This window comes from Furipterus horrens, unplaced genomic scaffold, assembly GCF_987537825.1.
Source record: "Furipterus horrens unplaced genomic scaffold, mFurHor1.1.pri manual_scaffold_5, whole genome shotgun sequence".
NCBI lineage: Eukaryota > Metazoa > Chordata > Mammalia > Chiroptera > Furipteridae > Furipterus > Furipterus horrens.
In genome coordinates this window covers 47212309-47344161 of record NW_028327175.1, presented here as the reverse complement: position 1 = coordinate 47344161, position 131853 = coordinate 47212309, and the positions used below count along the sequence as shown (strand labels likewise).

Genomic DNA, 131853 nt, shown 5'->3' with positions numbered 1-131853 from the left:
AAATGGATATAACTCTGACTTTATAAATAAAAATGTTTTTGAGAAAGAAAATGGTCAAACATTTTTATAGCTTGATATTACAGAATAATCTTTCACTTCAACTCAGAAGCACAAACAGTAATGCATAACTCAAAGGAAAGAACTCTGGGTTCTTGTGGTTAAGTATATTGTTTAAAGGCATATTTTCCCTGGAAACACTCAAATTCTTCCCAGTCTGATTCTACCACTGACTATTCAGGTTACCACTTAAAAAACATAAAGCCAACCAATGTTTTTGGTGGTAGTAAGAATGAAAATTAGAATTTTTAAGAAGGGATTCAAAGGAAGTTTTTGTGTGGTAGGGTCCCACCTACCTATTTAAAAAAGCACACAAAACAATGTAAACAATATCACAAGCACTAAGCATATCGACCAAAGTCACCTAGAATTAATCTATCAGAAAATATGCAAAATATACTAATAAGAGAAAGAGAGGGAGTGGAGCAGAAAAAGAAAGGAGAGGGTGAAGAAGAGGAGAATAAACCATAGGGAAGTTCCTAGGTGGAGCTTGCTTCCTATTCCTAATATACTATAAATAACCAAACCCAAAATTCCCCAGAAAAAAATCCTACATGTTTTAAGAACAAAAATTATTTTTAACCACTCCAAACATTCAACTATTTAATGTTTGTTTGAATAGATTAAGCATCTAGCACAAAACTTCAGACCGTGATTGTATTTTCTTTTTACTATCTAAATTTAAATACAATAAGTTAAATTAAGAATACTACCTTAATTTTAAAGTAGTAATTTTCAAATTAATGTCTGTTTAAATTTTTATTTTTTCAGTTTCACGTCTTATAATTTTTTAAATTTTCAAGAAAATAAAAAATCACAAGCCTGAGGCTTTAACAGATTTTTGTCATTGTTTCTCTCCAATTATTTTATACACACATATGTGTACACATACACTCAAACCATATACCCACAATTCCTATATGATAGAAACAACTGGGGTTTTTTTAGCTTTAGCTTTTACTATCTTTACAAAATAAGATGCGCAAAAATTTCAAAATTACTTCAGAGTGGATTATTTAGAATATTTTTAAAATGTGCTTGTATCACTGAATGAAATAACTAAAATAATGTAACCCCACAGATCCTAAACCAAGGAGATGTTAAGGTGAAAGAAAACTCAAGTTTTCACCAAGGACATAAGGACTATTCTAGAATAGAGAACCACGCACATATTCTTTTCAGTTGCCCTTTTCCTTCATGTGCTTTCTATTCATTTAACGTATACCAAAGAAGAATGGCACAGAGGCAGTGAAAAAAGACACTACGCATACAAAATTCACTCCTATAGAATGATAAATTGAAACTACTTGCTTCTTTAGTACAGAATAGAAAATATCCTGATACAAAACACATCAACTAAAGTGTCAATTCAAAGGTAAATTACCCAAAGTGAAGTTCCTATTTTGATGATGAGTTGCATACTTGGTAAAAAGTCTGGCAAGCTCTTTAACAATGAAAACTTTGTTTATACTCAGAAATAAACACACTCAGGACATTTAACAACTGTGGAAAACTAAATTTGTATTTTATAGAAGTTGCATGTTTCTGGGATGTTGATTCATTAACACAAAGGAGTTAGGCTGAGATGTTCCTTCTTTAGGTACTAGATCAAGTCAGCAAAACTACTTAAACAGCAGTGATAATGAACAAACTAATTTTGTTTTACTTGAAGCATATAGAAAAGTGTACAAAGCTTAAAAGACAGTTGAATACATATGTTCTTAAAAACAGGAGGCAAGGGTTCTTCTATAGTAGCTTTTTAGATACTGTAATAATTTTTTTTAATTTAGAAATTTATTTATAGATTTTAGAGAGAAAGGGAGGGAAGGAGGGGGAGGGGAGGGAGAGAGAGAGGAAGAGAGAGGGAGAGAGAGAGAGAGAGAGAGAGAGAGAGAGAGAGAGAGAGAGAGAGAGAGAGAAAGAGAGAGAGAGAGACCAATTTGTTGTTCCACTCTTTATGGAATCATTGGTCAATTCTTGTATGTGCCCTGACTGGGGATGGAACCTGCAACCTTGGGTTATCTGGACGACACTGTAACTAACTGAACTACCCAGCCGGGGCCAGTACAGTAATACTTTTTTAAGTTTTACACAAATGTTACCATTTTAATACAAAATTACATTACAGACCAGAATAATTAGATAGGGTTACACTACTACTGGAAAACAACCATTATACTATTTATCACTGTACTGTGTTGTGTCCTACCTCATTGGAAGGAAAAATATTTAAAAACAAATTTAATAAATTATACACAAAGAGTTGTACAAGATATTATTTTCCTATCCTGGAAAAATGATCCTTTCAATTACCCCCCTCTGACAAACTACTCCAGTTTTTATGAGTTTTAATCTTGGAATTATATATTTCTTGATCCACTGCTGATTTCTTACATTTCTTATAGCTCTAATAGTCTATGGCAGGAGTTTAAAGCACTTTCACAACCTAACTATTGGCAAATGAAATCTTAAGTAAAACCTCAAACTTTTTCTTAAATCTTTTTCTAAGTATGTTGTGGAGGTCTCCTACAATTTCTTCAAATATGTTCTATCACTAATGTAAAAGCATAAATACATAGCCTACAGAAAAGGGGAAATTAACAGTAATCTTCATTTTTCTGATTTTCCTAATTCCTTAGATATATCTGTTTGAACACTGATACACAATATACTGAAATTGTTACCAACTCCAACACTGCATTGTTTCCTTATAACTTGTTTACTATTGGTTAATTTTGAAAGGTGGTTTCTAGGCTCTGAAAATCATTACTGTTATTTTTTTTTAACTGATCTTATACAATGCCTAAAAACCAGAAACAAAAAATTAAACATTCAGAAAATAATACAAAATTTGTCAAGCGTGGGGAAAAAAACAAAAAAAACAAAACAAAACAACCCCAGCAGCAAGAAGTTGTGATTTTGGAGTGATTGATCCAAAATGATTTAAAACATACCCACATACCTTCCCCTTGCTTTAATAAATCAAAACTCCATAATAATATGACTTTTTAAGGATCAAACTCTGTTAAAGGGCATTGGTTTTAAAACATTTACAACCCATTTATAAACTATTATTAACACTGTGTTATTAGAGTATATTTAAACGGATATGATATAGAAGAGCATCTGTTAACAAACAACATCTGGAATTTACATTAAATTAGCAGAAATATTTATTCTCAATTGATGAGATGATCTTTCCTCTTTCCAGGTTTATATGCTATAACTGGGGGGAGGGAGGTAATAATGATTTGTACTTAGTAATATTTGTTTTGAAGTTTCAAATAACATTAAAGGCAGGTTTGTGAATGGGAGCATTGGTTTAAAAAACTTGCAAAACACTGAGCTACAGTAATTTATTAAACTCTCATCTGTTACACAATAAATAATTTACATTAGCTCAAAAGAACTATTAACCCATAAAAGGAAAAGCAGTCCAGATTTACTGGTACCTTTTTTTTCCTTAATGAGAGCTAAATATGCTAACTGCTTACTTTAACCTACAGAAAATTTAATAAAGAGTTCAGTTCCAAGAGGCATTTTGACATAGTACAAAGAGTGCATGCTTTGAAGCCAGATAATTCCTGGACTTAAATTTAAACTTTGAAACTTAATTAGCTGTCTTCTTGGTCAATTTATGTAATTTCAAGGTCTATAAATCTTGGTCTCCTGGTCTGTAACACTTACTTTCCAGGGTTGTTGAGGATTAAATGTTTAATATGTAAGAGCCTCTAGCACAGTAAACACATAGCAATCATGCAACAATGTGGATTCTCTCCTCTCATTTTCATTATTACTTATTTCTCTATAATGTGACTAAGCCTAGAGGGCTGGTTGCAAGCATGAGCATATTATTGAGAAATAACAGAAAAACAAGAAAAACCGCCATTCCTAAATAAATGACAAGGGAAAAAACATCACCCACCACCAACACATACACAAAATGCTAGGTCTAACTTTAAGGAAGTCAGGAAGAACAAACGACCTGCGACGCCCCGTCCCTCACCACCCTCTCCTTGGAGCTGTGGAACTCAGTAAAGCAACAAGAGAATATTCTTCATGGTTTTAAGGCTTTACCATTGACATGATCCTAAAATTCAAAGCAAGGTACCAAGCAGTTATATCTTAGACTACTTCAAGTCAATGAATACAATATAAAGGAAACCAATTCTTCACATACACTTGAAATTTCACCACTAATATCTAATGTCGAGTTTGATCTTATAATGCTTAACTGTATGAATGCACTGACATAATGTATTTGGCATGAATGATTTAAAAATCACATATATTACTGTCTAGAAAATATGCAGGAATACTTCACATTAATGAAGCTTGACAAATACATGCATTTTAATGTAAAAAATTAAATTAATATACTTATAAGAATAAATCAAGTTCTCAGAGTAAAGTTTTAAATTAAATCTCAGAACACCCCCAAGAAAATTTCTAGAACTCTAGTTTAGACTGTATATACTTAAAAAGTAAATACCTGATAATTGTTTATATTAACAAACAATTTTAATCCCTTAATCTAAAACTGCATTTGATATTATATAACCTTCACAAGTAAGACACATGTCTGTGTCTGGAGGACACCATACTTTTCTTAAAAAGCAGAAAATGAATCCCATGCCTTGGTTTCCTTGTGAAACTTTGCTTCTTGATGTTCATTATAATAATTGTTGTCAATGTCGCTACCTTCTTGACCAGGACTCAAAGGGTTAGGAGTCAAGCAGAGTCTAAAAACATCCATTTATTTCAACAGAGATTAGACAAAGATAGCTTATTACCTCCTCTACTTAAAAGGTTTAGAGCTAATAATAATAGCAACCTCATTTTTGGGACTTAAAATCTGGCTTCTTGCTATGTGACTATAATTTCTAAAAAGTTAAAATAAAGCATTTGTCTATATTAAAGAGCTTAAATTTATAAATTTCAGAATCTTAAACAATAATGGCATTAGCATATTTACAAAATCTAAGTTAATCTTTTTTTTTTTTTTCTATCCTCACCCAAGGACAGGCTTACTGATCTCAGAGAGAGAGAAAACATCAATGCTAGAAACATCGATCAGCTGCTTCTCCTGAGTGCCCCAAACTGCAACCTAGGCATGTGCCCTGACGGAGAATCAAACCACAACCTTTTGGTTTATGAGACAATGCTCCAACCAAATGAGACACACTGGCCTGGGCTCGTCGGCAGCCGTCCGTCTCGAGAGACGATGGTGTAGCTTCTTAAGAGTCTATCTGCACTGCCGAGAATGGCTGTGCAGTCCGACTCGGGAGTGACACGGTATCTGTCTCCTCCCGTGTTGAAACGACATCTTGCGATGACGCTGGAGTGTCCTCTCCAGTGAAGCTGAAGCTACAGAGCCTGGGCAGGGAGATATGGAGGATCTGCTGTTGCCCATGCAGCAGACCCCCCCTCTCTTCGCAGCTGAAGGGTCCAAGGGAAAGACGAGTCAATACAGCTTGGCTTCAGGTGCGCCGCAGGAGTTGCCGGTGTTGACTACAACGTCAAACCGCCTTAGGGACTCCGGCTCCGGATTTTCTGTCGGGGTTTACTCCCTTAGCCTTTCCCCTGAAGAGGTATGCCGCAAGGCAGCGGAGGTTTTTTGGAATCAGAGTTTTCCTTCTCTGATGTGCCCTGACTGGGAATCGAACCAGCGACACTTAGCTCGCAGGCCGACGCTCAATCCACTGAGCCAAACCAGCCAGGGTGGCCTGGGCTAAAACCTAAGTTAATCTTAATCTTTTTGCCAAAACCACTTGCCCAATGCCAGTAAATTATTATGATGAACTCTGACCCTGTTATTAAATCTGCACATGGTATAGCATTATGAAAACTGGTCAAATGTTGACAGTAGCTTCCAGCATATGAAGCATTCATTTCTATACTGCCAGTCTAAAAACATTAAAAAACAAAATTTCATCTACAAATGAACTATGCATTTCCTAATACTACTAAAAGAATTACCTTTAATGGTACTCACAGATGCCAGGAAAACAAGGCACAAGAAACAAATGCTAATGTGTAATTGGCTCGCTTCTTACAAACAGAATGCAGCAGAAGCAGAAGTGCTGACAAGTCATGCCTACAAATCAGTTATTAAGAATGTGACTTTTACCTTGGATGTTCTCATTCCTACTTGGAATACTCATCTGAGGAAGCCAGGGGCTTGGAAGTGGATCCTCCTTCAGTTAAGTCCTCAGATAAGCCTGGACAAGTTTGACCGCTATCTTATAAGTTAGAGGGAACCAGTTAAGCAAAGCTAAGACCCTTGATCCACAGAAACCGTGAGATAGTAAATTTTAGCTTACTCTCAAATTCTGTGATTACGTCATTACAGGTCAGTGTTGATCCACAGACCACATTTTAAGTAGCACTGCTATAAAACAACTATACTAAACAGTATTGTTTTCATTTGAAAAGATGAAAATTTAAAACATACTAAGAAACTGATTAACTGAACAACTTTTATGCTAAATGACTATTTTCTCCTAGAATCTGTGAAAGAAAAAAATAAGGCAATATTTTTTGCAGTACTTAGGGCATCTAAAATACAGATTTCAAGAGAGCAAAAACTGGTATAGTGCTAGGCCATTGAGTCTATTATTTAATAAATGTATGTTGAATGAATAAATGACGGGCTGATTAATAGAAAGGAATAAAATTCATGGTAATATCTCAGTTAAGTATTTTTAAATGCAATAATGTAGAAGTTAACATTTACATACATTAATCTATTTAATCTTCATTAGAAATGAGGAAACTAAAGTGCGGACTTAGTAGGTATCTTAGATAATGACATACAAATTTGGGACTGTATTTCAGGTCTGGCTTCAAAGCTATCACACTTACTATAAGTACAAAGAAACTAAAATAGAAAATTAGTGAAATCTTACCAAAAAAGATAAAACAGTTGTTTTGTTGACTGATTATGGAAGTAATATAAAAGTAGTATGAACAATAATAAAAATATCATATATTTTTGTAATAGAAAGAACAATTTACACTTAAACTTAGTTTTAAAAGACATCATGATTTCGAGAACTCTCTAATAGCTTAAGTCTTCAAATGAAAACATGAAACAATGACAAGTAACTCAAAGATATGAAAATGTTCATTCAGATTTTTCTAAAAACCATGAACTTTTTAGAGAAACATTTATAGATGAGGTTTCTTGAGTACCCTAAAATGTGAGAAAGATTGCCCAAAGGAAAATATATTTCACGATCAACTGCAGATCTGAAGAGCAATTTCTCCAATAATCATGGCATCTAAAAGAAACAGTTCATTTTTACCAGGTAGTGCCTTACCTAATAAATAAAAATCAGTAATAACAAAGCCATATGTTTTTGCCTAAAGCAACACAGAAAATAAAGCAAAGCATTATACCTAAAAAGAATAACTTTTTTTTCTGAAAATGAGAGCTTCCTAAATCTTGTCTTTGTACAAGTGAAAGTAATAGCAAAAGTGACTTCTCTTTTACAGTGCCGTCAGTGGTTTCTTCCTTTTTCATGATACAGTCAGAAAAACTAAATAAAAACTTTTAAAATTGAAAAAAATCTTTTCTCTAAAGTTAGAAAAAAAAATTAAAAAAGCAATTAAATTCCATAAAAGTTGTCCATTTTGCTAAAAATATGTATGTTTGATCAATGATAACTAACATGTTTAAAAAACTATAACATATGCCAGGCAGGTATTAAATGCTTAATAAGTATTCTCTCATTTATTCCTTATGATTACTCACTAATTTACCCCCTGGCTGGTTTGGCTCAGTGGATTGAGCGTCGGCCTGCGAGCTAAGTGTCGCTGGTTCGATCTTCCAGTCAGGGCACATCAGAGAAGGAAAACTCTGATTCCAAAAAACCTCCTCTGCCTTGCGGCATACCTCTTCAGGGGAAAGGCTAAGGGAGTAAACCCCGACAGAAAATCCGGAGCCGGAGTCCCTAAGGCGGTTTGACGTTGTAGTCAACACCGGCAACTCCTGCGGCACACCTGAAGCCAAGCTGTATTGACTCTGTCTTTCCCCTTGGATCCTTCAGCTGCGAAGAGAGGGAGGGTCTGCTGCATGGGCAACAGCTGGCCCTCCATATCACCCTGCCCAGGCTTTGTAGCTTCACTGGAGAGGACACTCCAGCGTCATCGCAAGATGTCGACTCAACACGGGAGGAGACAGATACCGGTTATAAGCTCATCCGATTGGCGAAGGAAACGAGCGCCAGGGGTCTCCTCTGATGGTGGGAGAGGTCATCGCACCTCACTGGACAGCTACCGCCCGCCTCAAGCTGGGCAGCCCCCAGCCAATTAGGTGCCGTCTCGTCATGGCTCGCCTGCCCCACTGGGTGCGTGGGGATCAGAGAGGTGCCTCTCGAAAAGTCAGCCACAAAACACTCGCACCAGGCAATTCCAAGCAAAGAACAAGAAAGAAGCCTCCAGCTCTTCGCCTCGCTAGCTGGAACATCAGGACCATGTGTCCCGGACTTACTGCAGACCTTCCGTGGATCAATGGTGCCAGGAAAACCGCCGTCATCGACAGGGAACTGGCACGACTAACATCGACATTGCGGCTCTACAGGAGACCCGGTTGGCCGACAACGGAACTATCAGAGAAACCAACTACACCTTCTACTGGCAAGGGAAGTCTCCGGACCAATCAAGACAGCACGGTGTTGGGTTTGCTGTGAAGAACACGCTTATTAACCCATAGAGCCACCCACAGGAGGTACAGAGAGATTACTTACCCTCCGATTGTCAACAACTTTCGGCCCAGTCAGCATTCTTAGCGCGTACGCCCCAACCCTCTGCGCCACCACTGAAGAGAAAGAACAGTTCTACCATGCACTGGACGAAGCGTTATCCAAGATCCCCAGAAGTAACGCTCTTTATCTCCTTGGAGACTTCAACGCAAGAGTAGGAGCCGACCACATGGCCTGGCCCACCTGCCTCGGAAACTTTGGGAGAGGAAAGATCAATGAGAATGGTCAGCGGCTGCTTGAACTTTCGTGTCACCATGGCCTGTGCGTGACAAACACATTCTTCAAGTGCAAAGAGATCCACCAGGTGTCATGGAGGCACCCCCGCTCCCGCCACTGGCACCAGCTTGACCTCGTCATCACCAGAAGAACGGATATTGGCAGCACCCTCCTCACCCGCAGCTACCACAGTGCAGACTGCGACACGGACCATGCCCTCGTGGTAAGCAAGGTGCGCATAACGTCGAAGAGGTTGCACCACTCCAAGATGAAGGGTCGCCCATGCATCAACACCAGTTGTGCCAGCAACCCAGTTAAGACCCAGCAATTCATCAACAGGATGGAAGATGCACTCAGCGAGGGAATGGCGGCAGATGACATTATCGAATCCAATTGGTCACGTCTCCGCGACGCCATATACAACTCCGCCATTATTGCTTACGGGAAGAAAGAGCGGAAGAACGCTGACTGGTACGAGGCTCACTGGGAAGAAATGGAACCCGTGATCGAGGCTAAGAGGAAGGCCCTACTGGCTTACAAGGCCACGCCCACTCCCAGTACACTTCAAGCTCTACGGGCTGCCAGGAACAAAGTCCAGAAGACCGCCCGCCACTGTGCCAACACCTATCGGCTAAACCTGTGCAGAAGCATCCAGGAAGCCGCCGATATAGGCAATGCACGAGGAATGTATGAGGGTATCAAGAAGGCAACAGGCCCAATCCCCTCCAAGATCGCCCCCCTTAAGTCCAAGACAGGTGAGGTCATCACTGACCAGGAACAGCAAATGCGGCGGTGGACCGAGCACTACCTCGAGCTGTACGCGACGAGGAACACCGTAACAGACACTGCTCTTAACGTCATCCCAGACCTACCAGTCATGGAGGAGCTAGACACCCCACCTACTGCGGCAGAGCTCGGCAAAGCCATCGACCACCTCGCTTGCGGGAAAGCACCAGGAAGTGACGGAATCCCTCCAGAAATCCTAAAGAGCGGGAAACCAGTCCTGCTACAGCCGCTCCACCATCTACTCTGTCGCTGCTGGAAGGAGGGTTACATCCCCCAGGATATGAGAGACGCCAACATTATCACCATGTACAAGAACAAAGGAGACCGCAGCGACTGCAACAACTACCGGGGCATCTCTCTCCTCAGCGTCGTCGGCAAAGTATTCGCCCGGGTCGCTCTTGCCCGCCTGCAGACCCTTGCTTCCCGCGTCTACCCAGAGTCCCAGTGTGGCTTCAGAGCTGGCCGATCAACAGTGGACATGATCTTCTCCCTACGCCAGCTGCAGGAGAAGTGTCACGAGCAGCATAAACCACTCTACCTCGCCTTTATCGACCTCACGAAGGCGTTTGATCTGGTCAGTCGAAGCGGACTCTTCAGCTTGCTACGGAAGATTGGCTGTCCACCACATCTGCTTGCTGTGGTCATGTCCTTTCACGACAACATGCACAGCACGGTGTCCTACAACGGCGCAACCTCTGAGGCCTTCCCAGTCAGCAGCGGAGTAAAGCAGGGCTGCGTCCTCGCGCCTACGCTGTTCGGAATCTTCTTCTCCATGCTCCTCCAATACGCCTTTAAGGACTGCAGCGAGGGTGTCTTCATTCACACCAGATCCGATGGCAAGCTCTACAACCTGGCCCATCTACGAGCCAAGACCAAAGTCAAAGAGGTGCTCATCCGTGAGATGCTCTTCGCCGACGACGCAGCCTTGACATCACACTCCGAAGAGGGACTCCAGCAGTTAGTCACTTGCCTTTCCCACGCATGCAAGGAGTTCGGACTAGCCATCAGCCTGACGAAGACGAACGTTATGGCTCAAGGCATGGGGACTCCCCCATGCATCACCATCGACGGATACACCCTGGAGGTTGTCAACGATTTCACTTACCTCGGGTCCACCATCTCGAGCTCTCTGTCAGTCGACTTGGAGGTCAATTGGAGAATCGCCAGGGCAGCCACAGTTATGGCCAGACTGAACCGGCGAGCGTGGAACAATTCCAGCCTCACTGAGAAAACCAGACTGCACATCTACCAAGCCTGCGTACTCAGCACTCTCCTCTATGGCAGCGAGACGTGGACCACCTACGCAAGGCACGAAAGGAAACTCAACAGCTTCCACATGAGGTGTCTGCGACGCGTCCTGCATGTCGCCTGGCAGGATAAGGTCCCCAACACCGAGGTGCTGAAGCGAGCCAACATGAGCAGTTTGCATGCAGTTCTTAGTGAGAGACACCTCAGGTGGCTCGGCCATGTCAAAAGAATGGATGCAGGCCGTATTCCCAAAGACCTCCTCTACGGCGAGCTAGCAGAAGGCCAGAGGATGACAGGGCGCCCAAAACTGCGGTTCAAAGACATCTGCAAAAAGGACATGACACAATGCTCCATCAATCTCAACACATGGGAAGTTCAAGCAGACAACCGCCTAGCCTGGAGGCTCGCGGTCAGGCAAGGTACGTCACGCGCAGAGGCTGCGCGCAACGAGGAGGCGGTCCAGAAAAGATCGAGGCGGAAGCAGCGTCAACAGCAGCAACAACAGCCATCTGCCTTCACCTGTAACAAGTGCGGCAGGGATTGTCACTCCCGAGTCGGACTGCACAGCCATTCTCGGCGGTGCAGATAGACTCTCAAGAAGCTACGCCATCGTCTCTCGAGACGGACGGCTGCCGATGACGACGATGACGGCCGACGACTCACTAATTTGGATATCCCAGTAAAGTATATACCAGTAAAATACATAAGGAAATTACTCCACTGTTTTCTAACCTCTTGATATTTCTGTTAAGACCATGATCTTCCAAACTGTTGTTCCCTGTCAGCGCTATCTCACTTTTTTCTGGCTGCTTTCGAGTCTTTCTCTTAAGCTTTGGTTTTCAACAGTTTGACCATGATGTGCCTAGGCACATCCTTTCATTCCAAGGACAGAGCTAGACCAGGTTTGTGTGTTCTGCGTCCACACTTTATTCCTACTTCCTCTTCAGCAGTTCTTTTTAACGTTGGAAGGTTTTCTCTGTCCTGTACACGCAGCAGGTCTGCCTTCCTCATCCCCTCCTACTCTCATATTGCATATATTTTAATGGTTTTTCTTTTCCCCCCAAAAAACCAGATAAAGAAAAAGAAGGCTTTTCAAGGCTTCAAAAATTCCCAGTTCCTTTTTCAAGAATGTGACCTATGACAAGCTGTTTGAATTATGTACCTCTTTTAACGTCTATGTGCAATACCAAGCACTATACTAATCTTTATCACAAAATAAACAGGTTCTCATTCCTTAAAAAACTAGCAACAATACCTGGAAAGGAGCAAAGGTCTTTTTGAAGAAGGCCTTTGTCTCTAGAGTTCACCAATATTTCTTTACTATTCACATCTTTTCACACATGTCTGCTTGAGAGCTGAAGTAAATATTACTACATGCCAAGTTATTGATCCCCTTGACTGCACTTGATTTTGTTTGGGTGATTCTCTCAGATTGTGATTTATAAAGTATGTTTCTACTGTGAAATGCTTACTATGGTGGGATCTACATGATCGCCATGTTTTTCTTCCGTAAAAAAATAGAAAAATTCTGTTATTTTAGGTATTTCTAATTTTTAAAAATGGCCCATTCAGATGTCTCAATGGGCAAATATTTATTATATACCTTATACATTCATTTTTACATACCTATTTTTTAATGTAAAAATTTCACTAGATTAAACAAAGATAAACGAACAAGTACTATATTAAGCTGTGCTTTAATCTTTAAGATAAATTCCTTATTTGGTCAACTTATTATTTTGGAATGAATTACAATGGCTAACACTCTCACCTGAGACAGGAGAAGGAAACACCAACTAGTTCAGGTTTGGTTATGAAATAAAATTAAGAAATGTAATTATATTAACCCTTGATGTACCATAAGGATCTATTAGACCCAATTTTAGTTTTTGAGTTTCTTTGAGCAACTTAATTTGTAAGGATTAATGTTTCATATTTTACTTTTTTCTTAGAAATCTTCCAAAGAACCACAACAAAACAAAAATAATTTATTCACTTTCTAACAGACTAAAATTCACTTTATCTTGCGACATTTCTATATGGATCTATTTTATCATCCTAGGAAGTATGTAATCATTACTCATCAATCATTTTTAAGAGTTAAGCTAAGAAATAAAATAATAAAATGAAATAATAGAATCACCTAGATGGATGATCTAGTAGTAAAACAAATCATCACTATTACATCATCCTTCAGTTTTCTAATTGTGTTTTGCCCACAGTATCAAATCTTTGAAAGAAAGTATAAGAGAAGTATAGAGACATCACTTCTGCAGGAATTTTTCTTTTTTGGTATCTTTTGTTAAACATAGTTGAGAGTTCTCAATTTTTCATATCAGAAAAGAGATGAAAATTGACAGAAGAGTTTCACATTATTAGACAAATCAGAAGATAAATGCAAAGAGACTAACAGCATTCTAGACTACAAAACCGTGTAACAGACCTTATAAGCAAAATCTTGTACTATGAATTTTCAGATGGTTCAAATATATTTTCTGAAATTCAAGAATCAATGAGTAAAAGAATGCATTTTTAAGAATAAAAAGGAAATATGGCATTCCCACCCAGTTAGTCATTTAAAAGGAAGAATATCACAGAGTGCTTCGCAACAAGAACTTGGAATACAGCATTTTGCTAATAAGATGTATGACAATGTTCTTTCATCTTTTATGATGTTTATCCACTAAAAGTTACTTAGTCTGTAAGTAAGCAAATACTTAAGGTAGATGCATACACAAAGGGAATAGGAAGAGAACAGGTGATGTAGAAATGAAAACTTATTGGGTGTATAATTCTAACTGGTGTTTATATATATATATAATGAAAATGTTTTGCAATTATGGAAAATGGTTGCTTTCTCTTTAACAAGTTTATGAGATGCCAAAGTTTTCAATGTTACTGCATTTTGACAATATAACTGCAAGATAAAGAACCATAAGTAATGATAAGCCAGATCTATTAAAGATGCATATTAAGTCTGGAACCTTTATTTACAAGATGGATAGTTCCAAGACCTTGCATAAAAGTTGATGAGCAGCTAGTTGCTTTAAAGATACATTACCTATTTTAGGCAAATATGGAATAAAAATCTGAGTTTAAGTTTTGATTTGTATTATAATTTCTAATAAAGTTGTTCACTATCCCTTTGTTACTTCTAAGATTATTAATAAATTATTCAAAAACATAAAAAATTAAAATGATGATAAATGTCAATGACTATTTTTCCTGATATATTGAATTAAATCAAAACATAATTCCTTTATCAACATTAGACAAGAGGAAAATTGCAACAGTCTCCAGAGATCACTTAAATTATTTATGGGTAATTGGAACACAGATCTGCTAGCACAAATACTCCATTATCAGTCATAGAAAAAAACTATAAACTGGCTATATAATAAGCTATTATTGCTTAAAAATGTATCTGTATGAATTTTCTTTTAGGAAAATTATCAAACTAAAGAAAAACTATGCAACATACTAGAATGTAATCTGGCTCTAACAAATGTTTAATCACTTTAGAATAGTTTGGGGGTTTTTTAGTCTAAAATAAATTTTATGTATATTAATAAGTACATATTACAAGCCTCTGAGGTTCAAAAGTCTGGGCTCAATTATTCATCAACTATGGGCAAGTTATTTAATTTCTTGAACTTTTATCTCTTTATATGTAAAATAAGGATAATGTCTATCCTGCAGGATTTTTGTGAAGAGTGAACACTAAATGTAACAAACCTAAAACGGTCTTTGACATTGGGTAGGTCCTTCTTTCTTACAACAAGCTATGATGGAATCTGGTTCTTCAGTTTCTCTTTAATTTTTACCACACTAGTGATTTTTCTCCTGGACCTTGTTAATTGCCATTCCTACACCTTCCCTTCAATCATCAACTGACTAAACTTATTCCATTCATCCGTAAATACTTCCTGAACACTTACTATGTGACAAGCAGTTTTAAACCTTTACTTAATCTTTAATAATGTAACTTAAAAACATATCAATATCTTTATACAGTACACTTAATTACTGCCCATATTCCTAGACATAAAAACATGACAAACAATGAATCTATGTAAGATGTGGTATATAGCTCAGATTCATAGCACCTCAACCAGGATTATCAATCATGTAGCAGATTTTAATGAGGATGAAGATAAGCTGTATATTCATAAACTTGTCTGTATCACCATAACAACATGTATGTTTTATAACAATTTTCAGCTTACTTGACTACAAAGAGGATCTGAAATTATAGTAAAAGTGAGACAATGAAAGGGCTAGGAAGTAAAAAAGGAAGCAAAACACATTTACAAAATAGCTATCATAAGGACTCTACTAATACTTAAAAATAAGCACATTCTTTTTTCAGCATGACTTTAACATAAAATGATTTCTCAATGTAACAGCAAAAGAAGTTAAAAGTTAGAGATTCAAAAGCCTGGGGAAAAATGAAAAGAAAATGTGCACATGCAGAGTGGACACTAATATTACTGTTCATCTATAGTAGATGTATACTGTGTACTATTTAAAGGATTTTTTACTGTTATAGTGAAACCTATAAAACACTTAACCTTGACACATTTCTATTCTACAAAACCAAATATATGTAAATAAAAGATAATGGAATACAATTTCAGTTTTATTTAACAGTAAGAAAGAATATTCCTGCTTGGAACATGCCTAGCTTGGCTCTCCTCTGTACAACAAGAAACAATAAAAGGGTAGTTCTTTGAATTTCTTTTTCTGAAATCATTGTCTTATTGCCAAAATGTTAGAACTTTCTGTGGGACACAACATACTCCTAAGTAACTATATGCAGTTCATTAAGGTATCAGTTGTCCTTGGAGGGTTAAATGGTAAAAACCAATATACAAGGGAGTCTAAGATATACATGCAAAGTCACCTTATGGGTCAGAACAACAGAGTTTAAGACCTGGCAGTATGAGCATAATACAGTAATAATAATTGATAGTAATTAAAGTCTTCCAATACAAATAGAGTGCTGCTGTTGGTTAGAAACAGAACAAAGAAAAAGCAAGCAAGCAATATTGGCCATACCTACGTTAAGTACCCATCTCCATAAAATGGATAACCTAACTTAATGTCACTAACCATTTAGAATCATAATTATTCCCTCTTGGAGAAAAACGAAAATATAAGACTGGCATGTACGAAATCAAGTCTAGATATGAGACCAGAATATAAATACAAATCACAGGGCCTGGGAAAATGGTGAGATTAGGGGTACTTGGAATGATGAGGTAGGAAACAGGATAGAAGTCAGAATTATGAATAGGCGTAAGCTTCTCTTCTCTGTCCCTGTGAGTTAAGTAAAACAGGATGAAAGGCATGTTAAAAAGGTTCCATTATAACTTATTTTTCTCCAAGCTTCTATTTCTCACCTGCTCCCTCCTCTAATTTTCCTTTCACTGCTGCCAATGACTGCTACAGTAGAGGAGGAATAAAGGAAGAGGGAACATAGTAACAGAAAACAGTAATACACGACACATATGAACAATGGTGTTGCAGGGAAAGAGGAGGAATGAAAGAGAAAATGGTGTAGTAGTTCCCCTTTATCTGTGGTCAAACCTGGTCTGAAAATATAAAATGGAAAATTCCAGAAATAAACAATTGATGTTTTAAATTGTGCACCATTCTGAGTATCATGACATAATCTCACGCCATCCCCTTCCATCCCACATCCCTCTGTCCAGTGCATCCATGATGTATGTATAGTACACCAAGATCTTTTGAGAGAGACCAGTCACATAACTTTTACTACAGTATATTGTTATAATTGTTCTATTTTATTATTTGTTATTAATCTCTTACTGTGCCTAATTTATAAATTAAGCTTTATCATAGGTATGCATGTATAGAAAAACACATAGTATATAAAAGGTTCAGTACTGCCTCTGGTTTCAGGCAGCTGTAGGGGTCTTCAAACTCATCCCCTGCAGGTAAAGGGGAACAGTGTACTGGCATATGCAGGAAGGAGAGAGAAATTCTGCAGCTGTGTGAGTGTGGGAATCATTCACATGGGAAGAATGCACATAAATTGGTCAGATTAATTACAAGGTTGCTTTTATTAAACTAGATTTTTATGAACACAGCTTTTGGTATTTTACTCAGAGAATGAAAAAGTTTGTTCTGCTATTTAAAAATCTTGATAGGTTCTTTAAGTACATTCACTGACTAGTATACTTAGGTTGCTTATACTGGATATAAATATATCTGTTAAGATCTAAGTCTAACTAAAAAGCATTAATTTGGAAGATACTGATATTGCCAGATGTTGATTATAGGCAGAAAAAACACAATAATTTTTTTTTGTACCAACACAAAATATTAGGACAGCAATCTCCTCAATATTCCTGCATTCACTTTACATACATTTGTATACCACTTTTGTGAATACATTTGCAAAGATGTATTACAATAATTCTGTATAATGTCACAAAAGATGAATATATACAACTATTGTGCAGCTTCTTATATTTCTGAACCTAGTGTTTACAAAATCAGAAATGGACTTGGATGCATTCACCACATTTCAGATAAATGAATATTGGATATACTTATGCAAATATCAGTCTAGCAATGTATAAAATAGCACAACAATTGGGATATACATAATAATAGACTAGTTCCACAAATAATGCCATTTATTAAGTTAGCATATATTAAATACACATAGAAAGTTATGTGGTTATTAAGGATGAATCAGTTAGGCTCCTTGCTCACTCTGAATTCATTGTGAATCACCAAAATGACAGAAATGATATGATTCTTTAATAGGCATTGTAGAAAATTGGGAAAGGCTAATATGATCAATTAGTAGTCAAAACAGAAGAAAAAGTGCATTCAAAGGGGCAAGCAGTACAAGCTAAATTGAAAAAGGCAGAGAGACTTGTAGAGGAGTTTTTAAATCTTTTAAATTTCTGAATATCATGTAGGGAACATATTGACAGTCAACAACACATAGTAACAAATCAAAAAAGAGAAATTTATCAACTTATAATATTTTTAATGTGACAAGACTCACTGACTAGTTTACATGATAAGTTGATGGAAAGGGATAAGCAAATAAGGATAATCCTTTTTCATTAAAATTCCAAATAGTGCTCTGGCCAGGTAGCTCAGCTGGCTGGCGCATGATCCCGATACACCAAGGCTGCATATTCGATCCCTGGCACATACAAAACAAAAACCAACCCTTCTTCTCTCTCTGAAATCAGTCAATAAAAATATAAATAAATAAATAAAATTAGTCAGTAAAAATAAATTTTTTTTAAAAATCTAGATAGCCATCATTTTAACTAAGAAGACCTGGGGCAAGTGGCCTACGGAGATCCAGTAAAAGCAAAATTAGATAACAGGACTAGAGAACAGGGTTTATCACTGTGAGGCAGTAGGAGTAAAGGTTACTCTTTTACTTCTTTCCATTTAGAAAACACTAGTTTAGCTGTATTAGTTAGATGTGTAACTTTCTTACCTTGTTTTCTATTCTAATCTCCCTGAAGGCAGAACCTCCAAAATACCCACTTTTGATAACCTCATACTATCTTAAAATCACCCACAATAGTTAGCATAATATCTCGCATATTGTATGCTTGTTGAATTATATTAACTGAAAGATAAGGTATAATGCATTAATTAGTTACACTGAATGCCTTCTATGTAGTGAAAACTAGTCTAAGGACTAAGGATAGAAAAAAGTTATTAAGAAAATGGATGAAAAATAAAAAATTATTTTCTCCACAGAACTCACATTCTAGTGGAAGAAAATAATGTATGCAGTCTAATACATGCATTCAAACATTTATTACATACTATTATGTGCTATGCTCTTTGCACTAGTTGACAATGAGATTTTCATGTAGGTTAAATGATTTTATTCCCTCAGAACTCCCCCTCCCCTCCTCCTAAAGTTAGAAACAAACTATGAAATTATATACACTAGATACATTGTTTCTAGTTGGCCTCCCACTCCTAGCAAACCACAGAAGGGGTAGCTTTATGTTCCACACTTTTGGGAAAACCTGATTAGAACACTGGCTCGCCAGCTACCTGTTTCTTTTAAGAATCTGAGCTATATCTGTAAAAGGCACATACCATATGATCTCACTTATATGTGGACTCTAATGAACAAAGTGCCCCTGGCTGGTTTGGCTCAGTGGATTGAGCGTCGGCCTGCGAGCTAAGTGTCGCTGGTTCGATCTTCCAGTCAGGGCACATCAGAGAAGGAAAACTCTGATTCCAAAAAACATCCGCTGCCTTGCGGCATACCTCTTCAGGGGAAAGGCTAAGGGAGTAAACCCCGACAGAAAATCCGGAGCCGGAGTCCCTAAGGCGGTTTGACGTTGTAGTCAACACCGGCAACTCCTGCGGCGCACCTGAAGCCAAGCTGTATTGACTCCGTCTTTCCCTTGGATCCTTCAGCTGCGAAGAGAGGGGGGGGTCTGCTGCATGGGCAACAGCAGACCCTCCATATCACCCTGCCCAGGCTCTGTAGCTTCAGCTTCACTGGAGAGGACACTCCAGCGACATCACAAGATGTCGATTCAGCAGGGGAGGAGACAGATACCGTGTCACTCCCGAGTCGGACTGCACAGCCATTCTCGGCGGTGCAGATAGACTCTTAAGAAACTACACCATCGTCTCTCGAGACGGCTGCCGACGACGAATGAACAAAGTAAACTTAATGAACAAAATACAAACAGAAGCATAGATACATGGAACAGACTGACATGTTGGCGGGGAGAGAGGTGATGGATGAAAGAAGGTGAAGGGATCAGCCAAAGAACATATATGCATGACCCATGGACACGGACAACAGTGTGGGCATTGCCTAAAGGATGGAGGAAGAGCTGGGTGGAGGTGAGCAAAGGGGAAAAAAGCAGGGACAAATATAATAGCATAAACAATAAAACACAATTTAAAAAAAAAAAGAATCTGAACTAGAAGACACTGAGATGGCACTGAAACTGAGAGGTACTTAAACCAAGTTTGGACAACATGCAAGATAAGAGTTGAAAGAGACAGAGAAACAGAGATTGAGAACACAAGATCACAGAGATACTGCCATGGCTGAGAGATGGACAGGAAAACACCAAGTCCTCATTTTCCCAGCTTTCAATATGTATAAGGCCCAGCTGAGGATTCACAGATCTCTACAATAACTTTCTCTTATTTCAGCTACCCTGAATTTATTTCTTGCCCTCTTCAGTCAAAAAAGCCTTGATAAGACCAAAAATAGCAAAGTATCAACTGGTCAACCAAAATAAAGTGTTCACTATTCCCAATGTGGGTTCATTCTGAAACTAAAAAGTCCTCTCACAATCTCCTTTCAATAGGTTACTATGATGCCATCCTTCCACCACAATTTGTCTTCATTTGGGGAGGGAGAACTCAGACACCCTATACTGGGAAGTGTAAATTAATGCAACCTTTTTGGGGAACAATGTGATAGTATCACACTGTAAAATGTACATACTCTCTACTTCAGCAGTCCACTATTAGCAATTTACTCCCCCCAAAAGAGTTTGACAAGCGTACAGAAATTAAACTGGTGTTATATTTTTGTAGTAAAATATAAAAAATTTTGATTGCTCTTCAACAGAGTGATTCTATGCAGTCATTAAAAAGGCCATGAAATACATGTTCACACTATACTGTTAAATTTAAAATGAAATTTATACGACAGTAGAAATAGTCTCTCTCTCCACATATATGTTTATATCTTGAAAATCATAGTGCTCTCAGGAAAAAAAAATGAGGAAACACAGTTAGAAAAGCAAGTACCATATTTCACTGCTTCAGGGACACACTTTTTTTTTTTTCACATTTTAACATCTTTAAAATTGGGAGGCTTCACATAATCCTTGTGAGTAAGGTAGCAGTTGTGACATAATTGTCATTACCTATGAATCAAAACATGAAGAATACGTGTCAGCTTGGAGAAAAACCTGAAGACAATGACAGTGTATTTTTAAGAAATGTTCTCTTGATTGTGAAGAAGAAAATGTATGGAAAAACAGGGACATTAACTACTTGAAGTTGAAAATTAATTCAGAAGACTGTGAATGTGGAGAGATTAACTAATTCTTAACTAATTTATAACAATTATAATTACCTTTTCTTCTATCACAAGTGATACATATACACATACACACACATATATCTATATAGTTTTTTCTTCATACAAAACTGTATAAAGAAGAAAATTCAAATGGTCCATAATTTCACCATCCAGATAATTATTCAAGACATTAATAGAGGGAAAATAAAAAATCAGCTGTATTAGTCACATGCTGTACTTTGCTTATTTGTCCTCTAGCGTTTTAGAATGTTGCCATTAATAGATTATTACCTGTTACAAAGATTAACATTTCTATTTCTTTGGGGGGGGGTTGCTGGCTCATTTATTTTGCTTTTTTTCTCCCCCACTAAAAAAATTTTTTTGTTTTTCTATTACAGTTGTCCCACTTTTTTCCCCATTGCTTCACCCCACCCTGCCCACCCCCTCTTCCACAGTCAATCCCCACCCAGTTGTCCATGTCTGTGGGTCATTTATATATGTTCTTTGACTAGACCCTTCCCCTTCTTACCACCCCAGTTCTCTCCCTCCGCCTCCCCCTTTGTCACTGTTAGTCTTCTTGTTTACATGCCTCTGGTTAAATTTTGCTCTTCTGTTTGTGTTGTTCATTAGTTTCCTGCATCAGGTGATATCATATGGTATTTGTCTTTTGTTGCCTGGCTTATTTCACTAAGCATAATTCTCTCTAGTTCCATCCATGTTGTCGCAAATGGCAGGAGAACCCTCTTTCTTTCTGCTACATAGTTTCTAAGTTTGCAAAATCATGTTTCTTATGTAAATCACCAATTTTTAACTATGTTTCAATTTGGAAAAGCATATAAAGAACAGTTAAATTCCCAGGTTGCTAAATAGGACTATGTAACTCAAAATGCACTTTTAACATAACAAATACTGCAAGAATATAGAATCTATAAGCTCTGTTATGGACTAAATTGTGTTCTCCCACAATTCACATTTGAAGCCCTACCTCTCAATGTGGCTGTATTTGGAAATAGGCCCTCTAAAGAGTTAATTAATGTTAAGTAAAGTCATAAGGGTGGAAGAAAGACCAGAGCCACCCAGTCTGTGGTATTCTGTATGGCAGCCTGAGCTGACTAATAAAGGGTCTTTATAGCATTATCTTAAAAAAATGAGTATTTTCTGTTTCAACTTGGGATATCTTCTCTTGCTATAGTTCTAGTGTCAAGAACAAATATTCCCCTTCATTCGTCTATCTGCTGATCAGTGAAACTGCAAATGTTCTCAATTCCAACACCTCTGGTTTTGTTTTGTTTTTTTCTTCTGTCAGAATGAAGGCTTTGGAATTGGTATTTCATGCAGATAAAAGCTGAGAGAATGAGGTGATGTGGGAGACAGGGAGACAGGAGAGAAATTGAAGAACTCTAGTGGGATGGGAATGAACATTGGAATCAGGATATCTGGGTTCAGACTGCAACTATGCTCTTTACTAGCCATATGACCTTCGGAAAATTATTTAACTTCTCTGTGGATCAGTTTCTTCATACAAAATATCAGAAATAGAAACAACGGAAATAATAAATTCTACAGTGGGGATAAATAAAACAGCATAAATGACTGATATTCAAAATCATTAGCTGAATTAAGAGCATAGTTGCTCTGATATACTTATCTACAGTATATATTATTTATTTATGCAATTCTTCCCTTTATAGAGGTATTCTGAAGTGAAGAAAATAGTATGATCTTTGAAGTCAAATAGATCTGCATTCAAATCCTAATTCTGCCAGTTAGAAGCTATATGACACTGGGTTAGCTTTAGTTTCATTATTCTTAAAATGAGGCCAACAATGTTCACCTTATATGAAAGGAATAAGTCAGATTAGGTGTATAAAGTGCTGACCAAAGCTAAGAATATTGTAAAGATGCTATTTTCTTTACAAATTAAGTGCATTCTCAATCCAAATCCCTATGGAATTTTTCATGCAATTTGACAAGCTGTTCTAAAATTCATCTAGAAGAGTAGATACAAAAAAAAAAAAATCCAAATAAAAAATAACATTGGGAGAATTTTGGAGATATATATATATATACACATATAAAGTTACGTAATTAAATCAGTATGGTACTAGCACATATAAAGACAAATAGATCAATGAAAAAGAATTAAGTTCAGCTCAGTAATTCCACTTCTGGATATTTCTCAGAAGAAACCCAAAAGACTAATTTGAAAAGACATACACACCATGCGTTAATTGCAGCATTACTTAAAATAGCCAAGATATAGAAACAACCTAAATGTCCATCAATAGATGAATGGATAAAGAAGTAGTACATATATATAATGGAATATTACTCAGCCATAAAAAGAAAGAAATCTTGATATCTGCAACATGGATGGACCTAGAAGGTATTATGCTAAGTAAAACCGACAGGAAGTCAAATACCAAATGATTCATTTAAATGTGGAATCTAAAACAAAAACAAAATAAATGAACAAAACTGCAACAAACTCGAAGATATAGAGAACATTTTGATGGCTGTCAGGTGGGAGGGATTGCTGGAGGGGATCGGTGAAAAAGGGGAAGGAATTAAGAAGTACAAACTGATAGTTACAAAACAATCATGGGAATGTACTGTACTGTAAAAAATATGTATGGGGTCAGATGGGTACTAGCTTTATCAGGGTGATCACTTCATAAGTTACATAAATGTCTAATCACTGGGTTGTACACCTGAAACTAATATAACATTGTATGTCAACTGCAATTGAAAAATTAAAAAATTATTTAAAAAAAAGAACAGAGTCCAAATATATATGTGTATTTTGCATATCATATAGATATAAGGGTAAGAATAGACTATTCAATAAAGTGTCGGGGCAACTGGCTGTCCTTAAATAACAAATTCCTACCGCATTCTATAAAAAAAATAAATCCCAGGTGGATTCAAGTTCTAAAAGTTAAAACAAAATTACCAAGGAAAATATTCTTAAGAAAGTTGGTAAGGCTCTAAGTAAGAGAGTCAACTCAGAAGCTGTCACTCATACCAGAGAATAAAGAAAGGACACGTATTTTATTATTGTATTGCAATTTCTTCCCATCAACTAAAATAAAGTGAATCCCAATCTTTAATGTGGTGTTCTATTCTAATCAGTATACAAAAATCCTTCTTATATTAAAAAACAATTTAAATCATCTTATAAATATGAAAGAAGATTGTGGCAAATAACTTTTTTTTTTTTTCAGATTTAATGTGCTTTATTGATTAAAATATTACATTTGTGCCAATTTCCCTTCCCTCTGCTCCCCTCCACCCGGTGGCCCCCCTCCCTCCAGTTGTCCCCCCCTTTTAGATTATGTCCATTAGTTGTGCATATAGTTCCTCCCAACCTCTCTCCGTCTATTCCATTCCCTCCTACCATGATCCCCAATTCCTATATCATCTCCCTCCCTCTCCCCACTCCCCCTCCCTGTTGACCTCCCCCCAATATGCTTCCCGTACCCACAGTTCCTTTTCCACTCTCGTTGCCTGTTTAGTTTGCCTTTGTTTCATCTCCCTAGCTTCTGTTTTTTAAACCAGTCCCTTTAACATCTCATATAACAGTGGTTTGGATCTAATGAACTCTTTCAGTTTTATTTTGTCCTGGAAACACTTTCTCTGTCCTTCTATTCTGAATGACAATTTCGCTGGATAGAGTATTCGTGGTTGTAGGTTTTGGATTTTCATTACTTTGAATATTTCTTGCCAGTCCCTTCTTGCCTGTAGAGTCTCTCTTGAGAAGTCAGCTGATAGTCTAATTGGGACCCCTTTGTACATAATTCTTTTCTTCTCTCTTGCTGCTTTTAAGATTCTCTCTTTATCTTTAATTTTTGACATTTTGATTATAATGTGTCTTGGAGTGGTTCTCCCTGGGTCCAGTCTCTTGGGAACTCTCCTTGCTTCCTGGACCTGCAAGTCTACTCCCTTCCCCAAGTCTGGGAAGTTCCCCTTTATTATATTTTCACTCAATTTTTCAAGTTCTAGTTCATCTTCCTCACTCTCTGGCAAACCAATGATTCTTATGTTGGGCCTTTTATAGCTGTCCCAGAGGTTTCTGATCCTCTCATTGTTGCTTCCCATTTCCTCTCTCTGCATTGGTTGACTGCTTGTTCCTTCTCCATATTCCAGTTTGTTGAAATGAACTCTGGATTTTTTTTCCTCACCATCTGTCTCGTATGTGGCTTTGTTCCTTTTGTTATGAATGTTTTTCGCTTCTTTCTTATCTTTTTCCTGCTCTTTTGTGAATTCTGTAAGCCACCTGATAACAATGGCCCAGAACTGAGCCTCTGACAGGTTTCTTATCTGTTCATCTGTCAGGTTCTCTATCTGTTGCCTGGTGAGCTGTGCCACCGGGATTTCTATAGTTGTCTGCCTCATTTTGACAGATGCGTTTTGTTTTCTTGGGCCGGCTGTAGGGGGCAGTGCCTGTGTACGCGTCACAATTCAGCCACCGGCGCCTGTCTGCGACCTATTTCGCAGCCCTGTGGTGCTTTCTTTGGGGGCGGGGGTCCAAGATGGATTCACACAGTTATTCAGCTAGGAGACCGGGATCCGTCCTCCCGCCCCCCTGGGCCTCACTGTTCAAGGCGATGCGGTGGCTGCTCTCCCCAGCGCTGGGGTCGTGCACTGCCAGGGGCCCGACCGCAGCAGGGATTTCTTGCCGCCCCGCCGCGGTCTCAGGTGCGATCGCAAACAGCGCTGCCCTCTTTAACTCTTACCTGCCCAAATGGCACCGCTGGTTTATAACTTCATATGTTGGGCTTCCGTGTAGTTTTATTTTCTGGAATTTCTAGTTATCCTTTGTTTTGAAGTAGTTGTATTCCTCTCTAGTTGTAGAGGGAGACCTAGCGTGTCCGTCTAAGCCTCCATCTTGGCCGGAAGTCCGGCAAATAACTTCTTAAAAAGAAATTCTTGACACCAATCAAGGCTGATAGTGAAAGAGTCAGGAGTGCAATCTCAAAACAAAGCTCTCAGATACCTGGTTAAAGAAAAATAAGCCACAGTACATTTACACAGTGGAATACTACTTAACTGTAAAAAAGGAAATTTTACCCTTTGCAACAGTATGGATGGACCTTGAAAACAGCATGCTAAGTGAAATAAGACAGTCAGAGAAAGATAAATACCATATGATTTCACTCAGATGTGGAATCTAATGAACAAAATGAACTAACAAGCAAAGCAAGAGACAAACTCAGAGCAGGCTGACAGCTGAGTGGGGGGGTGGGGCGAAAGGACTGAGCAAAAGACAAAAAAGAGAAAAAACTCATGGGCATGGACAGTAGTGTGGTGACTCCAAGGGAGGTGGAAGAAGGTATAGTGGCAATGGACGGAGACTTGACTGGGGGTAGTGAACACACAATGCAGTATAGAGATGATGTATTGCAGAATTGTGCACCTGAAACCTGTAGAATTTTGCTAACCAGTGTCACTCCCACAAATTCAATGAAAAGGGAAAAAAAGGCTATTTTTCTCATATTAATTATAAATAAAATGAAACAATTGAAACAATTTTCTGTTGTTAAGTGGGCACCTTAGTATCAGCACAACTTAGAAATGCATAAAACATAAAGTTTGATCTAAAAATAAACATATACAGTAGTCCCTCTTTATATTGCGGTTCACTTATTGCGGCCTCACTATCACGGGATTTTTTTTTAATATTATACTTATTTATCGCAGATCTTTTGCTATATCGTGGGATTTTGCGGTACTTTATACACATGTTGTTAAAAGTTACACAGGTTTAAGAGTGTAGAATATGTTTAAGAACATAAGTAGTGTTTATAAAAGTGTGGAAAAGGTTAATACGGGAGTGGGAAAGGTTAATAAGGGACTGGGAACGGTTTATAAGTGTGCGGGAAGGATTTATAAAGCCTTATATATAAATACTAAAATAAATGTAAGGTTCCTACTTCGCGGATTTTCACCTATTGCGGGGGGCGGCCAGGGGAGGGGGGTCTAGAATGTAATACCCGCGATAAGTGAGGGAATACTGTACTACGCTCCCATGATTCTAAATTGCATTATGAAGTAAATTTCTCAACAATCCACAATCATTTGCCTAAGACTAATGACATTTTAAAACCCAGAGCTTAAAAGAATCATAAACATAAAGGCTAACTGTATTAGGTAATTGGAAGGCAAAGCAAAACTTGATTGCTACAGTATTCAACATTCTAAAGCAATTTAGCAATTCAATAAAGAGGAAAAATGAGCTAAATGTTTTTTTTTCCTTTTTTGAATGACAACCTTGGAATTATGTTTTAATTAACATGTTGACAAAGTATCTTCAAAAGCTTTATCTCAAGATTTTATTCATCTGAATTGGCTTTCATTTATTGATATCACAATGAAAAGCTACTTGTAACTTGGTTTATAACAGATTCAGCATCTGTGTCAACCTCGGGGATGGAAGATAGTACTTCTCAGAGACACTTATCACTCCATTATTTCCTTGAGATCCCAGTTAAGACGGCCCCTATCGCTCTCATAGCTGTTTTTCGCTACAGTGCCCTTTCCACCAAATTCAAAATTTCACTCCTATACTCCCGTCCCAGCAGTAAACCCGCTATTTTCTCTAGGTTTTAATAATGAATTTTATTGTTAGCAATTAAGAAGTAGAAAAAATTGTAAAAGTACCAAAGGAGAGGAAAGAGCTGAAGCTACAAAGTTCAAGATCTCGCGATTAAAAGTTACCTTTATAATGAATGCAAAGAGACTAAATAAGATCTGTTAGATCTTTTATTGGCCTTCCCACTAATTCAATTCTAGCTTTAAAAAAAGCCTCCTATTCCCTCATCTCTTGGTATTCAACGTCTGTTGCACATTGGTAATTCTTAGAGAACAAAGTTTCTTTTCCAACCTTTTTTATGTTTCAGAGAGCGGTAGTAGGTCGGTAGAGATGGTTATCCCGAGTCGCAAGAAGATACAAATAAAAAGGAAACGCCAGGCTATATCACCTCACATTCTTATTTTACTTTAAAAATTCTTCAGGCATGATTTATTCCCTGGCACCTTCATAATTACTTTCCAGAAAATAAAACTCTGGAAATCTAACAATGCTCTAGTGAGAAGGAACTGAAAATTTTTCCTCGAAAAGCGGGAAATCAAGCGTGAAGTCTAATTTCTAAAGAGCGAGACGAAAGACCATCAAAATCTGCAGAGCTGGTTTGGTGGACAGGAATCCCCTTGTCGCTAGAAAGGTCGCAAACCCCTGGCCCTGGGTAGAGGCAGAAAAGTCTAGTGCACTGCCCACCCCCCACCCCCTGCTGCCAGGCAAGGGGCAAAAGGCTCCCGGGCTTTCGGGAAGCCGCACTGGAAGGCAGGCCCGGCATCCTCAGCGGAGAGTTATCTCACGTCCGGCCCCGCAAGCCCAGGGAGGGAGTTCGTCATAAACACGCTAGAAAAAAAGAGAACCTGAGCAGAAGGAACCGCTCACGCAACTTTGAAACGAAGCCCACCCACCGCTTGATCGTCCCCAAGACAAGCCTTACCGGCGCGAAACACTAACGAGTCGACTCAGGATTGCGACTACTACTCCCAGGAGGTAACGCGGCTGACAGATCTGGTCCCTCCCAGAATGCAGCACAGCGGCGTCCCCATCCCTTCCTCTTTCTCTGCTCCTCCTACTTTTCTCTTTGGCGTCACCCGGGAGGGCCGGAGGTAGGGTGCGGAAGGGACCCCAAGCCCTCAGCGTGCTGCGTCAGACGTTGGGAGGGGAGAGGGCCCGGAGCCAGGGGAGAATGGGAGGACGAAGAGGAGGGGCGAGGGGAGGGAAGGGTAAATAGTGGGGCAGGCAAGAAGATGGCGGCGAGAACGGAGGTGTGAGTGGACCTGGGTTCTGCAGCTAGATTGTCTCTTCCCTTTCTTCCCTTTTTCTTCTCCTTTTGAGATTGGCATCGAGAGGACAGAGTTCGGGTGGCGGCGCGGGTCGCAGAGCAGGGGTCACGGCGACGGCGGCGGCTGACGGCTGGAAGGGCAGGCTTCCTTCGCCGCTCGTCCTCGTTCCCCGGTCCGCTCGGTGTCAGGCGCGGCGGCGGCGGCGGCGCTTGGGGCGGACTTCGTCCCACCTCCAGCACCCTCCGGCACCGGAGCAGGCACTCTTCCCTTCACCATCCCCCGACATATCACCCCGGGGACTGGGCGCCTCCACCGGCGCAGCTCAGGGAGCGGGGGCCGGTCTCCTGCGCGTTTGTCGCGCCTCCATGTCGGATAACCAGAGCTGGAACTCGTCGGGCTCAGAGGAGGATCCGGAGACGGAGTCCGGGCCGCCTGTGGAGCGCTGCGGGATCCTCAGCAAGGTGAGCAATCTGCGGGGCCAAGGGCCCCTCGCCCACACTCACCTGCCGCGAGGCGAGCCACTGAGGGTATGGGGTGGGGCTGGGCGGGAGGCAGGGTCTGTCCGGGGGGGAAGCTGCAGAATGCGCCGGTGTGCGGGGTTGAGCGTTCTGCCGCTGGAGTGCCCGCGCCAGGGGTGGAGTGGGGAAAGGGAGAGAAAGGGACTGTCCTCCTCGTCTGCCCTGGGTGTTCGCGGTGGCCTGCTGCCGAGGACTGGGGGAAACGTGTCCCAAGTCCCGGATCCAGTTAGGGAGCGGGATGCGCACCATGACTTGGAACTCGGCGGCAGCTCTCCCGGGTATAGGAATCCGGGTTGAGCCACGGCAGTGCCCGAACAGCCGGGTGTGGGAGCAGTGCAAATAAGACCTCAAATGTGGTTAGTCCGGAGATGCCAAGCAGAGTATAGTGTTGGGGGGTTCTGGGAATGCTACTGTTCAGGCAGAAGCCGTCGCAACTAGGCTTGGTGCTAAAATCTGGGGTGGAAAACTATGCCAGGTTAGGTGTAGGGAGAGATCTTATTAAGGAGGACTTTTGTACTTTTTCCCTCACCCTTTACAAACTCTGTTCAGGAAAGAGCTATTGAGTCGCCACGTAGTAGGTACAAAAATACTCATAGTAACTTGGAACATGTTGGAATGGAGATTGACCTTGAGTCCAGGAAGAAGAGCACTATTTAATACAATATTCTTGCAGTCAGGGCCAGAGTAAGGAAAAGACATTCTACCTGTCCTGTATTTTTTTTTTAAACCTTTTTTTTCTTCAAAATTTTAACAAAGCAGATAGTCACATGTAGGACTCTAAGGTTAATTAGTTAACATCGATGAGGCTTTTTTTAAGAGAAAAGGTGGATGATCCTTTCTTTTGATAGTACGTGGGGGGGGGTTGTTTATTTTTTTAAAAGTTGTTAGAAGATCCACATTGCATTTTTAAAATTTTTTACTTCCTTCTCCCTTCCTGTTAAACTTTTAGAAATGGCTGGAGCTAGCAGTTAACCTGGAGAAGAGGGAGCTGGGGCGAGTCTCTCAACAAGCTGGTCATAAGATACTAGGTCATGTGTAGCTATTAAGAAATCACCCTGTTTCCAGTATACATACTTTGGCTAAGCATTTGGACATCTTTTGGAATTGTTTCATACTATGTGTTTATAATGTATTTAGAAGGCTGGTGAGAAAGGGCCTAAGGAAGGCATGAATATGTCAGGGCTAAGACTTACAAGTGTTAACTCATTTACATAGCAGAGAAATTACCGTTTGTGTTGATATTGTGATTGTTGTTGAAATTTCACTGAAAGGTTTTCAGCAAAGTGAAGCTGTCTCGGATTTCTCTAGTTTAATATATCTTGTAATTTAGGGATCTGTATTGAACTCATGGTATAATAGGTATATATTTTCAGACGGAATTATTACAAAATGAGCTCTTTGCTTCTGAGTGATTCTGGTCCTTTAATTGCTTTTCTCATTAGATAATAAGCAGACTTCCAAATTCGTATTGTGGTGGTATTAAGTATTTGACAAAACAAGTCATACTTTAAACCTATTGACCATGATTTTGGGACGGTTGGAGTGACTGGTAGAATCACCAGTGCTCTGAGTATTCACCTTATTTAGAATAGTGTAGTAGGTATACTGTATGGAAATACGGAAAAAATGGAGTCCTGTCTCTTGAATATTTAAATGTGTAGAAATAATAGTACTTGACCACTTCTTTGGTAGATAAATAACTTCAGTGTTTCTGCATACTTAGATCAACAGAATTACAGGTTTTGGTGTTACTCTTGTTTAAAAGCTATGAAGGTAATTTCCCTCAAATTTAACAATTTGTCGTTTCCTGGAAGCTAAATGAAGACCATTTTATGTTGAATACATGTTTTAAAATTTGAAGTACATATATATTTTGAGCCCCTTAATTCACTTGGTAAAAAAATATGAGTTAGAACTCAACATGTTCTTTTCCTTTTATTGATTGATGTAGGTAAGTCCTAATACTAATTTGATGACTTTCTTAAATCAATCCTAAGTTTTGGTCTGTTTTTTTTTTTTCCTATATGGTAATCTAAAATACCTGGAAATACTTAGAAAGCTTATTTTCTATAGCATTTGTAATTAAGTACATAGGTTCCAAAAGTATGGATAGACAATAATTCTATGTAGATCTAATAAGAATCAGGATGAATCATGGTTAGGAAAACATTCCTGCTTTAGTAGGACTTGAGAGCAACTAAGCCTGGATAAAATCAATTGCTTCCAGTTTCTGAATTCTTATCTTTGAGGTTTAATTTATCTTCTATTTCTCCACACCTGTTGACTAAAATTCTATCCTTTTTTGGAGTCCATCTCAAATACTGTTCTTTTCATGAAGCCTTTTATTTCTCCAGCTCTTCCAGAATTCCTTACCTTGGATTCCCATAGCATTTTATTTGTGACTTGCTTCTTCTTATTATTTTAAATGTAGGTTTCTGTTTCTTTTGAAAGTATAGCTTGGGAACAGAAACCTTTGATTCCTTTGCAGTTTCTAGCACATTGCCTTGTCTCTATTCGTTAAATGGGCAAGAGTGAAGGTACTTGCTGCGGGTAGAGAAAAGCAAAAATCTGCCTTCTAGGTATAATAGTTTAACATTACTGAGTAAAGGGTCCTCAGGCTTGTGTAATTTATTGAGTCCTCTGTAAGGAAATAATATAAAATTGTGGACTCAAGATTGCTGGGGCAGCTTCTGGCACTTTGGAAGGGGTCTGTTCTAGTCAGCTGCTCTGAAGGTTAAGCTTTGTTAGCTATGAGTAACTGCCTCCAACTCAGAAAGTACTGTGTTCTTGGCAGTGTTCTACATTTATTCTTATTTTATCATAACAATTCTAAGGTAGAGTTTAACAGAGTAACAGAGAGGATAAGTAACCTAACCACAGTCACACAGTTACTAGCCTTCTGAAGGGCAGTAATTGGAAGTGAGGTGGATTAAGACATGCCAGTCTAAACAATTTGTATTATATGCAGTAGGGAGTTGTTCATTTAAGTCATGGAGCTGAAGGTTCAACGAGATTAATGTAAGTAGGCAAATATGCTTCATAAGTAAATAAGATTAAGTTATGAAATAAATAGCAGAAGATACTAGAGATAAGGTTGTTAAGCCATCTTAGGAATCCTGGAACCTGATAATAATTTAATTGGATTAATTGAAAAGAGAGGAGGAGCCACATTGAAGGCTTTAATATAATATTTAAATGTGTAGATATTTTAATATGAAGGAAAGCTGAATAGGAGCTGGTAGTAGGCTATAAAAATGGAACCCTCAGGTATCGAGTATCTCCTATGCACATAGTAGGCGCCTTCATGATTTTATTCAGGCATTCAAATAACAGGCAAAGGAACCGAAGCTCAGAAAAGTTAAATAATTTCAAAACTCCTCACACAACTAGTAAAGTAATTGAGTTTCTGGTTTTTGTTTCCACTGTGTCAATACAATGCACGAATCCTCAGTCAGGTTTGATTGAGTCTGAATGACTGCAGAAGTCAAGAAAATGGGAACGAACATAAGGAGGACCTTAAGAGAGGAGGTGAATTCAATTTTGTATGTAAGAATCATTCTTTTTTGTTTTACTTTTTAACTGATCTTGAGAGAGAGAGCGAGAGACATCAGTTTGTTGTCCCATTTATTTTTGCATTCATTGGTTGATTCTTGTATGTGACCTGACCAGGGGCAGGGGTTGAACCCGCAGCAACCCTGGCATATTGGGAGGATGCTCTAGCCAGGCAGGGCCAGAATCTTAACTTCAGTTTATAGTGTATGTGGCAGTGAGCCACAGGGAGTTAAAAATAAAGAAATGGCTATTAGGGAGTCCTTAGGAAAGAATGAGTTTAATTGCCAGCATGGATGAGCTCTCAGGGAGGAGTTGTATTGATGAGGCCTAGAAGATTTAAGACCTGAACCATCTCAAACATGCTGGGAATAGGAAAGTAAAGATTTCTCAGTGGGTAAAGAGCCTGAGCCATTGCAGTATGTATATGTTTAACAATCCATTTGAATTATTTTTTGGCAGACAGCTTTGGAATTGTCTATATTTAAACCCCCAGAACATGAAAATATGCAAAATCAAGAATTCCCATAGAGGTTACACTTCTGTATTGCAAGTTTATTGTGATCTTAAGGGTGCAGCAAAAGTTTAGCAATGCAGAAACCATTTATAAGTAACAGCAACAGATAATCCAAGTATGTTTTTATATTTGTTTTATTACTTTTGGGTTTGAAAAATAGATCTTCAGAGGAATTTGGAAAATGAATTAACTAAATATGAAATGTTGAATTCTGTGGAAGAAAAAATGAAGTTAATAGAGACTTTCTAAAGATTAATGATCTAGTATTTTTACTTTGATGTAGTTAAGAACATCATAAATTTTTATATGGGAATGACTTACAATAGAAGTACAGTTTTGGTCACAATTAGCTTCATACTTCTGTTGATCAAGAAAGTTTCATACAGTACTTGGTGTAGGAGAATAAGAGACTATATAACCAAACTTACTTTTCTATTGAATATGTTAATTGTAGCAGGGACCAAAATAATTTAAGTGTCATGAAGGTGGTGAGAAGGGGAGGATGAAAGCACACAAAGAACAAAACATCTTTTTTTAAACTAATTTTTTATTGAGGTCACACTGGTTAATAACATTTTATAAATTTTAGGTGTACAATATTGTACTTCAATATCTGTATACTCACATGCTCAACACCCCAAAAAAAAAAAAAAAAGTTTTTGTTTCCTGTTACTATGTATTTGACCCCCTTTATCCATTTCACCCTCCCACCACCTCCCTTCCCTTTTGGTAACCACCATTCTGTATCTATGAGTTTGTTTTTGTGTTGTTAGTTCATTTGCTACTTTTTTTTTGTTTGTTTTATGTTCCACATATGAGTGAAATCATATGTTTTTTTTTTGTCCTTTTCTGTTCCATCTGACTTATTTCACTTAGCACAATAACCTGAAGAGCTATCCATGTCATCAATATGGCAACATTTCGTTTTTTATAGCTGAGTCTCACACACACACTCAGTATGTACATCTTTATCCATTCATTCATCAATAGACACTTAAGTTGTTTCAGTATCTTGGCTGTTGTAAATAATACTGCAGTGAACATAGGGGTACATATAGCTTTTCAAATTAGTGTTTTCAAATTTGGATAAATAGAAGAGGAATTGCTGCATCATATGGTAGCTCTAACTCTTAATTTTTTCAGGAGCATCCATACTGTTTTCCATAGTAGCTATACCAGTTTACAATCTCACCAACAATTCATGAGGGTTCCCTTTTCTCTACATCCTCTACAACACTTATTTGTTGTCTTTTGGATAATAGCCATTCTAATGGGTATGAAGTAATACTTCATTGTGGTTTTGATTTGCATTGCCCTAATTATTAGTGATGTTGAGCATCTTTTTATATGCTTGTTGGTCATCTGTATGCCTTCCTTGGAAAAATGTCTATTCAGATCCTCTCGCCATTTTTTAATCTGATTTTTGTTGAGTTCTATGAGTTCTATATATATTTTAGACATGAACCCTTTATCGGCAGTATCGTTTGCAAATATCTTTACCATTCAGATGGTTGCCTTTTTGTTTTTTTGGTTTCCTTTGCTTTAAGGAGCAAAGCAGAATTTTAAATTGAAACCAGCTTCTCTTTTACTCCTCAAATGTTAGAAGAAAATATTATATTTTATTAACCTAGGTTATTTATAATTTTGTAAAAATCACTGAAAATTATTAAAGATCTAGAAAATACCAACTTTCCACTTTTTATAATTTTTGCTGCTTATACTTATATTAGTACTTGTCGCATTTTGGTCTGAAAATTATATGATATTGATTGCTATTTCAGAAAGTTTTGGATTTCTAAAATACTAAGTTGTTATTTTTTGTTTTCTTCCCTCTTGCCTCTCTACTCCCAGTGGACAAACTACATTCATGGATGGCAGGATCGTTGGGTAGTTTTGAAAAATAATACTTTGAGTTACTACAAATCTGAAGACGAGACAGAATATGGCTGCAGAGGATCCATCTGTCTTAGCAAGGCTGTCATCACAGTAAGTTTCTCTTCTTCATTTAACAAATATTTATTGAGCATCCACTATATGCTTAGAACTATTCTAGGTGCTTGGTATACATCTGAACGAAATAGGTAAAGATTCTTGCTCTTGTAGAGTGTACAGTCTAATACTTTTTTTATAAAGTTATTTTAAGAGTGTTTATTACTACATACTATTATTTTATATAAACGTGTAATATATATCTAGTTGGTATAGCAAGCCCTTAAAGAAGGCCTTCAGAAAAGAAATTGTTAGAAGGTTTTATATCTCTTGAGATTTGTAGGTTATTGAAAACATTAAAGCAGGCAAATTAAAAAGAAACATACTTAACATTTTAAAATTTTAATTAAAATATATAAATCTATATTTATTTGCCAACTTTTTGATATAGAGCTAACACCATCTCTTTGAATGTGGAGAGAAGTTGATCTTGTATAAACAATATTTATACTGCATGATTTGCAATTTCCAGTTTTGATTTCTCTAAAGTAGAATAAAAGCTTAAAGATACCTTTAAAAAACCTAAATATACATTCTTTCTGGGTTTTTATGATTTTCCCCCTAATATTTTACAGATCTCTCACCTTTAATTCAATATCTTTTAAATAGATTACTATTACTATTACTATTACTGAGTAATCTATTTAGCTTACATTCAACTTAGTTTACATAGAAACAATTCTCTTTTTGTACTTGTATTCCATACACTTACACATACAGTATTCCCTCACTTATTGCGGGTATTACATTCTAGACCCCCCAGCGATAGGTGAAAATCCACCAAGTAGGAACCTTACATTTATTTTAGTATTTATATATATTTTAAGGCTTTATAAACCCTTCCCGCACACTTATAAACCGTTCCCAGTCCCTTATTAACCTTTCCCACTCCCTTATTAAACTTTCCCACACTTTTATAAACACTGCTTATATTCTTAAACATATTCTACATGCTTAAACCTACGTAAGTTTAAAAACATATAAACACAGTACTGCAGAATCCCCCAATATAGCGAAAAATCCGCAATTAATAATTAAATATAATATTTTTTAAAATCCCGCGATACAGTGAGGCCGCAATAAGTGAATCGCGATATAGAGAGAGACTACTGTAATGTTTAATTAAGTTATGTAAGAAGTACAAGTAAACTGGCATAAACAGGTTTGGGAACAACCAACTGACCTGTTAAACATGTATCTCAACTAGTGGGATCAGAAGTGCCTTATATACTAAAAACAGCATACTAGTTGAGAGTGGTGAGCATGCCATGGCATATTTAATAAAGGGTAAAAAAATAAAAGTGTTGGTTAAGGCACGTCAGTTAAATGGAAGTCAATTAAGGTAGCAATTATAGTTAAAATCTGCAAATGGGTATGTTAAAACTTAATCAGAGATTTTATTGGTACATTCTAAGAGAATTCACATTGATAGACTTCATAATATTTATAAAAGTAAAAGGCACTTTAGATCTGTGTTGTAAGTCTGACATATATGTTTATGCTACACAATTAAGAAAAATCGTACAGTATTTTTCCATCATTTTTCATACAGTCTGCTGCTTTTGAATATTTCAAGTTTGAAAACAAAAGCTTAGTTGACTACTGAGATGGAAAAACTTTTGTAGGAATTGTTTGGAAGTGTTGAGAATGAGACTACTACTCTCCATTTTTAGGGACAATTTTAAAGATATAATTTGAACATAAAGGATCAGTATTTATTTTGACTGGTAGGTCGTACATTATAGTGTATTTTGAAATTGTATCTAGTATTTGGGGTTTTATTTCTCTTAAGATAAAACATTATGCTAGAAGACAGAATAGTTAACAGAAATGTACTTTCTTGAAATGTCTTTCATAGGTTCCTCCCTACCCTCTTTTTGCATATTGTCACATATTTGTTAGTTACAGTGCTTGACTTTTTGAAAATACAGTGGTACCTCAGTTCTCGTCATTAATTTGTTCTGGAACTCATGATATGTGCTGAAACCGACAAGTACCCAACGATGAAACATTTTCTCTTTTGGGGCAATGTCGTGACTCTTACAAGTTCTAGCAAGTGCAAGGAGTCCAGGCAGGTGCCGAGTGCTGAAACATTTTTTCTTGTCAAAATGCCACAAGTGCAGAGTTTGACAAGTTCTGAAGCTGGCGAATACTGAGGTATGACTGCATAATATATTGATAGTTGATGTGAAATAGGAAGGAAAGAAATTTTATCTTTATTGTTTGCTAAGTAGTAGTGTTCGTAGAGTACCATGGTAGTTTATGTAGAGTTAAAAATAGTTTTTCTATCCTTAATTATGGACGAAGATAATAGTGTGTGGCTTATTTGGGGAAAGGGAACCTGTTTTTTAATAAACATTTACATTGTGTCTCCTCAGGAAAAAACAGTGTTGGTTCTTTGTAGATTTTTTTGTTATATTTGCATGCAGACCATTGTAAAAAAATTTTTTATAAAAATTTATTTGATCCAGACTGATAATTACCAGGGAGCAAGATTTCAAGGATAGTTAACAAGATTATGTGCCATCTTGAGAGTGATTATTTCAAAGATATGTTAACCTAGATGCACAGAAACAATGAAGAGGTTTTACAGCAAAAGTAAACACTTACTAAGGAAGCTATATGTCTGGAGCATGCCTACCCACCATGACCTGCCCAGTTAGGAATTTAATAATCAGATCACACTGTGATGTTACTTTCCATAGAACCCCTTTTTCATCCAGTTTTCCCTCTTAGTCATAAATTAATCTGAAGGATACATCGATGACCAACTTTTTGGTCAGACAGTGTGGCCTCACCATGCTAGGAAGACTCATTCCTAAGAAGTCTCAGTATCAAGGTCATCTTGTTTACCATTGGGGATCTGTAACCATGGGATCTAAGTTGAGGCCAAAATTTTCCCAAAACGGTAGGGCAGGTAAATGGAAGGCATCAGGTTGTTACCAGCATTAGGGTTCTTGGGTTACCCAAGGTAGAAATCAAGAGGAAACCTTAAGAGAAATTTCCAGACACTTTTATTAAGCTTCTTCTCAAGCACAAAGGTGGTAGTATAGGGGAAAGGAAGGTTCTCCAAACTGGCTCAAGGGTCTGGTTTGGCTTGACTGCTTTTATAAGTTGGGGTTGAAGTGAGCTTGTGCCAGAAGGTGGACTTGTGGAATTTTCCACATGGGGTTGGAGAAGCAAGCAGGGAGTGGGGAGATAGTATCATTATTCTGGTTGGTTTACCGGTGTTTTTTCTGGCTACTTGGGGTCCTTGGGATCAGGTAAGGGGCAGCGGACTGATATCATTTCTGCAGTTTTTCTTTTTCATTGCCCTTGGGATCCTGGGCCCAAGTGCCTGTGCTGTCTCAAGATCTTAATGGCCTTCATTGAGAAAAATAGACTACATCATTTTTGTCCTGTGAATTATCATGATCCAAGTTTCTGTCACATTTTTCTATATTTGGCATCGAGTGTAACATTTACATACCTCATGAAGAGTATTAACAGTTACATGTTCAGTAATCATAAACAATTGGACAATATAGAGAAACCCAAAGAATAAATACAACTATTATCACAACTAATATCATTAGCAGTCAGGTAAAGAAAAACAGAATGGTTGCTGAGTTCACTGTCAATCTATAAATATACAGGTCTGGTTCATGTCTTGGGATAGCTTTCTACCTCTGGTGTCAGTGGCTTCTTGTTCTCAAGGTGTGTCTTTGATGCTCATAGACCGGAGTAAGATATCCATTCACAGACAGGTGCCTGGTAAGGTCCCTTCCAGTGAGGTTGGATAGTGTCTTTTATTTGATGCCCTCTTCATTAAACAAAATCTCCAGGTGGCAGTCAAATGATCTTTAAAGTCTTTGTCTCCTGGGAGTTCTCTGTGAAAGGAAGGGGTTACCAAATAAGCATTTTTTTGAAGTGACTGTCAAACCTTGGCAATAGTATAAGATGTCTCTTTTCAACAATGTTGGCGTAAGTTGCTTCATCTAAGTTCAGTTTAAAGGTACTGTGTTGCATGAAGAAATGCAAAAACAAAAACAAAAACAAAAAATGGGGAACCAGAGAGCAGGGAAGAACCAAGCAGCTGTCTTTGGTTTTTATAGCCATATTTGTTTAATTTACAACCATTGTTTGCCCATATACTGTATCTCTAGAAGTTTTCCTACTTATATTGAATTTTTAATCCTTAAAACTCTAGTTTCTAAAGAAAATTAGTAAGTGAGCAATTATTCTTTAGCTTGGCAGATTTATGAAGACATAACTTCTAGAAATAGACTTTTACTGGCAAATATAAGACATTTTATAAACTCTATGGACATATTTCATAGACATAAAGTCAGTTATTAGCATGGACTTAAATAAAAGCAATGTCTGTTTTACCTAAACCAACAAACTTAAGCTAGCCTTTATTTACTAAGGATTAATCTTAGATCACATAAACTTGAAAAAGATTTGTGTTAGTTTCTGTATCTTTAACAGTTTTAGAATACCCATTTCTTATAAGCACTTGCCTTTTTATTTTACCAATACCATTTGGAGGTAGAAAATTATCTCACGTTTACAACATACATATATAGAGTCACACAGACCTTTTAGCCATGGGGAAACAAACAAACAAACAAAAGATCTCACTAGTTTATAAAAAAACGAGTTGAATCCACATTTTGCCCTGGAGGCATTTACAGCTTATCTGTCCTTAACTAATCAAGTTCCAAATGACCTTCCCCCTTTTAAAATAAGGGCAGTCATTTTTAATGCCTAAAAAAATGAGTTGAACACCCTGGCTGGTATGGCTCAGTGGACTGAGTGCCGGACTGCAAACCAAAGAGTGACTGGTTCGATTCCCAGTCAGGGTACATGCCTGGGTTGCAGGCCAGATCCTCAGTTGGGGGGCGGAAGAGGCAACCACACATTGATGTTTCTCTTCTCTCCCTTCCTGTCTCCCTCCCTTCCTCTCTAAAAATAAGTAAATAAAATCTTTTTTCTAAAAAAGAACTGAATTATCTAAACAATATCACAGGTTGATCTATTTATCTAAATCCTTTTTTTGAAGCTTTGAAAGACCAATTAAATAGGTTTTTCATTTGTTCTCTCTTAATTTTATAGCCACCTTTTCCAACTGTGTGCACAAAATTAATTCAGAAGTATCAAAGGCTCCTCATTTTGGCCATCTTGGTATTGAGAGGCTGACTATCATGGGGCTTGTTGGCCTCAGAGGCACGATTTTCCATGTTAATTTTGAGATCTGTATAGTCTGAACAAACTTCGAGGGAAAACCAGCCTTTGTGCCTTCGTACAGGTCAAATACGGTGGATATCCCTACAGGGCTGCTTTTTGCCCTAGAGGGAAATTTTCCTTAGGCAACCTCACAAAGATTCTTAGTCTCCTAAGAATACCTAAGCAAGGGCCGGCTAGAGCTTACCAAATGCCACCAGAACCACGATACTTTCCAAGGCATGAGCCCCTCTCTCAGGACCCCTCTTGGGGTGAACCAATTCCAGGGTGCCCTGTCCTTCTCGCTGAGGCTCCTGCTGGCTTCTCTGGGATCAGCTGTGCCACCACAGTAGACAACTCCCAGTGCCCATCTCCACCACTCCAGAGTCAGGGGTCTGAAACAGCTGTCATCACCCCATTGGTTATTTGGGTTGGAAAAGCAAGTTCCCTTTTTTCTTTTGATGCTAAAGAGAGTTCAGTTTCTCATTTAACCAGCAAAGATTTTGTTCAGATTCAGTAAGCGGTATAATTAACAAAGCAAATTAAAAGCAGCAGCCCATTTTTTTTCCTGTCCCTAGGTTATCTCCACCCTTAACCACTTTGAGGGTTTTCTAAGAACAGCTCAGATAAAGTAATGGCCTCCTGCTTAAAGCAAGGAAACCCAAAACTCCAAGAGAAACTCATCCAAGTTCACCTGATGTGAAGGGAGGAGCTGGGAGCTCACAAAGGGCCCTTGCTTGTACCTAGCACTGGGTCCAGATTCGCAGGATTATCCTGGGTGGGCTTTTTTGGAATCCTGCTGGCTATGCCAAGTAAATGTCAGTGTATGAAACATCCAGAGCTGTAGAGAATTTTTATGAGTTTATTTGAGCTATACTGAGGACATACGTTAGGGAGCAAGATTTCAAATGCCCCTCCAGAACTTTCACTGTGGTACATAGTCAAAGAAATGGGTAGGAAAGGGAAACAATTTGAATACCTTGAAAGGAGAGATTGGGAAGAGACCTGGTGAAAGTGTTCACTGGACTAAGTAGTGGTAGAGAAGGTAAAAAAGTCAGTGAGGCAGCAGACTCTGAGTGGTCATCTTCAGACAGTGAAACAGGTGGTAGGGAGAAACACAAGCATTCATGTTTCCGAATTCCTTCAACTTTCAATCTGCCCCTTGCCTGTGGGCTTCCAGGTCCATTGTTACATATTTCAAGGAAATTACAAAATATGACTAAATTCAGTGAACTTCTCAGAATGAAGTTTACAAATAGAATATGTATCGAGTTAAATTTAAAAAATATATTGTTAATATCTGTTAAATAGGCATTTTTTTCTTCCTTTTTTCCTTAAATATGGCTTGTTTTATATATATATATATATTATATATATCGTCATCTCTAAAGACAAAAAGTAAGTATCAGTGATGAATTTGCTCACATGACATTCTTATGAAATTGATATATATGGAAATCTGGACTTGAAGAGTTGTGACTTTACTGTAACCATTCACGTATTACTAGTTGGTGAGTCTAGTGTCTGAGCCCACCTTTTCTTATAGAACTTAATTCGTTGTTAACCTCAGTCTTACTTAAACAGTTAAGTCATTCTTAATATATTCAAATAATTTTCTTTGGCTATGTGATATTAAATTAGGTGAAGTACTTTCAAGGAACAGGGTATTTCTTGGGAGAAATTTATTTGTTATCTAGAAATAATTCTTAAAATGAAAGAATTGGGAGAAGAAAAACAGTATGTTTTCACTTTGAGTAGTGCCATAAGGAACTCCAGATTAGTGAGAAATCCCAGCAGCTGGCCTTTTATCAAGTGTGCATTGTTGCTATGTTGAACTCTGTTAGTGAGAACTGAAGGAAAGAGGAAAGCAAATGCAACAAGTAAAAGCACTAGATAAGATACTAGGTAAATAATTCTTATTTGATGATCATTTGCCAGTGAATTTCTAAATAAATTAGAACCTTATACTAGTAAGATTTATGCCTTGAGGAACTAATGATATCTGCACAGCAGTTCATTTGGGAATACTATCTTCCATCTTTACATAAATTGAATGTAACTTGAATAATTTGAACATATAGTAGGAAATATTGCAAATATTTGGTAAGTTTTGGGAGAGGGAAAATACTAACAAAGAATACCTATTGAAATGTAGGACTCAGAATGTTGAAATAATTTACCCAAAGTTATATAATTGCAAAATGTATTCATTTGCTAGAGTTGCCATAACAGTACCACGAACTGCGTGATTTAAAGAACATCAGTGTATTGTCTTGCAGTTCTGTAGGCTAGCAGTCTGGATCAAGGTGTTGTCAGGGTTGGCTCCTTCTGTTGCTTCTGGTATTCCTTGGCTTACAGATGGAGATGTATCACTCCACTCTCCATTCATGTTCACACAACACTCTCCCTATCTGTGTGTATGGGTCCAAATTTCTCCCTTTCATTAGAACACCAGTCATGTTGGATGAGGGGCCTATTCTACTCCAATGTGAACTCTTCCTGACTAATTACACTTCCAATTACCCAACTTCCAAATAAAGTCACATTCTAAGAGAACACAGGGTTACAGCTTTAACATTATATAAATTGTGAGCACACAAACCTGTTACACAAAGTATCAGAGTTAAGAATAGAACCCAAGTCTCCTGATTTCCCATCTGGTGTTTTTTTAATCACTTATCACTGAACATAGGAAAAAAAATATTGGTGCACTTTATTTTAAGTAAGACTTTGAGGAACACAGCTGTTAAATATTTATAAAGCAACTCATTAAAGTTTGTGATTTACTATTAATGCCTTTTAAATCTCTAATAAATGTGGTCTGTATTTTAGCATTCAAGTTTCTTTAAAGCAAGGAATACACATAATTTTCAGGATTTGCCTGCTTGAAGTAGTTAACAAGAGGCTTGTTTTCATATTTTTTCTGAAGGTCTTTTAAGCTTCACATATACCAGTTTTTATTTAGTAGTTTTTGTTTAGTATTTTATCTTAATTTCCAAAGTGTTTAACTATTACTCAGGAGCTGTGAAGTCAAACCTGGGTTTAGATCTTGGCTCTGCTTCTTATGGCTAGAGGTACCTTTGGGCAGATAACTAAATTTCTCTGAACTTCCTCTTCCTTAACTGGTTAAAGATGGGGGGATAAGATCTAAGAATGGGATGATTATGTGTATTAAACGAAATAGCATAAAAGCACTTGCACAGTTCTTGCACATAGTAAGCACTCAAATTTCTTTAATTTTACTTTGTGAAATATTTGTATCAGAAATAAAGCCTGTTCTAAGAAAAGAAAGTAAAAGAGAAGCTGGCAAAACCTTTCATTAAAGGGGATAAAATGCTGGTGATTTATTAGAGCCAGGTATGTGGCATGTCTTATTTGAACACATGCTCGTGCATTTTCTAAAGGCATTTTCCTTCCACCAAGTGGTTCTGTTTCACTGTGTATATATATATATATTTTTTTTTTAACTTTTTATATGCTTTCTGCATGTTCCTTTCAGACTGTTTTTTCCTTGCTTCAGCTGTAAAGAGGCATGTTGTGCTTTTTTAAAAATCAGATTTATTGAGATATAATTTATATTGAGTAAATTCACCCTTTTTTTTAAGTCTACAGAAACAGTTTTCATAAATGTATGCAGTCATGTAATCATTACAACAATCAGGATGTAGGCAATGTTCCATCACTCCAGAAGTTTTACTACTACCCCATTATAGTTAGCTACCTCTGGCAACAACTGTTCTCTTGGTTTTGCCTTTTCCAGAATGTTATGTAAATGAAATCATACAGTATGCAGCTCTTCGTGCCTGGCTTTTCATCTAATGTAATGTTCCTGAGAGTCATCCCTGCTGTTGCTGTATCCCCAACTTGTTCCTTTTTTTTACTATGTACTATTCCGCTGAACATACTACCACAGTTTGTTTATCCATTCACCACTTAATATTTGTTTCCAATTTTGAACTACCATTAGTAAGACTACTGTAAACATTTGGGTGTAGGTCTTTGTGTAAAGATACATTTTTATTTTTCTTGAGTATACACCTAGAGTGGGATTCCTGGGTTGTTTGGTCAGTGTATGCTTAACTTTACAGAAACTGCAAAAACTATTTTCCAAAGTAGCAGTACCATTTTATATTCCTACCAACAATGAGAGTTCTAGTTGCTCAACATTTTTGTCAGCACTTGCCTTTAAAAAAAAAATCTTACCCATTCTAGCAGGTATATAGTGATACTTCATTGTGGTTTCTATTTGCATTTTCCAAGTGATGTTACACATCTTTTCATCTGCTTGTTCTTTGTATCTCTTTGGTGGTGTGTCTGTTCATTTCTTTTATATCTGTTTTTATTTAAATATTAAATTATTAAAGTTCTTCATATATTCTAGATACCATGATTTTTTACCAGATGTGTGTTTTTATAATTAGACATATTTGGCAAATATTTTCTGCCAGCCTAACAAGTTGATTTTTGTTACTTACAATAGGAAAAACATATTTTAATGTATATTTTCCTGACTTTTTGCTCTGAATTCTTATGACTCCTTGAAGGCTCTTCATTTTCTAGTATAGTTTGCAAAGATACCAACACTATCGGTTATTTGTGCAAGAGGCAACATTTCTCAGGTTGTTTTTATTTATTTATTTATTTATTTATTTATTTTAGTTTGGGTTTATTGTGGCACACTCTTGTTTAATTAAAGCAACAAAGACTTAGACTTTAAATTACCTCCTAACGACTCATCATGTAGTGAATTAAGGGAAGTTGGTATCTGTTGAGCTTCTTCATTGGAGTGAGTGTTATGACATCTCATTGCTTTACTGAAAGAAGAAAACCATGACTGATAGAGAATGAGATATTCTCTTGGTCCCCATGTTAGACTTCATATTATCCAACAATTATTTCTTTTATAATTATGCTTTGCCACTAGTGATTGTTCATCTTTTTAACAAGATCACTTAATAAATTGAGTATAAGAGACCAAGAAACCATGACCAGTTGAAGCTCCTCCAGAAATTAAGGTGATCTCTAAAGTGATAATATCTTGAGGGTGGGAGACAGTTGGGTAATGATTCCTAGAAACTTACATATAAACCCAATTATATGAAGTGAGTTTTCTCCTGTTGTGAAATAATTCAAGTGGTTCCATTTGACTTTTAAGATATTAAGAAATTTATCTGGGTAAAGATGCACATATTTTAATCTCTTCATCCATGAAAAGAGTAGTAAAGAAGTTAAAATTTTTTTTCAACCCAAAAAGGGAGAACAGTGAGGAGACATTTTAGAAGCTGGAAAAAATACAGGCAAGTACTGAGTTAATAGATCTGAGAAACTCGAATCCTAAGCAATCAGTTTCAGAAGATTAGAACTAAATTTACATCACAATCACATAGTACTTTAGCAGTATCAGGTACCTCTTGAAATAAGAATTTTGGGGTGAAAGTTGTTTAAAATATGGAGGATGCTTTCAGTGTCTGTTTTAGAAGCAATTGAATCCCTAGATTTTTCTTTCCCCCACTCTGGCAGTTGGGTGATTGACCCACCCATAACTTGGCAAAAGATGGGAGGTTTACTCTATAGAGACGATAAAATAGTGATCTCTGGGCTAGTGAGTTGGGCAGTAGGCACTAGAAACCCTTGAAAGCAAGGAATAATATTGAATAGAGGGGGGTTAAGGGAGAGGATTAAGGGAGGAAGTCTGCGAACTGGATACTGAAACCTTACTTTACCCCATCCTATCCCAAGAGCTTTGATATTTGGACACCTCACTTTACTCCATCCCATTCCATGAGCTTTGATATTTGGATAGCAGGAGGATCAGGAAGAGAGAACAGAGAAGAAAGGAATCTTCAGTAAAAGAATACAAGAAAAATTCATAGAAATAAAGGACATGACTTCATATTGAAAGGGCCAAGAAAAGTCCAGCATGATAAATGAAAAAAGAACAATATTCAGGACACAGCATTTTGGTGAGTCAGGCAGATGGAAACACAGATGATTGTGGATGCATCCAGAGGGAAAACAGATCACAGCAAAGGATGAGGATTCAAAATGACTGTGGACTTCTAAAGAACAACACTGGAAGCTAAAATGCAATGGACCGTGCCCTGATTTTTCTGAAGAAGAATTATTTTCAACACTGAATTCCGTATCTAGTCAAACCAATGAGCATGTTTTAGGGCACATAAAAGCATTTTAAAATACTAATGTCTTAAAAAATTTACTCCTTGTGGTTTTCAACAGTATCTTATTTTACAGATACATACTCAGATACCTATAGGTGAAATGGTATGTTTTGAATTTGCTTCAAAATAACCTATTTGGGGCATTGGCCAGGTAGCTCAGTTGGTTAGAGCATTGTCCTAATCTGCCAAGGTTGCTGGTTCAATCCCTGGTCAGAGCATCACCCAGTGAATGCATAAAATAAGTGGAACAGCAAATTGATGTTTCTCTTTCTCTCTCTCTCTCTATAAAATCAATAAGTAAATTTTTTTTTTTAATCCACTTGGGAGGGTGTGTATTGAGGGAGTTTATAGATGAAACAAGAGTGACCATGAGATAACAGCTGTCAAAGCTGAATAGTAATATGTGGTGTTCGTTATCCTATTTTTATTTTTGCATATGTTTGAAAATTCCCATTATAAATAGTAAAAAACGCACATTCGACAAACCTTATTTCTGAAAAATGTGCCCCATCAAAACAAGTATTAAATAAAAAAGAGGAAGATTTGGCAGAGGACGTTGATCTCAAAGTGTGATCTCCAGACCAAATAATAACAATATCAGCTGTGAACTTGCTAGAAATGCAAATTCTCAGGCCCAACCCCAAACCTAATGAATTATAAGCTCTGGGTAGTGAGGTCCAGCATGGTGTCTTAACAAACTCTCAAGTGATATTGATGCATGCTAAAATGAAGGACCATTCTTCTAAAGCAAGAAAAATAGCTGTGCTCAAGTAAAGGATGGATATTACTGGTGGTTTATTCCATCACATTTTCTTAACTGCCTGCTCTCAGGACTTGGATAGTTGATCTGACATTTAAATGAATGGAGTCATACATGAAGGCAGAGAGTTTGCTATTAGTTGTACTATTGGTGTTAGACGTCTGAATTGACATTGATGTAAAAATTCAGACTTTGCGAAAATTAAGTATAGTGATTGTCTCAGAAATTGAGTAGTTATGGGGAGAACAGATGAATATCCCTATACCAACCTGGCTGCTTATCTTAACTGACACTTTGATATTCTTTGCTAACGTTGCTCATTGAATTTTCCGTTGTTGAGAACAGGCTATCTTTCCCCTCCTGGACTATCAAAAGCCCAACCTAGGCTACAGCTTTTCAGTGAACCACTCCTCATCTTTTTGTCTAACTATAAGAATTTTTTTTAATGGACTGAGTAACTATTACATGGTAAGCATCGTGCTAGGTATTTTACACGTTAGTTCCTTTATTGTCAAAATAATCTCCTTACAGCCTAACTAAATAATATACTGTATATTTAACCATTTCATATATGTGTTTTTGTCTTGTTTTGTGTCTTTGATTCTTATTACAAGAGAAATAGTAATTGCCCCCTCCTGTTTGAAGGTGGAAGAGTTTACATTAGCACAATGGTTCCTTAACTTATGGGGTGTGAAAAATGAGGAGTCAAATGATTTCACGTCCAAGCAATTGGTAGTTATCATTTACAAAAATTTGGAATTCTGCAAGAAGAGAAATTTGGGAAACAAGGCAAATCAGGGGATCAGTTTTAGGTATATTGAGATGTATCTTAGGTATTCAAGAGAAAATAATAGAGGAGGCAACTGAGTAAAAGTCTGGAGATCAGGGAAGAGGGCCTTTTGATTTTGCAATTATTTATGGTGCCTCCCCCACCCAGTCTTTTCTATAATGATTGGGAAAGAAATGGTTTTTCAACTCTACGAACTCCTTCATTTATCAGCATTCTGCTGTAAAAAAACAAAACACAAAAAAAACAGCCATTTTTGTCCTATTTAACAGAATAGACTCATTATTCTTGATTTGTTCAATGGATTATAGTTCATTACTGTACTTGTGTATTTTGATGATCAAACTGTTCTGTATTTGGCTAATGGAAGTCCCTTCAGGCTCATTTCCTGTTCCTTTTGACATGTCCCTGTGTGCACCCCACGCGAAAGCACTTCATTACTTTTAGGCTCATGCTTTTCCAGATTCATCATATACATTATCCGCGCCAGTCCTGAGGAGCCTTGGTTGCTTTGGATAGGGATATGGTATTAGAATGGGGTGGGAGTCATAATAGTCGGTATAGACTTTGCCTTAATCTTTCTGCCCTTGATAGCCCTTAGTTTAGGGGGTTCTTCAAGTTCAAAAATACCCAAATAGAAAACCTCAAGTCTTCTGCTAGAGGGGTAATTTGGCTATTTTTAGAGAAGGTATCTAGGCAGACTAAATGTTTCTTACTTTTAATCAGTCCTTCTGTTTGTAGCTTCAGAGGAACCTGGAACTTCAAATTACTGATTCTCATTCTTCTGTTCTTTCTGTGGCTCTTCAGCACAAATAAAGTTTCTACTTAGCTTGTCCTCTCCCCACTGCACACTTAGGTTTCCCTGGTAGCCTGTGACCTATCAATTTGCTCATCTCTTTTTCCATCTTCTAAAATTTGATATAAATCTCTTTTTTGCTGTCCTCGTCTGCTTATTTCTTTGTCCTAGTCTAATGCCTTTTCTTATTATTTAAATGGCATTTGATAAATGGAGGTGAATATATTTAGTGCACCATTTTTAATTATATATTTTCAGAATAAACTTTTTGTCCTTCAACAAAAATATTGCATGTGATTTATAGAAAAATGTATCGGTAAGCAAATTAAGGCATTTAGCTCTAATCATACAATTTAGAAGTAGTTACTGTTAGTCTTTCATACACTATATTAAAATTGCTGTATACTATTCCATGGGGTAAGTATTAAGCTTTTATTTTTTTCTTTTTGATAGTTATCTTATTAGACTTTTATTGCTATCGAAATGAACTTCTATGGATTTATCTGAGGTGCATACCATAATGATCAGGACATGGAGGTAAAGCAAGCAATCAGAAAAACTCAGAAATTTTTAGAAATAACCTGAAGAATTTTAAATAATATGTTAGGAAAGATTTTGGTAGTTCAGGTTGAGTGGGATGCAGTTTTCTGAAAGTACAACTAAGTAAAAAACTTAACTAGTTAATTGTACTGTTTGTTTTCTAAAGAACTACAGTAGTCCCTCTCTATATCATAGTTCACTTATCGCGGCCTTACTGTATTGCAGAATTTTTTTAAATATTATATTTAATTATTTATTGCGGATTTTCCGTGGGATTTTGCAGTACTGTATACGTAGTTATATGCATAGTATTTATGATTTTAATGGTTTTTGCCTAAAAATTTTCAAAAAATATATAAAATATACAATAAATGATTCTAACATTAAAAGAATATTAAATCGAAATAAAATAGTGCACACTGTTTACAATATGTATATATTTTTTGTGAACGAACACATACATTACGCTGAAAACAAGATGTACGCTTGAGCAGTTCGTTTGCCTACGTGAGATTGTACACAGCACACAATTGGCTTATTGATGGAAGGCGACCAACCAGAGCATTCTCTTGTGTATCCTGGGCTCTGATTGGCTCAGTAATTGTAGCATCAGTCTGTTTGCTATCCCACACTGTGCACATACGTTCAGCATCTCACCTTGTCCACCTCACTCCTACCTCTGATAGCTGTGCGTAGTTTTCCTCTGCCATGTTGTGTTTTGTGACATTTTCCTTAAAGACTGAATTTATTGCAAGCCCTACGGTGCCACCCAAACATTCTGCATCTTCTAAGGATTCTGGCAGTGAACCCAAGCACCAGAGGACAATGCTTACCATAAAAGAGAAGGTGGAACTTCTCTACACATTGAAGGAAGGGAGAAGCTATGCATCTGTTGGCTGCCGTTACAAGATCAACGAGTCTATGGTTCACTATATAAAAGGATGAGAAGAATATCAGGTCTATGGCATCAGTGACTTTAAACAAAACAGCAAAGAGAGTGGTTACTTCCAGCAGTAAGATCATTGTGAAGATGGAGTGTGCATGGAAAAACGATTGCAGAAAAAAGAACATCTCGCTGGATACAAACACCATCCAGACGAAGGCCAAGCAACTGTATGATCATTTAGCAGCAAAAAGGGATGATCACGACGGGGATGAGAATGAAGAATAGGATGACGATGACGACCCTGAAAGCAGGACCTTCGAGTGCTTCTCCAACCAGACCATCCCCATTCAGTGCTAGCAAGGGTTGGTTTGACAAATTTCAGAAACGCTTTGGACTCGAGTGTTTCTCTGCACAGAGAGGCTGCCTCTGCAGATAAAGCTGCAGCTGAGGAGTACGTGAACAATACGTTCAAAAACATCATTGAGGAAGGAGGCTATAAGCCTGAGCAAGTTTTCAACATGGATGAAACGTGCTTATTCTAGAAACAGATGCCATCTCACACTTTCGTTATAAAGGAAGAAGCAAAAGCCCCTGGTTTCAAGGCCCAAAAAGATAGGGTAACTTTTAATCATGTGTGGGAATGCTGCGGGCTTTATGATAAAGCCAGGGCTTATATTTATAAGTCCAAGAACCCAAGGGCCCTAAAAAACAAAAATAAGAATGTGTTGCCTGTGTACTGAATGCGCAACCCTAAGGCTTAGATCATGAAACTCCTCACGACTGATTGGTTTCATCAAAGTTTTATCCCGGAGGTTAAGGTTTATCTAGCAGAGAAAGGCCTTGATTTCAAAGTGCTTCTGATAATGGACAATGCTGGAGGTCATGCTGTTGACCTGATGTATGATGGCGTTCAGATAGACTTCTTGCCGCCAAACACCACATCGCTCATTCAGCCAATGGATCAAGGCGTTATTCATGCTTTTAAGGTGCTCTACACCCAAAACACCCTGCAAACCTCATTGAAGCTATGGACTCAGATGAAGACTTCTTGGTAAAGGCATACTGGCATGAGTACACAATTGCATCGTGTCTCCAAAATATTCAAAAGGCTGTAAAGGAGATGAAGAGTGAGACTTTGAATGCCAGCTGGAAAAAATCATGGCCAGAAGTGACCCATGATTACAAGGGATTCTCTCCTGATGAAATCCATCACTCTGAGGTGGATAAGGCCATGACGCTGGCAAAAATACTGGGAGGAAAGGGCTTTGGTGACATGACTTGAAGATATAAATACCCTGATCCATGTGCACTCTCAGCCATTAACAGACGAAGACCTGGAGGAGCTAAGTCAGCAAGTGAAGAAGAGGATGAGGAACCAAATGAACAATGGTTGAAGAAGAGGAGAAGGTTGGCCTAACACTTGATCGTCTTGCAACCGTGGTCAGAATGGCCAAAGAACTTCAAAGAGTGGCTGAAGAATGGGATCCCCGTATGGTTTGTTCATTGCAGTTTGCAAATTCAATCGACAGTGCCATGTCAGTTCACAAAAACATTTCTCAATCAGAAGAAGAAGCAGCACCAGCAACTCCCCATAACTATGTTCATCACTCGAACAAAGAGGTTGGTTACGCCTACGCCTTTAGCAGAAGTAGAAGTTATGGATAAGGCCGAAGATACTGCTGCACCACCTGAAGAAGTGGTGCCTTTAGAAAAGCTATAACACTCTTCTTTGCTGTGCAGTACATTCATCTCATCTTCATCACCTTCATTGTCATCAGTACTGCACAGCAAATTCATCATCTTCATCATTCAAGTTGTAGTATACGTCACTGGTGAGTACCCATATAAAATTTTACAGTACTGTATACATATGTTGTTAAAGTTACGTAGGTTTAAGAGTGTAGAATACTTTAAGAACACAAGTAGTGTTTATAAAAGTGTGGAAAAGGTTAATAAGGGACTGGGAACGGTTTATAAGTGTGCGGGAAGGGTTTATAAAGCCTTAAAATATATATAAATTCTAAAATAAATGTAAGGTTTCTACTTCGCGAATTTTCACCTATCGCTGGGGGGTCTAGAATGTAATACCCACGATAAGTAAGGGAATACTGTATTGCTGAATCCTATAGACTTTCCTTGTTTTCAGTCCCATTTGCACCTACTGTGAGATACAGCAAAATGGTTGGACCCTCAATATTGTTAAATTGAGTGAGAGCAATGAAACACAAAGGAATACATACTGATCCTATTTACATATATTTATAAAAATTGTAAACAATATAGTGGAAGAAAGCAGATTTTTGGGCTACTTAAAACAGTTGACTGATCAGTTAAATTATTTACTTGGTTCTTCAGATAGTGTATATGCTTCCTTTCCTCCAAGAAACTTTTCTCAATGATTAGACTCCATTCTTAAAATTTCTGAATATTTGGCATTCAGTTAAACTTATATTCATTATTGTATTTATGAGTATTAAATGTCTTTTATGCATTTTTGTTTTCTTATTGAACAGGGTATGTGCATTGTGCTGTTTTTTCCTTTTGCATCATTCTAACATACTCTACTTCCCACCATAGTCCTAACTATGATGCCCAGCACATAATCATTCAAAAAATGTTTTGTTGTACTTTAGTAGTCCGTCAGAACCATGATTTGTTTTCATAATCTTAAAGATTTTTTTCATTTATTTTTAGAGAGAGGGAAGGGAGGATTAAAGAGAGGGAGAGAAGCATCAGTGTGAAAGAGAAACATGGATCAGTAGTCTCTCGTAGACTAGACGCCCCAACCACGGACCAAACCTGTAACCCAGGCATGTGCCCTGACTAGAATCAAACCAGTGACCTTTTGCCTTGCAGGACAGCACCCAACCAACTGAGCCACACACATCAGGACTGTTGTCTTAATCTTAAAAGAAATTGTTTCATGGGCTAAAGAAAATTGTGGAGTTATATTATTTTTGCTAAATAAACTGATAAAGAGATAAAGGGGGAGGAGGATAAACAATAAACTCTGGAAGTACAATATGTAGCTTCTCTTCAAATAAGTTTATTGTTACATCAACAATTTGCTGTACTCTATATGACAGATGAAGACATGGCATGTGTGATGTGATCCTGTCATATTTTAATTCACTTATTGAACAAAAAACAAGGACATAAAATATTTTTATATATTCTAAGAAGAATGTAAAACACTGAATCAAATAGTTGACGGTTTTTACATTTTGATGCAGGCGGTTTCCTCTTAACTAGAGGTCTGAGATAATGTTCATTTTATCTTAGCTTTTTATTCAGAGCTCTTCTGGCTTTTACTTTCAAAGACATATAAAACCCTAGAAGTTAATTTACGATACTTGAGAGGATAGGCTAGCATGATTTTGTGATAGAATATAGAAGTATCTTGTTTATAAAATTTAATGAAATCAAACTCTTCATTATGAGAAGTTACTTTTGATTAATGGAGGCAGGAAAACAGTAATAACTGTCTTCCCTAAAATGTACTTTGGACCTTTTTTTTTATTGTGCTTTCGGTAGTGTTTTCATTAGTTAAGCTAATTGGAAGCCTTTGATGAAAAATATTCACTCTTTTTTGCAATATATTTATAATTTGTGTCAACTCATTTGTAGGAATGGTGAATAAAATTTAGTGTTTGGTAGCTCTGCCCTTGTTGTGTTCTTGTTCTGAGACATCATCACAAAAGATATTTGAATAGAAAAACAAAAGAATAACAAGAGTATCCTACCATCAAGAATAGGTATGTTCATGTTTTTGCTATAGAGTATGATACTTCTAAGAATGTAATGAGTTTTGCTTTTCATTTTCTGCTTTTTCCCCCCACAGCCTCATGATTTTGATGAATGTCGATTTGATATTAGTGTAAATGATAGTGTTTGGTATCTTCGTGCTCAGGATCCAGATCACAGACAACAGTGGATAGATGCCATCGAACAGCACAAGGTAGGGTCTTCAGTGTTTACCTTCCATCCTTTAATATAACATATGTTACTGAAAAGTTGTACATTGTTTGGGTGGTAAAGATTAAAGCAGTACAGAAGTAAATTTTTGAAATAATTTTATTTCTAACACTTGAGCTTCACGAAGGGAATTTGCTGTGATAAATATTTTTAATTGTTGGCTAAAACAAAATATTCCATTTTTAGTAAAGAACAAAACTTGATTTTCATATTTTGATTTGCTTCATAATAAATGTCATTTATATGATATGGTTAAAAGAATTTTTGAAATAACATTGGATTGTAAAACCCTAATATTTAAAAGCTTCAGTGTTGATTTTCGTAGTCATCTATAACCATTTGGGTAAATTCTTTGTAAACATTTGCAAGTCATTTTTTATAAATATGAAGTTATCTAATAATTAGCCTTTAGAAAGTTTTTCTTATATAAATATATAAGCTACAGTCTTGTAATTTAAAGCTAGCCTTTGACTTCTTTAAGTGGTAAGTAGACTAAAGAAATATATGATATTAATAAATCTGCATTACTAGGTAATTCATTATGTCATGGTAAAACAAGGAATAGGGAAAGTTATAAATTTACTGTCACTCCTGACTATGACTTGTGCACATACTTGTCTGTACTTGTTCATTTGGATTTCAGAGTTGTAGTTGAAACACCTATTTTGGTTGACAGGCGCAAAATAGATACACACGCAAAACAAGAAAAACCAGTCTCACCTGGAATACCAGAGGCACATTCTTCTTGATATTGATCATGCGTTAGTTTTTACTGTCTCATTATTGATTCTGAATTTTTCCCAGCGTAAAGAAAACTGTGGTACCCATCATATTCTCTCTGTTTTAGCTTTAGTATTATATTGGTTTTAAAAATTTTTGTGACTCTTAATTATCTTGGTATTACTACTTTGGAAAAGTGTCTAAAGATGGAAAAATGGGAAACAGTTTTCTATTACTTAAAAGAGAAATAAGCTAGAATTCCAGAATCTTACTGCTTTGGAGCCAGGCCTACTTGGAATCAGACACTGCAGCCTCTGACAAATATAACATATGTGACCTTGGATATGATAATTTACCTATTAGTGTATGTAGTGTATGTATTAGAGTGGCTGATATTTCTTCCCATTTATGACGTAGTGGAAAAAATAATGGGCTTTGGAGTCATGACTCAATTCACTAAGTTTTACCATGTTGTTTCTGAATGAAGATTTCTTTATTCAGTGAGAGTTGCTAAATGTGCACATAAGGAGAGTGGCCTAGTTTGTGAATTTAATCAGGGCCAGCCCTCTTAATAATGGTTAAAGATGTTATTAAGTAGAACTAATTTCTATATTTTTAACTGAGATGACTTTTAAAGGCTTAATCAGTTGATTTGGATTAAAGGGCTAGTGTTTTGGTTTCTTTTTTTTCATTCCCCTTTCAATCCAAAGTAAAGTCTCTTGTAGCAGCATATATAAGCTTTTCTTTTTAAGTATATTTTATTTTTTTATTTTTTATTTTTAAGTATATTTTATTGATTATGTTGTTACAGTAGTAACATTTTTTTCCATTTGCTTTCCTCCACCCAGTACCCCGCTTCCCTCCAGCAATCCCACCCCCCCTTAGTTCATGTCCATTGGTCGTGCATATAAGTTCTTTGGCTTCACCCTTTCCTATATTAGTCTTAACTTCCCCCTGTCTATTTTGTACCAACCAGTTATGTGTCTTAGTCCCAGCACCATTTCCCCATTTCTCCCCCTACCTCCTCCCAGCTGATAGCCCTCCAAAGATCCTTATACCTATGATTCTGTTCCTATTCTGGTTTGCTTAGTTGGATTTTGTTTTTATTTTTTAGATTCAGTTGTTGATAGTTGTGAGTTTGTTGTCATTTTCATGTTCATAGTTTTGATTTTCTTTTTCTTCAATAAGTCTCTTTGACATTTCATATAATAATGGCTTGGTGATGATGAACTTCTTCAGCGTTACCTTGTCTGGGAGGCACTTCATCTGCCCTTCCATTCTAAATGATAGCTTTGCTGAATAGAGTAATTTTGGTTGTAAGTCCCAGCTTTTCATCATTTTGAATACTTCTTGTCAGTTCCTCCTTGCCTGGAAAGTTTCTTTTGAAAAATCAGCTGATAGTCTAATGGGCACCCCATTGTAGTTAACTCTCTTCTTTTCTCTTGCTGCTTTTAAAATTCTCTCTTTATCTTGAACCTCTGGCATTTTAATTACGATGTGTCTTGGTGAGATCCTCTTTGGGTCTAGCTTGTTTGGGACACTCTGTGCTTCCTGAACTTGTATGTCTATTTCCTTTGCCAAATTAGGGAAGTTTTCCTTCATTATTTTTTCACATAAGCTTTCAATTTCTTGCTCTTCCTCTTCTCCTTCTGGCACCCCTATGATTCAGATGTAGGCACATTTAAAGTTGTCCCAGAGGTTCTTAAGCCTCTCCTCATTTCTTTCAATTCTTGTTTCCTCATTCTGCACTGGTTAACTTTTTTTCTTCCTTATGTTCCAAATTATTGATTTGAACCCCAGTTTCCTTCCCTTCACCATTAGTTTTGTGTGGATTTTCCTTCGTTTCACTTAGCATAGCCTTCACTTCTTCCCTTATGCGTTTGCCATACTTAAGCAATCTGTGAAGCCTGTGAGCATCTTTATCACCAGTGTTTTGAACTCTGTGTCTGTTAGGTTGGCTGTCTCCTCATCTGTTAGGTTGGCTGTCTTCTCGTCACTTAGTTCTCCCACTGGAACCTTGATCCATTTCCTCTTTTGGGCCATACTTCTCTGTCTCCTCATCTTGACAGGCTCCTGTGTTTGTTTTCCTCTGTGTTTTAGGTAGAGCTGTCACACCTGTTACATTGTTAGGGGCAGAGCCTTAGGCATTTGTCAGTATGGACGACCCGTTTCACTAGGTTGTGGCGCTGTATGTGGGGGATGGGTCTGATAGGGAACAGTGTCACTTGCTCAGCACTCGCCCCTTTACCAGGCACTTCTCCCACTTCTGTATGGGATTGGTTCCTCTCTAGCTGTTGCCCTGGCTGCTGTTCCCAGAGCGGGTGGGTCTCTGGATGTTGTAGGACCATGGCGGCCTTTTAAACAAGCAGACTCTGCTAAGAGACCAGCAGTTTTTTCCTCTGCCCCAACCCCCACTGGTTTGGACAGTTAGAACCGATGAGGCTTTATTTTCCCCAGCACTAGAACCATGAGCTGTGCTGTCTGGTCTCGTTCTGGGAGTGCTCCCCAGGTGTCCCTCCCTACTTTTTAAAACGTGTGCCTGCGTTTTCCACTGGCCTACCACTGCTGCCACCACACTGCATCCTCTTCGCCCCTCCTACCTGTCTGGATGAGAATTTTCTTCTTTATATTTTTGTTTGTTGGACTTCCATGCAGCTCTATTTTCTGGGACTTCTGGTTGTCTCTAGTTTTGAGGTAGTTGTATTCCTTCTTAGTTGTGGAGGGAGAAGCAGCGTGTCTGTCTAGACCTCCATCTTGGCCGGAAGTCTCACAGGGCTAGTTTTTAAGCATATTTTATTTTGTGTGTTTTTCTTAGTAAAGCTGAACCAGAATTTTTTGCATGCTCCCGTTTTGTTTTGTTTTTTGTTTTTGAGTGAAGAAGTATACTTGAAGCATATATTTCTTTCATATTACTGATTTCTTTGTGTCTTTGAACAATGGATACCTAGAATCTTTGATTCTCTTTCAGAGCACTGTGACTTAAGCTGAGATAACAAATTTTTGGTGAATTTAAGTTCTTAGAAGGAAGTTTCAAGAGTAGGGTTCCAGATACATTGTAAACTTTTCCTTTCTGATTTCTAAAGATAGTTTATTCATAGGCAAGTAAGGAGGACTCATTGTTAACTGCTATTCTTATTAATAATTAATTTAATTTTAATGTAAAATATGTGATGTGTGCCAACAAAGTAACATCAGTGAAAATTTAAATTTGCATGTGAATTTTAAAAATAAATTGAGTTATTAAACTAACATCTAGGAGAGAGAAAATCCAAATGCTATCACCAAACATAATCAGCAAAGTTTTCTTATTTTTCCATAGACCAGAAATAAGGAGGTAGTGATATGTTTTCTAATTCATTCTTCAATATCACTAGAGAATATTGAATGTGGAAATTAATTTTTTAATTTTAGTATTTAAGCATGTATTGCTGTATTGCTATTCAAAATTCACATCAAAATGTTAAGGCATCATGGTGATTGTGATGATGATGATAATGATAGTGATAGGAGCTCTACTATTTATTGAGGATCATCTAATACTGATTATTTTGTTTGTATTTCCATGTGCTTTATTTTCTTCCTACTATCCTGAGAGGTTAGGAAAGTACTGTTTTACAGAACAGAAAACTGAGGTTTAGATTAAAATTAAGTAACTTAAAGTATACTAACTTTTAGTTCATGGATTCTTAGAATTCAGTTTTATGTTCTGCTTTCCATCATGTACTGTTGGTAGACTGAATGTTTGGAAATAATTTCCATAAGCTCACTTCTTGCAGGTTAGAGTGTATCATCTGAGTTTTACTACCATATATGTGCAAGACAAATATGAACTCATGTTTCTGCACATGGAATGTCAAAAAGAGCATTTTATTGTATTAAATATTGTTTGAATACTGGATTCTGGGGTCTGACAAATATGGGATTGAATCCTGGCACTCTTAGTAACTGTGTGACACTGGTAAGTTAGTTAAGGGAGGAAAGATGACAGTCAATATGCAGTATGTGCCCCCACCCCCAACGAAAACAAACAAGCAAGCAAGATATTCCAGTCATGATAAACTAAGAGTGTTGTACTTTAAAGTTGACCTGGGTATCCATCATGCCAACTCATTCAATTCATAGCTACTTCCTCATTGTGCCACCTGTCCTTATGATAGTTGGACAAGACACTTGGAATAGTGCACCTGTCTTTTTCTCTTCTGATGTCATAGATGAGCCTTCATTGTCTTTTTTTTTTTTTTTTTTTTTTGCTATTGGACCTTTGTTAGGGCTTCCCTGACAGGTTTAAGTCATTTTCAATTTCCGATATTTGGAAGGAGTTTGACCTTTCTGTTATTTTCCTTCACAGGAGGCCCTTATGCTCATTAGAATAATAACTTATATGTATTAGTACATTACTCTCTCTCTCTTTTCTTCCCCTTTCCCTCCCACTCTCCCCTTCTCTCTCTGTCCCCCTCCCTCCCTCTCTCACAAGGATACCACACCACACCACACCAGCAGTACTATCTTACAGGACCTCTTTAACGATAACAATGTGGTGGTGATGATAATGATAACTAACATTTTTGAGAATAATATGCCAGATGTAGTAATAAACACTCTGTATACATTATCTCATTTTACTCTTACAGTCTTATGAGTTTAACATTATTGTCCTATTTTTACAGATTAGGAAATTGAGACATAGAGAGGTTAAGTAACTTGTCCAAGGTCAAACAACTAATTAGAGAAGGAGCCAGCATTCAGACCCAGGTCTGTCTGACCTGAGAACCAGAGCTTTTGGCCAACAAGCACTTCTGCCATCCTATAAGTATGTATTTATTTGACGTATATTTTGTTGACTTAAATCATGGGCTTCTTGAATCACAATATTTTCATATTTTTATGTGTTCTTCATATCTCTAGTGTTTATTTTAGACCATAAGTTCATAAAAGCTTAGATAATACAGCTTTTTTGTAGTAAATCAGTAAAGCTTTAGGCACATAAGATTTCCAGTTGAAATAATCTAGAGTATCGTAAAACTGATTTTATGGAGGAAATACGTGATTTTTGAAGGTTTGTTTTTTTTTTCCTTTTAATCTGTAGAGTTGGTAATAGAATGATTGATTACTGACAGAAATACAGTGTGGAGTTCTATATTGCCTTTCTAGCTCTGTATTGTCCTCCTTGGTATTTATTCCAGGATAACTTTATCACTACAAGAAAAGTTTTAAAAGGTAATTCTATGATATAAATTTTCTCAGTATATTAGGAATTGCATAATTCAGTATGACATTAGACAGTGGCCCCTGTGGAAGATATTTCTGAGGTCATTCTTAAATTCGAAGGATCTATTTCAAGTTAAAATATAGAAAGGGACATATGTATACCAGGCCAGTAATTTTATTTTGAAATAGTGTGCTGTCTTTATTGTGCAGAGTTCATTCATATTCCACATTTCTGCTTGGATTTAAGGCAGCACTAAATAAATGATTTTTAAAGAGTTGGTTTTGTTTTGTCTTAATAAACCTCTTGGCCACCTCCCATGTTGTTTTGAGATCAGATGAGATGGTGTTTGTGAAAATTATCTAAAAACTAAAAGCTATATGAAAGTTAAGTTTTGGGGCTCTGACAGAGTTTGTGGTAATCACGACATTCCTTTATGTCAATAAGGGAGCAACCTTATTAGATCCTGATATTTTGGTGGTCATGGGCCACACAGACTTTCCCCATGTTTTGGAAATTATCCAAGACTTTAGGAGTCATAGGAAAATGCACAATTAGGGAGAAAGAATCCAAATGATAATTTCTACAGTTGTTGTTTTTCTGTAGTGGGAATCTTCAGTCAGTTGTTTTGTAATTTAATGTTTATGACTTTGTCCTTACCCTTTTGGAAGGCTCACTGATTCATATGTGAAGCTCCATTAAATACTTTCAGAAGAAAGGCTTATTCTCAACCTGAGAAGTTTAAGGATTTCTGTCTGAGGAAATAATGTAAAAAACAATTTTTGAAACAAAATTATACATTTTACTTGAAATGAAATAGGTGTGAAGAAAGTTTCTTACCAAAAGATTCTCATGTTTGAGTCATCTAAATGTACCCAATACTCATTTTAAAGGTCTTTTAAAAATTGTGTTACTATTTGCCATAACGAATTTATTTCCCTATGCTACCTCAGGGTCACCTTGATTTTAGGATCAATTTCTGCTTATTTAACACCTTAATTTCTTTTGTGTTAAATTGGACATAACCTTATTAGAATACTATTTCAAAATAGCTAGATGGCAAAATATACCTGTTAACTTTTTAGCATTTTAAATATCAAGGTCATGTAAAGCTATTCACTCTGTTTGCCACTTTTTAAAATGTAATCTTTATTGTATTATATTCCATTACCATTTTGTCCCCTTATACCCCTCCCCCCAGCAGTCACCACACTGTTGTCCCTGTCCATGAGTCCTTTGTCCTTTTTGCTCAATCCCTCCACCCCCGAACCCCCACCCCAGAGCTGTCATCTGCTTTCCGTCTGAGTCTGTCCCCATTTTCTTTGTCAGTTCAGTTTGTTCATCAGATTCCACATGTGAGTGAAATCATATGGTATTTGTCTTTCTCTGACTGGCTTCTTTCACTTAGCATAAAGTTCTCCAGGTCTATCCATACTGTCGCAAAGGGTAAAATTTCCTTCTTTTTTATGGCCGAGTAGAATTCCATTGTATAAATGGCCCATAGTTGTTCTGTCCACTCACCTATTGATGGACACTTGAGCTGCTTCATATCTTGGCTGTTGTAAATAATTCTGGGTCAAAAGGCAGATCCATTTTCAGTTTTTGAGGTGTCTCCATACTGCTTTCCAGAGTGGCTGCACCAGTTTGCATTTCCACTAACAGTGCAAAAGGGCTCCCCTTTCTCCACATCCTTGCCAGCACTTGTTGTTTGTTGATGATAGCCATTCTGATAGGTGTGAGGTGGTATCTCATTGTGGTTTTAATTTGCATTTCTCTGATGATTAGTGACACTGAGCATCTTTTCATATGTTTTGCCCATTTTTTAATTGGGTTGTTTGTTTTGTTTTGGTGTTTGAGTTTTGTAAGTTTATAAATTTTGGATATTAACCCCTTATCAGGTGTATCAATGCATATGTTCTCCCATTCTGTGGGATGTAGTCTTATTTTGATGATTTCACTTGCTGTACAAAAACTTTTTAGTTTGTTTGATATAGTCCCATTTGTTTATTTTTTCTTTTGTTTTTCTTGCCTGGGGAGATACATTTGATAAAAAATTTCTACCAGCAATATCTGAGATTCTGGTGCCTATGTTTTCTTCAAGGATTTTTATGGTTTCAGATCTAATATTTAAGTCTTTGATCCATTTGAATTTATTCTTGTGTGTGGTGTAAGAAGGAGGTCTAGTTTCATTTCTCTGCATGTATTTGTCCAATTTTCCCAGCACTATTTATTGAATAAACTATCTTTAGCCCATTGTATGTGCTTGCTTCCTCTGTTGAATATTAGTTGACTATAAAGGTGTGGGTTTACTTCTGGGCTCTCTATTCTGTTCCATTTATCTGTATGTCTGTTTTTGTGCCAGTACCAGGTTGTTTTGATTACTATGGCCTTGTAGTATAGTTAGATATTAGGTAACGGATTCCTTCAACTTTCTTCTTCTTTCTCAGGATCACTCTTGCTGTGTGTAGCCTTTTCTGGTTCCATATAAATTTTTGAAATATTTGTTCTAGTTCCATGAAATATGTCATTGGAATCTTGGTAGGAATTACATTGAAGCTGTAGATGGCTTTGGGTAGTATGGACATTTTAATGATATTAATTTTTTTTATCCATTAACATGGTATGTGCTTCCATTTGTATGTTCAGTTTCTTTCTTCAGTGTCTTATAATTTCTGTGTATAGGTCTTTTACATCCTTGATTAGGCTTATATTTAGGTATTTTATTATTTTTGTAGCAAATGTGAATGGGATTGTTCTTTTAATTTCCCTTTCTGTTCATTATTGGCATATAAAAATGCAGCTGGTTTCTGGGTATTAATTTTGATTCCTGCTGCTTTGCTGAATTCATTGATCAGTTCTAGTAGTTTCTTGGTGGAATCTTTGGGGTTCTCTAGGTACAGTATCATGTCATCTGCAAATAATGACAGTTTTACTTCTTCCTTTTCAATTTGGATGCCTTTTTTCTTCTTGTCTGATTACCATGGCTAGGACTGCCAGTACTATGTTGAATAAGAGACGTGAAATGGACATCCCTCTCTTGGTCCTGACCTTAAGGGAAACACTTACAGTTTATGCTTGTTGAATATGATGCTGGCAGTGGGTGTGTCATATATGACCTTTATTATGTTTAGGTATGTTCCCTCTAATCCCACTTTGCTGAGTTTCAATTATAAATGAGTGCTGAGTTTTATTTAATGCTTTTTCTGCATCTATTGATACTGATCATGTGGCTTTTATCCTTCATTTTGTTGTAATGTGGTGAATCACGTTTATTGATTTGCGACTGTTGTACCAACCTTGCATTCCCAGAATAAATCCCACTTGATCTTGGTATATGATCTTTTTGCTGCATTACTGTACTCAGTTTGCTGATATTTTGTTGAGGGTTTTATTTTCTTATGTTCATCAGGGATATAGCCTTTAATTTTCTTTCTTTGTAGTGTCTTTATCTGGTTTTGGAATTAGGATAATGTTGGCCTCGTAAAATGAGTTTAGGAGCCTTCCCGCTTGAATTTTATAAAGTAGTTTGAGGAAGAGAAGTGTTAGTGCTTCTCAGAATGTTTGGTAAAATTCACCTGTGAAACCATCTGGTTCAGGGCTTTTGTTTGTTAGGAGTTTTTTGGTTACTGCTTCAATTTCACGAGGTGTAATCTCTTTATTCAGATTCTCTGATTCTTCCTTGTTTAGTTTTGAAAGATTATATGTTTCTAGAAATTTATCCATTTCATCATGGTTGTCCAGTTTGTTGGCCTATAATTGTTCATAATATTTTCTTACAACCCTTTGCATTTCTTTGGTGTCAGTTATTATTTCTCCTCTTTCATTTCTGATTTTATTTCTTTGGGTCCTTTCTCTTTTTCTCTTGATGAGTCTGGTTAAACATTTGTCAATCTTGTTTATCTTTTCAGGGAACCAGCTCTTAGAAATGTTGATCTTTTGTATCATATTTTTAGACTCTGTTTTGTTTATTTCTGCTGTTATCTTTACTATTTCCTTCCTTTTACTCACTTTGGGCTTTTTTTGTTGTTCTTTTTCAAGTTCCTTTTAGTGTGAAGTTAGATTGTTTGAGTTTTTTCTTGTTTTTTGAGATAGGACTGTAATGCTGTGAATTTCCCTCTTAGGATTGCTTTCCCAGTGTCCCACCAATTTTGGATTGTTGTGTCCTCATTTTCATTTGTTTCAAGGTATCTTTTGATTTCTTCCTTGTTCTCGTGTTGACCCATTCATTGTTTAATATGTCATTTAGCTTCCATGTCTTTATGTGTTTTTCAGTGTTCTTGTGATTTCTAGTTTCATAGCATTGTGATCAGAGAAGATTCTTGATATGATTTTAATCTTGTAAACTTTATTGGGATTTGTTTCGTGTCCCAATATTTGGTCTGTCCTAGAAAACGTTCCATGTGTACTTGAAAAGTATATTTGCTGCTTTGGGGTGAAATGCTCTGAAGATATTAATTAAATCCATTTGAACTATTGTGTCATTTAAGGCTGCAGTCTCCTTGTTTTTTTGTCTAAAGATCTATCTATTGAAGTCAATGGGGTGTTAAAATCCCCAACTATGACTATAGTTCTCTGGATCGCTCTTTTTATATCCATCAAGGTTTGCGTTACATATTTAGGTGCTTCTATGTTGGGTGTATAAATGTTTACTAGGGTTATATCCTCTTGTTGAGTTGTTCCCTTTATTATTATGTAGGGTCCTTCTTTGTCTCTTACTATAGCCTTGGTTTTAAAGTATTTTGTCAGATATAAGTACAGCTACCCCTGCTTTTTCTTTTACATTTGCTTGAAATAATTTTTTCCAACCCTTTACTTTTAGTCTATGTGTATCTTTTTATTTGAGATGGTCTCTTGGAGGCAGCATATATATGGATCTTTTTTTCTTATTCATTCCGTTACCCGGTGTCATTTTGTTGGAGCATTTAAGTCACTTATATTTTAGGTGATTATTGATAAATATGTATGTGGTGCCATTTTATCAGTAGACTGTTTTCCTCTTCGTTTTTTTCTTTTTCTTTTTCTATTTTTCATCTGAAAGCAAGCTCTTTAACATCTGTTGCAGTACTGATTTGGTGTTAACAAACTCCTTTAGCTTTTTCTTGTCTGGGAAGCTCCTTACTTTCCTTCAATTTTAAATGATAGCCTTGCTGCATAAAGTAGCCTTGGTTGTAGATCCTTGCTTTTCATCACCTTGAATATATCATGCCACTCCCTTCTGGCCTGAAATGTTTCTGTTTAGTAATTAGATGCCAGTCTAATTGGTGCTCTCGTGTAGCTAACTACCTGCTTTTCTCTTGCGGCTTTTGGGATTCTTTCTTTGTCTTTAAGTCTTGTCATTTTGATTATGTTTCATCTCAGTGTAGGCCTCTATGGGTCCAACTTGTGTGGGACTATCTGAGGTTCCTGAACTTGTGTGACTTTTCCATCACCATATTAGGGAAGTTTTCGCTCATTATTTCTTCAAATAGGTTCGCTATCCCTTGCTCGCTCTCTTGTCCTTCTGGTATTCCCATGATATCAATGTTGTTTTGCTTCATGTTGTCCAAAGTGTTTTTTAAAAAATGAAGAGAGCTTAAGGATTCTTTTTTTGTTGATCTTCCTGATTGTTTTTTTCTTCCTTGTCTTCCAAAACACTGATTTGGAAGACAAAACACTGCTTCATCTAAACTACTGTTTATTCCTTCCATTGTATTATTTATTTTAGATACAGTAGTCCCTTGCTATATCACGGTTCACTTATCACGCCCTCACTGTATCACGGGGTTTTAAAAAATATTATATTTAATTATCGCAGATTTTTCACTATATTGCGGGATTTTGCAGTACTATATACATATGTTGTTAAAGTTACTAGATTTAAGAGTGTAGAATAGATTTAAGGTTCCTACTTCACAGGGGGCAGGGGAGATCTGGACCGTAATACCTGCGATAAGTGAGGGAATACTGTATTGCATTCTTTATTTCTGACTGCTCCTTTTTTATGTTTTCTTTGTCTTTTTTTTTTTTTTTTTTTAAGGGAGCTGGAGGGTTCTATGTCTTTTTTTTATGCTGTTGAGTATCCTTATAATCATTACTCTAAACTCTTACCTGATAAATTACTTGCCTCCATTTTATCTAGTGCTTCTGGAGAATTCTCTTGTTCTTTCATTTGGGGCCTGTTTCTTTGTCTTCCCATTTTGGCTGTTTCTTTGCATTTTTCTCTTAAGTTGCTAAACTAATCAGCTATCTGGCCTAAGACCACAAGGTGGGGCAGAGTAATTCCTATGGGCAGGGCTGATGCTTTTCTTCAGGCTGATGCCACTTGGAGGGACTTCTCTGCCTGAGAATGATGGCTTCTGCAGTATGGGGGATGACTCAGCACAGGTATCCTCATAGCTGTTCTTTTAGTTCTCTTCCCAAGCCACCAACCCTAGACTCTCCTCAAACATCTCTAGTCCACTCTGCCCTCCCTCTGGCATAGCCCAAGGTAAGTGTCTACATACAAAATTTTGTGCATTAGCCCTTTAAAAGGCACTCTGCATCTCCAGCCATTTCTGCCTGGCAGACAGAAACCCTGCTGCTTTTCAGAGCTAGATGTATCGGGGTTCCTTTCTGGCTCTGTTGCTATAGGCTAGGGAGCCCAGCTTTGGTTTAGACCCCACATTCCTCAGGTGGAACCCCCAGCTGCTGAAATATCTTTCCAGAACTAAAGCCGTTGCCCGTGGGAGCCCAGCTCGCCCTCTCGAGTCTCCGCAGTCCCTACCAGTCTTGTTGTGGTGAAGTGGTTTCTTCAGTCTGCCCTTATTATAAGGCTTTTCTCCAGCTAGTGTTCAGTTGGTTATTCAGGATGATTTCTCCACAATTTAGTTGTCATTCTAGATTGTTCCTGGGAGGAGGTTATTGTAGCTTCCACTTAACTCCTCTGCTGTCTTGGATCACCCTCTGTTTGCCATTTTAAATCAACTGTAATTTTGGAAAATTTTTTCTTAATAGCTACTATAGGTTCTTTGTATAGTTCTCTGCTTTATAAATAATTATAAGCTTAGCTTTTGAATCTGATTTAATTGATAAAGGCTTAAGAATGCAAATATAACTTTAAAGTACTATTTTTAGTATATATTTTATGTAAATAATTTTATGAGATCAGTGGATTAAAACCAATCCTCCATCTACCTATTTGTATCATACCACGTTGATGGAGGGAAGAAGATCAAATCAAATTTTACTTCTTTACATTCAGTCATTTTAATTTTTGAAGGGAGTGGAAACTGGTAGCTGCCATTGTCCTCATGGCTTTCAGATTAAGTTGTAGAAACCCGAGGTAATGGCATTACAACTGAACTTGATTAACCAGCAAAGTAACGTCATTGTGTCTCTGCATGTTTTTCTTATTAAGATGAGGAATTTGCTTAGTTCCCAGCAGTGAGAGTTAATGGCTGAATTGCTTACAGTAATTCATACATGGCTGATCATTATTTTTAAACATCTAAATGTAGATATTGTTACACTGCCAGGACTTTTATAGTTGATGAAATCAAGGAGGAAAGGAAGGTACCAACTCTTTAATATTCTTGGTGTTCTGGAATTTAAAATACTATCAAGGGCTTTTAAAATAACTATCAATTTTTGTTACCTGCAATTTTTGAAATTCAAATTCACCTGAGCCAACATCTGCACTTATATTTCCATAGTTACTTAAATACTTAATAAAAAGTGTATTATCTTGAAAAGAGAAAATAGATGTCAGTAATTTATGGGGTTTTCATCCAGATTCTTTTTTGTGAGGAAAGTGTTTATTATTTACTGTGATGGTAAAAGAGGAATAAGAGGATTTTACATGGTACAGGTATAATACAGGTCCATCTACGTTACATTGAGAAATAGGAACATTGCCAGGCACCAGGAAAATTTAGAATGCCCTATCTGCACAGAACTCCCAAACTGTAAACTTGGAGTGATCTTATTGTTAACAGAACTCAGCTGCTTTCCTTTCACCTGAATAGGTTAGATTCATTCTAGTATTCTTCTCTTTCTTGGTTCCTGTATTTTCTAAACTTTTGCTCTCCCCTCCTACTCTTAGTTTCTTATTCCTTGGTTTGTCATGACCTTTTCCTGTTGTTGGCTTTTTTTCAGCTTCAGCTCCTACTGCTAACTCCCTAATCTCTTGGCATTTACTAAGGTAAATGTCTTGAGAAAATTTGATTGCCTTTTCATTCGAGGTTACAGTGAATTAGCCACCTTAGTCCATTTATAATCAATTGTATATTTACTTACACTTCAAGGATAGAGTGGGACTGGCAGTTGTACAAACAATGTTCTGAAAACATTGTATAACTCAGTATAGCGTTTACCAAATTTGCAAGTTTTTATAATGCTTAGCACATATTAGCTACTAACATTTCAGGTGAATACTACTAGATTTTCAGCTTATTTTTCTAGTCTTTATTAGTCTGTAATTTGCTTGCAAAATACTTCTTTAAAGATTTAAAAAGGGGTCAACTAGAGTTGAATAACTGTTCTGTATCATTACTACAGAAAATATTAAAATGAGGTTATGCTACAAAGTCATTTATTTACAGTGTTTCGATATTGTATTTGAACTTTTATTTAATCAGGAGGGAAGATTTCTGACAGTCACTGGGACAGACAGGATTCTGCTTTTTCTATATTGGATTGGAAAAATAATGGTGGGTGGCATGGCTTACACTTCTTGACAGCACTGGAAACTCTTTAATTTTATTTGCTGAGTGTGTTGGATATTAGTGGGAGAAATGTTTTTAAAAATTAAAGAGTACAAAACTCCCTTTCATCAAGTAAATCTTATAGCTAATAACTTAGAAAAGATATGCTTATGTTGTCTTCATTTCCTGGTAAATATTCTGGGTTTGTTTGGAATTGAGAGATGAAACACAGTATTGGGTTAGGAATAATAAGAATAGGTAGCAAAGTAAATGGAGGTTCTGCAGGTTAAAATGTTATCCTAGCCAAAAACAATTGTGTCCTTTTTCAGTCAGAAGTCCTTGTTCTTGACAGACAAGATATGATCATTGATAGGCATGTTCATACTGCTGCTTATCTCTTAGTCCTTGTTCTTTTCAGTTATATTCCTTTGATCTGTAGTGGGATAGAGGAGTTATTAGGCACTGTTATCATTTAATATCATTTAATCTTCCGGGAAGCCTTTCAGTGTAGGTGTTACTGCATTTTGCATAAAAAATGAAATTGAATAGATGAGAACATTGATCTAAGTGGTAACGTTTTTCCAAGAACCACCTCAGTTTTTTGTGGTACTCCCCTTTCTAGTTAATTTCAGCTATCCTCGTGGATGCATAGTTGAATACTAAAAAAAAAAAATATCAGTCAACCCCTTTAAAAGATATTTCCCATATAGTTAGATCTAAAATTTCTTCACAAGTCTTTTAAAACCATTCCTGTGAATAGTTTTATTAATTAGATTTTATTGCTCCCCAACTCTTTTTTTAAAGTAATATTCACTCATAAGGAAAAGAAATACAAAACTATATTCAGTTTATAACTGAGACAATTACTCTTCATTTTGGTATATTTTCTTCTCATTCTTCATAAATTTTACCCCCAAAACATTATGGAGATAAAATTTATATCCTGTTTTTTCCCCTACCTAATAACATCATTTTCTCCTTATAACACAGCTCTGTTAATATTTTATTGTACTGTAATTTTGATGCTTATTTGCTTATTATTAGACCTTTGTATTATTTTAACATTTTAAATTGACTGCCTTCCTACATAAAGCATTTTCTGCAGTGTAGTTGCTTCCTTAGATTCTCAGAAGTAGAACTTATAGGTTTAAGGATACAAGCACTTTTAATACATATGCTGCCAAATTGGTTTCCACAAATATTGTACTGATGGTACATTTCATCTGCAGGATGTGCAGATTTTCATTTCACTGCAACTTTACCAGCATTATTAGTGTTTTAACCCATTCTAAGTGAGATAGATGAAGAATGTGTTCTCTGACTTTATTTTTGTTTTAATTTTTGTAGAAGTGATATATGATAGCTGTAAATAATTCAAATAATGTAGAAAATGCTGAGAATGACAAAAAAGAAAATGAAAATTTAGGCCACATAGAAATGACCACTATTCATCACTGGTAAAGATTCCTTCCAGATATATCTTTGCATGTACAGCCTTACAGTTTTACATAAATATAGCGCTGTATTTTATGTATTTTACATAGTACTGGCTGTATTATAGCCTTTTCTCCACTAGCAACAAGTTATGGGTTTCTTTGTATATTTGATATAGGTCTTAATTTCTCCCCTACCCCTAAGAAAGAATTCTATATTTCTTGCTGGAGAATATGACTACCATTTTCCCCAAAAATAATACAGTGTCATATTAATTTTTGCTCCTAAAAAAGCGCTAGGTCTTATTTTCAAGGACTGTCTTGTTTTTCCATGAATAAGAATTCACATTTATTGTTGAACAAAAAATCAACATTTATTAATATACTGTCATGTCATCACAAACATCAGCATAACCAACCAAACTCTGAATTCATCAAGAATTTGGGGGGAGCTGTAGCAATGACTGCCACTAGGTCTTATTTTCAGGGGAGGCCTTATATTTCTAAGCTTGAAAAAAATAGCACTAGGTCTTATTTTCGGGGGAAACAGGGTAGGAGAAAGAACAAGCTTTTCAAAAGATTAGGTGCCATTAAAAAATATAAGTCAGCCTTTTTGCCATATTTTATACCACTGCTTTGCAGTATGGATGAGCTAATGAACAGAATGTGCAGAATGATATAGATAATAAGGGAGTTTTCTTTTCAAATCAGTTCTTAGGCATTGTTGGTATTTTATTAAATTCATAGCTGAACTACGTGATTTAGTTTGTTATGTTTTTCATTTTTATCAAAAAGTTAAGATACAGAGGGTCAGGTACATGTAAAGGAATTAGTTTAAAGTTTACTTTTGTTCTTTGACCAACAGTAACCTTTGTATCAGCTTTCCAGGTAGTATACTGCCGTTTGGAAAATGCTACTAACCCCCTCTAGTGCCCAAAAGATTGTGCTTTTTTTTTTTTTAATAGGAATATTGTAACAAAGAGGTGTGGTCTCATTACTGTAGTATTTAAAAGAAGTAAACTTTGTTCTATATAGGGTGTATTCAGTAAATGTTTTATTGAACCAAAATGGCCTTTCATGTTTATGTAAAACCTGTTTAGGAATATTGCTTACAAACTCACAAATTTCAGAAAGTTTTTACACATCAATTTATAGGAAGGAGCGTAAAGCAAATATATTGGAAGGGGAAAATATTCCTGGATTAACTGTATTTGAATGTCTCATTATTACTTTTAGATAGAATTTGGTGTTTTCAAAGTACTATATTGGTGATTAGAGGTCATAAATAAGCTCAGCTTCTTTTTTCTTGTGGAAGAGTGAGTGGGATTTTTAAAAAGCCAGCATGCCTGTGAAGTATTATCCATAAAAATCATACCGATGAGATTTGAAAACATCTTATAATTTTAAGAACAGTTAAGAGTATATCAGTTGGACTATAAACTTAATTTTTTCCCATTCTCATCCCTGCTTCCCTCACCCACTCTACCTTCAAAAAGCAGATCTTATATATTCAGGATGAATATTGTTACCTTCAAAGTGGACATTTTGGGAAGCCAAAATAGATGTATCAACAACTTTACTGCTTTTCAGAATAATTATACAATTTTTGTTTTAGAATTATTTTCAGCCCAATGACAATATTTATAAAATACTGAATCTTGATACAAGGCTGCACCTGTGCCTCTCAAGTATTATATAAATAATTGAGTATAATTTTTAAAACATGTTTGTGTGGTATAGAAACTTTGAAATAAACTATGTTACCTGTTGCATAAATGCTATGCTTAACTTTTTTAATAATAGTAAATACTCAGAAATGGATTGATTCTTATAAAACATTAAAAGATATTGATAATTTTTGATGATAGATGAGATTTTTGAGAGAAATTCAAAACTAAGAGCCATGTCATGTAAATAAGAAAGCCAGTCAAGCCCTGGCTGATGTGGCTCAGTGGATTGAGCACCAGCCTGCAAACCAAGGGGTTGCTGGTTCGAATCCCTGTTGGGACACATGTCTGAGTTACAGGCTGGGTCCCCAGTTGGAAGCGCATGAGAGGCAACCACCCGTTGATATTTCTCTCTGTCTCTTTCCTGCCTTCCCCTCTCTCTATAAATAAACAAACAAACAAATAATTTTTTTAAAGAAAGCCAGTCAAGCTTAAACATTTTCAAGCTATTCCTTTAAAGTAATGAGACAGTTCTTTTATTTTTTATTTTGAAACTATTTTCAGGTAACTTCGTTTTGTAGCTTTGTCATAAAACTGCTCTAAATATTATGGTAAGACCATCAGTAATGTTTTACACAATGTAGAAACATTTGCACAATTATAGACACTCCTAAAATGACTACTTTTTAAACAGTGAGGATTCATTTGTGTTTGTGTATGTGTATTTGTTAAGCACTTAAATTGTATTTAATGTTATCTTAATGCAGTTATGACTGAAATAGTGACAAATATTTAAATTTAGTAGCAGTGGAGTTGGTTATACTGTATTTTCTTTTTCCTTGGAATTTATATAATTTATAGTAGAATTAATTTAAGTGAAACTTTATTAGAGGTAGAAATACAATTAATTACACTAAACTCTCAGTGTCCACATTTATTTACTACCCATTGCATAAAATGTCAGTATTACTATGGTAGAGTCTTATTCTGTGTCTTCGTTGTAAGGAAATATTACTTTTTTTAAAATAGTGAAACCTGAAAAAAATAGACAAGGATATAGGAAGTATGTGTCATAGTAAAGACACACTTTTACTGAAGCTTTGTAGTGTTTATATTCTGTTTCAAGATCTTGAAGTTTGATTTGCCCTGTTTAAGACTTATTGATATAAAGCAGGAAATGGAAAGTAGAGTTATTTGGATTTAAACTTCAAATTGGTTTTGAATATTTTTCAATAAACAAACAATAAATATTGATTGTAAATTGTATGGTCATTTGTATTTAAATGGAGAATTCAGATTAATTTTTGTTTAGAAATGGATAAAACGCAGGTATCTGAGATGTTACTTCTGAAGTACTTTATATTTTTAACCTATTACAGATAGATTCTTATTTTTAATTCCAGTTTTATATATTTAAATTCAATGAAAAGGTTTACCAAACCAGTTCAACAATTAAAATGTTGAAATGCTACACTTAGAAAGTTAGTGCTATTGTCATAAATAATAAGAAACTAGAGCCATTTTAGGAAAAAACCTACCTAGCTCAGTATGTTTTTCCAGGACATTATTTGTTAGAAAGTCTTTTTGTAAACTATATGATTGTTCTAATTAGATTCTCTTTTGGTAGATTATATTGAAAAAAGCTTACCTTTTTTTTCTTTATCTACTTTGTTCAACATTCTTAAAATGTATCCATTTTAATTGGACAGTTGAGTTTTAACAGCTGTAACCTACACCCTAGCCCTGCCAATTTTTTTCCTCTTTGTAGTCAATGCCCCTACTGCACCCTGGCCAGCTTTCTTTTGCCATATAATAGTTGTGCCTTCAAAAAAAAATTTTTTTTTCTTGTGGTATAATTTACATACAATAAAGTACATGCTTTCCTGGTACCAAAATACTTGTGTTACTTCATCACTAAGGACATTGCTTTGCTTTGAGATGTGGAGTGGTATTCAGTGGCCCCCAACCTTTTTGGCACCAGGGACTAGTTTTTCCATGAGTGGGCATTTGGGAGTGGGCAGGAAATAGAGATGGGGTTGGGGGGCAGGAGGCAGGGTTGGAGGGAACAGGAGGTGGAGTTCAGGCCAGTGACCACAGCGTAGGGAGTTGGGGACCCCTGGTGTATAGTGATATAAGTCTTGGAGAAGAGATTTGATTCCATAGTCTTAAGTTTACATGTAATTTGTTAGAAAATTCAGAGTTAAGGTATTGCAATACCTTTTATAGATAGAATGTTTTGTAAACAAGCATAATTAAAGTATGACAATTTCACTTTCACTGTTTGGTGACTTGTATATGCTGAAGTTTGAATTTTAAGAGGCTGCTTGTTTTCACATGGATAAATTTCTAGTGTCTTTGCCTGAAGATACTCATTTTTTTAATGAGTTGTTTTTCTATTTTAGTTACAGATTCTTTCTCCTCCTTTTTCCTTCTAACTTCCTTCTCCTTCTCCTCCTTCTTCCTAGAGTATTAGACTTAAGTGCAGTGATACTGAACTGAAAATATGCTTTAAACTAGCATTAATATTATTTACATAAAATAATGTAATTTTAGTAATTAAATCAGTATAAAAGCTTAACGAACTTGTGCATAAAAGAACATTGCCCAATTGGAATAATGTCAGGGGTAAACCAACAGCCCTTTTGGAAATATAATAGATTTTCAGGAAATAGAGCACAGAGGATATAAAATGTCAATGGAAATATTTTCTATAATACGTTGTACTGAATGTTAATGATTCCTAATCTTAATCTTGAAAAGTAACCTAAAACAAGCACTATTTTAGTTGGACGGTTGAGTTTTGTACAGGTGTGATACCAAAAAATGATTAGATATTATTTCACCTCAAGTTTAGAGACTAGGACTAAAATCATGCACAGTACTTTACAAAATAGGAATAGAAAATAATCAGAGATCTAAAATACTTCAGCAGGTTTCAGGGTGGATTATAAACTTGTTGCTCTGATGAGTACCGTCGTCGTCGGCAGCCGTCCGTCTCGAGAGACGATGGTGTAGCTTCTTAAGAGTCTATCTGCACCGCCGAGAATGGCTGTGCAGTCCGACTCGGGAGTGACACGGTATCTGTCTCCTCCCGTGTTGAATCGACATCTTGCGATGACGCTGGAGTTTCCTCTCCAGCGAAGCTGAAGCTACAGAGCCTGGGCAGGGTGATATGGAGGGTCTGCTGTTGCCCATGCAGCAGACCCCCCCTCTCTTCGCAGCTGAAGGGTCCAAGGGAAAGACGGAGTCAATACAGCTTGGCTTCAGGTGCGCCGCAGGAGTTGCCGGTGTTGACTACAACGTCAAACCGCCTTAGGGACTCCGGCTCCGGATTTTCTGTCGGGGTTTACTCCCTTAGCCTTTCCCCTGAAGAGGTATGCCGCAAGGCAGCGGAGGTTTTTTGGAGTCAGAGTTTTCCTTCTCTGATGTGCCCTGACTGGAAGATCGAACCAGTACCAACTCCATCAAAATTAGATAAAGGTATTATTGTAGTGCTAAGTCTAAATATGCCCCAACATCCAGGAGTTCAGTTATTTTCCATTGCACGATTACTTAACACTGGCAAAATCGAGACCTTTTCTTTGAGACATGAACTGTTGAGGTGGCTACAAAAGTGAAAAAGATGCAATCTTCTTCCAGAAGAACCAAGTTCAATAGTAATTATAAAATGTAAATATAATTGTGATGAATGCCATAATTGTGATATGATAAAAATAGTTGAAAAGACAGAGACGAACTGCCTGGTGTTTATAGGAGAGGCTTCATTGAAACAGTGTAAGTGATAGTACTGGAAATAGTACTATAAAGAAGTATAGCCATAACATAGTACTTGTTGGCATCAGAACTTGTCAAATCCTGTCGTTGTTCATTTTGATGACAGAGAAAATGTTTCAGTACTGGGTGCTTGTTTGCCATTCGGCACCCCTCTTTCACAATAAAACAGAGGTCATGCCTAAGTCTCACAGTAGCTCAAGAACAGTTTGGTACTCGTCGGTTTCAGTACTTGTCCCAAGTTCTGGAACAAATTAACAAGTACTGAGGTACCACTGCAGTAACAGCCCTGACTGGTGTGTCTATGTCGATTGGTCATCATCCTGCAAACCAAAAAGTCACTGGTTCAAATCCAGGTCAAGTCACATGCCTGGGTTGCAGGCCAGGTGTCCAGTTAGGGGTCTGTGAGAGACAGCCTCACATATCGATGTTTCCCTCTTTTTCTCCCTTCCCCCTCTCTAAAAATAAATAAATAAAATCTTTTTCTAAAAACTTAACTATTAATAGAAGTTTTCCTCTTTTTAAAAAATTTACTGTTTATTTCTTTGTTATAGGAAGAGAAGTAAAAGTGGTTCAGGACTTCTTAGCCCATATCCTACCATTATTACTTTTTTGTACTTTTTCTATTCAATTTTTATAGCAATCTTGTTAATATATAGGAAAACTTTTGTTTTCTCTTCAGTATTTTTCCAATTTTATTGAGATATAGTTAACATATAAGCTTATATTAGTTTAAGGTATACAACATAATAATTATATGTATACATACAGTGAAATGATGACAATTTAACATGTTATCTCGCATAGTTACAATTTTTTTCTTGTGTTGGTTAAGTATTTTTTTATTTAATTCTTTTTCATGTAGTTTTCTTTTTTTTTTTTAGACTGAATCTGGTTATGGATCTGAATCCAGCTTGCGTCGACATGGCTCAATGGTGTCACTGGTGTCTGGGGCAAGTGGCTATTCTGCAACATCCACCTCTTCATTCAAGGTTTGTAGTTGTGAATGCATTTAAGTTAAGGCCTCATAAGTTGGATTTAGTGTTGTATGTTGTGAAAAGAACTTATTTGATAGTTTTTGTAAAGAGCTTTGCTACAATATAATTTATTTGAAGTTGTTACAGAATGGTTTTTAAGGAGTAAAATTTATGACTCATACAAATATAAAATGGACACATGTCAGAGATTTTATTTCATTTATTAATAGATAAAATATGAAGGGGAAAAATTGTTCAAAGGAGAATCTGAAGAATGCCAAAATGATTTTGCTAATATATGTAAAACTGTTCAATATCCACAAATTAGTAACTAGTATCTCTCCACTGAACAAAATTCATTTGCATATCTATGGACAAGAATCATTTACTCTTAGTTTTCTACTACTTAAAGAGTTATAAAATAGGTCAAATGAGATGAAATCAAAGATTTCTTTCTATATGATTAGACAACAACCTAAGGAATTCCATAAGTGCCACCAGTTCCATAGATGACACACACACATATGCCATTTCTTTGAAAGGACATCCAGTGGTATTTTTGCCCATTTCAAAGTCTTCCACTATTTTTCTTCTTCATAATGTCAGTAATTTGAAAATATTAAATTTTACATGAGAAAATTTTCAGGCCTATTTGTTCTTATTTCCTTCAGGCTTCACTATCTAGCCACTGTTAGTCAATTTCAAGTTAATACCTGGGAGTATCACATTGAGCTTGACAGCTCTCCCTATCCCATGGCCCTCATTAGTAAGATGTTGGCCTTAAAAGGTGATGAAATACCAAAGGACTAAATAAATTACTGTTTTGTTAACTTGAATCACATTCCCCTTTTTGTGTTTTGTAGAAAGGCCACAGTTTACGTGAGAAATTGGCTGAAATGGAAACCTTTAGAGATATCCTATGTAGACAAGTTGATACTCTACAGAAGTTCTTTGATGTCTGTGCTGATGCTGTCTCCAAGGATGAACTTCAAAGGGATAAAGGTTAATTAGGCTATTACCACTATTTTTACTTGGAGAATGAATGGATTTAAAGCCTCTTGATCTTAAAGGGTAATGTCTTTAACTGATAAAAGTAATTATAGTCACTTGCTGCAAGCCCCCAATGTAACAGATTTCAGTGTCTCTATAACTTGTGTACTTTAATAACACATCTTAATTAATCTGATTACTCATGCCAGATTCCCTGAAGATTTTTAAATGGTTTTTAAGCTCTTTATTTTATTAAAAAAGAGTATCTGTCATCTTAGTAATATGGGGCATTTTACATGATTGTGTCTAATAAATTTACCCCATGATGATTCTTGAAGACAAGCATATGTTTATGTTAAATCCTCCAAACTAGAATCAATTGATCTCTTTCTCTCTTTCTTTTTGTTCTCACATCCTTTCTTTTATCTTCTCACCTTTCTTTCTCTCCCTCCTCATCACTCTCCCTTACTCTGGCCTTTTTTCATGGAAGATGAAATTAGTAATGCAGCTATATATACATTTTTAAAACAATTTATAATTAGTTTTTTTAAGAGAGAGATATGATCTTCAGTTAACCTAAAATGGGAGTTTTGAACTTTTTCTTTGTTACTGCTGAAGATATTACTGATGGTGTCAACATTTGTTCTTCAATTTTTCTCTTACTTGCCATGAAGGCAAAAATGGACTTAACTTACAGAATTATTACTGAACAGCACTAAGTTAATTCCCAGTATAACTAAGTTCCCATTTTGTGGTCTTATTAAATGTGTTTGATCTGAGTTCAAAGCCTTTTTGTCTTCTCTGTTCTTTGTTTCCTTTTTCTGTGTATTTTGGGATTGAGTATATTTTTATAATTACATTTTTTATCTCCTTGTTATAATTGTTTTTTTAGTGGCTACTTTAGTTTATAGTACACAGATTTAATTTGTCACAGTCTGTCTTCAAGTAATATACCATAAGTACATTTGTCCTTGCCCCATGTTTCTTGGAATCCTTTCAGATGGCTCTTTCCCTGACCTCTGTAGTTCCTTCATTTGTATGTGCTGTCAGTACTCTACTGAATACTCAAGGGGACCTTCTCTCAATCTCCTGGCTTCTCTCTATATACAGCTCTCTCCTCTCTAGCACTCTGCTTTGTAACTCTAGTTGCCTTTGTCTCTCTGGACACTCAGCTCAATTTCCTCACTTCATAGAGTCTACTGGGCTCCTCCTGGGTTCCTCCCTACTCTGCAGCTTGGACTCTCTCTCAAGGCAGTAAGTTGGACAATCATAGAGGTCACATCATTTGTTCTTGCCACTCAGGGATCACTGTCTGTTTTTGCCTAATATACATGTCTTGAAAGCCATTGTTTCATATTTTTTGTGCAGGTTTTAGTTTATGCTAGAGCATAAATTCAGTTCCTTTATTCCGTGTTGGCCAGTAGCAGAAACCCATATTCTTAAAATTTAGACAAGATTAAGTAGTTTTGAAGTTCTTTATGTTGGATACACTTTTTAACATTTGTTGTTTATTTCTCTGAAAATAATGTAGGTGAACTATTTCTCCGTAGTTAAAAAAAAAAAAATATATATATATATATATATATATATATATATATATATACATTTATAATATCTCAGTACTCATGGGACATTGACACCAGCTGATACCATAATCTGCAGATGCTCAAGTCCGTCATATAAAATGGAGTAATATTTGCATGTAATCTACATATATCCTTCTATATACTGTAAATCATCTCTAGATTACTTATAATACTCAATCCAATGTAAATGCTATGTAAATAGTTGTTACAATGTTTAGGGGATAATAACAAAAATTTATGTTCATGTTTAATATAGACACAGCTATTGTAGGCCTAGCTACAAAGTACATGTCAGCAACAACATAACTTTAAAAATATTTTCAGTCCATGGATACAGAGAGCTGACTGCATAAAACATATTTATCAAATTAAACATTACACATCTGCTTTCATTTGCTTGAAAATATTCCTTTAAACAAAATCAGGATATATATAGAATTTATTCCTTGTTTACTTTTAAATGATCCACATCAAAAATATATAGCATTTGAAGGACACAAGTGGTAGCGGGAGGAGTAGAAGTTAGAATTCAGTTGTAACCCATTTGTGTAGAAGATCTGAAAAATGATTTTAAACATTATTCATCAGTGGTAGACTAATGCATTAGTTTGCTAAGCCTGCTCTAATGAAGTACGACAGACTGGGTGGCTTAAACAACAGAAATTTATTTTCTCACAGTTCTGAAGGCTAGAAGTCTGGGATCAGGGCATTGGCAGGCTTGGTTCCCTTTGAGGGCCACAAGGGAAGGAGCTGTTCTAGGTCTCTCTCCTGCCTTGTAGATGTTTGTCTTTTCCCTGTGTCCTACATCATCTTTCTTCTATGTCAGTGTCCACATTTCTTCCTCTAATGAGGACACCAGTTATATTGGAGTAGGGCCCACCTTTATAACCTCATTTTAACTTGATTAACTCCATAAAGTTCCTGTCCCCAAATATAGTTACATTCTGAGACACGGGGAAGTTGGGACTTTGACATACGAATTTCGGGGGCCACAATTTCATCTATAGCAATTGTTTTCTCTATAAATGGTATTTTAAGGAATATTGATGTTTTTAAGAATATATGCTGGATAAAGGTGAACTAAGGACATCAACCTTAGTTTTCTACTTGGAATGTAGATCAGAGTTGCTGACCTAAGGATCTCTATAGGTAACTTTTATTAAATTATCAAAACTAAGTCTGAATTTTAAGAATTACTGCTCTTCAATAAGTGTGTCATTAAAATGATAATAGCAAATCCTTTTTTATTTTAGATGATCATCAGTGTTTTCTTGTAAAATATTTTATCAGAATTGGTAGTAAGGTAGTCCTCACCTGATCCTCCATACTGCCACACATACTACAGTAAAATTTAATTAACCCTTTAGGTCTTAGCTACTCTGGGATTACAGAAGTAGAAGACATTATCTTTAACCTAAATATACCACTTGATTTTAAAAGAAGACATTTGTACCACACTCACCCTTTGAGTGCCCACGTCGCTGTGAGCGACGCTGAAAATTTTCCCAAAAGTGCCAGCGTTGCTCCCAGCGACTCTTTTTTTCCAACGGCTATAAATGTAAATAACAATGGAATAATTTGTATTTTGTGTTTTGTTCTTTTTTTGTACCTCAGGTTATATATTGATAATAGCTTTTTCTCATGTTGATCCAAATTTTGCATTATGCATGGCACTCAAAGGGTTAAAGGAAAGGCTCTTCTATTTATCCGTATCTGTTTTCTCAACTGTACAAGGGGTGTTATATCCTGCACACACAATTGTGACAATTAAAATGAGAATTATACATGTTAGAATTGCACTTAATAGCAAAAAAGAAAACAATAAGTAATAACTGGTATTATTAATGTAGTTAATTTAGATTATTTCAGGGATAAGGAAAGCAGGGGTGTTCAAGATCCAAAAATAGAACTTAACATAACTGATTTGGGTGTTGGTAAGGGAAACCAGTCTGACTGAGATGGGGGACAGTGGCTTCAAACCATGTCATGTATTCCTCAGAGGTGCCTCAGGAATGAACAAGGAGTGCTTGGTTGAGAAGGAAATGGGGAAGGCCACTCTTTTAGGCAGAGAGGCTCTTGTTTTCATCAGTTTTCTATATTGAGTATTGGGCTAGAAAAAGAAGGTTGAAAACCCCTGTTTGGTGTTACTAGGCTATTGGATGGTTAGGGATATAAAAGTGAATTTTCAGTAACCCGGAGTAGGTACTGTACTAATGAGATGAGTGAAAGACGGACCTTTCAGTATTTGTGAGCAGTTAATCTGAGTAATACTGAGTCAAGATCAGGATCTTACCTGATGATGAGTACTGATTTAAAACAGAACAGTGTGCTGTGTTAATGAATTTCTAGAATTGACTGTATTTGAAAATGATTAAGACAGTGAAAATCCACAGAATTTAGGAATCTGATTAATCTCGGGATTTAGGTATCTGCAGAAGTTTCAGCATGGATATTGAAGTCAGTAGTAATTATGAACTTGGAAGAGTCAGAAATTGGTTTCAGCTGGATAGAAATGAATAATAAGTGTTAATAGGTAATAGCAGCTTATGATTTGAAAAAGTTGTTATGGAGGAATAGTGAAGTTTTCAAGTGATGAAATGACAATACAGAATAAAGGTGTTTTCCTTGATGATTTATACCATTTAGTCAGGGGAGGGAATAAAGAATAGGAATGGGCTTTGCACCTATTGGAGAGAAGCTAAAATATATGAGATGTTCCTTGTAAAGCCAAATTACTTCTGAGGTAAAGAGATACAATCAAGAAATTTGGTAGGTTAGAATGAAGATTTTTTCTGTACAAAGAGAGTTCCTCAAAAAATAAGAAAGAAGCCATAAAAACGCTGGATAGAAAGCAGAGGATAAGGTTGCTGAGGTTTACAAACTTGCATTAAAAGTGGAATATATAGTGCAGAGAATTAAAGTATGTTAGGCAGTAGAAAAAGTACATAGAATATAGAGGTATGCAGAGGAAAACACAGGATTTTGTTTTTTCTAGAATTGAGTAAGTTAAAAGGAGTGTCCAGGTACAGACACACTGGGGTGAGTGAAAATAGATGTCACATCTGTAAGTCATTATATTTTCCATGCATATTTGGAAATGGTAAATTTAGGAACTCCTAGAGGCAAGCTAAAGTATCCTCTGCATGGAAATTATACTCTCAGTCATGCTCAGCCCTTGTAGACATCTGATGGAATTAATGAAATTTCCCCAAGGTAGGTAGGAAGACTAAAGGGCAAAATAACTCATATCTTAATACTATCCCTTACACAGTGAGAATAGGTACAGGTTCTATAATAATGTATTAAAGACATCTACAGCATATTTATTGGGCATACCTTGATGATCATTGAAGATACAAAGTTGAATAAGCTCTTATACTCAAAGAATTCAGAATGTATTGACTCAGCTGAACATAAGAATAAACTGATTAATTTCTATTTTCTTTAATCCTAATATCCTTAAATATATTTTATTTAGTGGTAGAAGATGATGAAGATGACTTTCCTACCACACGTTCTGATGGAGACTTCTTGCATAATACCAATGGCAATAAGGAAAAGTGTAAGTAGTATATTTTCCTCCCTCAGCTGGATAAACTGTAACTTTCTAAAGTTATATAATCATTAACTATGTAACAAGAATAATTACCAAAGTGAGTAATTTTTTAATTTAGTCTTTATTGTATTTTTTCCATTACATTTAGTCCCCTTATACTCTCCTCCCTGCATCATTCACCACACTGTTGTCCATGTCCATGAGTCCTTCATCCTTCTTGCTCAATCCCTCCATCCCCTTTTCTCCCCCACACTCTGCCCCACTGTCATCTGCTCTCCATCCATCAGTCTGTCCTCATTTTTCTTGTTAGTTGAGTTTTTGTTCATTAGATTCCACACATGAGTGAAATCATATGGTATTTCTCTTTCTCTGGCTGGCTTATTTTATTTAGTATAATGATCTCTAGGTCCATTCTTACTATTGCAAAGAGTAAAATTTGCTTTGTTTTTATAGCTAAGTAGTATTCCATTGTGTAAATGTCCCTTAGCTGTTTTATCTGCTCATCTACTGATGGACACTTGGGCTGCTTCCAATCTTGGTGGTTGTAAATATGCTGCAATGAATATAGGGGAGCTTATGTTCTTTCAAATTAGTGTCTCGGGTTTCTTCGGATATATTCCCAGAGGGGATCACTGGGTCAAAAGACAGCTACTACACCTACATTATCCAAAAGAGAATGGAACCTTCTTTCCTATAGAAATTGAACTGCATAGTTATAGATTCAAGAATACCTGACACATTAAAAAGATAGATGTACTGTATCAGCCTATCAATAAAGTGATTAGTGGAAATTTACATACTGATCATTGAAATCTGTGAATGTCACTATTCTGCTTATCTCCAAGAATACTGGTCACCAAGGACTAAGTGAAAGTTTACATACTGACAGTTGCAATCCCCAGCTTCCTTCTATAACCTTATTTCCAGAATACCTATCAACCAGACATGTATTTTCTGATGCAAAATTAGAAAGTAACACTGGGGACACTGAATGGACATAGAGAAAGACCTATAAAGAGAGACTTTTGAGGGTCCATCATGAAAAAGCTGTCTTACTACCTTTAATGAATTCCATTAGTTAGAACATCCTGCTAGTGCATACAGAGTTTCTAGTTTCAAACTTTTAAATATGAACAGATAGCCGGATCTCCAGACATTTGAGAAGATCCCCCAACATCTCTTTTTTTTTTTAAAGAGAGACCTAAGACCAACAAATAGAAAGCAGGTTTATTGCTATCATTTAGAGAGAGACCCTACACAAGCTATCTGCATAATTTTTAAAATCATAAGTCATGTTTCTAGTACACTTTGAAGGTCACTGTTTTAAAAATTTCTTTCTCAGTGTTAATGGAAATTAACTCTTGTTCATCACGATAGGTGGAAAGTATCTTTCTGTGATTAACTTCTAGAAGTAAATTAGTCAGAAGCATTGTATATAATATGGTAAAGTAACTAAAACATTTTGTCTTTAAATCTAGTACTATTGATGGTAGTCTGGGATTAGGTTACATTGGTTATCTCTCAAATACTGACAGGGTTTAATACTAGGATCCAACAAATAATTGAAATGAGTCTCACCATTAAGGCCATTATTAAGGATTAGGTCTAAATCACATATTGTGGTTTATGCCAAAGTTTTAAAAATTTAGAACTAGCTAGTCAGCAGTAAATATTATAACAATAGGATTTGGGGGGGGGGGGCGCGGAGGGAGGTAGTGAGGAAGACTTGAGCAAGAGTAAAACTTCCAGAGGAAAGGCAATTAATTTGAAGATTATACAAGAGGAAAAATTTTTGGATAAGAAAACACCTTCCATAGACCTCAAGGGTTTTAGATGGTAGAGGACTGTTTCCTTAATTTTCTGTGAACAAAGTTCTTATTTATGTGTAATGTAAATTTCTTCTGTTATATTCTACACCACCTTAATTTATTGGGTTGGCCAAACGTCCAGGTTTGTTTTGTTTTTGTTTTTTTTGGGGGGCTGGGGGGGTTGTTGTTTGTTTGTTTTTTCATAAAATAGAAAACTTTTTTTATTTTCACCAGTAACTTTATTTATCTGAGTATGTCAGCTGTCTCCTACCTGGTATAATTTTGCTTGTTCTCAATTACTGTCTCAATTTAATCTCTATCAACTTCAACTGGTCTGTCCAACTGTGGAGCATCATCTAATAAAAAATCTCCAGCACAGAATTTCACAAACCACTTTGACATGTTCGATCAGCCACAGCACCTTCTCCATACACTGCTTAAATCTTTTTTTGTGAATCAGTTGAGTTTTTGCCTTTCTTGAAATAATAAAGCATACCATGCCAAAAATGTTATATATGTTCTTCCATCCTCAATATAAAAATAGCTACACAAAAATTCACCAATTTTTATGTTTTTAAAATTTTTTTAAGTATATTTTATTGATTATGCTATTATAGTTGTCCTAGTTTTTTTTTTTCATTTGTCCCCCTCCACCTGGTACCCCCTTCCCTCCAGAATTAACCACCCCTCCTTAGTTCATGTCCATGGGTTATACATATAGGTTCTTTGGCTTCTCCACTTTCTATACTATTAATACCCCCCTGTCTATTTTGTATCTATCAATTATGTTTCTTAATCGCTTTACCTTTTCCTCCATTCTCCTCTTTCCCCATCCTCACTGATAACCCTCCATATGATCTCCATATCTATGATTCTGTTCCTGTTCTAGTTGTTTGCTTAATTTGTTTTTGTTTTTGATTTTTTTTTTTTTTAAGATTTTATTTATTTATTTTTAGAGAGAGGGGAAGGAAGAAAGAGAGGGTGAGAAACAATATGTGGTTGCCTCTCACATGCCCCCAACTGGGGACCTGGCCCACAACCCAGGCATGTGTCCTGACTGGGAATCAAACCAGCAACCCTTTGGTTTCTAGGCCGGCACTTAATTCACTAAGCCATACCAGCCAGAGCTGTTTTTGTTTCTTAAATTCAGTTGTTGATAGTTGTGAGTTTGTTGTCATTTTAATGTTCATAGTTTTAATCTTTTTCTTTGTTAAGTAAGTCCCTTTAACATTGGTGATGCTGATCTCTTTTTGCTTTACCTAGTCTAGGAAGCACTTTATCTACCCTTCGATTCTAAGTGATAGCTTTGCTGGATAGAGTAATGTTGGTTAGGTCCTTGCTTTTCATCACTTTGGATACTTCTTGCTAGCCCCTTCTAGCCTGCAAAGTTTCTTTTGAAAAACCAATTGATAGTCTTATGGGAACTCCTTTATAGGTAACTCCCTTCTTCTCTCTTGATGCTTTTAAGATTCTCTATTTTTAGCCTTTGGCATTTTAATTATGTGTCTTGCTGTGGTACTCTTTGGGTCCAACTTGTTTGGGACTCTCTGTGCTTCTTGGACTTCTATGTCTATTTCCTTTGCCAAATTAAGGAAGTTTCCTTTCATTATTTTTTTCAAATAAGTTTTCAGTTTCTTGCTCTTCCTCTTCTTGTGGCATCCCTATGATTTGGATGTTGGTACCAGTGGCTTCTTATGCTCTCCTTGTTCTTTTGAATTCTTGTTTCTTCATTCTGTACTGGTTGATGTTTATTTTTTCCTTATGTTCCAAGTCATTGATTTGAACCCCAGCTTACTTCCCTTCTTGGTTCCCTTTGGGTTTTTCTTTGTTTCACTTAGTGTAGCCTTCATTTCTTTCCTTAGGCATTTGCCATACTCAGTGAGTTCTCTGAGCAGCCTTATCACCAGTGTTTTGAACTCTGCATCTGATAGGTTGCCTATCTATGTTTAGCTTAGTTCTTTTCTGGAGTTTTGATCTGTTCTTTCATTTGGGCCATATTTCTTTGTCTCCTATATTTTGCAGCCTCCCTATGTTTATTTCTGTGCAATACGTAGAACTACTGTATCTGTTATGTTGTAAAAGGGGGAGTCTTAGTTTTTGTCAGGGCAGAGCAACCCTTTTCGCTGCTTTGTGGTGCAGTATGTGGGGGAGAGGTCAGAGAGGAAACAATGTCACTGGCTCAGCACTCACCCCTTTTTCAGTCACTTCACCCACTTCCTGTATGCGAGTGGCACCCCTCTAGCTGTTGCCCTGGTGATGGTTCTCAGAGTGGATGGGTTTGTGTATGTCCTTAGGACCATGGGGGCCCTCTAAATGGACTCTTCTGCGAGACATACAGTTTTTTCCACCACCCCGAACCCCACTGGTTTTCGCAGTTAGAAGCTATGAGGCTTTATTTTCTTGGCGCTGAAACCTTGGACTGTACAGTCTGGCCTGGGGTTGGGATCACTCCCCAGGTGACCCTCTGGGCTTTTATCCACCACACGTGAATGTGCGACTGCCTGTTTCACTGGCCACAGTCGCTTCCTTGCCACCAGCAGCACCTCACTGCCGCCACCACATCCTCTCCACCCCTCATACCTGTCTGGATTAATATTTCTTCTTTGAATTCTTGGTTTTCAGATTTTCATATAGTTCTAGTATCTGGAAGTTCTCGTTATTTTTTTTGTTTTGAGGTTAGTTGTAATTCTTTTTATGGTTGTGTGAGGGGGTGAAGCATGTATACCTATGCCTCCATGTTGGCCAGAAGTCGGGATTTTCTTTTTAAATGCATGATGTTATGACAGTTGTCACAGTACAGTCTAACAAAATTGTCTCGAATGAAGTTAGACAACTAAGCGCTGCTAGAGCCATTTTTTGAAAAAAATGGAACAGTCTTTTTGGCCAACCCAATGTGTTTCTAGAGACAAAGGGGAAATTTTATGACCTTATAAAGGTCACTCCATCAAAAAGATACAATTATACACATAGTTACATGTAACATCAAAGCCCCAAAGTACATGAAGCAAAATCTAACCAAATTGAAGAGAAAAAAAAGACAATTCAATAGTAATAATTTGAGACTTCAATACCTAACTCTCAGTAATGAACAGAACAAGTTAGAAGATAACAAGGAAATAAAATCCTTAAATAGTATAAACAAACAAACCTAATAGATATCTACAGAACACTGCACCCAGCTATAGGAGATGATGTATCCATCTCAATTGCACATGGAACCTTTAGGGTAGGTCCTGTGCTTGGCCATAAAACAAGGTTTAATTAATTTAAAAGGACTGAAATCATACAAAGCATGTCCTGCCACCACAATGGACTCAATAACGGAAATTAACAAATGTGTGGAATTTAACACACACACATAAATAACCAGTGGGTCAAAGAAGAAATCACAGAGGAAATTAGAAAATACTGTAAGATGAGTGAAAACAAAAATACACCACATCAATATTTATGGGCTGCAGCTGAAGCAATACTTGGGAAATTATAGCTAAGTACATCTGTATTATAAAATTTAAAAAGGGAATTTTTTTTAATTCAATGAAATTATAAGTTGGTTCTTTGAAAAGAACAAAACTAATAAACGTTTAGCTAAACTGATCAAGAAAAAAGGGGAGAAGACTCAAATTACTAAAATCAGAAATGAAAGGGAGAACATTACTATTGACTTTATAGAAAGACAAAGGATTATAGGCAAATGCTATGAACAAATATATACCAGCAAGTTTAGTAACTTAAATGAAATGGCCTAAGGTCCTTCCTGAAAAGACACAAACTATTGGAACTGACTTAAGAAGATTCAGAAAATGCAAATGGACCAGCAATAAATAAAGAGAAATATGAGTAATTAACTTCCCACAAAGAAATGTTGGGCAACAGGAGGCAAAATATATTCTGAAAGCCTGCTCTGATTTGCTAGCTTTCTAAACAATTTCATTATAAGTTGTGAAGAATTATGTTTTCGTTAGAAAGACTTTCAGTGGATAACTTTCTTTTTCAGTGTTTCCGCAGGTAACACCGAAAGGAATTAATGGCATAGATTTCAAAGGGGAAGCAATAACTTTTAAAGCTACTACTGCTGGAATCCTTGCTACACTTTCTCATTGTATTGAACTAATGGTAAAGCGTGAGGAGAGCTGGCAGAAGAGACTGGATAAGGTAAAAATAGTTTTGTTTTTTTCTCTTAAAAAATAATCAGATTTTATTGAAGATTCATACATGAACATTTAAACCAAACTAACTTCTTAGGGGAAAGCCCATTGGGATTGATAGAAGTAGCAGGTGGTACTACTCTTCTGAAACTTTGTGGGCATCTTAACCCAGTTATACTAATGAGATTCACCAGCTAAGTATTCAGTTACTGTACATTATGCATTCTTGATAGGATTTTAATATTAACATTTTAGTAATGCTGATAGTAATACTTTGGAATAGAATTAGTGAGCCATTTAACATTATCCAGCTTTTATTGTGTGATATATGAAGCTGCATTTAAAATATATGAACTAACTTAAACACTAGTTTATGAAGTTAAATATTAATTTATTGCATTCATAGCCAAGTATATTTGCCAAGGTCATTGTGATATCATTCATCATACATTGTATTGTTCACTAAACATTTGCTTCCTATTCACCTTTTCTGACCTTTGTTTAAACTGCAGCACTGATAATATTATAATATGAATATTTAGTTTCTAAGTATGGCTTAGTGAATTTGTTCAGTAGGAATATTTCTGTTTGTAATTCAACATTAGTAAAATAGCAAAACATACCTTAGAGAATTTATTTAGTTCTAGTCCAGTGCTACCATTTTATAGAAGAGGAACTGGGGCCCAGAGACTTGTCCAGAGCTGTTTTAAGTAGCAGAGTTTTCTATATTTTAGTGCTGGTGAATCTTATTCATCAGAGAGTCATATTGCTTACAGTATTTAAAAGTTTTATCAATTTGGGGACTCCTAAGGGCCCATGAGGAGGACTGGGAGTCCCCATTCCCCGTTCCCTATTCCTGTGCTCCCCATTGCCCTTGCTCCTACGGGCCCTTGAGTTGGTTGGGGAGCTGCCTCTCCCCTTCACTCCTCTTCCCCCCTTTTCCCTCAATAAACCCATTGCCTGATCCCTCCCCCCCCCAAAAAAAAAAAGTTTTATCAATTTGAGCAGGACACTAAAGAAAGAAAACAACGTCATCACTGATGTAATGGAAGAATAGCCATAGGATTTGAATATCACTATGTATTTAAGTAGGTCCCCATGTTTAGAAGAAAAGAGAATTGTTCAGAATTATCAAGTATAGTAAGCCTTATTGGCTGACAAAATACATATATGATTTCTTTAAAAACAGGCAATAAAATCATCCATTTAAGGTACAAACATTTCATTATTAGTCTGGAGTCAGACTATCTATATCCAAAGATTTCAACTCTATACCAGTGTGGGTAAATTGAAATTTTAGAAGATTCCCTGTGCACCAAAAAAATATGTATTGAGAAAACAGGACAACCCCTTAGATCTATTAGACTAATGGTTCAAAAGAATCACTTAACTCATTTAGACTAGTTTATTTAAAACTTTGTGTCTTTATTTATTTATTTATTTTTCTATTACGGTTGTCCCACTTCTTCCCCATTGCTCCCCCCCCCTCTGCCCACCCCTTCTCCCGCAGTCATATCCCCACCCCAATTACCCCATTGTTCACATCCATGGGTCATTTATACTAGTTCCTTGAAAACTTTGTGTCTTTAAAAAACTGGCCAAATTCATTAAAATGGAGAAAAAAATGACCAAAAGAAAAACTTTGTGTCTTTAGTCTCTTTATCTCACTTAAGGTATCATCATCTTCAGTCATATCTAATCACACTGCTTAAAAAAATTCTGTTCATTTAAGATGTTTGCTTACAATAACAGACTCAAAAGTGTATATTTTTACGTGCTTTTTCGTTTCCCATAGTCTTTAATATTATTGTTGTGCTATGTGTTTTTATTTTATTTATTTTTTAATTAAGATATGTTAATACATATGGTGAAGTGAACCAATCTTAAGTGTATTGCTTGGTGATTTTTGTACATCTGTACATACCACTGTAACCACCTCTCAGACCAACATATAGAACTTTTATAGTACCCCAGAAGGTTCTTTCATTCTGCTACCTATTCATACCACCACCTCAAGAGGTGACTAGATCTCACTTACATAATCATAGATTAGTTTCTGTTTTTTCTTGTACATCATATAAATTGAATCATACAGTATACACTCTTGTGTCTATTTCTCCCCCCTCAACATTGACTGTGAGGTTTATTCATGTTGTTAGATTTAGTGGTAGCTTATTCTTTTTTATTGTTGTGTAGTATTTCATTTTATGATGAATTTTCATCATATGGCTTCAGTTTGATTATTTGTGTTTCCTGTTGATGGACATTTAGATTTTTATATTTTGGCTATTGCGAATAAAGCTGCAGTGAACATTGTTGTACATAACTTTTGGTCAACATATGCACTGATTTTTCTAGCATGTAGGAGGTCTATACAGAGAGTATCCAGCCATGTAATATGGAAAATAGAGACATTTACTGAAGAAGATAGAAGAAACATTGTACATAGGACAGTAATGCCTTAGTCTCCTTCAAAGTTATGACCTTCTTAAGGAAATCTGGTTCATTGGTAGCGGTTTGAATCAAGTCATTAGCAACTGCAGTATGAAGTTTCTTCTGCTCTGGTAGCAGAAGCCAGGGAATGAATTTTGCCACGACACATTTCATGCCAAGATCCTGTATCAGAATCTCAGACGCAGTAGTTTTTGGAATCCCTAGATCGGCCTTAATTCTCGCACTGTCAGTTGTTGATCTTTGTTGATTGCAGCCCATACATGTGCAACATTCTCAGGTGTTCTGCTTGTTACAGGCCTTCCAGAACGTGGATCACTTTAAACAGGTTCTTCACCAACTTGAAAACATTTGTGCCACACTTTTATTTGCACTGCACTCACTGCATCATCCCCGAAAGGCTCTGAATCATCTGAATAGTTTCCGCGGAATGTTCAAGTTTAGCACAAAATTTGATGCAGATTCATTGCTCTGCTTGCTCATTTTGAGTGCAACAGTTGCATAGTACACATACTCAGTGGCATCTGCTGCCCCCACTGACTAATACAGTGAAGTCATCATTGTTCATGCATGCGCATTCCAGTCCACTCTCCTTGGCTGCCAGGTTACATCAATGTCATGCAAACCATTCTTGTTATATTAAACAATGGCCGGACATTTTCTGGACAGACCTCATACGTAGAAGTAAGATTATTGATTCACGGGGTATATGCTTAGCTTTAGTGGATACTGACAAACAGTTTTCTAAAGTGGTTATATCAGTTTTACCTTGGCCATGGGACTCAGTTGGGGCATCATTAGCGCACCAAAAAATGTTGCCAGTTCAGTTCCTGGTCAGTACACATACCTACGCTGTGTGTTTGATCCCTGACCAGGGCACATGCGAGAGGCAACCAGTTGATGTTTCTCACATCGTTTTTCTCTCCCTTCTTTTCTCTTTCTCGAAAATCAATAAAAAGCATATCCTTGGGTAAGGATTAAAAATAAATAAGTAAAGCGGTTGTATGAGTTTAAATTCCCAGCAATGATGGAGGAGAATTCCAGTTGCTCTTCACCCTTGTCAACACATAATACTGTCAGTTTTGTGTGGGTTTTTTGTTTTGGTTTTTTCTTAATTTTCAGCCATTCTGGTGGATTTGTAGTCCCATTTTTTCTCGCGTATACTATAAGCACTTAATCCTTGGATTAATGAACTAATTCATTTTTTTACAGTAGCTTTATTTCAGAGAGGGTATTTGGAAGTATTTGAGGTAAGGCATTTGAATAAAGGCATTAGGTTCTTTACAAGCTTGTTAGACTTCAGTATCAGATTTGACACAATGAGCCCATTATTGTAGAAATAAGTGTGAAATTGGTGCCAGGGCCAGCTTTTTTCTTTTTAAGTGCTGACCTTGGGTCTTTAACCTGTTAGAGCTGTAGAGTATCTATTAAAGGAGAAAGTTTATAAAAATGTAAGCTCTTTTTCAGCTCTAAAATAGTTTTAACCAGCAATGGGAAAGTACAAGAAATTTTGTTACTGAACACAAAATGGGGAGTTTTATCTGCCTGACACCACAAAAGCGAAACTCATGAAGTGGATGCTGTTGCAAAAGGAAAGGGGTTTTATTCATATGCTATATGATCTGGGAGAATGGGGTCTCCCCGTCTCAAAAAGGCAGTGCCCAGAGTCCCTGCTCAATTTTAAAGTACCATCCTTTGGAGCCCACAGGCAGCGGTCATCTGGGTAGATTAGCTTGTTTCCAGCTGCTGTACAACTTCACCAGGTTAGAGAGAGAGAGAGAGACTTCCTCCTGCAGGCCATGGGCCATGCAGCCAGCTACTAAGGCCACGTGGCCCATGTAAATAAAGGACAAGCCAGTGCACCCTCTGAGTGCAGGTCCTGAGCACTGAGCAACGAGCAGGACAGTGTTTCTTTGTTCCCCTGGGACTGTATTTGTTTTGAGTGTGGAACAGACCACACTCAAATGACCAGTTAAATTTCCAAACTTCTGCACACTTTGGGTGGGCCCACCTCCCAACCAATTCTTTCTTTCCCCGGGCTACACTGACAGGCCTCTTTGGTCCAGCACCTTTCTATGCTGCCATCTTGACTTGTGTGACACATGTGCCTGCCTTCCCTAGTCCCACCCCCAGTCTGGTACCAGAAGGGCAGGGTCAAGAGCTTTTCCCTTATCCAGTTATCTTGTTAGCCTTTAACATGCTCAGTGTAAGAGCCTCCCTCTGCCATCATCATGGCCAATGGAGATTCCCATGGCTCTCCACCAACTCTGCCTCCGCTAGTGCCTGCATTCAGTGAGTTGCCCTCACTCAGGTTACGCCAGCAGAGAAAGGAACCCTGGAAACCCCACACAGCCTCTCACGCAGTGCCAGGGCTGCCTCAGTGGGAGGGACGGTATCCGCAAGGGCATGCTTGGTTACCTGGGCAATGTGGCCTCACAGTCCCATGGAAGTGCAGCCTGGCAGTGTGCTGCAAAACTCAACGGTCTTGCCATGGTCCTAGGCAGTTCATGAATGCATTCGTTTGACCTGCTGCATTCCCTCAGCCCTCGAGCCTCTGACCTTTGTCGCCAAGGAGTGTGGTTCAGTGCAGTAGGCTAAGCTCCCAAGTCTCATTCCCATAGCCTAGCTCTATCTCCCCTGGCAACCCCTTCTATCCCCCACTCCCAGAATATATTTTAACATTCATTGAGTCCACTTTAATTGGGTTATTTTCTTCTTGGCATCCATTACTTGTTTATTTGTTTTTTCTTTGTAACAAAGTAAATGTTGGTTTCATTTTGGGGAAACAAATACATGAATATATTGGAAGCATTCCTCTGATAATAATTTATCTTTTTTAACATATAGATACTTTGGCAGTTAGGTTATACATAACCTATCTATTAGGTGATTTTAGTGGTGGTAGCTTGTGTATAATATATAGCTCAGAATAATACTCATTTTTTAATAGGAGTGGAGTTAGTTTTTGGCCAAATCATAAAATTTCAATGAAATGCAGAGACAATCCCTACTTTAAATGATACATTTTTTGCTTGCGTTTTTTTTTTTTTTTTTTTTTAAATAGGAAATTGAGAAAAGAAGAAGAACAGAGGAAGCATGCAAAAATGCTCTGACAGAACTTAAGAAAAAATCCCACTTTGGAGGACCAGATTATGAGGTATGAACTTAGTTATATTTGGTCTTAGAAAGAAAAACACAAAGGCATACCTATTACAAAAGTGATTAATTTTTAAATAATACTTTTATAACCTTTGAAGATTCTAAATATATATAATTCTTTGATGTTTATTTTAATTATATATTCCATAATATATAAATGCTAGGCTTACTCTGAAATTGTTTTTGTGGTATTGCCTACAAGTTTAGTATAGGCTTTAAAAGGCTCATTATTTGGCCTGTCTACTTTATAGGACAAGTTTTTATCTCTCCTGTGAGGACAGTAATTATTAATGTTCTTATAACTCACTTTTTTAAATAATAGCAACCTATGGAGGAAAAAGCTGAGTACTTTAGACAGATAAAAGTTTTTAGTTTGTGCAATATACTTGGAGGTCTTATCCATAGCAGACATGAACTGTTCTAATTGTCTTGCCTTTATGTTTGAAAACGTATAAAACCAACTTCTTTCCTCTTCTTTTTCTGTTAATTAGTAAAATTTTCTTTCCATATGCACATACACATATTAAAATTTTATGAACTATTTTTCATTTTTTTTTTTAGAGAAAAAACGTAAGAAATATAATATATCTGGTAATTGTCATTAACATTATTGATATTCTTGAAATGAGCATTTTTTTAAATGGAGTGGCAAGGAGTATCGTTGAGATAGAAGAGAGATGATAAAATAGAGCTAGATTATATTTAAGAAAATAGAAGGAAAATTTCTTGACGTTTTTATTTTACAAAGCAAAAAAAGCTGCTGTTGATCGAGATTTCTTATCTTGGAATTGACGGAGGGGGGGAAAAAGAGCCGCTATTGACTGAGTATTTTTTATGTTGGAATTGATTTCCAACTGTAGAAATTCATAATGATGAGACTTGAGCTGGAATATATTTAAATAATTAAGCTGTCAATTTATTCCTTCTAGATGTATAAAAATTATATAATTAGCTATTCTCTGGGGTTTTAAAAAACTAGATTACTGAAATATAAGCTGTTACAATTTTAATTTTTATTCTAAAGCTAAGCAGATTATTTTTGCCATTTTAGGTTTATTTGAATGGAATTATCAACTTTTTAAAATTACCTAATTTTTTTGTAATATAAATATAATAGATGTTTATTTTAGGAAGATTATAGAAAATACAAAAATAAGCCCATGTTTTTAATTTAACAATATGTGGTACCACTTTATTTCCTAACAGCAATATATAAGTATAGTTATATACTTTTTTTTTACTTCTGTGAACTCAGGTTTTCTTTCAGGGGATAAGAGCGGGGTAGAGTGAAGGGAGGCATTGTGTTTATTTGTTTCAACTCCAAAAAAAGTTGCTTTATATTTTGATGTGATTGATTTGGACTTTCTTTAGAAAAATGCTTTTTGGTCATTTGCCTTTTTAATGACTCGTCCACATCCCTTGACTTTTTTTATTAGGATTTTGGGGTTTTTTTCCCCTATTGATTTAGATGTGTAGGATTGAATTTTCATTTTTCAGTTACTTTCTTCCTTTTGTAATTTTTAAAAGGTCCTTTGCTTGTCGGTTTGCCATATAAAAGTTTTACACTTTCTTGCCCTGGCCTGTGTGGCTCAGTTGGTTGGCGTGCTGTTGCATAACCAAAATGTTATGGCTTCATTTCCCTGTCAGGGCACATACATGGGTTATGGGTTCACAAGCTGGTACAAGAGGCAACAAAATCGATACCCCTCTCTCGCATCAGTGCTTCTCTCTTACCCTTCCCCTCTCTCTAAAAGCAATGGAAAATGTCCTTGGGTGAGCATTAAAAAAAACTTTTTTAAGTTTTATGCTTTCATGTGATTAATCTCTCAGTCTTTTTAATATAATTATCTCTATGTTTAGTATCATGCTTCAAAACACATTCTCTACTTCAAATAATTACTTATACTTTCTGATTTTTTGTAAGGTCTCTTCTAAATATTGTTAATATACCTGGATTTTTTTAAAATTATGGTATAATATAGGAATCTTTTATTACAATGGTGTCGTTGAATAAACTATTCTTTTCTACTCATTTGAAATCTACTGCCCTCTTTTAATGAAGAAAATGGGTAAGGATACTTCAACCTTTTTCTTACCAAGTTAAAGATAAAATTTTTAAATAAACTAGGGCCTGTTTTTATGCTTTCTTCCCTTTCAAAGTCTCGAACCATCTGTATTGTGTCAGTACTATGTTTGCATGGATTTTAGACATTATTTCAAACTTTTCACTTGTATTTTGGTTATTATCAAACATTCATGATCTTATTATTTATATTAATTACATAAATGTTTCTGTCATCTGTAGCCTCAAAAATTACTTCGTAACTTAAATCCATTCCTTACGACTTATAATGCAAGGAACTGTGCTAGGCGTGTCGTGGGTGCTATTATAAGAAACAGGGCAGACGAGGATCCTGCCTGAGGACCCCACCTGAGTGTGTACTGCTGGGAATATAGAATAGATAACAGCCAAATAGAATAATGTATGTTATAAAGCACTTTTAACTGGTAAGGGTGGCTTTCTAAAGGAAAAAGCATCTCAGCTGAAACTTTAAGAAAGAGTAGGCTGAATAGATTTTAATCAGGTGAATAGCCTACAAAGAGTGTTGCTTATAAGGGGGATCAGAAGAAAGAAAACATTTTGCCAAAGGGCACTGAAAGAACTTATCTGTGGAGCATGGAACCCACTAAGAGGAGGGTGGGAGTGATAAAACTACCAGAAAGATCTGCAAGAATCAGTACAAATAGGAATGGGTTTTAAGCAAATCAAGTTTTCAGATTTACAGTTTAGAAAAGCAAATCAAGTTTTCAGATATGCAGTTTAGAAAAATCATTCTTGCTTCCTGTAGTGAGGAGAGTGGATTGAAGTGGAGAGTTGTGACAGGGACTTGGAAACTTTTTCAGTATTACAGGTAAGAACTGAATATAGCCGAAATTAGGTAGGGTAGGACAGTAGGAATAGATGTGGAGAAATTAGATATTTGGAAAGTAGAATTGAAGGGTGGTGAATAATGAAGAAGAAGGGAGGAATCCAGAAACAGGTCCCAGTTTCTGTCACCAAGTATTGAAGTTAACACTACTCAACTCCCTCTGTAGCATGAAAGCAGGCATAATAGACAATACATATGAATGAGCATGATTGTAGTCCAGTAAAACTTTTATTTTCATTTTATGTAACTCACACATCATGAAATGTTATTATTTTTTCCCCAGCCATTTAAAAAAAACAAAATTCTTAGCTTAACAGCCATACAAAAGTAGTCAGTGGACTGCATTTGGCCCATGGGCCATAGTTCACCAAGCCCCTACTCTAAATTATTGCCCTAACACAACATTAGTCAATATGCAGTAAGTATATGAGTACTGAGTGAGTGAATTGTTATAATCCTGATTCTGTACAGAGCATATGTTACTCATCTTTTATATCATATTACCTAGTGTACTAACTGGTTCATAAGTGTTTGTTCAGTCACTTTTCAGGTTTCCCCTAGAGTTAATGCCAGTTATCAGTGTTTTCCATTTTTCTTAAATCAGCTGTTTTGTTTTGTTTTTTCTGTGTGTTCGAATAGGAAGGTCCAAACAGTCTGATTAATGAAGAAGAGTTCTTTGATGCTGTTGAAGCTGCTCTTGACAGACAGGATAAAATAGAAGAACAGGTATATCTGTTATTAAAAATTCTAACACTACAATGTTATTTTATATAAATAGAATGTGAAAACCGTGAAACTGTCATAACCTAGAAAACTAAGTGTCTGCATTGCATCACAAATGTAGAAAAATCTTTATAAGTCATTTCCTCATTGATTAATTTCCAAACAATAGAAGACCAATGATAGTTTAAAGAAAGCATGTATTATTAACACAAAATTAAATGAAAAATTCTGCCTATTCCTCTTGAAGTTCCAACTTTATCACCATCTTATTAATATCAAATATATATTTACTCTGCATAAAACAGCCTCTTTGAATTTTTTACCACCAAGTGCCATATAAATTCAAAAGGAAGATGACCAAGAATTTATTTTTCTTCTATGTTAGTAACATTCAGTTTTTATTACCTCCTTTATTGATTTCACTACCTTCACCTTCAGTTGCTTACTCACTTTTGACTTTGTTCAGTAATTTACCATTGTTAAATTCACAGCAGTTATACCAAACTTGTTCTGTGGAAGTGAAAGGAAAGAATTTCTTAAATCCTTTAAGTCTAATAAGATTAATTCGATCCTTTCCTACAATTCTCCAACAGTGCAGTTACCATGTATTACCACTAGATGGTAACTTAGGGTGAATTTTAGTTATTTTTCCCAGGACTTTAAGCATCTTGCAAATAAATGGTATGTATATCAGTTTTACACTACAGATTTGCTTGCATATCTGTCGTTACTAATGCAGTCATGACCATTATGCCCATTTATTGTTCTGTCTACCTGAGGGTAAATCGCCTGCAATAGTGACTGCTTTTCATGTTCATTTTTCATTATATTTTTTATAAATCAGTGATAAAAATTCATGTCACATTAATTTATAAAGAGTGGGAACTTTCAGTTTCTAAATGAGCTCTAATTTTGGATACCAAAAATATTACCCAAAATAGCACCATTGTGTTTGGTTTTTCAGGGGTTTTTTGCCTTCACTATTTGTTTTTTACTCTAATATGTATTATTATGAGAAAAGTAGTGAACTGAGGTCATAACAACTTTCTTTTATTCTTAGTTTTGCCACTGGCTAACTATGAAGCTATACACTTACCACTTATATTCTCTGGGCCTTGGTTTTATAATCTGTGAAACAAGAAGTTGGACAAGATGACCTAAATCATCCCTTCTGGCTCTAAAACGCTACTCTCCTAAATAGCATGGTGGTAGAGTTGGAGTTGAAGAGAATCAATGAAAACTTCTGTAAGCTTTATAGAAAAAAGAAATAATCATGAGGCTACCAACTCATTTCATTTCAAATTATGTATTTTTGACACTGGTAGATACTCTACGAAGCAAGTCATTAAACAGACCATAACTTTCCTTGCCTAGTAACTAGGCACGCCATTATGATGGAGATGATTACAGAGTGGTAATGCTATAGAGAAGTAAGTGTCAGTAATCCATGAAATGAGTTCCAAAGGTTCAGATCATTGTATGCAGTAGATACTGCACATGGCTCACAGCAGCACAGCTACTACATTCGTATTCTTCAGTGATACAGTTCTGAATTTACATTATTTGTTTTATATTATTTGCCAACATAAGGAAAGATATATAAAAAATGTACAGAGTGAGAAATGAGATCTTTGTAGTTGTGTTCAGAGAGTATTGAATAGAAATGACCAGTTGTCTTCTGCATAGCTAGAAAATGTGCACACACACAACACAGCACAGTTTCTGGTAATTTAGTAAATATTTATTGAATAAGTGAGAAGAAACTAGGGAAGCTGAGGAGGAAGAAAGAGGGTAAGTGGCATCATAATAGGACTGAAATGATGGGATGAAGACAGAATACCTTTGTGGAGACCAGGATATATGTGATATGTTTTTGGAACATAACTGAAGCAAAAACTATATTGATTCAAATGGTACAGTCCTGTAGGGTCTGTATAAGGCACAAGGTTTGGAATGATTTGGGCAGAGTTTAGATAAGAAAACCAGCAGTGTTAAGATTGATTCCTGGTAAATTATGTCATGCTGGCATTGGAGAGTCTGACTGGGAGCAAAATTTTTTTAAAAAATGAATCCCTAGTCTGAGGTAGTAACTGTGGCGTCCAAAAGAGCACATAAAGTAAATGTCAGGATTTAGCAAGACTTGTATCTTTAGAGTAGTTTAATAATTCAAATATTTATAAGTGTTGGAGGTGAAATGGCACTAGGTGTTAGACTGGTGGAGTCAGACTGGACCTCACTCAGTTCAGCAACCTTGGTACGTACTCCAGTTCTAAGAAAGAATTTGAAGTCAAGACTCAAACACAAGCAGAAGTTTATTTAGAAAGTCACAGAGGTGGAAGAAGTGAGTCACAGAGAAATAGGCTCAGGAAACAAGTCCGAGAGACAAAAAAGAAGGATTCTTGGAGCTTAGGAAGGGGAGAGGCCAGGAGAACCTGCCTGGAGGAAAAGGGAGGGAATGGTGCTGGGTACTCCAAGAGAGAGCTGCACTAGGTCCTCTGTCTGGAGGCTTAGAGGGAGGACCCTAATAGAATATTCATCAGCTTTCTAGATGTGTCCTTTCAGGGTCATGGACTCTACTCATTGGTCATAGTCAGGGCAGGGGATCAGTCAACACAGCTGATTGGGATGTCAGCCTTGGCTCCCTTGTCTGGTTTTGCTGTTTTTCTGGGCTCAAAGCTGAAACACAGCTGAGGCCTAGATGTTATCCCTGGTTTAAGCAAACTATGTTTCTGTGGTCAACAGACCCGCAGATTATTTGATGCAGGGTCAGAACCTCACTGTCCTGGGGGCTTAATGCTTAAGGGAGTGATCATGCAAGGGCTTATATGGGATTCCCATGAGGCTATTTTCCTGCCCTCTTGTTTGTTCCCCCTCTGAGGGGGTCTAAACTGCATGACTAGCGATATGCTAGGGGAGAAAAGGCTACCCTGGGGGGGCAAGGTCCTTGATCTCCCAGTTCTGCCCATTGCAAAGCACCTGGGACTTTCAGCCCTGGTGACCTTCTGGACCAGGCCCGTGGTCCTTGCTCTGCTCATGTTGTCTAACTGCAGCCACATAAGTACTAAAGTGTTCAATAATTAAATGTTGATAGTTCCAGGTTATAGTTTATATTAACCATTCTTTAGCTGAAAAATACTCTTTAAAATCTTCGCACCTTAACATTATATGTTTTCTTAGTCACAGAACGAAAAGGTCAGGTTACATTGGCCTACATCCATGCCATCTGGAGATGCCTTTTCTTCTGTGGGGACTCATAGGTTTGTCCAAAAGGTAAGCCTAATGTCAGAGTTCACTGAAGTTACATGTTGTACTTTCTTCACTGTTGATGGAACTACCTTCTTGTATAAGTTCTCTCCCTTTTCTTGAATTTCATTAATGAGATACTTTTGGTATCGTGTGTTTTCTTCCACATACATCTCCAAAACAGTTAGAAATCTTCTTATGGACATAATGGTCTTTCTTTTTTATTTAAACATGTATTTAAGGGGAAAAGGGGGCTAGGGTGGTGGTTGATAGGAAATGACTAGTCCAAAATAGTTAACTGGAAGCATAGCCAGTTATATTAAATTCTTTCTTCTTTGGGGTTAAGTGGTATTATTTTATATTATTGAAAGCACTGCATTCTTTTTAGAAAGATTTTGGAGCATAACACATAATAGGTGCATGGAGTCAACACTTGCTGCTGAGTTTGTTTCATATAGTGCTTTGTTCTCTCTTCCTTTATCTTGTGTTTGGAAGTTGGTACTGACTGCTCTGTTGTGCCTTTGTTCTGATTACTTGGTTTTTTCTTTGTCTGTCTCTGGTAGCCCTATAGTCGCTCTTCCTCCATGTCTTCCATTGATCTAGTCAGTGCCTCTGACGATGTTCACAGATTCAGCTCCCAGGTACTGTATGAATGTATAGAGTGGACTTGAGTCTTTCTATACTATATTTCAGCCTGCTTTCCCAGTTCTGAGAAATCTTTTGGCTAGGCCACTTGCTTTCGTTTTGAATTTTAAATAGTAACAATAAGCATTAGAAAGGCCTTCCTTATCTAATAAACAGTCCATCAGGCTTGCATGTGCCCTTTGTATCTTTGCTGTGAATAGCTTGGAATTTTGCCATATAGGAGGTACTCCTGAAAGATATCAAATTGAATTGAAACAATTAAAGCTACCTAGTTTTTTAATACCATGTGATATCTGATTTCTTAAGACAGGATTCAGCAACTTTGATAGACATGGTCTACAGAACATGTTATAGCATAAAAGCAGGATTCAACAGGCTCACTTCTAATCTAGTTTAAATTATAATTTATTCAACAGGGAAATAACTTTAAATAATATTTGCCTCATTACCATTATAATACTAATTATTACTGTTGGATATTATAAATTACAATATTCCTGTTCATATGCTAAATTTATGGAAATTGGTTTTCATTGGTTATTTAGGATCATCAGTAAGGATTTAAGAATTTAAGACTGGAAGGTGAATGCTTGCAGTCTCTGCCCTCATAATAAAGTCATTGAAGCAATATATTTTAGCATCATCATTAGTTGGGAAAAAAATTTTTAATCATCTTCCCATCTTCCCAATTCAACTTTGTTTCTTCATGGTGATTGCATTTTATTGGATTGCATTGTGTTATTTTAAGAACCTAAATTTGCAGTCAGAGTGAATTAAGTTTAAATTCTGGTTTGCTGCATAATGTTGGACGGCTCTCCCCACTCTTCTGTGCTTCACTTCTGTGATCTAGCTAGGACTGAGATCTTCCTAGGGCCTGGCATATAGGAAGGATTCAATAAGTGAGCTTTTAATAGCTAACAACGCAATTTCTTTAATCAAAGTTATCTACATTATTTTTTCTCTATCAGAGTATTCCAGTAAAAGTTTTTGAAAGTTAGAATTTAAAACAGATTCCTATTAGTTTACACATATGAATAAAATTTACATTAGTTTCTAATCATGCAGTAAAAATAAATAAATCTAAAAATCAAATTGTCTTCCTGACTTTTGCAGATTTTTCCTTTTTAAACATTTTTGAGAAAGAGCTGTATTAATTTATCAGAACTCACCCATAACCAAATTATTTCAGTATTTCTTACCTTTTTCTCATCCTTTTATTTATGCATGCCTTTTAAAAAATGACTTATTCACAATAAATCACTGACAAAACTAGGTAATCCTGGGAGACTTTGGTTTATTCTGTTAAGTTCCACCTTCCATTAAAACAGTAAAATAACAGACTAAAACTCATCAGTACTGGTCACAATTTTCCCTTAAAAATATAGGAGTGTGCAGGCTATAAATGAAAGAAAAGTAATGAGAGCGAGAGAAAATTATAAGCCACTGATAGGTGCCTAAGAGTTAGGGCTTCAGAATCCAGACTTAGGACCCTAACTGTAGGGAACTATAGAAAAGCTGAAAGCCTTCAAATGACTGAGAAGTAGGTGCCCAGATTTTTATAAGACTTCTGGCAAATCATAGCTTACTTCTTTATCTAATTTTTTTGTGTAACTCATGTATGTAAGTTGAAAAGTCTTTCTGGTGGGTTTTTTTTTTTTTTTAATATGATGCTCATGGTTGATCAGATTCTGTTTTAGCTCTTGATTATTGCAAAAATGAAGACAAATAATATTGAGGGCTTTGAGTATTTATTGTTCTTGCTCTAAGGTATTTGTTATCATTAGCAGACTTGGGCTCTGGCATTTAACTATTGATTAATTGGGCTCTGGCATCTGTGTACAAGTCTTGTTGAAATTATGTTCATAATCCTGATTGGATAGGATAATTAAACATAGAATTACAAAATGCCCTGAAAAATAACTTCAAATAAAATAAGCAAGTCTACTAGGAAATTAATAGCAAATCATGAATCTTTCTTCTGGACAGAAATTGGGAAAGAAATAGTCCTGAATCAAAGTATATAGAAAGTAGAAAGGACTTGGATTTATAAATAGTCGCATTTATTTGTATAACACAGTTTCCATCTGAAAATGTCACCTCAAAAATCAAAGAGGGAAAAAAAATCATCTGTTGGAAAAACAAAATCAAAGGACAGGTGGTATAGCTGCAGGTTAATCTATGGTGAGCATCAGTACAAAAACAATTCTGTATAAAGCTCTTCTACTTTATGTCCATAGTAACACATTATTGTTGTGGTAATTATTTATTTTACTCCTCCCCTTTTTATTGTTTAGTAATACATGCTAATTATAGCAGAACTAGAAAGTAGATTAAATAAAAGTAAAATAGTACATCACTATTCAGATATATTCTCATGCATATGAAAAATCAGGCACATATTGATAAATACACCTTAATTGGCTTATTCTATCACAATAGTTAATTCTATATATTGTATTTTGTAACCAGATTTTTTAAGAATGTATAATTAGGCCCATCTTCCCATCAGTAAGTAAAGGTCTCCTTGTCTTATTTACGGGTATGCACACTGGGTTTATCTTCTCACCTAATATTGAACATTTGGTTTATTTTTAGTTTATTATAAATAGTGCTACATAAGCATCCTTGTATGTACAACATATTTGTAAACTTAGTCAATTATTTCTTTATAGTATATTTCTAGAAGTAGAATTGTTAGGACCAAGGCCATGCACATATATGAGTTTCTAAATAAGATTATCAAACTGTTCATTTAAAAAGCTGAACAAGCTACAGTCGCAGGTCAGTTTTCTTTCACTGTACTGACACTGAATATCATAATTTAGTTAATTTTTGTCAACCTGATATACTAAAAGTGGTGTTTTTGCTTCTTGGATGTTTGGACTATTTATGTCCTCAGCCATGCTCTTTTTAGGTTAACAGTACCCTATTAACGTTTTATTAATAAACTGTTCTGTCCAACACATCTTTCTCTGACTGTTACTGTAATAAGCATAGTTATTTATATTCCTTTTAAATGGGTAAGAAAGAGATCTGAGCTTTGTTTAAGCCCTCCTAGATTTATTTTTGTTCAGTAGAATTTTGTTCATTACAATTTTGTTGTTATCAAAGGGCAATTTTCTTTTTAAATTACTGTATTAATAATGTTAGAAAAATTCAATTAGCCTCCTAAAATGGCCTACCAAATGATTCAAATGTAAGGTGAAAGAAAGGGTTATAATTGGAGTACCATCACCTCTTATTTCAAATATGTTTTATCTCCATTTTTTTCATAGTTTGTTTGGTATGAAGATACTGTGTGTATTTGCTCAGCATTTTCAACTCTAGGTCCAAAAATATTGAGGGCATGATTCCTGAAATTATGCTTAGTCTAATTAAAACTTGCAAATAACTATTAAAGCAGGGAAAATCTGTTTCAGTAATTTTGGTCCAGCCTTTTTTTTTCTCTCTCTCTTTTTTTAACAGTAGGATTTACTAGTATAGCAAATTTTGAGCATAATAAAATGGTAAATTTGTCTTGTGTTTATTCTTGTCATTCAATTTATTTTTTTTAATAATTTATTTATTTGTTTATTCTTAGAGAGAAGGGAAAGGAGAAGGAGAGGGAGAGAAACATCACTGTGTGGTTGCCTCTCACTCGTGCCCCCAACTGGGGACCTGACATGCAACCTAGTCATGTGCCCTGACTGGGAATCGAACCAGCGACAGTTGGTTCGCAGGCCGATGCTCAATCCACTGAGCCACAGCAACCAGGGCCTTGTCATTCAATTTAATGGTCCCTTGTTTCCCATTTATTTTGATATACAGAGGCATAACTGAAAGTGACTGTGGTCATGCATGCCCTGGCCACTGCCTCTGTGGTAAGATTGGCTACTTCATATTTTATTGCAGTGAACATAAAATTCATTATAATGAGATTATACCTCTCCTCTTAATGTTATTACTTAGAGGAAGATACTTGGATAAAGATTTCAAGATGAAGGCTTTGCAGAAGTGGTTACTACAATAATTGAGTATTTCATTGGTTTCTGTAATTTACTAGGAGTACAGCACTGAATACATCTTGTTTGTTTCTTTATTGGACTTTTTCAAGCCTTCTTAAGTCAAGGAAGTAGATAAGAGCAGATGCAGTGGTAACTGATAGGAATACTTTTTTTTTTTTTTTTCATCTGTCTAAAAAGACAGTGTTAAATGTGCTTACTCTACATTGTTTTAACTTATGTTACCTACTATCTGTTTATATTTATGGAATCTGGTTTCTTTTGGACCAAGACAAACCATTTTTCAAACTTTTGAAATTGTTAATTCAGCAATAATCTCCCAAACAAAAACACAGTTACCTGCATAATTTCCAACAAAAAGCTAGGTGGCACTAAACTTGTTTAAAACAGAAAACTCGTTTTTAAAAACAGAATAAAATCCTAGGAGGGGTGAGGTTTGGGGGTGAGGGATTAAACAGAAAAGAAAAAGGGCTAGTGGACATGGACCATATTGTGGTGATTGCAGGAGAGGAGAGGGATATAAGGGGACTAAATGGTAATGGGGGAAAAATGCAATAAAAATATAAAAATAAAATTCTTCACATTTTTTCACAAAAAAATCCATTAAAAGTAGGGCTTATTTGGGGGAAGCATTTCTTTCAGCCTCTACTCATATAATAAATATAGGTGTTATTAACTTCCCGTGTCTGACATAAAAAGTGTGTATTCAATTCTAAAGATTTTTGAGATCTTGGGATCTAGAAAGGGTAAAATTTTCTCCAAATCACAACGCAACACAGACAGTTGAAGGCAGTGCTGCTGCGGTGTTTTAATTTATGAATACTAACTGGAACCTTCTTTTTCTTCCTATTTTGGAAAAAAGCTACATTTTCAATGTATTTGTAACTTGGAATCCCACATTGGTCATCCTTACCTTCTAAAAGCATATTCCAACATTACAGGGGCACAGGTTTTCCAGGCAGCCCCTGAAGTTATGTTTTCTAATGCAGGCTTTGTGAAGTTATTAATCACATTTTAAATTTTCTCTCAAGTCTGTAACCCAACACCATTCACAATGTTTTGAAGATTATGAATAAAGAAATAAAATACTATGTTAGTGTTTATTTAGCACAAAAGTAGACTTTAGAATCTCAGCATATATTTTTATCAAAAACCTTTTTGTGGTCATTGCCAATTAAGAAGACACTTAAAGCCACCTGCCTTCAGTAATGAAAAATGCATTCTGAGGTCCAGAAGGCTTGATGTAGTAGAAGTACATATCACAATATCATATCAACAACACACTTTTATATAGAAAACTCATATCCCCAGGATTAATAATTTTAAGAATTTCTGCCCCAAATGATTAATTTTGTATTTAAAATATTTCAAAATATGTATAAACCTCATTCTTGTTTTTTATCCCTAATGAGCACAATAGACTATGTAAAATGTAAGTAAACTATCGAGTATAATATACATATTTTTCAATTCTTTTCTGCCTTCTCTAGTGTATTTATTACATAAAACAAAATGAGTAAAAGTTAGAAAATAGATCTTAGGAAAAATGTATGCATAGATGGTAAAGAAGCCAGTTCCTTTAGAGACAATCCTACTATTATTTCAGTGAAATTAGAAGTGTTATTACTTCTTGTAGGGAAATCTTGAAGTATAAAACACTTTCTAGTATCTCAAAGTAATCTCAAATATAGAAACACTGGCCTAGATGGCCTCTTCATTCTTCTTTTATCCTTAGAGTTTAATGATTTTATGCTTTAAGGAAGCATTTTATGGTGAAGGATGTTTTTTTTTTCCAAAAAATGCTTATTTTGGTCATTTGACACACAGTAGGTCCAGTATACAGTATGTTATTTGTTTGAAGCAGCTTTCCCTCATTTCTCCCTCCTGTCATTAACCTAGATATGATGATATCTGGAATGTAGACTAAATTCTTCAACACTATTTAAAACCTACTAACCATTGGTGCATTTGGTTGCTCAGCTTTCTAAGAACAGCATTTCTGAACTGAAGTAAACTGAGTACCTGTCTGTCTTAGAAAGTATATCATTGCTATTAATTAGAGGTGAATTCTTAAAGCTTTTTTTTTTTTTTTGCCAAGGTTGAAGAAATGGTACAGAACCACATGACTTACTCATTACAGGATGTAGGTGGAGATGCCAATTGGCAGTTGGTTGTAGAAGAAGGAGAAATGAAGGTAATTTCCAGTGAAATGTTACAAGTTGCTAATTGCAACTCTTATTACAATAGTCATATTACTTTTTAAACAAATTATTATATATGATCAAAGAAGCACCAGATATTGAGAAATAAAATGTCCTTTTGCTTCCCTTGTTTAGTTTTTATAATAATTTCTTTATGATCAAATCTGTGCACAAACCATTCTGTTTTACCTAGGCCACAGAGAAAATAAAATGTTGTGGTTTAGGTATGAAATGTCACAGTTAGCTAATGGCTCTCTATTTGGATATTTCTTTTTTTGTTTTTTTTATATACTAAACGTTGTGCCCAGATATCACTTTGTGTTCATCTCATTAATCTATACCTCATTTCTTGTCCTTTCTCTCACTACCTTTTTTTGATATTTGGACATTGGCCAGCTAATGTTCACACCCCTAAACACAAGAGACAGGGAATAAGAGCAGGGACCAAGAGATCAGAGATTGAAAAGCAGCAGCATTGGGTTTTGAATTACCTCATGCCCAAGGCACTATGCTAAAGAAAAGGAGATGTTTAATAAGGTTCCCTCCAAGCTGAAACTAGTTGGGTAAGGAGAATATTGACATTTAAACGATACTGTTACTTGGCTCCATCTGATAATGTATAGAATGAAGAATACAGAAGAATAGTGGAGAAAAGCTGAGAAAGAGAGCTCTATTTGAAATAATTAGGTTGTTTTACACTGAGGAGAAGCATTTGAACTATGTTTGGATATGGAGAAAAGATGAACCTAAGTAAAGTGAGGGCGTTTTAGACAAGAAATACAACATGAGCAAAAACTTGAGAGCTGATTTCTTTTTTTTTTAGTTTTCAATTATAGTGCCGTTCAGTATTACTTTGTGTTAGTTTTAGGGGTACAGCCTAGCAGTTAGACTATTATATATTCTACAAAGCATTCCCCTGATATTTTCAGTACCCACCTCGCACCACACATAGTTACTACAGTATCATTGACTTCCCTGTGCTGTACTTACATCCCCATGACTACTTTGTAACTAGCAATTTGTACTTCTGAATCCCTTTACCTTTTTCACCCAGTCTTCGAACTTCTTTCCCCTCTGTCAGCCATCAGTCTCTTCTTTGTATCTGAGTCTGTTTCTATTTCGAGTCTGTTTCTATTTCGTTTGATTGTTTATTTTGTTCTTTAGATTCCACGTATAAGTGAAATCATATGGTATTTGTCTTTCTCTGACTAATTTCACTTACCGAAAGCTAATTTCTTATTCAGGAGATTTATGTAGAATGTTAACCAGAATTATTCTAACAAATGAGATACAATATTAGATGTTGGAATTTCTTCTCCTCCAGACTAGAAAACAAATTAAGAAATAAGATAAGAGGAGACTGGCAAATGAGATACCAAAATGTTATGATTCTTTAAAGCTGATTGCACTGTAGGGAGACTAGCTGTCGTGAGGTCTTGCTAGTATGTTAGCTCTAAACATAATGTTTCTGACCTACATGGATAATCACAAGCCCTCCCCACAAGAGCAAGTCCTAAAAAGCAGACCAGGATTTATGCTCTCTGCAGAAGAAGGGATTGAGCCACACCTGCTAGTTCTCCCTCTGTACTCACTATTCAGATAAGTTACTGTTTCTGCCCTTAGAGAGGTTCCAGGAATTGAAGGTACTAAGTAGTAGAGAATAAGTGCTCCTGCAGCCCACAACATTGTAAAGAGGTTGGGGCTGGATTATGGGGTTTATAAAATAACCCACTGAAGAGAATAGGCTGTCGTTTGTAGCAGTTGGTTAGCCACTACACAAAGTAACATTTTCAGAAGATTAAGCTGATATGGAATAAACAAGAGACCAACAATCTCTTGAGAAAGTCAAGTACAAGATGATAAAAGCCTACCTGAAAGGGTAGTAGAAAAGTCAAGCTCTTGGATGTCTTATAGAAGATTGGTAATAAGCTTAATAGCTATGTGAAGTGTGAGAAAAGGAGTTAAAAGTCTACAGAGTTCCAGTTTAGCTGACTAGGAAAATAGCATTTCCAATAATGAATAAATAAGCATGTAGGGAAAGGAGTTTGGTGAGAGAGAATGTAAAAAAGAAATGTATGTGTAATGACTAGTAGTATCTGGCCCTGGAGGCACTCCATAAATTGAGAGTTGATTCTCCCTGTGATAACATGTTTGTTAATTTGTCAAATGAACTTATTACAGAATTCTCTAAAATAGCAAACCCCTCTATAATTTTGAAATAACTAATTTTAATCAGCATGTTAGATACACAACCTCAGTATTTAAAGCAAGAGAGCATAGATATTTATTTCATTTTAGCTTTCAATCATCAACTCTATAAGTAATTACTGTGTTTCAGTTACTGTTCTGGATGCTAGGGATACATCAGTTGAGCAAAAGCTGCCTTAAATCAATATCCCTAAGATTATATTTAAACCAGGCTTATTTGTCCTTTTTAGCCACATCAGACAGTCTTTAAGAACGTTCAGTAAATAATGCCTGATTTAAGTTGGTATATTTATTGTTTTAACAATTCACAGTAATTATTTATTACATGCGTATTTTTTGTAGTTAAAGTATACCTTGAATTTGTAGTTCTAAATATTTTTTGTGTTTATGTGTTAATAATTTGAAATTTTAAACTTTTAAGAGAATATTTATGTTCCATAAAGAGATTTTCATAAATAAAATCCTAAAATGCTGTTAAATTTAAAAGCATGCTTTCAAGTTATACTTTAGGAGTTTGATTTTTATTTTTTAAATAGGTTTTTAACTATGTCCTGTGTAGGTATATAGGAGAGAAGTAGAAGAAAATGGGATTGTTCTTGATCCTTTGAAAGCTACCCATGCAGTTAAAGGAGTTACAGGACACGAGGTCTGCAATTACTTCTGGAATGTCGACGTTCGCAATGATTGGGAAAGTAAGCTGCTATTATTAATATATTTTAATATAATTACTATTTTTAATATAATATCAAATCTAACCTGGTCTTCTGCATATAATCTCTAGTTTACAAAGTCAATGTAGAAAATATCTGGAGAATTATATAGGGGATTGATAATGCTTTACATTTAAATAGAGCTTTTCACAGTATAAAATTCTTCTCAGTATATTACAGTATTTTATTTAATACCTCAACAGTTCCGCATAGGTAGGTAATAAAGTAAAATTCACATGGGTCAAGTGACTTGTCAAAGGCCACAGAACTAGGTAGTGGAAAAGCCAGAACTAAAATTCAGGTTTTTATTTTATCTACTTTTCTCCTGGACTGTTTTGATTCCCTGGTAAATCCTAGATGACTCCTACTATGGTTTATTTAGTTCCTTTGGTAGGGAGGTTTCCCTTAGGTAGAACATTTCGTAAACAGAGTAAACAGATACTTCAGAGGATCATAAGATGTATATCCATAGCACTACATTTGACATTCTTTTCACATAAATAGTCACCTAAATCTGGACAGAAGAGTTTATTTAGCTTCAGTAAATTAGGGATTACAGGGAGGGGTCATAGTGTCAGGGAATAATTTGTGCCTGAGTAATGCAGTAGTGATTCGAATTAAATTGATTAGAACTAAATTACTTTCTTGCTGTGGAAGCTAAATAGTAGACCAAAGAAAATATGATTTCCCAGTGATCAGGTCTCACAGCCACTATCTGTAGCCCGAATAACTAGGTATTAACTATATACTTTCAATTTGAATTTCGCCCTAGTGGGGCAGAATCCTGTTCATTTCTACCGTAATGTTCATTTATAATTGACTTTCAGTATAAGTGAATTAATCACATTCTAGGAAAAAGATACTATGTCTTTTTGACTAATATTTTCTCTCTATTTCAGCAACTATAGAAAACTTTCATGTGGTGGAAACATTAGCTGATAATGCAATCATCATTTATCAAACGCACAAGGTAAAATATCTCTTTGACTCAAAAGGATTCCACTGTAGTTAAACTGAGACATAGACATTGTCTAATCTAAAGTAAAATTTGACAGAAAAGATCTAAGGATTTTATTAATAATTCAGGAATGCAAATATTTTTCTATCATCTAGTCTTTCTCTCTCTATAGGAGATAAATTATAGTTACTCAAATATGAAAGTGAATCATAGTTTCCTATGATAACAATATTATAAGGGGAGTGGAAATTATGTTATTAGCCTGTGTTAAGACTAATAGATGTGAAAGATATCTCAAGCAGATTATCTGAAAGCAATGGGAAATTGCTGAGCATCACTGTTGAGAGGTTGGTTATATACCAGAGCACACAGAAACATGGTCATTTAAATTGGTTCCCTTTCCCTTCATTTCTTCCTCTCATAATCTAGATTTGAAATTTTAGAATTAATATTTATCTTAACTCTATTCTACTCTCTTCCTTCCCCTTTTGAAAATTTCCAAATAGTATTTCAAATAAAGAATAATGAATTAAAATTTTGGAAAGACCCCCAAAAGCAATATTGTATGTTATATAGGAAATATAATAATTCAATAAGTACTTTATTTTTCTTTTTCAAATTATTTTTTAATTGAGCTGAATATATGAAAATATTTGAGGTTTGCTCTGTATTTCTTATGCTTAGTCTTGTCACCTAATGACTGTGAGCTAGGCTTCATTTTACATGGTAGCTGCTCAAGAAATATGTAACAATGAAGATTCTATTTCAGCATCCAGAATTGCGGGGTGGATGTCTTAAGTGAAATCTAAAATTTAGGAGATGTTAAAATATCAATTACTTGCCCTGCGATTTAGAGTGAAAATAAATGGCCAATAATTTAGAATCAGAAGAATGTTACTATCTAAAGATAATTGATCCTAGAAAACAATCTGCTGCAAGTATATATTTCACTTGGCAAATAGAAGATGGAAGGGAAGATGTTATAGGTTGTATTAAGTTTATTTCTTGAAAAATAAAACTAAAAACTATTAAAATAATTATCTTATATGTAAATCTTATATGTAACAAAATTTAAATTGCAATTATAATTATTTGAGTAAACAAATTATTTTTTTCAACAAAACCCAATAATGCTCTACATCTTTCCCTTTTACTTGGCTTCTTTTATAATATGGCCTCAAATAGGGCTACAGTATTCCCTCACTTATTGCAGGTACGTTCTAGCCACCCCTGCGAAGTAGGAACCTTACATTTATTCCACACCCTTAAACCTACATAACTTTAACAACATATGTATACAGTACTGCAAAGTCCCGCGATATAGTGAAAAATCCGCGATAAATAATTAAATATATAATATTTTTTAAAATCCCACGATATAGTGAGGCCACGATACATGAACCGCAATATAGAGAGGGACTGCTGTACTCATCTCCTGATACTTAAGTCATTCGTACTCTTTAAATTTGTCTTATCATTCATCGTCCTTGTGGATTTGCATTTATTAGTTCTCACATGGCCAAATTTTCATTTATTATTGGCTTCACATACATTTCTCCAACACTACTTTTATTGGCTTCATGAAATTTTGTATCTTTAAAAGATAAACCATTTCACTTTGCAAATGATTTGTGTTGTATTGACACAACAAAGTAATTGTTGGCTCTATTTTATACTCAACAATTAGAATATCTAACTTAAAAGTACGTAGTTCCAGTTTTCTGAGACCTAGGTACTATGTTTTTCCTTGTATACCATAAAGTTCAAAGGTTCTAACTGATTTGGAATTCTTCAGAAGTGATTATGCTATCAATGGAGCAGTCTTCTTTCCTTAAAATTATAGCTTTAAAGTATATGAACAGTTTAAGCTGAGGTTTAATGCTATACTTAAAAATAGGATGTTACCAGGATCTATGGGAGGGGATAATGCGGTGTCTGTCATTGCTTAATGGGTACAGAGTTTCTGTTTGGGATGATAAAAGATTTTGGAAAGTAGATAGTGGTGATGATTACATAACATTGTGAATATAATTAATGCCACTGAATTATACACTTAAAAAATTGTTTAAATAGCAAATAACCACAATTTTTAAAAAATTAAAAATAACAGAACGTTATTCCTTTGGTATAGTTCTACAAAATCATTAACACGGTGTTCATAATTAATCCTTTGGTGGGTATTGTTAGGCACTCTTCATTTAAAATTTGATAGATTGTACCTTCAACTAAGATATTGATTTTACATTTATTTCTGTTAGTTCCATATTACATATGAATGAGAAGTAGTTTAAATCTTCAAATGATTTTTACTTCATCCACAGAGAGTGTGGCCTGCTTCTCAGCGAGATGTATTATATCTTTCTGCCATTCGAAAGATACCAGCCTTGACTGAAAATGACCCTGAAACTTGGATAGTTTGTAATTTTTCTGTGGATCATGACAGCGCTCCGGTAAGTATGCTGTATAAATGTGTATAGCTGTACAATGTAAAGCTAACTATACAATGCCGTGCAAAAGTTATAAACACATGCTACAGACACACAGATACCAGCTTTGATAATGGTTCTTAGATTCTGTGTTATGTTGGCTTCATGGAATAATATAGCCCAAATGTTACCGGAGGGATGGTAGTCGTGGCTGTGAACCTTTCAGCGGGTCCGTTTCCCTTTCCTCTTGAGGTCAAGTGAGACAGAGCTGATAGGTGCTATGTGTAGACTACTTCTCACAGTTGCCTCTCAAGCCATTACCAACTACTGGCAAAACAGGAAGAAAAATAATTTCTGGTGTCCTATCAGTTTGGCGTGTGTTATTTCTTGGTGTTTGTAAGATTTTAATGGATATTTTGATGAGTTATGGTTTTAGTTAACCTAGTGTAGTGTATTAGATCAGTAGAAATTACAAAATACTGGGTGTCTGCTATACTGGTGTTTTGTTTTTATTTTTTTGTTTTGGCAGCTGACCAATCGATGTGTCCGTGCCAAAATAAATATCGCTATGATTTGTCAGACCTTGGTAAGCCCACCAGAGGGAAACCAGGAGATTAGCAGGGACAACATTTTATGCAAGATTACATATGTAGCTAATGGTATGTATTTCAGTTGTTTGTTTTTGCTTCTTTAATGTGGGTGTTCTTAGTATGATCTACATGATAACTGATCGTTTCAACAAATCCCATCACAAATGCCATTTCAGTTTTTATTCTTTAAATAAGTAATTTTGAATTTGGAAAGATGTATATCAAAACTATTGGGAAACTTTCAATATACACATACCTGAAATTGAACCCAGAACTACTGTATCAGAATTTTTTAAGCTGGGGCTGGATAGGTAAATTTTAAAACTTTATATCAAGATTACTCTCACATATCCTTGTTTGTTTTTTCATTCCTCAACTGAGGACTTTTTTTTTTTTTTCATTGCTTTTTAAAGAGGGGGGTTTATTGAGAGGGGAAAGTAGGGAGAAAGAGTAGAAACATCGATGTGAGAGAGAAACATCAATTGGCTGCCTTTTCAAACATGCCTGAATGCAACCCAACAGGGGATCAAACCTGCAACCCAGGCGTGTGCCCTGACTGGGAATGGAACCCGCAATCTTTTCATTTGCAGGGCTATGCCCAGCCAACTGAGCCACTCCGGCCAGGGGTATCCTTGGTTTTAAGAACCATTTTATTAAATATTTACCTAAAAGAACATATGTAGAATTAGGAATGTAAGCAACAGTGGGAAAGGAAATGAGCAGTTCTTATTGTCAGGCTTGCTCATTTTCTGTATCATTGATTGGTCCCTAGTTCTTAATTAGTTGCTAGGTGGTACATTTTATATCAGCCTTCTGCTGGACAGCCCTGTTGCTTTGATTCCTTACTATACCCAGTTCCTCCCTGCAGTAGGTATTGAAGTCCATCTCATTAAATCTTCATACCTTCTTTATACAGAACCCTAACTGCTACTATATTTAAAGAGACAGTTGTGCCTGAGTAAGTTACTATTTGATGATAGTAGAGTTTGATAAATAAATCTTCCTCAAGTAACCTAAAGTCTAGCTATACTAATATTTACATATAGTTTAGGGAAGTAAGAACACTTCAGAGAGATAATAAATGCTTTCTTATTTGCTGTCTGTTCCTGGGTTAATAATAAGGATTAATAATAAAGACTTTAAGAGATGCTGATTATTTCAACATGAAGGATTTTTTAAAAGCAAAGGAATAAAGTGAGTGAATGCTTTGCATGTATTTGGAGAATTGTATCTAAATATATTTAAATTTTTCTTTTAACAGTGAACCCTGGAGGATGGGCACCAGCCTCAGTCTTAAGGGCAGTGGCAAAACGAGAGTATCCAAAGTTTCTAAAACGTTTTACTTCTTATGTCCAGGAGAAAACGGCAGGAAAACCTATTTTGTTCTAGTATTAACAGGTACTGGAAGATATATGTTATCTTTTTCTTAAACTTTTCCTAACATGGTTCTGCAGTAATTAAAATTTAGTTAACTGTTGAAAGTAGTGTCTGTGTTTTATGATGTTCCCAGATAAAGAGTTATAGTTTTTATAGCCCTAAAACTTACTTTTTAAAAATCTTTCTGCTTATGTTAAATAATCCCTCCTTATTTAAAGAAATACTAACATTATAGAACTCAAGGATTTCAGAAGTACAAATTTTCTATATCTTTTCCTCCATAGAAATTACTGTTAGGTTTGTAGTATATTTTTCCAAACTTTTGTATATAATTATATACTTACATATGTGTATTTTTGATTGTTTTTTAAAAGTTCGTTTGTACTTAATGTTTTGCAGCTTTTTTCTCTACTTAACAATATATTTTAACTGTTATTCCATATAAAGATATGAGGTGCATACACTGTCTTGTTACATTAACATCTGTTATATGAATATTGCAGAATTTATTAACTAGTCCTCATGGTAACATCTGTATTGGTTTCATATTTTTACTGTCAAGTAATGTTACATTGAACATCTTAGCGTAAGGAGCCAGAATCTTTAACTTTCTTTAAATAAGTCATATTTTAACATGATTCAGAAGTCAAATATATGAAAAGGTATATAATAAAATTTATCCCCTGCTCCCTCTTCACCTAGTTTTGTCCCCTTCCACACATACAAAAGTGTGGAACTGATATTAGTAGTTTCTTGTGTATTTTTCAAGAGATTTTTTTTAATGCCTGAAAAAGCAAATACAATTGTATTTCTCCCACATAAACTCTTGTTGTTGAAGAAAATGCTGCATACTATGCACGCCATTCTACATCTTGTTTTTGTGCTCTATTATCTTGAAGGTCTTCATTTATTGGTAGGGAGCGTCTTTGTTCTTTTTTTAAGGCTAGACAGTATCTCATTGTATGGATGTACATAATTTATCTAACCTCCATTTGTAAATATTAAAGTTGTTTTCATTTTTTTGTTAGAACGAACAGTATTACAAGTATATCCATACGTCATTTGGCACTTGCAAGGTTATATGTGGGATAAATTACTTGATGTGACACTGCTGGCGCTCTGGAGGGTTCGTGTGTTTGTAATTCAGGTGTTGCCCTCCATCGAGGTCACAGTAATTCACCATCTCAGCAGCAGTAATGCACTGGAGTGCCCGTTTCCCTTACCCTGTCACACAGTGTGTTAAATGGGGCTTTGTGATTTTTTCCAACTTGATGGGTAAAAAAAGTACTCTCACTATGTAGTTTTAATTACATTTCTCTTATTATAAATGAGTTTGAACATTTTTTGGTCCATTGGAGAACATTTGTATAATTCTGTTTTCATGAACTCTCAGTATGTTAACATTTGAATTTTTTAATAGATATTGTATTGCCAAAGTATAATTTATAGGCAGTAAGTATATATGAACATCCTCTCATTCTTACCTACGTTGAATGTTAAATCGTTGGCTGAGAAATTTATATTCTTGAGTCAATTTTTTTAGATAAAAATAATATAGTCAATAATCATATGGTGTTTTTAATTAAATTTGGTCTCTGGTGGTATCTATAGTACATCTTAAAAAAAAATTTATTGTCAGATGCTAACACAAGGTTTATTGAATTGATGTCCAGATACTTAGTTTTTCCCAGGAAATAAGTGACCTGAAAGTGTTAGGTTCTGGCCTTATTGATCTGAATGCTCAGTGTTTGGGGATATAGCCTGAACTTTATCTCTCTCTTCAGGCATAAATGCGTTACATAAATGCACAATTTTTAGAATATTTTGTGCTTTAGAATTGTTATGGCTAGATCTAAACACATAATTTCTTATTGATTCTGTCTCTGCACTGTATATGTCAAACCATAGTCCTAATGCCACACAATGGCAGCAAGCTTGTTACCTTGCTTAGCTGGGTGTCTCTTCTAACAAACTTAACATTTCTAAAAAGTTTCTATTTGCTCTAACCAAGACCAAGTGTGCAGCTCTATCTGCTTTCTCTCTTCTTCACCTCTACCCTCAGCCTTGCTAAACAGGACAGAAAAAATAACCATGTATTAAGCAGAAAGGATCGGAATACAGTTATATACATATAGAACATGCTCTCAACTATGTTTGAGAAAAGAATAATTTTCCTAAACATTTGAAATATACATACTAACATATTACTAGCATTTGCCTCTATAAACTGTTGTATTTGGGACATTGTTGTATGGACTGACCCTGTGTGTGTGTGTGTGTAGGCAGGTAGGTAGACACTTTCTTCTTTAGTGGACCTAGGAGGATAGCGGTTGAATCCTTTGAAGAAAAAAATTTACCTCAGAGGAGGGAGGTAGCATTGTTTGTGGGCCTCGGTGTATGGATGTAAAGATAGAAATGAAAAGACTCACTGGTTAAAACTTAGCTCTGGCCTTGAGTCCAGCTTGAGCTTCTTTCTGACAAAGAACCAAATTCAAACCTTATACATGTAAAGAAAATCATTGTTCCCCTAAAGTAATATTTGTTTCATAATAATTTTGAAAGTTATATGTATGAAGTGGATTCTAGCATTGAAACCTTAGGAAAGCTAATATTCTTAATTTCAGTGATGGAGAAATCATAACTTTTAATAGTCATTATGATATTTAGAGACCTCCCATAAAATTAACATTGTTCAAAGATATTAAAAACTCATAGTCAGAATGCTTAAACACATTTGACAATGCCTGAGCATGTTTGTTTTTTACTTTAAGGCAGACCTCTTTTCCATAGCCTGAGTAAAATTCTTGAAAAATTGTATAGCACAATTTTTATTGAAGACTAAGAAGGAAATGCTAGTGTGGGGAGTACAAATCCAGAGACCATTGGTTAATTCCCTCTGCTTACCTGTAGCACGTTAGCCTTTTAAATTTTTTCTAACTTTCAAAGACTCCTTATACCTTCTATTTCTTCTGATGTGATAATTTTGTATTCTTAAAGTTGAAAATTTTTTAAAGATAAATTTCAGTAGAGAATCTGTGCATTCCATGAATTCAGGGGGTGGGGGTAATCTGTTTTGTAATCTTGCAGCTGTTAGTAATAATATATTGCTGGATTTTTAATGTGTCATGTTCTTTCCTACAGTGGCTAAAGCAAGGCTGTGTGACATTCCATGTTGGAGGAAAAACTTCTTTAAAAAATTGAATGCTCTAAGCTGGAACATAGGATCTATAGCCTTGTCTGTGGCCCAGCACCTTGGCCTTGTGTACATAAATGAAGAAGTACTGCAATAGCAAAGCTGAACATCTAACACTAGCTGTCTCCTGCTAGATATCCACGCTCAGCATATAATTATAAATACATGTAAAGTTACATGTACATGGCTATATTTTTATTTGCTTGCTTCTAGAAAAGAAAGAAAATCAACTTTGAATCACAACTAGAAATTGATGCTTTAATTTTTGGAAACTTTTTCAGAACTTTTAATTTAGTGTGGTCCAGCCCAAGATCCTCAGTTGTATCAGGTTTTGTGCACAAAAGCAAAGCACAGAAGCTGAATGCACACGAGGCATGTGCTTTCTGTGCACTGCTACCTGGGTGGGGGGTCTTTCTTCAGGCCTACAGCTGAATCTGCGGCCAGGATTTTTTGAGCTTTTTTGCTTTGTATAATCATAGAATTCATTGCTGCTGATTTCTGTAATGATTCATGTTGTCATGTAAAGTGTCTCTTAATAACTGAGGGCTGTCAATAACCTGTGATGTTTTTGTTTTTTCTGTAGTCTTACTCCCATGAAGAACTTTGGTTCTGATGGAGAAAGAAGGAAAAGCTTTATTTTTTTTCCCCCAGATATCTTTATATTTCCTGTGTTTTAGTTGTGTACTGTTGTGCTACAACTTTCTTTTTAGTTTGTTAGAAACACAATTTGGCATTTCCTAAATTGGTTCTGCCTGCCTTCAAACAGAAACATCTATATAAATCTTGTGGTATAAACTACTTCCTGGTAAAATAGGGTAAAGTGAGCTCACATTTTTATATGAAATTTGTAAGAGGATATAGCATTATTACTTGTGAAAGCAAATCGGACTGAATTTGACATTTGAGTCAATATTTTTAGTATTCGGTAATAGGTATGTTTTTCAGCTTTTCTAATTTGGGATCGTTTAAAAGGTATGTTGCAAGATATGCATAGAAAATGTGAACAGTGCTCCTATTTGCCTCTTGATCAGAAACTTCAGCAGAGCAGTAAAGGATTCCATGTAATTCCAACTGAAATTCTTTCCTTAGTTGATAGAAGAACTTAAATGTAAAATACTTTTTCTAGTTTTATTAGTTTTAGGCCTCTGATAAAAAACCTCGAAGCATGGAGTTGAGGCAAGGAATTTTACTCATTGAAGTAGAAATGACTGCCCACTTCAAAATCTTCATTATATTTATACACAAATGTGCTTACATAAATCAGAGGCATTTTGTAGATGCTTTTCTGAGTTGTTCATCTCTGTAGAAACACAGAAATCAGATCCATTTTGTAAAGCAGAAAGTCATGTTATGTGGAACATGTCCTGTATATATTTCATACATGGTAATGGAGTCTTAATGATAATGCAAGGTGATAATTTAATGATGGGATTAGTCTGATAACTTAATATGCACAATCCTGGAAGTGAATTACTTGCATCAGATATAGTGGTATTTATTATTCTGTACAGAGAGAAAAAGACATATAAAAATATGCTTACATTACATGCACGCAGATTTCATGCTCCATAAATCTTTTCTATTTTTTAATTTACTTTTCTCTCAATGATGTGCATGGAATATGCCTTATAGAAAAATGCTGTTCATAATTTGACTATGTGGAAAAGTGCCTATGGTGGTAATGCTAGTAAGGCAAATAAGAAAAATTATCATATCAGTTTACTACATCACCATTAACATTTTATATTGTGATGTTTAAAAAAAGAAAAGTTTATACCTCAAATGTGTATTTTATTTTACAATCAGCTGGGGGCTAGGGTGTGGGAGTATGGGAGGGTTAGGGAGGGGAAGGTATATTCACCATAGACGCTGATGGGAATCTTAAAAAAAATTCGATATGCCCACTATAAATATTTCTCTTGACATTTTTTTCTGGTAACTCATGAAAATAGACAAGTAACTCTTTCATAACTAAATTGGATAGCTTTATTTTACAAAGGTATGGGAAGTTTACAAAGCAGTATCTAAATCTAATTATCATTTGTTGCATTTGCACTAAATGTTAATGATAAACTTTTGCAATTCTGTAAATAAAATGATTACACTAAAATATTTGTATTAAAAAAGAAAAAAGATACACTTTACCATTAGGTGATTGCACTGGTACTTCACTAGAGTTAATCCTGTCCAACCAGATATAGACATTAGTAGGAGAATGTGAAAAGAATCTTAAAGTGGTCGGATTTTGGAGAGGTACTAGTCCTTTAGACAGTATTCAGACCCTCTAGAATTATTGCCATATGGCGAATTCCTACATACTCTGAATATACATGATTTTTTCATCTACAGTTATTTCCTACTTCTCTCCCCAAAGCCAAGGGAAAAAAAAGTAACTTTTTACTCTTTTCTACTCAGTTATCCTTTTGTACTGCAATAGAAACTTTAAAAATATTAGTGATGAGTGGTTTTGTTCCCTGAGTGAGAGCACACTGTTTTAGTTAGAATTCAGGACTGTGACTCCTGATTTCAAGGGGGGGCTGATCCTAGCAGCTCTTGGTTTGGGGTTACCAGACATAGGGGCAGCCAGAGCAAGGAGAGGGCTGGCTGGGAGAGGTGTAAGAATACAAAATAAAAGAAAGAGAGGAATGGGTTTCCCATTTGTTTGGCTGCATCCACTAATTTGTACACCTATACAACATCAGTGTCAATTGCTATTGAGCAATTTTTAGTTGGGGTGAGCTGGTTCTCGTGAAATTGTGCTGGTTATCTTTAAGCTTATCAGTTGTTTGTCCAATTAAACACTTTCACCAGTATTTAGTCCAAGTTGTACAGATGATGTATTTGGATTATTGTTAATGTTCATCTACAAACTCAAAACATAATCATTTTAAAGTACATTGGGAGTGTATAGAGTGTAACTATTCTATAATAGCTTTATGATCCTGATGATGTTTTTCAAAAATAATGAAGTTGGATCTTCCATGTTACAATCACAAAGTTAAAACCAGTATTTAAAAGTGGAAAAGTATTAAAATATTATGGATAAATGTGATTGTTTGATTGTTTTTCTTAACCTCGAGATACTGCCCTATATAATTCTCTGAGTAGTTAAGAGCTTGAAATACTCCAGTTCAGTGTTCTTCTACCTGTAGGTTGTAACTCAGTTAGTGATCAAGAAAACTATTAATGAGTTGTGACCTGATTCTTTTTTAAAGGCAAAACAGAACAGAATGGAATAATCAAGTATATACAGTGTAATAAAGATAAATATTCTGTGAATTTTTTCGTGTGTGTGTGTGTGTGGTGGGTTACAATTTAAAATGAATTTCTTACTATGTGTCATGGTCCAAAAGTTTTTCTTTTAATCACTAGAGAGCAAAACCATATGCAATTGAGCGTTTCTAAAGTGAAAGCACAGTGCCAGTGAATCATCCACACTAATAAATTTAACTACATGAATTTAGCTATGAGTAAATCATCTCTGTTACTTAAATAATATGACCAATGCCACTCGTTACATTCAGAGAATTTATGCCCAAGAACAACTGTGATATGGGAAGTGTGGATTGCAGTTAATTCAGTGTGTTCCTCCATAGTTCTGTCGAAAGACACGGAGCTTATTTCTTTCCTAGTATTCAGAGATACACACTAACTATCCAAGCAATATGACCCTAAACACAAACCAACTACTTAATCTGGTGGCATGGTGGAGAAAATAATCTGGCTGTTGTGTTGAATTTATTGACGACAAATTATGTGGTCCCCATGACACACCTTAAAGGAGTTTTTCAAGAGTGATTTAACTATATGCAGTTTTCGTCTTAGGCTTGACTTGTAAATAAAACCTGCAAATAGGTGTAGCTATTTGCTAACTAGCTAACTAGCTATTTCAAATGGAGTTGCTTTTATAGTATCTTCCAGATTTTGTTGCCATTGTTTGAACTAGATTGCAGCAGGACTCATATTTTTGGCATTGGCATTATCTATCTACCCATCTAAACATTTTCTATAACCCATGTATGTATACTTTGAATAGCCTTAAACAAATATCTTAAACTACTTTATTTGGCCTCTTTGTTCCCTTCCACAGAATTCTGAGCGTTTAGTACTAGAACAGATCTGAAAGGTCTTTGAAGTTACCAGAAGATGCCCAACCAAGACTTTCTTATCACCCATTATTTGTTGAGGTGTTGAATGAGGATGTCTCCCTTAGGTGTAACACACCATGCCTGCATTTTATCTAACTGTTCTCCTTACAACACTGCGGGGGGGTGGGGGCTTGGGGTGGGGGGTGGTGCATGGTAGTGGTATTACCACACTATTTTACAGGTGAAACAGACCAGGGTTCTAGGCCTACTAAGTCTAAATTCTTTCTGTTAAACTGCTACTTTTTAACATCTTTATGTATTTAATATCTAGAATATATTGTTTGATGGACTAAAAAGCTGGCATGCTTGAGGCACTTTTGAGGTACGGATCTTTTTTTTAAGTATATTTTATTATGTTGTTACAGTAGTCCCAATTTTTTCCCCCTTTGGTCCCCTCTGCCCAGTACCCCCCCTTCCCCCAGCAATCCAATCCCCTTAGTTCATGTCCATGGGTCGTGCATATAAGTTCTTTGGCTTCACCCTTTCTTATATTATTCTTAACTTCCCCCTGTCTATTTTGTACCAACCAATTACGCTTCTTGATCCCTGCACCATTTCCCCATTTCTCCCCCTTCCCCCTCCCAGCTAATAGTCCTCCAAATGATCCCATACCTATGATTCTGTTCCTATTCTGGTTTGCTTAGTTGGATTTTGTTTTTATTTTTTAGATTCAGTTGTTGATAGTTGTGAGTTTGTTGTCATATTAGTCCCTTTAACATTTCAGACAAGAACGGCTTGGTGATGATGAACTCCTTTAGCTTTACCTTGCCTGGGAAGCACTTCATCTGCCCTTCCATTCTAAATGGTAACTTTGCTGGATAGAGTAATATTGGTTGTAGGTCCTTGCTTTTCATCACTTTGAATACTTCTTGCCAGTCCCTTCTTGCCTGCAAAGTTTCTTAGAGAAATCTGCTGAAAGTCTTATAGGCACCCCTTTGTAGGCAACTCTCAGCTTTTCTCTTGCTGCTTTTAAGATTCTCTCTTTACCTCTCACCTTTGACATTTTAATTATGTGTCTTGGTGTGGTCCTCTTTGGGTCCAACTTGTTTGGGACTCTGTGCTTCCTGGAGTTGTATGTCTGTTTCCTTCACCAAATTTGGGACGTTTTCCTTCATCTTTTCACACAAGCTTTCAATTTCTTGCTCTTCCTTCTCCTTCTGGCACCCCTATGATTCGGATGTTGGTACGTTTAAAGTTGTCCCAGAGGATCCTAAGCGTCTCATTTTTTTCAATTTTTGTTTCGTCATTCTGTACTGGTTGACAGTTGTTTTTTTGTTTTTTTTTTTTCCTTATGTTCCAAATCATTGATTTGAGCCTTGGTTCCTTCCCTTCACCATTGGTTTTGTGTGGATTTTCCATCGTTTCACTTAGCATAGCCTTCACTTCTCTTATGCGTTTGCCATACTTAAGCATATCTGTGAAGCCTGTGAGCATCTTTATCACCAGTGTTTGGAATTCTGCATCTGTTAGGTTGTCTATCTCCTTGTCTGTGAGGTTGCCTATCTTCTCGTCGCTTAGTTCTCCCACTGGAAAATGATTCGTTCCCTCTTTTGGGCCAGAGTTCTTTGTCTCCTCATCTTGACAGGCTCCAGCGTTTGTATGCCTATGTCTTAGGCAGCGCTGTCGCACCTGTTACGTTTAAGGGGCGGAGCCTTAGGTATTCATCAATTTAGAGTGACCGATTTCACCATGTTGTGACACTGTATGTGGGGGAGGAATCCAAGAGGGAACAATGCCGCTTGATCAGAACTTGCCCCTTTTCCAGGCACTTCTCCCACTTTCGTATAGGGGTGGGGCCTCTCTAGCTGTTCCCTGGCTGTCGATCCCAGAGCGGGTGGGTCTTGGACGTTCTAGGACCGTGGGGGCCCTTTAACCAAGCGGACTCTGCTGAGAGACCAGTAGCTTCTTCCTCTGCCCCAACCCACACTGATTTGCACAGTCAGAAGCAATGAGGCTTGATTTTCCTTGGCACTGAAACCATGAGCTGTGCAGTCTGGTCAGGAGCTGGGAACGCTCCCCAGGTGTCCCTCCCCACTTTTTAAAACGTGTGACTGTGCTTTCCGCTGGCCTGTTGCTGCTGCTGCTGCTGCCACCACACTGTGTCCTTTCCGTTCCTCCTACCTGTCTGGATGAGTATTTCTTTATATCTCTGTTTGTTGGACTTCCATGCAGCTCGATTTTCTGGAACTTCTAGTTGTCTCTAGTTTTGCAGTAGTTGTATTCCTTCTTAGTTGTGGAGCAAGACCCACATGTCTGTCTAGGTCTCCATCTTGGCCGGAAGTCTCAAGGTATAGGTCTTAACACCACATTCTTCAGTATTGGCTTCTCAAAACCCCAAATACTGTACCTGTGTCAAAATCCCACCAGATACATAAATTTTATTTTACAGGTTAAATTGGACCATTCTTTGAAGCCTTAACTGCCCTCCTGTCTTCTAGCTTGGAGGGATGAAAGGGAATTCAGTCATAAAACAGCAGTACAAACAAGCCCAAGAAGGCTTTTTTACCTTGGATTTTTAAATCCAAGAAAAAGTGTCAACATAACTTCACTGTGTTGTGAGCCTGCTGCTGCAAAATGACCACTAAATTAGCTTACTAAAACAACCTTTGGATCCACAACTGGGAAGAGTATTGTGGTTGTTTTGTTTTGTTTTGTTTTGTTTTGTTTTAAGTATATTTTATCGATTACGTTGTTATAGTAGTTCCAGTTTTTTCCCCTTTGCTCCCATCTGCCCAGTACCCCGCTTCCCTCCAGCAATCCCACCCCTCTTAGTTCATGTCCATGGGTTATGCATATAAGTTCTTTGGCTTCACCATTTCCACTCTGGGTCCAACTTGCCCGGGACTCTCCGTGCTTCTCAGACCTGTATGTCCATCTCCTTCGCAAAATTTGTTAAGTTTTTCTCATTTTTTTTCAATTTTTGCATCCTCATTTTGTACTGGTTGACTGTTTTTTTTCTTCCTTCTGTTCCAAATCATTGATTTGAAACCCGGTTTCTTTCCCTTCACCATTGGTTTTGTGTGGATATTCCTTCATTTCACTTAGCATAGCCTTCACTTCTTTTCTTATGCGTTTGCCATACTCAAGCATATCTGTCAAGACTGTGAGCATCTTTATCACCAGTGTTTTGAATTCTTCATCTGTTAGGTTGGCTGTCTCCTCATATGTTAGGTTGGCTATCTCCTCGTAGCTTAGTTCTTCCACTTGAACCTTGATCTCTTCCCCCTTTTGGGCCATGCTTCTCTTGTCTCCTCATTCTGACAGGCTCCTGTGTTTATTTACCTCCGCGTCCCAGGTAGAGCTGTCGCTCCTGTTACGTTGTAAGGAGCGGAGCCTTAGGGATTTTTCGGTATAGAGCGACATGTTTCAGTATGTTGTGGCCCTGTATGTGAGGGAGGGATCCGAGAGGGAACAATGCCGCCTGCCCAGCACTCGCCCCTTTTCCAGGCACCTCTCCCACTTCTGCACCGGACTGGTGCCCCTCTGGCTGCTGCCCTGGCCTTCGTTCTCAGAGTGGGTGGGTCTGTGAATGTTCTAGGACCATGGGGGCTGTTTAAACAAGTGGGCTCTGCTGAGACCAGCAGTTTCAGCCTCCACCCCAACCCCCACTGGTCTGCACAGTCAGAAGCAATGAGGCTTGATTTTCCCCAGTGCTGGGACTGTGGGCTGTGAGGTCCAGTCCTCACTGGGAATGCTCCCCAAGTGTCCCTCCTGACTTTTTAAAACGTGTGACTACACTTTCTTCTGGCCTGCTGCTGCCATCGCTGCTGCCACCACTGCTGCTGCTGCTGCCATCACACCGTGTCCTCTCCGCCCCGGCTCCACCCCTTCTACCTCTCTGGATAAGTATTTATTTATATTTTTGTTTACTGGACTTCCATTTAGTTTGATTTTTTGGAACTTCAGGTTGTTTCTAGTTTTGAGGTAGTTGTATTTCTTCTTAGTTGTGGAGGGACCAGAGAAGGAAAACTCTGACTCCAAAAAACCTCCGCTGCCTTGCGGCATACCTCTTCAGGGGAAAGGCTAAGGGAGTAAACCCCGACAGAAAATCCGGAGCCGGAGTCCCTAAGGCGGTTTGATGTTGTAGTCAACACCGGCAACTCCTGCGGCGCACCTGAAGCCAAGCTGTATTGACTCCGTCTTTCCCTTGGACCCTTCAGCTGCGAAGAGAGGGGGGGTCTGCTGCATGGGCAACAGCAGACCCTCCATATCACCCTGCCCAGGCTCTGTAGCTTCAGCTTCACTGGAGAGGACACTCCAGCGTCATCGCAAGATGTCGATTCAACACGGGAGGAGACAGATACCGTGTCACTCCCGAGTCGGACTGCACAGCCATTTTCGGCGGTGCAGATAGACTCTTAAGAAGCTACACCATCGTCTCTCGAGACGGACGGCTGCCGATAGATAGATGTGGAGGGAGACGCAGCATGTCTGTCTACACCTCCATCTTGGCCGGAAGTCCCCGTATTGTGGTCCTTTTTGTTTACTATTCCTTGGCTTTGGGAGGCTAAGTGGTAGCTGGGTTCGGCAGTAGGGAATCTGGCAGCTAAATTAAGCCGTCAACATCCAAACCATTTTAGCATATGGATGATGGATAGCACTAATTCTACAGCACTCAGAACAATTTTCACAGCAAGTATTTACCTAGCACCTTCTACTTGCCTGCCGTGCAGTGTTCCAGGATTGTGAATATAGCAATAAACAGACCAATCTGGCCTACGTTATATTTGTCATGACCAAGCTATTTAGAAATGTATCTAAACAAAGAGGAAACAGGTTTTGAGATCAGGAACTTAGACTAGGGGTACTTTGAACTATAGACTAAGCCACATTTGAAATGTACAAAATTTTATTTTTCTTGACTCAGCTGTGTTCTCAAAATAAATAGGAAATTAGTTGTTGCTGTGTTTAACGCTCTGGGCATTTGTGTCAGTAGCATGAAATTAATTGGTAAGCTATTCTATGCTGATTATTCTATTTAATCTAAAACTATCCAATAGTTTTTTCTGTTATTTCTAAGTATATTTCTCTCCATGTTCCAGAGTACCACATATTGATCATATCAAAAGAGAATGACACAAGCAGCCCTGGCTGGTGTGGCTCAGTGGATTGAGCACTGGCCTGTCAACCAAGGGGTTGCTGGTTTGGTTCCCAGTCAGGGCACATGCCTGGGTTGTGAGCTGGGTCCCCAGTTGGGGTTGTGTGAGAGGCAACCACACATTGTTGTTTCTCTCCCTCTCTTTCTCTCTCCCTTCCCCTCTCTTCAATGAAATAAAAACTATATAAATACAATATTTTTTAAAAAAGAATGACACAAGCAGAAAGACCAAGAGTTTTTCTGGCTGACTGAACAGCTTTCATCTTGCCAAGTCATTTCTTTTTACTTTGTTAATCTTTTTTTTTAATTGTTGTAACTATTACAGATATCCCTATTTCCCCCCCTCCTCCCAATCCCTGCTCCCCCTTTCCTCTGGCCATCAACACACTGTTGTCTGTGTCTGTGGGTTATGTATATATGTTCTTTAGCTAATCCCTTCCCCTTCTTTCCTCCAGTCCCCTGCCCCCTGCCCCCTGCCCCTCTGACAGCTGTCAGTCTAGTCTGTTCCATGTAGCCATGCCTCTGTTTCAAAAATCACCAAGTCATTTCAATGTCTAAATCTCCTATAACGTAATACAAAGTCACCTACCATGGTGACATCACAGAGTTGTTTGGAGAAGAGTGAGATAATGTATTTAAAACGCTTTGAAAACTTGAAAGCACTATGTGACTATAAGGATTTAGTCCACCACAGGTATGTGTTAGGTGCTGACTTTTGAGTGCTAGAGATGAAAATGAATAAGACAGGAATTATTACCAGAAGGATGCAAGCATGTTGGGGCTTTGAGCCTGAACTAAGTTCCTTGGCTTTGAGCTGAAAGGGGCAGAGGGTTGTTTTTTTATTTTTATTTTTTAAAGATTTTATTTTCAGAGAGAGGGGAAGGAATGGAGAAAGAGGAAAAGAAACATCGAAGTGTGAGACAAACATCAGTTGGTTGCCTCATGTGCCCTGACCAGGAATTGAACCAGCAACCCTTCAGATCACAGGCCGGTGCTCAATCTACTGAGCCAACTAACCAGAGATAGAGGGTTTTTAACTTCAATAGGAAGGTACCTATTTGACAACAGAAGGAACAAATGGAAGAGGGTAGGGCTGTCCAGGAATGATTTGTTAATTTCAAAAGGATGAGATCCAGGAAGAGGGACATTATCTTCTTTTCCCCTAGGACTTAATCTTTAGAAAGAGATCTGAATCTCCCAGCCAAATGTTCAAAGAATTGTAAAGCGAATGCTGTGACAGCCCGCAGGGCTACAAAGAGTTAAGTGGTTAGCTGTGCAGTTCCTGAAGAGGCAGGATGAAAAGCTAGGCAACTGGCTAAGCAACTCTGCGCAGAACCCCTAAGATGCTGTGTGGAAGGTATCAGTCTGTTCCCTAAACTGAATAACCAAGAGATGCTTATTGCAACCACTAGAAAAATGATTCATCTTTGAATGGAATGATTCTGTGTGTGTGTGTGTGTGTGCGCAAATAAATGTAACATTTCATAAAGTATGTAGAGCTAGGCAAGGCCAAAGTAGCCAGCTACCCAACTATCTCATTTTACAAATAAGGAAATTGAGATAAATAGACATGACATGAACAACCTGAGGCCTCACAGGTCTGGATTTCCAGCTTCCTCAACCCTGCCATCATCTCATTTTAAATGACTGTTCTTTTCTGTTCGGGATAAGTCATAATTATATTTATTGTTAGCCATTCAACAACATTGAGTACCTTTAAATTTAAGGTACTGTACTAAGTTAACAAGAAAAGACATGGTTTCCGTCTTGAAGAGACCTCAATCTAGAGGAAAATGTTGGCAAGGTCTACCACTGGCGTACAGAAACATAGTTTTTATTTGTTTATATCTTTTTAAATTTTTTTCTAGTTAAACAATGGTTTTATTGCTTGAGTCCAGACATTTTATGCAATCAGGGCAGAGGCTGTGGATGACTCGTATTTCCAATTGGGAGGGAGGACTCGTTTGATCTTATAATATCGAGCCAACCAATGGATACAGCTCTCAATCAGAATCAGACAGAATTTAGCACCCTTATCTTTTCTGTTCCTCTCAAGATGCTTTTGAACAGCAACAGCTTTTTTACTTAAATGGTAGAGATCCTCAGGAAGATCTGGAGCAAGTCCTTTGGAATTAGGAATTCTCAAGATTGTATTGCCTGTCACAAAACGCACTTGTGCAATGCCATGTGAATCTCTCAGGATCACACCGATTTGTGAGGGAGTCAGGCTCTTCTTGGCCAGTTTGTAGATCTGCTCCGTCACGTCGTCAGATGTCAGTTTCAGCCAGGTGGGGACGCTGCGGTGGTAGGGCAGAGCTGACTGGGACAGGCTCTTCCCTGGAGCATGCGTGATTCATGACGGCAGAGTACAGACAGCGAGAAGAGCTATATTTTTATATTTGTTCTTTTGTTTGACAATATACATAAGTCAATGTCGTCGTCGTCGGCAGCCGTCCGTCTCGAGAGACGATGGTGTAGCTTCTTCAGAGTCTATCTGCACCGCCAAGAATGGCTGTGCAGTCCGACTCGGGAGTGACATGGTATCTGTCTCCTCCC

At 36.5% G+C, this 131853-nt stretch overlaps 1 protein-coding gene, 1 long non-coding RNA gene and 1 pseudogene across 5 annotated transcripts; 1 reads left to right on the top strand and 2 right to left on the bottom strand.

The window, feature by feature from the left end:
- Positions 1 to 18034: 18034 nt before the first annotated feature.
- LOC150008536 (uncharacterized) lies at positions 18035 to 29511 on the bottom strand. The gene is made up of 3 exons (XR_016511121.1): positions 28668 to 29511; positions 20877 to 20995; positions 18035 to 18300 (listed from the first exon to the last, which is right to left on the bottom strand). It is a non-coding gene; the product is annotated as an uncharacterized LOC150008536 (long non-coding RNA).
- On the top strand, positions 28754 to 123330 carry CERT1 (ceramide transporter 1). 4 transcript variants are annotated; one of them, XM_090276394.1, is made up of 19 exons: positions 28754 to 28836; positions 29078 to 29474; positions 35449 to 35583; positions 54581 to 54697; positions 77056 to 77163; positions 78012 to 78150; positions 83203 to 83286; positions 89086 to 89243; positions 94752 to 94844; positions 98416 to 98502; positions 101677 to 101769; positions 102306 to 102383; positions 108487 to 108582; positions 111357 to 111489; positions 112407 to 112477; positions 114787 to 114915; positions 115421 to 115550; positions 116743 to 116879; positions 120000 to 120059. In XM_090276394.1, exons 1-18 carry the CDS (start codon positions 28754 to 28756, stop codon positions 116868 to 116870), a joined length of 2259 nt encoding a protein of 752 aa, XP_090132520.1. In that variant the 3' UTR covers positions 116871 to 116879; positions 120000 to 120059. The 4 variants fall into 4 exon arrangements, with proteins under 4 accessions (XP_090132520.1, XP_090132519.1, XP_090132518.1 ...); XM_090276393.1 differs by having other exon boundaries at positions 28814 to 28836; positions 29066 to 29474; XM_090276392.1 differs by lacking the exons at positions 28754 to 28836; positions 102306 to 102383 and having other exon boundaries at positions 29316 to 29474.
- A 7738-nt stretch (positions 123331 to 131068) lies between these two features.
- On the bottom strand, positions 131069 to 131650 carry LOC150008534 (small ribosomal subunit protein uS15 pseudogene; annotated as a pseudogene).
- Positions 131651 to 131853: the final 203 nt, after the last annotated feature.

Coding starts and splice junctions, on each gene's coding strand:
- CERT1 (XM_090276394.1), top strand. CDS start 28,754: ATGCAGCACAGCGGCGTCCCCATCCCTTCCTCTTTCTCTGCTCCTCCT. Junction 78,151..83,202: donor TGAACTTCAAAGGGATAAAG/GTTAATTAGGCT, acceptor TATTTTATTTAG/TGGTAGAAGATGATGAAGAT. Junction 89,244..94,751: donor GGCAGAAGAGACTGGATAAG/GTAAAAATAGTT, acceptor TTTTTTAAATAG/GAAATTGAGAAAAGAAGAAG.